The sequence below is a fragment of the Acipenser ruthenus genome, chromosome 1 (genome assembly GCF_902713425.1).
Source record: "Acipenser ruthenus chromosome 1, fAciRut3.2 maternal haplotype, whole genome shotgun sequence".
NCBI classification, from domain to species: Eukaryota; Metazoa; Chordata; class Actinopteri; order Acipenseriformes; family Acipenseridae; genus Acipenser; species Acipenser ruthenus.
Window position 1 is genome coordinate 86399108 of NC_081189.1, and position 144179 is coordinate 86543286.

Genomic DNA, 144179 nt, shown 5'->3' on the forward strand with positions numbered 1-144179 from the left:
CAAGAGACAACGCGATGCAAGCAAAGCGTGAAGGAAATATATAAAATATATAAAAATATACACAATATATAAAATCCTTAAATAATAATAATAACGACTCCGAAGAGTGTAACTGAAATCAACTCCGAGAAGGGGCAATAACCAGCTTCTCAAGCTTTAAGCTTATTGAGTACAGTCAGCTACGGGCTCTAATACCTACCGCTACCAATGCTGAAGACAAAAGAGGAAGTGAGTCTCTGCGCGCTGTGTATAGTAAGCTCCCAAGGGGGCGGGCTTACGTGGCAGCTCGCGCAGAGGCCTATCGGCAGCTTTGCTATAAAAGCTCAGCCAATCGCTACTGCCTGACAGCAATATCCCATACCTTGATGGTTATTTTCGACTTGAAAGGGAACCACTTTGCCCTCCTGTCTTTTTCTGATAGTTGAGTTTTTCTGACTGCTCCTGGGTAGAGTGACTGTGGTCTTGAACTTTCTCCATCTGTCGACAGTGGATTGGTGGAGCCTCAAATCCTTAGAAATGGTTTTGTAACCCTTTCTAGACAGATGAGCATCAATAACTGTTTTTCTGAGTTCCTCAGAGATTTCTTTTGATCGTGGCATGATGTGTTTCCACACACCTGTATTTTAAAGACCAAACTCACAAAGTTTCTGATCTTTATATAGGGTGGGGCCTCCCAAACTCACCTCTGAAGATCTACCTAATTATTTAAACACTTGATTCTAATTATCCCCTTAATTGAGCTGATAAAACCAGGGGTTCACTTACTTTTTCACATAGCCTGAATCTCTTAATTACTCATTGGTTGTCTAATTCATATATCATTTTGTTTCAAAAGTCATGGAATTGGTTAATATAAACCCTATTGGATATTTAGAAAAGACTGGTTTTGATTCAAGAAGGCTATCATGGTAAAACTATGGAATTTCCATAATTATCATTGGGGTTCACAAACTTTTTCTTGGCACTGTAGCTGTTTTTATTTATTTAAGCAGTTATTAGAAAAGTATATTACGTATTAGTACTAAACTATTTATTGATATGATTGTCCTACACAGGAGTGTTTCTGGTGTACATAGAGTTTTGGTCCTGAAAGGGAGTGTTTTGAACGTGAATTCAAAGCGCAGCAGAGTGTTTTGACCGTACGCTTATTACACTCAGAGTGTTATCAACTTCAGTCACTCCCTTTATCCAGACTGGTTTTCTGTCCTCTCTCTCTCTCACTTCCCTCAGCGGAGGCGCCAGGGGGATCACAACGGTGGATAAAACACTTATGTAGCAGTTATAATGGTGGTCATCTCCTTCTCCCCCTCATAGCGAGCCTGTAGCCCTTATATACTGCCCCGCCCCTTCTTGCTTCTGAGAATCCGGTTGGCGGAGACCTCTCGGTAGCCTTCACCTCTCGCCCAATCAGCGCTCCCGCCACCTGTCCATCACAGAGGTTCTCCGAGGATCTTAAAGAGGCCGCCAGCCCTCTTGAGACTGTTACAATATAAACACACATTTTCTATTGAAATGTATCGTGATGTGTACTCTTAAATATATTTAGGTCGTTATCGGCCCCTTCCGAGTGTGGGCCCGGTGCCGTGGCGCTATTGGCGCTATTGGCGCCATTGTTACCCTGGCCCTGGTGGCAGCCTGAATACATAATGTTAGCAAAGCAAAAAAATAAATAACTGCCTTTCATCTCAAGACATCCTGTTTCCTATGTAAGTGATGTGAACCCCGACTGCGTCTCCCTCTATAGTAGGACGTATTGCTGGTTGGTTACACTTCCAAGGTGAAGCTCAGTGTTTTCAATTATACGGGTCAGCTGTGCCATCAAAGTTTAAAATCAGAAGCCACAGCACTGACTCAACAGTTTGCCCTTTACAGTACACTATGGGCATTATCCTATTATTATTATTGACATCCCTCTAGCTTTGTATATCCTTTGGAGGAGAATGTTAAGCCTTACAACAAAAGCACCCACAATCTTATCCTTCAAGGAGGACTTTTGCAGATATCTGTTCTTTAGAAAACCACATTTCAGAATTCGTTTATTTCTTAGCAGACGCCCTTATCCAGGGCAACTTACAATTGTTACAAGATTTCACATTATACAGATATCACATTATTTTTACATACAATTACCCATTTATACAGTTGGGTTTTTACTGGAGCAATCTAGGTAAAGTACCTTGCTCAAGGGTACAACAGCAGTGTCCCCCACTGGGGATTGAACCCACAACCCTCCGGTCAAGAGTCCAGAGCCCTAACCACTACTCCACACATATACTCTGGCGTAGCACACAGGCATTTTAATGTAAAATGTTAAGTATAATATCTTAAAGATGTTTTTAAATATGCTTTTAATAGAAATTGAATCTTGTAGACTTGAGACATAGCCTTACACAGACAACATCTTCATAGTATCTGCACTGTACCAACTCCAGCGCTCCTGACTCACACACATACAGTAAGTTTTCTTACAAGTTGTGTTGTTACAAATGTTAATACAGTCAGTAGTTTCACAAATAAAACAATATGCATTATTACAACCTGTGGATTTTGGTTAGTTTTCCTTTTCAAATGTTGCAGCACCGTCCGCGTATCACCCAGGAAACGTGCACCTTTCCCTGATGATCACGTCTTTCAGTGTCGGCAACCACTACTTTTAATTAATTTACATCACACATTGTTATCTCCAGAACTCAAGAACAAACTCACAGCCAAGGAGGTGATATTTTAATACGTCCAAGGCCCATTTAACGGCCAGACACTCCTTTTCGACCGTTGAGTATCTAGTCTTTCTTGGGAACAACCTCCTGCTAATATAAACGACTGGTCTCAGGTCATCTGTTTTTCCTTGTAGTAGCACAGCTCCCAACCCAATACCTGAAGCATTGACTTGCACAACAAAGGGTTGATCAAAGTCTGGGCTCTGGAGTACTGGCTCTTTACACAAGGCATCTTAAGGTCTTTGAAAGCTTTGTCACAAGCATCAGTCCATTTCACTATTTTGGACCCAGTCTTCTGGGTCAACTCAGTTAACTCTGTTGCTCTTGTAGAAAATCCCGGGATAAATCTCCGGTACCATCCAATTAACCCTAAAAAGGACCTAACTCGCTTCTTAGTGGTCAGTGGGGGACAGTGCAGCATAGCCTCTATCTTTTCCACCTGTGGTCTGATAGACCCAGCTCCAAGATGGTATCCAAGGTGTTTAGCCTCAGTTCTTTGTGAAGTACGTTTCACTCAAATCATTCACGTTACACGGACTACTATTATTATTATTATTATTATTATTATTATTATTATTATTATTATTATTATTATTATTATTATTATTATTTAGCTGACGCCTTTATCCAAAGCGACTTACAAGTGTATGAGAAGTGCAAGTTATAAATAAATACAACAAATAGAGCAATACAGTAAGAAGATATACCGGAAGTAGTGTTATTTTTTTATGTTAGTATTAGAAAAAATGATTTCGGTTTTCTATGTACATATACCCGTTTACACCTGTTTACAGACTAGTTTCTTTTGAAATGTTTATTTTATTATAGTTTTTTTTTTTTTTAGTTTTTTGTAGTCATGCTGTATGCGCTAATTTTGAAAATAAAGCCTTTTATCTTTAATTTTCTATTTAAATACGGTGTTTCTGCTATGCACATGTTATATATGATATTCATGAATAAAACCTTTGAGTTGTATCCGATAGTTTGTCTTTCATTTTCATATTGAAGCTGTTTAAAAATGTATTGGTTAAAATGACCGGTGCGGCGGTTCCAGGTAGTAAGAAAATCCGGCGGTTCTAGATTGACTTGATATGTCTGTTTAGTCTTTCGACTATCTAGCTGGCTATCTCATATGTCAGCAGCCCCATTTTCCTCACCACAGGGACCCTGCCATTTTACCAACAATTTGTTCTTCCTGGAAGGCAGTAAAAGCAACACTTGCTGTCCTGCTTGTAAACTCCTGGTCCTGGGTGACTTGTCATACCAGGTTTTCTGTGTCTTTGTGATTTCTCCGTGTTCTCTCAGGCCACCTCCGTCATCTTGTCTAACCGTCATCTTGCTCCCTCATCTGCAGAACATATGCCCCAACACTCTGGCTTCCCCTGGAATTTAACTCCCATGTTCCGCAAGGTACATTTCTGTTTATTCTGTTTAGCCCTATTTCTGTTGCTTGAGACACACCATGAGGAAACATGTATAAGTGAACACAAATGCGCTATTAGAAATAAGGACATACGATCACCTGTAGCTAGACTAGCTGCTGCTGTGAACCAAAGAGACGATGCAGAGATCACGAGTGAATTGCTAATCGTAATGCAAATAACCACTAAAACTACTGCTCTCCCCTTGTTAATGGAGGCGAACATCTTAAAATTATACAGGGTGATTAGAAAGTATGTTTACCACATCAATGCACCACATCATTGATGTGGTAAACTTACTTTCTAATTGCCCTGTACAATGAAGCTGTGAACAGCCTTGTCATCGCTATTTTAATTAGTTAATTAATTAATTAACAAATCCATGATGTCATGTATAATGTTACAATAAAGTTAACGTTAATGAATTACATCAAACTGACTCTGTATAGATAGATAATACAGACAAATGTAAATATAGGACGTTTAAAAATGTGTGTTGCACTGTAAGATTTGGAGAAGGAGTATCTCTGAAAGCTGCATGTGATGTCAGACTGCCACCAGCAGCCAGCACAGCAAGTTCTGGGATACTAGAACGCAACCACTGTCTCTCCGTAGATTTGCATGTGAACGTGCTGCATCACAAAACTGCTGGAAATATGGTAGTAGATTTATTTATCTAAATGCTTTCTCCTGTGTTGGATTAATAAATCAACAGCACTTGACCTGTTGTATATGGCTCTAAGCGACTTATTTTTGTAAAATGAAATCTTTAAGTGATTACTTTTTATTTTTTAAACATACTTTGCAATACAATATTTTAATATTTATACAGTTTAGTATTTTAATTGTTTTTTTGTTGCTGGATGCATTATTTTAATAACCTATTTTATGTTTATGCTTTTGTACCGTTGGTAAGTAATAAATGGTTGTATAAAACTGTGGTCATTAGGTATAGTTTGCTCTTTTGTGCTGTGTACTGTATAAAAGATATTCAAAACACACAGTTAGGAGACAACTGGGGTTTATGTATTCCCATTAAAATCAAGGATCAAGTAGGCTCCTCATTAAGTCAACACATTACTCGTACACAGCAGGGTTACCATAAATTTAAAGCAGTACAGTATTATGAACTGATGTAAACTGCTGGGGGAATTCTGTTTAGTTACAAAGCAGGACATTAGCGAAACGTAGTTATAATTTCAAGCAGACTAAACAAAAACTCAGGCACACAATAATGCCTGTTATAGCTGAGTGTGGTGCTTTTTCTAATGACACATGCTGTAATCAGATATAGAGAATTTATCTGAAGATGCAGCCTGCTCAGGAAAGAAAAACTGCAGAGCAAGCAAATTGCAGCAATTATAAAACCAAGCCATGCTGAAAATCTTTAGATAGTAATGTATTGCATTGGAATTTGCTAGCCTTTGAGTTAGAGCACCACTAAATTAAAATAGATTGAGAGGCCTTCTAGTAATAGGCTAGCTGACTCATTGTAAGGAGGCTTTTACAGGGCAATGTAATTAAGCAGAATGAAAAAGAATTGGGATTGTTGCCTTATCCTTCATCAAGAAAAAAACATTGTGTTTGAAGGAAAGAAAACAGACTCAGAAATGCAACCATTCATCTCATGGAAAAAAATTCTGGTTACAAACTATTTTCCTCATTGTTTACTCAAGAGACCATCAGAAGGGCATTCATATTAGTATGGGTTTATAGAGGCATTCTGTAGGATTGTGCAGTAAAATATCCATCTAACTCAATGATTACAGCTTTTGGGATACTACTCCATTTATGGCATTTGGGAATTGAGTTTGTTTTTTATGCAAAACCAGGTATGTTTGTTTCTTTCTGTAGACCTGTATTACTACTTATTTATTATTTAAACAGTTTAGCAACATGTATTTTACATGTATTTTATTATATTGGTATTATACTATTGCTTTTATAAATATATGTATATTCTTGTAGTCAAACTATTTTTCAAGCACTTCAATTTGGCAGTTTGCTAAGTTAGAATTTTTCCATCTGAGGGCGTATTGTTGGTTCCAATAGAATTATTGTATTAGTATGAATTTTATATATATATTTCCAGGGGTGCACCAGGCAGCACACATGATCGGGGATAGCAGGGGTCAGTTCAGTTCGGGTTCTCAGTAAATTAGGGGTAAAATTAGGAAATTAGGAAAGATAACTACATAATAGGCCTAATATTTATTTCATTATAAAACAAATGCTGAATAAGATGTCGGTGTTATAAATGCCAGTGCAGCTTTTCTTCAGTTCAGATACTATATCAAAAGGGAGAGACAGAAATGGAAGTTAGACTGAGAAGTTTTTTACAGTTTGAACAACACTGGTACTGTTTTTACTGTAGAAATATTGCATGAATCACTAGTATAGGGAATTGTGGGACATGCTGTAGGAGCGTTATATCCGAGGCGCGTTATAACCGAGAGCCTTATAGCGAGGGAGCACTGTATATTATTATTATTATTTATTTCTTAGCAGACGCCCTTATCCAGGACAACTTACGATATCACATCATTTTTATATACAATTACATTATTTTTTACACTTTATTTTTACATACAATTACCCATTTATACAGTCAGGTTTTTACTGGAGCAATCTAGGTAAAGTACCTTGCTCAAGGGTACAGCAGCAGTGTCCCCCCACCTGGGATTGAACCCACGACCCTCCAGTCAAGAGTCCAGAGCCCTAACCACTACTCCACACTGCTGATGTTAAATCTTGTTAAGAAATTATTTTTTACACATGGCACCTGTGGCGGAGTGTCCCGCCCCTATATATATATTTGTATTATTATTTGTATTTTTGTTTGCGGCGCAGGTCAAAGCGCCGCGTATTTGTTATTGTTTTGTATTTATATTTTAAAAACTTCATGAGGATGCGTGGCTGATCAGCTACTAATTATTTAACTAGTTGACAGTCACGCATCCTTACTAAACTCGTGCAGCTGTCCGTGCTCAGGGGAGAGTGTACAGAGGAGAGTACGGGGAGCGGAGAGAGCGAGGAGAGAGCGAGGAGAGAGAAACTTCATTGAAAAACAACTGCTAAGTATCATGCTGGTGCTAAAACCAGCACGCTTATTTGTTTGTTTATTTGTTTGGCCAACGTGTCCTTTTGTTTTGTGTTGTTTGTTTAAATCTTTTGTTTTGTTTTATTATTTAATAAATACGCTGAGCGCAGTAGCGTTCAGCTTCACCCGCCCATCCATTGTTTTGTTTCTGGTACTTCCTGGTCCGTGACGTCACCACACACACCACTCAACAGCTGCTCGACCACACACCCCATAAAGACAACTTCTGTGTCGATCTCCTGTCTTACAATGGGGGCCCACAATTCTGTTTGGTTCCAGGCCCACAAAAGGTTAATCCGGCCCTGGCTGCCACTACTTGATGTAGATAATATCATTACCTTACACCTTCTTATAGTATCTTCACCCTATAGATAGTTAGAGACATTACAACAATACAAAATCAATTGAAAAAAAAAACGAATAAAATCAGCGTCTGCTCTGACAAGCACATGAAACAGGGAAAAGAGCTTCAAGTCTAGAAAAGAAAGCACCCTCTGAGATAAAACCAGGGAGTTTAAGCCTTGATATGCCCAACAGCAGTAAAAACACGAGGGACAATTAAACTAATCACATTGCTGAATCGAAGGTTGGAATAGGAGACCGATATAGTCAACAATAAGCTTAAATAGAGGGGTGATTTCCCCGATTAGGGTTTTATAAATGAGTCTGTACCAATGACATAGCTGACGTGTTTGAAGTGAGGGCCAGCCAACCAAACTGTAGAGATCACAGTGATGAGAGCGATAGGGAGCACCAGTGACAAATCTTATTGCAGAGTGATATAAAGCATCAAGCTTCCTAAGGGCAGCATTAGAAGCAGCTTTATAAACGACATCTCCATAATCTAAAATGGGTAGTACAGACATCTGTATCAGTAAGTACTTAGCTGGCCAAGTGAAGAATGATTTATTTCGGTAAAGAAAGCAAAGTCTCGCTCGAACTTTTGATTGTAGTTTAACAATATGTGGTTTAAAAGTAAGTGCACTGTCTAGCCAAATACCCAGATATTTATAAACTTCTACTTGCTCAAGGTCAGCCTTATAAAAAGGTACCAATTTTGCAGCCTTGCTCAAGAACTGTAGGATTGGTAACATTTGCACGTCCCTATTAAATAACATACATTTAGTTTTATCAACATTAAGCAATAAACGTAGATCACAAAAAGATTTTTGAATCTGATTGAAACTTGTTTGCAAGTCTGATAGCACTGAAGATAGAGTAGGGCCAATTGAATATAAAATAGTGTCATCAGCATAGAGATGGATATATGAATGATCTATCCCCTTAGCAATATTATTAATATAAATGGAAAAAGAGAAGAGCACAATATCGAACCTTGTGGCACACCCTTAGTAACCAAGCGAGGCTGTGATATAAATCATTGTATACAAATGTCAATTGCTCTGGATAAAAGCATCAGCCAAATCAATTAATATGACATATTTTTCTGGCTTGCTATTTATTAATTTATTAATATATTTATAATATAAACTTTCATTTCTACATTTATTTATTTAAAAATATTTATTTCTAAATATATTTATTCCTCTATGCATTTTTTAAATCATTTATTTATTTCTACCTAATAAATTATTCCTTTATTTATTTTTAATTAAACAAGGAACTACAATTTATCAGAGAACAGAGATTTAGACAAGGAAGCTACATGCCCCTCTTGTGTACAATTCCATTCTATGGTATCTACCAAACAGGAAACTAGATATTTTCAAACAGGAAATAGAACATTTATAGAATCGAGCAGAACCTTCAGGTTTTCAGTGAAAGCTGGTCAGGCATGGATGTAAGCTTAAAAAATTAATTCATTTCAACAACTGCGCAGTGGCGCAGCGGGCTAAGGTCCTGTGCTCTTCAAGGACGTCATGTTGCAAGTTCAGCCCAAGGTATTTTTTTTTTCCTGCGATATGTGCTGTTTTAAAACATAAATAAATTGTTTAATATAAATGGTGTGGATATCAAACTGCTTGCATTCCCTGGTTTATTTTGTCGTTGACCAACATGTGGAATCACATGATTGGTAGATGTCCAGTTATTTAGCTTTTCTGTTTGAAAAGTCACTACACACTCTTATAAAAGTAAACGGAATATAAGTTTGACGACTTATATCTCATTGTGTATAAGAGGTATTTACGTTTTTTTGTCACATTTGATGTAAGAAAGTTTCAGACTTTTGGTACTGGTACAGATGGTAATTCTAAGTGATTTAGTTTTGCCGCTGCAACATGGTGAAAACAGCAAAACTCTTGGAGCTGTATAGAGACTCGGTAGTTTCAAACAGGTTTTTCTAACTTGTATGAGGAACTACCGTTCCTTTCAATCTCGGTAGTTTCAAACAAGTTTTTAAACATATAATACACTGTATACATGTTTAAAAACAAGTGGATTAATCTAAGAATTAACAATTCAGTCTCTTAAAGAAACAAGTTAAATGCATAAAGCAACGACTCCTTATGAGACAAACTCAAAATTGGAAGAGGTTAGGTTGGTTGTCAAGGCAATAGTGGGCAGAGCTTACTACCCACAAATCCCTACTTGAGGTGGTTAGCCTAGGTTGTCAATTCACAGTACTGTACTGTATATTCTTCGTCTTTCCTTCCCGACAAAAGTGCCTTCAAATAAACTGAATTGGGTTAAACTGCTGCCAAAGGCAAGTCAATTTAAACACAAAGGTTTTTTTCAACGTATCTAAATAATGTTTAAAAAATACAAAATGTGAACATTTAAAGTATTCCTTGTTGAGCTAGCTATTTTTTGTGGGTACACCCTTATAAAAGTTGACCATAGAAAAAGCACAGCAAAGTGTAATGAGGCACAGTGAAAGCATAGGTAACCATTGTAAAGAACTGGGAGGTACAGTAAAGCATTTTAATAAACATGGCACACCAGGGTAGATTATGGTAATTGCATAGTGTAACCATGGGAAATGCTTGGTAAAACTGCAAAAAATAATGTGGTCATTTTTTCTAATGGCATGCTAAAATAAAATGTTGTTGAGCATCTGATGTCCATAAGGAAGCAGTGTCTGCACCTTTGGGGGATAGACTGGAATGGTTTGCCCTTTATAGCTGCAGTGTCTCATATTTTAAGGCTATTGTGACCTTATATAACTGCAGCTTTGAATGTCGTTGAAAACCTCAAAGTGCTGGTTGTTGCAAATTGTTTTTTTTTATGTGGGTGAACTTGAAGCGGTAATGCTGTTTATTATATTGTATGGGTGGTTGCTATATTTCTATGCAGGTTTGTGACATAATTTGAGAACAGCTTGTTGGATTGATTTGAAACGTGTATACGCCTTCAAAATGGTGGGGAAATGAACATGCACCTTTGCAAAAAACAAAGTGTTCCCTAAAACACTCACCCACTGAATATGAATAGATCTAGGCACATAATCATAATTTGCTCTGCAAAACAACAATGAACAATTAAGCTGAACATAGTGCTTTTATTAGTTTAAAATACTTTTATTTTCAAGCTACAACATTTTCCTTCATGAATAGTATAAAATGGGTACATGAAAAACAGAGTGTTGGGCACTTCTGTTTGCTGGACAAAAAGTCTGATATGTAGACTGAAAAACAAAAAGGAATATTGCTATCATTCTGTTTATAATTGCAGTGGTCTCATGAAAAAAGGGCTTGCAAAACAAAAGAAAAAGCCATTATTTAAACCCATCTGTACAAAGCAGGGCTGCATTAACATCATCAGAATAAGCATTTGCATAGGGCCTGGACTCATGAGAGCCCAAAAAGGAAGCCATCCCTTTTTTTTTTTGTATTGTGTCTGTTTCTGTTGAAAAAAAGATAGTTCCTTTAAAACAACTTAAAAGCATACCAAAGTGTAATAAAGCATAGTTGAAGTATTTTAAAGCATTCTGTAGGTAAATCCAGAGGTTTGGTAAGGCATATTAAACATGGTAAACTGAAAGTTACTGTGCAAATTTACCCTGTTGAACTTGTGTCATTTTATGAAAGTATAATATAATACAATATCATATCATTTTCAGATGCATGATTTAATATTTTTTGGAAATTATAGGAAAACAAAATTCTGTTGTATGTAACTATAATATTAAATAAATACAATAATATATATATAACTTAAGTTATTTTGTCTGTTTAGGATAATTTCACATAAAGCAGGTAGGGTCCGGTAGTATATTTTTGCCTAGGGTCAGTTCATGTTATTACATAGTATACATTTTCCAGGCATGCATTTTTAATTTCAGGTAAAACTGAGTTTGTCAGATAAAGCAGTATTATTATTATTATTATTATTTATTTCTTAGCAGACGCCCTTATCCAGGGCGACTTACAATTGTTACAACATATCACATTATACATTATTTCACATTATACAGATATCACATTATTTTTTTTTACATACAATTACACATTTATACAGTTGGGTTTTTACTGGAGCAATCTAGGTAAAGTACCTTGCTCAAGGGTACAACAGCAGTGTCCCCCACTGGGGATTGAACCCACAACCCTCCGGTCAAGAGTCCAGAGCCCTAACCACTACTCCACACTGCTGTCAGTGTTGTATAACCCAACACAACTGATCAATAAGAGGACCTTTGGTGCCCCCTTGTGACCATATTAAAGATTTAAGAGAATTTCCAAAAACCCACTGTACTTTGAAATTGCATAACATGTTTACTTACTGGCTACTGGAAGAACTTTGTACTGTAATTCAAGTAAGTGATCTGCATTATAATTGATTTTCTATAAACATAACACTGGATTGGCCTTCGACACATACAGTTTTGAATCTAATTAGCCCCACAGATCAGATTTACCACAGAGCCATGAATCCTGCCCATTGGAGACACCAGACAATGAGTAACAAAAGCCAGGCTCTTTGCACAACAAAATATGCTCAGTTTGGGAACTATTCAGGTCAAGGAGAAATTCGATCCTTGGAATAACAGCCACATGGCAGAATACAGCACTTCCACAGGGATTCTCAAGCATTCCTGATGGATGGTGTCCTACAATTCATTTTGTCATTGAACCACAGGCATCATCATAAATAATATGTTTATAGCCACACAGTGCTTCACCTGCCCTGCAGATGTATGAATACAGAATAGGTGTACAGCTGCTTGTCAGAATTTACTTGTGAAATGTATTCTGAAAAAATGTATTTCTTGCTATGTAGTGCAAGTGTCACTGACACTGTCAAAAAGAATTTTCTGTTTTTGAGCCTAAAGTTTAGTTTTTGACCGTTATACAAGAATAGAAACAGTGCTGTGGTATTGCTTATGTTCCCTAGTTTTATCACGCAACCTTGCATGACGTCCACGTGCAAACGAACCTTGACCTTGGACACTTTTATTATTATTATTTGATGTGCAAGGCCAAACTTGGGTTGACCATAAGCAAAGCAAAATGTTGGCACTGTCCCACCGCTTTTTCCCCTTCACATTTCTCCTGTGTAAACTTGAAAAGCAACAACTTGTTAATTGCATATAGCCCTGTGGAAGGGTAGCCATTCGGTCAAGGCTGGCTAGCAGTGGGAATAGCAGAGGCAGGAGACATGAGATTGCAGTTTCAAAGCTCTTTCTGTGCACTTTTATTATTTCCAAATATATATATATATATATATATATATATATATATATATATATATATATATATATATATATATATATATATATATAATTTTAAATTAAACAAAGCACAAAAGAAATTAAGCACCCAAGCTAAACCACACCAACCCAGACACCCTGCCATCTGGTCCCATGTGCTGGTGTAGGGCACTCTGACAGTGGCTCTCTGGACTGCAGCTCCTCCCCCTCTGGCTCTTGGTATGGCAACTCCTCCTTCGCTGGCTCTTGAAAGGGGCAGCACACCACCGTGTGCTCGTACTCTCCGCAGGCGAAGCACCAGTCCTGTCTTCCAGGCAGCCAAAGAGCCCCTCCAGTTCAGCGTCCCATAGCACTTGGAATGCGGCGGGGTTCAGACAAACTCAGTCTGCTGATTCTGCTGCAATCTCCATTGTTTTGCTTACCCAGCATGACATAGAGCATTAGTCCAAGTAGCCAAGGGTCTTCCAAAGGAATTCAAGTTTGGTAGTGATGTAACTATATTAGGGCAGCAGTGTGGAGTAGTGGTTAGGGCTCTGGACTCTTGACCGGAGGGTCGTGGGTTCAATCCCAGGTGGGGGACACTACTGCTGTACCCTTGAGCAAAGTACTTTACCTAGATTGCTCCAGTAAAAACCCAACTGTATAAATGGGTAATTGTATGTAAAAATAATGTGTAAAAAAATAATGTAATTGTATGTAAAAATAATGTGATATCTTGTAACAATTGTAAGTCGCCCTGGATAAGGGTGTTTGCTAAGAAATAAATAATAATAATACACTGACACTTTATCAGTAAAAAAAGTATTGCAAGCCCATGTCTATAAATGAGCAGATCACCAAGAGGTCACGTCTTCAGGAATCTGTTGTAATTATCTCAAAAGTAAAAGTTAATGTACATATCTGCAATTATGATATACTGTGTTGTGAACCAGTATACTACCATGTGAGTCCTAGGAGTCAAATACAGTTTGTGCACTATACAAAAAAAAATAAAAAAAAATAATCCATATCCTTAGAACTATTGGTTAATACACAGTGTGTGTGTGTGTGTGTTAAAATCCTACCCCATGACCATTTAGCAACACAACAACCAGCTATGAGAGCCTGTTAGTGTCCTGTTAGTCAAAAGAAAGCTTTACATACAATGTGCTTTACAAAGCCTGTTTCATTGTCTTATAAACAGTACTAGTTTCAGTTTAACATTTTGTATAAAATCTTATAATCTGTTGGTGCAGTGCTGCCTTTAATACATTGTTTGGATTATTTAAACACTTCTCTGTTTTTCAATCAAATTCCAGTTTGTTAAGCCACAGTTTTGACTTGGAACGGTCCTGTTGGATTTTGTTGATTTCATATATCTGCATGCTAACAGCAGACTTACATTATGCAATACCATAGCATAGAGTATACATTTTAGGAGCAACTACCAGTATTTTATGTTGCCTAACATAAGTGAGTCTCGCTCCTAAGACACAGTGGGTTTTTGACCATGATAAAGAAGACTTGAGGGGAGTAAAATAATGTTACCATAATATATATTCAGAAAACCCTCAAAGACAAAGGACCTGGACATTAATGTTTGAAGTTCAAATGATCTGTCTTCTTGATGTACACATGATCTTCAGCAGGTGGATTTCTTCCACCTATAATAGTGTTTACATCAGTCTTATGCTAGGAAATAAGGGCACGTGCAGGGCAATCCGGAACCTTGTTTGATGCAACTTCTACAGTTCATTGAGATCTGGGTTATAAGATGTTGTTACCCTTAATTGTAATGAAAAAACCATTGGCATTCTTCATTGTAATGAATAAGCTGACAAGGTTCTTTTTTGTGGGTGACTGACAACCCTTGCCTTGGTGCACAATTACCATGTGATTCAATGGTCATAAAACAACAATACTTCACAACATTAGTTTCAAACGGAATTCATCAGATACAGCCCTGCAGCAGACCTGGGCAGCATTTTGGATAAGTGAACCACAAGTGTTTAAGTTCCAAACACAACCCCTTAAAAATATGTTGCCACACCTGGTTACTCATATAAGGCGTGGTACACAGGGAACACAGGGGTTCTCTAACCCAGTTGTCAATGTATTGGCTATGTGGTAGAAAAACTAAGACCAGCACAATGTAGCATTAAATCAATCAATGTATTCACTAATCAACTGAAAGAGTATTGGTTTGCATCACAAGAGCAGCTCTCGAGAAGAACAACTGTTTTAAAAAAAAAAAGATAACAGTTTAACGTAATGTATACTAAAAATATTTATTCTGTTTTTCAAAGTATTTTAACACATGTATATTTCATAAAAGATCATAAAAGATAAGCTTGCAACATTGCGCAGAGCTGAGCGCCTACGGAAACGCTACAAAAAGAAGGAGCGTGCGAGAGCTAACTTTTATAAAGACCCATTCAAATTTGTAAAGAAGTTATTCACCAGTGAGAAGAATGGCACACTAAAAGCATCTAAGGTTGAGCTGGAGAGATATTTGGAGGAAACACATACAGATTCAAAAAGGCAGGAGCCTATGTCAATTCCGTCAGACATCCCACCTATCAATCCACCAGAATACCAAATGGAGGACTGTGCACCTAAGTGGAAAGAAATAGAGCAAGCTGTGAAAAAAGCAAGGGCTTCATCATCTCCAGGGCCTAATGGAGTTCCGTACAGAGTGTACAAGAGTGCTTCAGGAGTTCTACGAATTCTGTGGAAATTGATGAAAGTGGCATGGGAAAAACAGGTTGTACCAAGAGCATGGCGCCGAGCAGGTGGAGTCTTTATACCTAAAGAAAAAGATTCTACAAGCATCAGTCAGTTTCGTCCCATTTCCCTATTAAACGTAGAAGGCAAGATTTTCTTCAGCATTATTGCTCAGAGATTGTCAGCTTACCTATTAAAGAACTGCTTCATTGACACTTCAATACAAAAAGCAGGCATTCCAGGTTTCCCAGGTTGCTTAGAACACATCAATGTGATCTGGCAACAAATTCAATCAGCTAAAAAGGAGAGGAAGGAGCTCCATGTGACATTCCTGGATTTGGCTAATGCATATGGTTCAGTGCCACATGAACTACTTTGGGCAGCATTTGATTTTTTCAGTGTACCGATGACAATAACAAATTTAGTGAAAGCCTATTTTGGAGATTTGCAATTCAGTTTTTCAACTTCAGAATTCAGCACTACATGGCAATGCCTAGAGGTTGGAATAATGGCAGGATGCACCATTTCTCCACTGGCTTTTACCATGGCAATGGAAGTAATCATTAGGGCATCAAAATGGGTAGTAGGAGGAGAGCGCTTGGCTTCTGGAATGCGACTACCACCAATTCGAGCATACATGGATGACATGACAACCATGACTACAACAGTAGCCTGCACTAATCGATTATTGGGCAAATTAACCAATAACATTGAATGGGCACGAATGCAATTCAAGCCCACTAAATCAAGGAGCATCTCTATAATTAAAGGCAAAGTAGTAGATAAAACATTCTTCATTAATGGTGAGGCAATACCAACAGTGTCTGAGAAGCCAGTGAAGAGTCTTGGGAGATGGTACGACGGGGATCTAAAGGACACAGTTCGTGTGGGAGAAGTCAGACAACAAGCAGTGGAAGGGTTGAAGAGCATAGACAGCTGCGCTCTACCAGGTAAACTAAAACTCTGGTGCTTTCAGTTTGGTCTACTGCCGAGGTTGCTGTGGCCACTGACTGTGTACGAGGTTTCTTTGACAACAGTAGAGAAGCTGGAAGCTTTAATCAGTTCATACATCAGGAAATGGTTGGGAGTTCCACGCTGCCTCAGCAGAGTGGGACTTTATGGTAAAGGAATACTGCAGCTACCAGTCTCTGCTCTAACCGAGGAGTTTAAGTGCGCCAAGGTCAGACTGGAAATGACATTAGTAGAGTCACGCGACAAACGCGTAAGGGAGGCAGCACCTGTGTTGAAAACTGGAAGAAAGTGGGCGGCAAAGAAAGCTGTGGAAGATGCAAAGGCTGCCCTTCGAATCGGTGATATCATGGGGCAAGTTCAGCATGGAAGAAGGGGTCTTGGTTTCAGTTCAACTCCTCCTACATGGCACAAGGCGGCCCCAGCTCAAAGAAGGAAGCTGGTAGTCAACGAGGTGCAAAAGCAGGAGGAGAGGATGAGGTGATAAAGGCCATTTCCCAGGCCAAACAGGGAGAATGGATGAGATGGGAGAGTGTGGAACAACGCAAGATTGGCTGGCAAGACCTATGGTCAATGGAACAGAGCAGGATCAGTTTCCTCATCAGGTCAACATATGATGTTCTCCCATCACCACAGAACCTAAACCTCTGGGTAGGAGAGGATCCCTCATGTCCTTTGTGTTCATCACCTGCAACATTAAGGCACATTTTGACAGGATGTAAGGTGGCTCTTAGCCAAGGACGGTTTACTTGGCGCCATGACCAGGTGCTGCGATGTTTGGCCTTAGCATTGGAAGACAAGCGTAACATGACCAATAAGTTGCCACCTGTTCCATCAAAACATTACACACAAAAGACAACATTCCTCCGCCCAGGAGAGCAACCACCAAGAAAAGGTGTTAAAACCAATCCTCGCCCAGGACAACTGGAAGCTGCTAGAGACTGGAATATGCTGGCAGATGTTGGTCAACGGCTTATTTTTCCACCTGAGATTGCCACCACTAACCTTCGACCAGATATTGTCTTGTGGTCTGGATCAGCACGCCTTGTTCACCTGGTAGAGTTAACAGTGCCATGGGAGGACGCTGTAGATGAGGCGTATGAGAGGAAGAAACTGCGGTATGCTCAACTAGCCACTGAAGCGGAACAGCGAGGATGGAGAGTTCGGGTTTACCCAGTGGAAGTGGGTTGTCGAGGATTTGTGGCACACTCTACAACCCGGTTTCTCAGAGACGTCGGATTCAGTGGCCAAGAGTTGCGTCGCACAGTGAAGAACTTATCTGAAGCAGCAGAGAGGAGCAGCAACTGGCTGTGGTTGAGACGGAAAGATTCTGGCTGGGGACAGGTAAGTAAGCTGGGCTGAGTTGAGTGGGGGACGGAGGGGGGTGATGCTGGGACGCCAGAATCACCGTCGAGCCTTCTTGAGGTGTCGTGGGCTAGTCGACGAAACACTGAGGATGGAAGGTGCCCACTTGAAAACCCCAGAGATGTACCCTACTTAGCTCAATCCAGACGGTTGTCATGCTGATGCGCTGGGGAGGCCGCACTTTGGTTGATCCCCGGAGCCAGCATCGCAGCCGTTGTGTGTGCTGATGCGCCAGGGAGGCAAAATAAGCTGATCCCTGGAGCCAGCATTACACTTCAGCCATTAACACCAGACAGAAGGATATCTACATCATCATATGGAAGGAAACGTAAATGGATGGAGACGCATATGGATCACATTAGTTTACTGTAAAGCTACGTCTTAGTTGGTGCTTATCTTGGCGAGAGCCGAGTTCAAATCAGCATGAAGTTTTAACATCTACTCTCGTGTAATGGAAATCATGAAGATCTGGATACGTCCAGTGACTGCTGTGAATAGTGCAGCTGGCAACAAGGGAAAGACCTTGTGACAGCCTGGAGAGACAGCTGACAGGAGGAAAGAGACCCCATTGGGGCTGGTAAGGGTTAGCTACCCTTGTCGGCAGTATCCAGCTCTGTGTTTACAGGATGCTGGAGACACCCGCCCAAGGCTTCTAAGAAATTAAAGAGAAAAATACCCCTAGAGTCTGCGAGAGCGGGGGCGGAAGATGACTCAACGTTGGACAACACGGTTAACGACTTAGGAACGGAAACGGATATGAGTATGGAGAGTACTTCACAAAAGACTAGTTCAAGATCTGCAGTTAACAAAGACATGGAACTCCAGGTTTGTGTCTGCGGCTGGAGCAAGGCGACAACGGTCAGGGGTTTGAAGATTCATCAAGGGAGAAAGAAATGCTTGAGGGAGAAGGGACAAGGGCCTCGCATTGATCAGTACTTCTTACGAAGTCAGTCAAGTCAGTCGAATGAAATCCAGCGACAGGAAGCAAACCACAGTTCGCAGGATATCAGCACCCCTGTCATAGATGTGAGGAGGACTTGCATGGACACAGATAGTGATGAACCTAATGATCCTTGTGAACCCGGTCAGACAAACCAGCATAAGAGAGAAAAGAACCTCAACTGGCACAAGCCTGGAGTTAAATGGCCAAGAGCTTGTGAGAAAACTGCATGGGACACAGTAAACACAGATCTCTGCGTTGCATTGGAAAGATTAGGTGGAACAGTTGAAAAGAAGCTGGATAAATTTGGGGACATCATCTACGCATATGGAAGTGAGAGGTTTGGAGTTGAAAAAAGGAAGGAAAAAGTACAAACTATTCCTGGAAAGTCTAGACGGCAGCAGGAGATTGAACGCTTAGTTAGAGAAAGGAGACAGCTGAGGAACCAATGGAGAAGAGCAGAACAAAGTCAGAAGGAGGGACTCAATCTCTTACAAAGGGTCATAAAAGATAAGCTTGCAACATTGCGCAGAGCTGAGCGCCTACGGAAACGCTACAAAAAGAAGGAGCGTGCGAGAGCTAACTTTTATAAAGACCCATTCAAATTTGTAAAGAAGTTATTCACCAGTGAGAAGAATGGCACACTAAAAGCATCTAAGGTTGAGCTGGAGAGATATTTGGAGGAAACACATACAGATTCAAAAAGGCAGGAGCCTATGTCAATTCCGTCAGACATCCCACCTATCAATCCACCAGAATACCAAATGGAGGACTGTGCACCTAAGTGGAAAGAAATAGAGCAAGCTGTGAAAAAAGCAAGGGCTTCATCATCTCCAGGGCCTAATGGAGTTCCGTACAGAGTGTACAAGAGTGCTTCAGGAGTTCTACGAATTCTGTGGAAATTGATGAAAGTGGCATGGGAAAAACAGGTTGTACCAAGAGCATGGCGCCGAGCAGGTGGAGTCTTTATACCTAAAGAAAAAGATTCTACAAGCATCAGTCAGTTTCGTCCCATTTCCCTATTAAACGTAGAAGGCAAGATTTTCTTCAGCATTATTGCTCAGAGATTGTCAGCTTACCTATTAAAGAACTGCTTCATTGACACTTCAATACAAAAAGCAGGCATTCCAGGTTTCCCAGGTTGCTTAGAACACATCAATGTGATCTGGCAACAAATTCAATCAGCTAAAAAGGAGAGGAAGGAGCTCCATGTGACATTCCTGGATTTGGCTAATGCATATGGTTCAGTGCCACATGAACTACTTTGGGCAGCATTTGATTTTTTCAGTGTACCGATGACAATAACAAATTTAGTGAAAGCCTATTTTGGAGATTTGCAATTCAGTTTTTCAACTTCAGAATTCAGCACTACATGGCAATGCCTAGAGGTTGGAATAATGGCAGGATGCACCATTTCTCCACTGGCTTTTACCATGGCAATGGAAGTAATCATTAGGGCATCAAAATGGGTAGTAGGAGGAGAGCGCTTGGCTTCTGGAATGCGACTACCACCAATTCGAGCATACATGGATGACATGACAACCATGACTACAACAGTAGCCTGCACTAATCGATTATTGGGCAAATTAACCAATAACATTGAATGGGCACTGTAACAGGGCGAGCAGCCCTGTACATTGTTTGTTTATTTTTAGATCGGGGTCTCCCCCTCCGCCCCTGTGCAGTGTGTTTTTCTTTTGTATTTAGTTTTATTGTATTATATTTATGACGGCGTAGCGCCGTGTTTTGTTTATTTTTAAAACATGTCCTGGCAGAGGCGAGATCGGTGCTCGTCCTCTGCCAGGTGTAATGAAAAAACTCGTGCAGAAGGTGGCCATCTCCCGAATTAATTAAGTGATTAATTTAGTTGCTAATCGGGAGATGGTCACCTGAATATAAAAAGCCTGCAACTCTCCAGTTCAGGGTGGGTGTCATAAGGAGAGTGTGCGAGAGGAGTGACGGAGAAACGAGAGAGAAAGTAAACATAGGAACAGTGAAGGCAATCTGCCCAGCCTGACCTGTGTTGCAGTTATTATTTTGTGTTCGTGATTTTGTTTTGTTTAACTATTTATTTTGCTCTGTGAGCGACTGTTTTCTGTTTAAATATTTTATTTATTTTTTTGAATTCATTAAATAAAACGGCGCCCGCGCCACTGCACAATACCTTTTTGTTTTTGTTGTCCCTTCTTCTGCCGTGACGTCAGACCACTCAGCCGTTCCTGCCACAGGCACGAATGCAATTCAAGCCCACTAAATCAAGGAGCATCTCTATAATTAAAGGCAAAGTAGTAGATAAAACATTCTTCATTAATGGTGAGGCAATACCAACAGTGTCTGAGAAGCCAGTGAAGAGTCTTGGGAGATGGTACGACGGGGATCTAAAGGACACAGTTCGTGTGGGAGAAGTCAGACAACAAGCAGTGGAAGGGTTGAAGAGCATAGACAGCTGCGCTCTACCAGGTAAACTAAAACTCTGGTGCTTTCAGTTTGGTCTACTGCCGAGGTTGCTGTGGCCACTGACTGTGTACGAGGTTTCTTTGACAACAGTAGAGAAGCTGGAAGCTTTAATCAGTTCATACATCAGGAAATGGTTGGGAGTTCCACGCTGCCTCAGCAGAGTGGGACTTTATGGTAAAGGAATACTGCAGCTACCAGTCTCTGCTCTAACCGAGGAGTTTAAGTGCGCCAAGGTCAGACTGGAAATGACATTAGTAGAGTCACGCGACAAACGCGTAAGGGAGGCAGCACCTGTGTTGAAAACTGGAAGAAAGTGGGCGGCAAAGAAAGCTGTGGAAGATGCAAAGGCTGCCCTTCGAATTGGTGATATCATGGGGCAAGTTCAGCATGGAAGAAGGGGTCTTGGTTTCAGTTCAACTCCTCCTACATGGCACAAGGCGGCCCCAGCTCAAAGAAGGAAGCTGGTAGTCAACGAGGTGCAAAAGCAGGAGGAGAGGATGAGGTGTATAAAGGCCATTTCCCAGGCCAAACAGGGAGAATGGATGAGATGGGAGAGTGTGGAACAACGCAAGATTGGCTGGCAAGACCTATGGTCAATGGAACAGAGCAGGATCAGTTTCCTCATCAGGTCAACATATGATGTTCTCCCATCACCACAGGACCTAAACCTCTGGGTAGGAGAGGATCCCTCATGTCCTTTGTGTTCATCACCTGCAACATTAAGGCACATTTTGACAGGATGTAAGGTGGCTCTTAGCCAAGGACGGTTTACTTGGCGCCATGACCAGGTGCTGCGATGTTTGGCCTTAGCATTGGAAGACAAGCGTAACATGACCAATAAGTTGCCACCTGTTCCATCAAAACATTACACACAAAAGACAACATTCCTCCGCCCAGGAGAGCAACCACCAAGAAAAGGTGTTAAAACCAATCCTCGCCCAGGACAACTGGAAGCTGCTAGAGACTGGAATATGCTGGCAGATGTTGGTCAACGGCTTATTTTTCCACCTGAGATTGCCACCACTAACCTTCGACCAGATATTGTCTTGTGGTCTGGATCAGCACGCCTTGTTCACCTGGTAGAGTTAACAGTGCCATGGGAGGACGCTGTAGATGAGGCGTATGAGAGGAAGAAACTGCGGTATGCTCAACTAGCCACTGAAGCGGAACAGCGAGGATGGAGAGTTCGGGTTTACCCAGTGGAAGTGGGTTGTCGAGGATTTGTGGCACACTCTACAACCCGGTTTCTCAGAGACGTCGGATTCAGTGGCCAAGAGTTGCGTCGCACAGTGAAGAACTTATCTGAAGCAGCAGAGAGGAGCAGCAACTGGCTGTGGTTGAGACGGAAAGATTCTGGCTGGGGACAGGTAAGTAAGCTGGGCTGAGTTGAGTGGGGGACGGAGGGGGGTGATGCTGGGACGCCAGAATCACCGTCGAGCCTTCTTGAGGTGTCGTGGGCTAGTCGACGAAACACTGAGGATGGAAGGTGCCCACTTGAAAACCCCAGAGATGTACCCTACTTAGCTCAATCCAGACGGTTGTCATGCTGATGCGCTGGGGAGGCCGCACTTTGGTTGATCCCCGGAGCCAGCATCGCAGCCGTTGTGTGTGCTGATGCGCCAGGGAGGCAAAATAAGCTGATCCCTGGAGCCAGCATTACACTTCAGCCATTAACACCAGACAGAAGGATATCTACATCATCATATGGAAGGAAACGTAAATGGATGGAGACGCATATGGATCACATTAGTTTACTGTAAAGCTACGTCTTAGTTGGTGCTTATCTTGGCGAGAGCCGAGTTCAAATCAGCATGAAGTTTTAACATCTACTCTCGTGTAATGGAAATCAATTATTTTTCACAGAGTTCTAGTAATAACTCAGCCAAGTATGGAGTGAATGAGTTGTCTGATTTCTCGCCAAATGAATTCAGGGGTGAGTGTAAAGCATGGTCTATACCTGCAGCTATTTGCTTGTTGCTCAGCATGAGTACAGACTTGCATGGCAACTGCTTGTGATTGGTGGCACTTGGAATAGCAGACAAGTTTGAAAAGAGACAGTCATGAACATGTTTTATAAAAGTTGCTTGAGTTGAATGCCTGAAAGTAGAACCTAATAGATATATTTAAAACATATAATGAATACATCTATACCTGACAGAGCTTTCCTTCTTCGTGTTAAATCATATGTTGAATAGCAAGGTTACCCTTGTGCTCATTTATTTGCAATATTTACCTTAAATCAGAACATTCAAACAGCTAAATAACATGAAGGTCATGTTCAAGTTAATGATTCCTGAATGCAAACAACATGTGCATTTTTCAGTAATTTACTGGCATCTATTAAATGTGATGGTCTGTTTTTGAATACAACTATTACAGTCATTAAGCCTATACATTTTATTGCTGTGTTTCTGTTTATAGGTAATGCTAAGTAATAAATCTTGAATTATAGCACTGGCTTTAAGAAAAATGTAATTGCACTAAAATATGTGTTGATAGTTCTTGGTTTATTCTGCAAAATAACAACAAATACGGTTTGAACTACTACTAGAGCACTGGGGCAAAATGTAACCACAGAGCCAGACCATACAGTTGATGATTATTATTATTATTATTATTATTATTATTATTATTATTATTATTATTATTATTATTATTATTATTATTTAAACTATTTGTATTCTCTCAAGTGTAGCTGAATAACAGGTAAATACAATTTAATTTAATTATATTTGCTTTTCTAAATCATGTTAAATTCCATATATTGCTTTCTAGAAATAGTGTTGAACCACCCCTGCTGGGATCCACTGGACTGGTAACCCTGAACATACATTAATCCACTTTTCCAATATGTGCAAATAATTTAGTTTAAACAAGCTTTCTCATAAGAGCCCCAAAATGTAAAATACATTTTCTAGAAATTACAAACAACTAGGGGGGCGGGATATTTACCGAACCACTTTATCCGTTTACTACAAATCCAGGGCAACTAGGTGGGATATTTTGTTCATTCTGTATTGGTGGATGTTATTTGTAACACCACTGCATTTGTGGGACGTCTAGCTCATTAAACTTTTGGCCACTTTTTGAAAAGGGATATCAAAATATTTACTTAGCAAGGGGTCTGAATGAGGTTAAATTTACAGTAAATGTCCTTCTCCCAAGCAACATAAACCAGTATGGGTGCTCCACCACAGGACACTGTGTAATGTTTCAAATAGGGCAGGAAGTTCCTTTTTGTGATGTATTGACCTGTATTATAGTTACGTAATAGTACCAAAGCTGTTACTGATTAGATCATTTTATTAGTTTTTAACCAAATTCAGCACACCTTGTTCCAAAGTTAACAACATGACTTAAAGAGCTATGTGTATGGGTATACCATATAAAAGTTAACTCAACTAATGCATTCTTCTTTTTCAGATTCACCTTGTATTTCACATTCTGTTTCAGTCATCACATCCTGGTGAATTAAAAGACCCTTGTTTTAAAACCCTTTCTAGACCACCAAACTAATTTGTGTATAAGTACATGTAAAAAGTAAAGAATGTATATAATGTACCTAACTTAATGAGATTCCTGGGCTTAAATCTTCACTACTATGCTATGTTATGCATTGAAAGTTGCTGATGGCAAAGTTCCTGTTTTTTTTTATTTGTTTTTTTTTTGCATTCTGAAAGTGATTTGCACTGTTGGATGTTTGATTTTCATAGCCTCAGGCCATATATTAATTATTTAAACAGTGGTTGTATTTAGATCTGTCACCATTTAGATTGGTGGTTCCCAACCTTTTTCAATGTAAGGTCCACCTTGGTGTTTGGATTTTTCCCAGGACCACTTGCCACACATTTTTTCACAACAGCACTTTGAAACTAATTTGTATATATATATATATATATATATATATATATATATATATATATATATATATATATATATATATATATATATATATATATATGTATAAGTACATGTATAAAGTAAAGTATTTATATAACATTCCTATAAACTTAATGAGATTCCTTGGCTTGAATCTTTGGTACTAGTTGTCATTTTGCACATTGTGAAAGTTGCTGATGGCAAAGGTCCTGTTTCTTTTGTTTACATTTTTCTTTTCTCATTCTGAATGCTTTGTAGATAAATGGTATCTCAATTTTGAATGTTTAAGAGTTTTGTTTGACAAAACCTCCTGACAAATAATGCACTGGGGCTTGGGTCGTCCTTGGATCCAGTAAATGTAAATACCAGTGCTGGTCCCCGCAATCGTTACCTCATGTAGCAAATTAATCCATTTCTAACACAACTTACTGCACTCGCTGATATGGAAATAATAGGGATATTTCTATATCCCTGGCAACACTGTAGCACATGTTTTATATTGTTGAAAAAGTACTAAAACTGTGGTTTAAATGGCTCTTTTTTTGTTTGTTTGTTTTAATTTAGTCATTCCAATCGCGTTAGCAATATTCAATGCAATGTGCTACTTTTATGCGGAGCGAAAAGGAAAGGACAGCCAGATTAGACTTGTTTTTTTTTTTCCTGGACAGTAAACACAAGCAGTAGAATGAGCACGGGGTAGATTTTTATTTTAAATAAGGCTGGCTAAAAAAAAGAAGTCTGTAATTTTGACAAGACGAATTTGCCTTCATGTGTAACAGTTATTTAGTTAGTATTTGTTTCACATATTAAGAAAGCTGTTTCAGTTAATGGCGGCTTTGAAGGCGATGCTTTGTATTGCATTAGAGGGAGCTGTAATATTAATTTATAAGCACACCCGTAATTCACTGGACATGATTAAGGGCTGCGTGTTGGAAGAGAAATGGGAAGATGATAAAATGATAAATACATTTGGCTGGGGGTATCCCTTGACTCATGAAGAACCTTCCTCACAGAGGACTAAGCCAGGAGCGGCTGGGCTTCTAAGTTTGGCAAGTGAGCTTCACTTACCCACAAGATGGAGACTGTTGCAGAGGTAGAGTAGCCGAATAGAAGAGGAAAGCCTAGTGGTGAAGGAGGGGAGGATGGTGGAAATCAAAAAATGCAAGATAGAGAGCAAACTCAAGGCTTGGGGTTTAAATAGGGGATTAACAGATGTTATTGGTAGAAAGGAAGTAGGGGGAGGGGCCCTTATTCATGCCCCCCAAATAACACACAAGTTTACTTACTAATTCATTGGACATCATCGAGGGCTCCGTGGAGGAAGAGACGTTGGGAATTGATAAGAGAATAGATGTGCTTATAACTTAGGCCCTGTCCACACTACATAACCAATCTCGAGAACCGTACTCGAAACCGTTCTAATTAATCCAGCTCAAAGCGTCCACACTGAAGTACCGTTTCATGTTTAGTCAGGTTTAATGCGTCCACACACCATTAGAATAGTTCAGTTACAATTCCCAGCAGCACAATGAACCGTGGAAATGAATACGATAGTATCCCACCATGTACTGTATTTTATTTTAAAATAATGTGTTATGCCCCATATTAACAGAGGTCCATATTGCATAAATGAAATATAACAAGTATTGTGGAAAATGTAAATCCGAACACACACACAAGCAGGGCTTGAAGTTTTCAGGTTTTATTTTTAATCAGGTGAAGTCCCTTTAAAGAAATTGAGCTGATTCTGTTTTATAATTAAACTCAGAAAAAGCTGTTAATTACAAAACAATCTTTGTTTTTACCTTCATAACTTGCCTGAGCCTAATTCTGGTCTTCTTAATTTTATTTCAAACAGAGCTGACAAATTATGTAATTTCTTCATTCCCGATCCTACTTTTAACTCGCATTTCATTTTTGCAATCGCCTAATTTAACGTTGTGTTTTTGTTATTTACCCCACTAGTTTAACAGAGATGTCCTGACAGATTTATTTGAAGCATAAAAATGAATACCTAGTGCGGAGTGTACACTGATAGCAAGTCCTTCAGGCGTGTTTTCGCCAAACATACCACAAAGCATTTTGGGATATTGGAGGATACACAAAAAAATGTAGTTTGGTATTACAGCGTCCACACTTCTGATAAACCGCACTACCTGATGCGATCTAATTAGAACCGGACTCGAGTCCGGTTCTCGAGTACGGTATTAAATGCTGCGTACTGTGGATGCAAACCGTATTTAGCACTTTTAAGCCGGCTTAAATGCAACTAATACAGTTTAAAGGCATAGTGTTGACAGGGCCTTAGAGAAGAGTAAGGAGATTCCCCTTGGCTCGTGGAGAGCCACCCTCGCAGAGGTGCCACCAAACCGTTCGGTCTCCAAGGCTGGGAGGCTGGGAAGCAACCGATACTTCCCAAAGGGGGATCTAGGGGAGAGAAATGGGAAGATGACAGTGATAGATAAATTTGTCCGGGGGTTCCCCTTGACTCGCAGAGGACGAAGCCAGTGGCGGCTGGGCTTCTAAGGTTGGGAAGTGAGTTTCACGTACCCCCAAAAGAGACCCCAAGCACCCAGCTACTGCTCCACCAATGCAAAACACTATATATATATATATATATATATATATATGAAGATCGGCAGGTGAACTTCAGGGGCGGGATCTGTTGGAGAGGCGTGCATGGCTGTCATGGTGGATGCTTGGAGGAGGGGACTGCTGATTCCAGTCGAGAAATCCTTGTTTGTAGCGTATTCATCCGGTCAGAGAAGAAACAGCGGAGTTGAGGTTGAATGAGATTCTTCATGTTGTTGGCTATTTGTAGACGCAGATCGAGAGGAGCCGCTGGTTCTGGAAGAACAGCAGGCAGTGAGAGGGGGGCTTGAGCTGGCTCTGGAATGCATCAGATTTAGGGGTAGATGTACTAAAGTGTTGCGTCTGTCGCAATCGTTGCAAACCACATGCAATCCAGTCGGAAGTGTAGTGTGTAAATGTACTAAACAAACGCAACACTGTTAGCATCATTTTAACAAATGCTTTGCAGCCGCAGTTCTTATTTGCGCTTTACCCTTAAATGAATATGTAATTCTGGGCGTTCCTGCAGAAATTCGCCAAAACAAATAATGTGTAGCGTACCCAAAATACATTAGCGTTATTTCAGCGCAATCATTTATATTTAAAATACATCGAGAACTGTAAATGTATGTGTGTGCGATTTTATTGTATTGTTTTACACCCAACACATCCTTATGTCAGACAAACATATGTCCTGTTTAGCGAGGGGCTACTGTATGCTTATGAAAAGCTTTTTGGGGGTGAAGGTTGGGGCCCCACTATAGAATTTCATGGGATTAAACTGCCTTTCAATTTTTTTTATATATATATCCTTATGTCAGACAAACATGTGTCCTGTTTAGCGAGGGGCTACTGTATGCTTATGAAAAGCTTTTTGGGGGTGAAGGTTGGGGCCCCACTATAGAATTTCATGGGATTATATATAACAGTATTAAAAATAGGTTGAATGAAGATGGAACAGGATGCTTTGTACAGATGATGTTTACATTTAACAAAACAATGTTATTTTGATTCTTGCACCTTGCATGTTTAGACGTTACCCTTCAGGCACTCTCTGCTGCAGCAAACCACAACTGAACTGCCGCTATTTTATTTGAAAAAATGTCGCATAACTCTCTCTCGCTAGAGATCTCGCTAAGATGACGCAAATAATATTTATATTAGTATATTGCAGCTCTCTTCATTAACGCTGTTTGCGCTACGACTGGACCAGCTTTATACATCTACCCCTTAGTGTTTTCCTGTCACAAAGACGGCCGGAGTGGGTGGCGTCAGACCAGATGCAGGAAATAAATAAACAGAGAGATGGGGTTTGGGTAAAGCTGAGCGCGTGATTGCGCTCAGCATTTAATAACGGAACAGAAAATAAAAGGTTTGCAACAACAAAAACACAGGACACGGCACTTCACGCCAAAATAAAGAGACAAACAAAACGTACTAAACACTTAACAAACGGTGCACGGAGAGACAAACAAACACGGTGAGTATAAACACTTATATTTACGATCTTATTTTGCTATTTAGTTTCTCCTTCTCTCTCTCCCGTTCTCCACTCTCGAACACCCAACCCCGAGTGACAGAAACGTGCATCTATATATACTGTTGTGCTGGGATTCAATTACTAATTAATTACTCACTTGAATCCCAGCACGTGAATTCATTACGTGAAACCCCGTGTTCACATATTATATTTTAAATGCACGTGCGTGATGTGCAATCCCGTGCCTAAATACAAATATACAATTTAAACACACGTGAAACACAGACCCGTTTATATCCCGTGTACCAATCTATACACCAACATTAACATACGCACCATACATACAACACAGAACACACAAATGCACTCAGGGGCGGGGCACTTTGCCACATTTCCCTTTTTGTCTTAACTGTAAACTGTAAACTGTTTCGGATTCGGCCAGAATACCTACTTTTTGAGTTGGGTTCGGATTCGGTAAACGGAATCCGAATCTGAATCCTACATCCCTCCAATGTGTGCGGTTCTTCTTTAAATAAAAGACACAAATCTGGTATTGAAAGTAACATTTGTATTTAATAAAAAGAACATGTTTGATGAACTCTGTCGCAGCTCTCAACTCCCTAAATTACTGGTGGCGCACGCACTAAACATGTCATGCAGCTGCTGAATGCAAACATACCCCCGTATGCAACAGCACATTCACATCACACTTTTCATGGAGTAAAGTAATGCAATAAACCTGTAATATATAGTAATGGCAAACTGTTGTAGACTTTTGTGCTTTGTTGCTTTGTCTGAGACGTGTTCTAGAGATCATACTGAGAGAAAAGAAAAAAAATGGTGCACAGAAATAGATATATTTTGTAACTGTTGTTCAACAACTGTCAGATGTGCAAGACGTTGATGAACAATATGCTTTAGTAAATAACATTTCAGTTACTGTAATGTGCCTATTGTGTTTTATTATAATAATGTTTAAACTATTTCATAGCCTATTTGATATGTGTTACACACACGGTGCATTTAAATCAGCGTGGGTTTTATTTCGCAGGGAGATTCAGGTCACTCATCATATTAATTTTTTCCTCATAGGTCTCAGAGAGGGTTGTCAACAGGCTCCATAATCTCATGACACTTTATGGCAGGTCAGGTTTTTTTTTAACTCACCCTCTAAACTGCAGTGTATTCAACATGTAAAGTGAGTGTGAATTGCTTGAGCAGTTTAGTCAATGTATTTAACTGTTTAATTGCTGTGACGATTCTATCCGAAGAGCCTCGTAACAACGATTAATCATATTGCTTGAATTTTTTTATACAGTAAACAATAGCTATCAAAATAGTGCAACACCATTATTCTAGATAACTTTTCACTCACCTGCACTCTTTCATTTAACCTTGTGGCAGCAGGTAAAGTTTCTATTTGTTTAATATTTCTTGCTTCACACAGTCCCGCCCAGTCAGAGTCTCAGAAAGCCAATCAGCTGCTGTATAGGTCTGATTGATGGAAACAATCCTCGCAGGCATGTGTGTGCTTTTGGTAAGAACTAAGTAAAACAATTCAATTAATTTAGTGACAGTTCACACAATTCACACGCACTTTACTGAATACATTGCAGTTTAGAGAGGTTACAAAACCTGACCTGCCTTAAATTGTCCCGAGATTCTGGAGCCTGTTGGCAACCCTACTCTCAGATCAGGTGACACAGGTTGAAAATAGTGGGTTATGGCAAAGATGCAGCTTTCCTTTCTTGTAACGGTAAAGTAAACAGTTCTGTATTTTGACATTTCTATTGTGGAGGAGGGGGCTAGCTGTAAATTGTGTACGTTTCAAACTGAAATCTTATTCAATGATATATTTCCATTCAGTAATAAAAATACTATGAACTAAAAGGCCCAAAACAATTGATTGTGTGCGTCCCTTGTCAGTAGCTGCCAGTCTGTTTTTCATTCAACAGTTTCCTTCAGTTTTCTTGACAGTTTTTGTAGATTCTGTATTCGGTTCGGTATTCGGCCGAATCTTTTGAGATGGATTTGGTATTCAGATGAATCTCAAAAACTTGGATTTGGTGCATCTCTACTTAGAACTGCTTAACCGAATTTTAAGAGTTGCTTGCGGACCACCTGGATATCACAAGTGGTCCGCAGACCACAGGTTGGGAACCACTGGTCCAACATAGACTACGCGGCGATCTGATTCAAACATTCAAAATCCTAAAAGGTATAGACAATGTCAACCCGGGGGACTTCTTTGACTTGAAAAAAGAAACAAGGACCAGGGGTCACAAATGGAGATTAGATAAAGGGGCATTCAGAACAGAAAATAGGAGGCACTTTTTTACACAGAGAATTGTGAGGGTCTGGAACCAACTCCCCAGTAATGTTGTTGAAGCTGACACCCTGGGATCCTTCAAGAAGCTGCTTGATGAGATTCTGGGATCAATAAGCTACTAACAACCAAACGAGCAAGATGGGCTGAATGGCCTCCTCTCGTTTGTAAACTTTCTTATGTTCTTCTTATGTTCTTATGTCTGACACGTATGAAATACCCTACGTGCCCCAAGACAAGTTAGCTTTATAAAATATACGAAAAATGGGTTGGACATGCCTGGAGGCGTTTTCCTGTATCTTCTTCACTGATGATAAGGTTACACGCTGAAGATCATGTGATTTTTGGGATAATCAATTATTTTGCAGGGGGGAGTTCTCCTCAGTAACAGGGTTGGCAGTGGATTTAGGGGCAGTATTAAATATCTTAATTTATGTTAATAAATATATATATATATATATATATATATATATATATATATATATATATATATATATATATATATATATATTCGGGGCTTTGTACTGTTTTTGCTGTTAAACCTCACTAAATTCTCAACTATACATTTACACTATATATATATATTGTGTAAATGTATAGTTGAGAATTTAGTGAGTTTTTTTTTTTTCTTAAGAATTTAGTTAAAAGACGATTAGGAACATTGCTAAATGCTGCATTTTGCTTAAAAATAAACATGTTTTTCACTTTAAACGCTTTATGGTGCATTTTTTCTAGAGCATGTGAATATGAATTACATATTACTTTGTGATGCATCAATTAGTTTGAGTAAATCAGTGGTTTTATCCAAAATATTGGCTCAGGATGCAAAATGTACTCTTATGGTAGAATAACCCTGATGTAAATAATATTACTTTGATGGATTATCTGTCATGAGGATTATCCTGAAAAAGTGACAGTTTTTAATATACAGTGCCTTGCGAAAGTATTCGGCCCCCTTGAACTTTGCGACCTTTTGCCACATTTCAGGCTTCAAACATAAAGATATGAAACTGTAATTTTTTGTGAAGAATCAACAACAAGTGGGACACAATCATGAAGTGGAACGAAATTTATTGGATATTTCAAACTTTTTTAACAAATAAAAAACTGAAAAATTGGGCGTGCAAAATTATTCAGCCCCTTTACTTTCAGTGCAGCAAACTCTCTCCAGAAGTTCAGTGAGGATCTCTGAATGATCCAATGTTGACCTAAATGACCAATGATGATAAATAGAATCCACCTGTGTGTAATCAAGTCTCCGTATAAATGCACCTGCACTGTGATAGTCTCAGAGGTCCGTTTAAAGCGCAGAGAGCATCATGAAGAACAAGGAACACACCAGACAGGTCCGAGATACTGTTGTGGAGAAGTTTAAAGCCGGATTTGGATACAAAAAGATTTCCCAAGCTTTAAACATCCCAAGGAGCACTGTGCAAGCGATAATATTGAAATGGAAGGAGTATCAGACCACTGCAAATCTACCAAGACCTGGCCGTCCCTCTAAACTTTCAGCTCATACAAGGAGAAGACTGATCAGAGATGCAGCCAAGAGGCCCATGATCACTCTGGATGAACTGCAGAGATCTACAGCTGAGGTGGGAGACTCTGTCCATAGGACAACAATCAGTCGTATACTGCACAAATCTGGCCTTTATGGAAGAGTGGCAAGAAGAAAGCCATTTCTTAAAGATATCAATAAAAAGTGTCATTTACAGTTTGCCACAAGCCACCTGGGAGACACACCAAACATGTGGAAGAAGGTGCTCTGGTCAGATGAAACCAAAATCAAACTTTTTGGCAACAATGCAAAACGTTATGTTTGGCGTAAAAGCAACACAGCTCATCACCCTGAACACACCATCCCCACTGTCAAACATGGTGGTGGCAGCATCATGGTTTGGGCCTGCTTTTCTTCAGCAGGGACAGGGAAGATGGTTAAAATTGATGGGAAGATGGATGGAGCCAAATACAGGACCATTCTGGAAGAAAACCTGATGGAGTCTGCAAAAGACCTGAGACTGGGACAGAGATTTGTCTTCCAACAAGACAATGATCCAAAACATAAAGCAAAATCTACAATGGAATGGTTCACAAATAAACATATCCAGGTGTTAGAATGGCCAAGTCAAAGTCCAGACCTGAATCCAATCGAGAATCTGTGGAAAGAACTGAAAACTGCTGTTCACAAATGCTCTCCATCCAACCTCACTGAGCTCGAGCTGTTTTGCAAGGAGGAATGGGCAAAAATTTCAGTCTCTCGATGTGCAAAACTGATAGAGACATACCCCAAGCGACTTACAGCTGTAATCGCAGCAAAAGGTGGCGCTACAAAGTATTAACTTAAGGGGGCTGAATAATTTTGCATGCCCAATTTTTCAGTTTTTTATTTGTTAAAAAAGTTTGAAGTATCCAATAAATTTCGTTCCACTTCATGATTGTGTCCCACTTCTTGTTGATTCTTCACAAAAAATTACAGTTTCATATCTTTATGTTTGAAGCCTGAAATGTGGCAAAAGGTCGCAAAGTTCAAGGGGGCCGAATACTTTCGCAAGGCACTGTATAGACACAAATATAAATGTAGGTAAAAAGTCTCAACCAGAGTAAATGTTATTATGTATGGTGCTGAACCTTTTTTTCATCCTGTCTTAGGCATTGCTGGTACTGTGTCTGCTTGTGTGAGTGGACTTCCCTTCAAAACCGTTTTACGATTTCAATGTTCCTGTAAATAAATCTCAGTCCAGATAAATCAATAATTCTGGATTAAATTAAATACTGACTTTCAAGTGCATCTGCATCTGCAAGTTGTGGCACCTGTTTTGCAGATCTTGATGGTGTATTTTAATACAGGTGTTTTGTTTTCTTGGGTCAATAAAGTGTATTTCCAAGGTGGTCCTGAGTTTAGGGGTGAACGGTATCAGTAAATTGTTTTAATCCATCAAATCAAGCAATATACAGCATGTCAAGCAGATTTCTTTCAGAACACTTTAAAAAGAAATCTCTCTCCCTTGTTTAATTTACAGTAGAACCTGTCATATCCAATCCTGTCAGATATGATCCCCTCTATTAACCGATGGACCTCTGTCATGTGTTATTTACACATCCTGCTACTAACTGAACGATGCTGATGGAAACTGATCAATACACATTTTATAATGGGTCTAAAACAGTAAATTCAAGACATAATGGATTGAATTGGAAATTTGGTTTCACTGTAAGATGCTGTCACTTCACATAACGGGGTTCCATTACGTGAAGTTTTGAATAGTTTAAATAGTTCTAAGTAAAAAGTCATCAGGATGTTAACAATGAAAAGAAGAATTACAGGTGCGTTATTTAAACAATTGTAACAACATGTGGGGATGTGTAACACTATATTTTTTGGAACCCGCTTACTCTTTAAACCCCAGTGCATGTAACCATAGTCCAACATGTTTTTATCCACTTTAAATTGTTTAAGATTATGTTGGTTTTCAGTCCATGCTTTAATCGGTTTTATTACGGGTTTATTTTAGACCCATTTTAAACCAATCCCACTGTATACAAAGACAAATCTCTAATGGACACATTGCCCTCCGAGTTTGCATTTGTATGACATGTAAGTCATTCAATTTAACTTTCTTTTAGTATTTCTAAATTCAGCACTATTGAGTGTTAATAGTTATGGATGCTTTTCTTTGTTATATTTAAGCGAGTTTGCTGGTGCACCTACTACTGATAAGTTGTCATAAACCATTTAAATCAGCATCTTCACATTTTCAGTGTTTTATAAACTTCTTGGGCAAAATCTAATGGTACCCTTCACTTTTGACCTGTAACTTTTAGTTTTTCTGTTGATAAAGACCTAACACTTTTACACATTGTCTTCATAGACAACACTTAGCTGTTTTCTGTGAGTCTCATGTCAAGTTCAACCATCAAATAGTATTAAGAAAAATTAACCCTTTCATGGTATTTTAAAAATCAATATTTATTAAGTACTATATTAAGGATGTAATCTCAAAGATCCGCTCCTGCTTCCTTATGACGATAGACCTGGACCCCAGTCTCAAACCAACTCTCAAAAACAAAACCCCACTATTAAGCAGACGGTTTTGTGTTGTATTAAAATAGAAATACTGTCTATCAGTTAGGCACATACCCCTATTTCAAGGGACACACAACATGAAGCTTAATATAATTTATGAGGAAAGGTGAATTTCAACAAACATGTTAAAGACTCATCATCGAAACATTTGTCTTCATTTATTTTAATGTAAATGAACAGTACAATTTATCTGAAATGGTGAAATTCAGCATGAATCGCATAGTAAAATTCTTAAAATTGAAATGTCTTTAAAGAATCAATAAACGAAAAGTTTGCATTTCTAAAGCTTTTTATTTAATCATTTTGCATAAGATAACAGTACAATATATATTCCAATTTACATTTTGGTTAAAGAAATACTGTACTAGCTAAGATACAAGAAGTACACATCATAGAACACACAATTAGTGTTTTTTATACATATACATGAGAACTGAAAACATTCAAAATTATGTGTATGTCACCTTATATATATATACATATATATAGATAGATAGATAGATATAGATACACACACACACACACACACCCATCATAGGAGGTATTTTTATTGGAATAGTAAATTCAAATGTACAATTCAGATAGATAAAAAACATATAAAAAATACACCTTAAATATATATATATATACTGTATATATATATATATGCATAAATAGTTTTTGGATGCATTGTATTGGCTGTACAAAGATGCAACAATGAAAAAGCATGAATGCTCGAGCTACTGTGTACAGAAGATCACTTTAGAAGAGTAGTGTGCTCTAATCCGAGTCTTCACTGCTGAAATAGGAACTGTCGCAACATTCTGCAGTGTAGAGGAACTTGTGGACACTGGGGTTCAGTTTGGGTACCCAGTGCCGAGGTATCAAGAATGTTGCAAGGTTGAATAAATCCACAAAAACTTTGTAACGGTCACTGAAAAATAAATAAATATACTATATATATATTGTGTTTGCTCAAAAGATCACACTTCCCCCATATATGTATTAAAAATATTCCGTTGTTACATAAAAGTAGAGTTTGGTGTATTCTTTACAAATAAACACTCAACTATATGTATATGTATGTATATAGGTGTGTTCAAACATACATATATATGTCTACATTAAACACTCTTGTGAAGTTAAGAACAATATAATGTTTTGTAACCAACTGTATTTACCTCACAGTGGAACGAAGATACTGGTAGCCTGATGAACCTCCTGTGCCAGCCTTACTGCCTATCATTCTGTGCACCATGCAAACATGGTTATCTGGATACAAAAAGTCAGATGAGGATTTATCAATAAGGGGATATAGAAGTTGTCACTTTGCATGGAAATGAGATAAGACACTTACATCTCCACTTTGTCATGAGAGTGTCAATGTCCATGAGAGAGGTCAGGAGTTGGAAAGGGACCTGGAAACGTGGCTCCTCTCTTAAAAGATGAAAAAGTGCAATTTAGAAAATCAATTAATATACGGGGGAAAAAATCAACAGTGCAAATCATGAGGTAGACTGCACCTGTAGAAGTAGATCATCAGAGCTCCTTGTAGGGCCTTGTACGATAATCTTCTATCCCCTGTTAGGAGGAAATCATAAACATCATTAAACATTTTTCAACGGTTGTTAGTTTACATTGTCCTAACCTTTATGGACTTGCACAGAAGCTATAAAGTTGTCTTTATTATGTTAATACTTGCTGGAAAAGATTTGATCACATTGCAAAGCCTCTTATTTTCATAATCATTTTCATGAATACTAAAAGGTTCTTCACAAGAAATAAATCCTTACCTTTGCCCAGCAGATGCTCATGACGCTTTTCGTCAAATAATGATGTGAAAACCTCCTTCTGCTTTATGAGTTCAGCCATCGAGTCCTCCTTCATCTCAGAGTCTGGTTTGTCCTGTGACATTTAAAAATAAAGGTTTATGGACATGACATAGTCTACTTACAGTATAAATATGTTACAAATATGTTTTGCTTTAATTACATACCTGAGTTTTTTCAATTTCCTGCTTTAGTCCCTCTTCGATATTTAGTTGCAGTTTTCCCCAAAAGTTAAACCCTTCTTCTTCAAGTCCAGGAGTTCTTTCAAGCCATTTCTGAGAAAAGACAACCAAATTCAATTAGATGGGCACAACATCTCACGTATCAACTACCTAAACTATGGGAAATGTTATTATTATTATTATTATTATTATTATTTACTATTTGTTTAATATATACAATATATATATACTCATGTCTTTTTCCAAGATACAGTAACTGTGGTTCAACAGTAATGCATAGTTTCAGATTGAATGCTTTGGCACTGTGAAGGGAGGTGAGGGTTAGGGTAAGGGTTAGGGTTAGGGTTAGGTTTGCACCTTGGTGGCACTTGATCTGTTGAACTGGATAACAATAGGACTCTTCTATAGTTGAGATGAGCACTTCAGTGAGACAGTAAGACATTCTAAAAGCATACCTCAACCAGCTGAAGCAGTGTTGGTTCCTGTTCTGACTTTAGCAGAACTTCACTCTCCTTTCCTTTAAAATTGTCCCTGTAGTGACTTCTGTTATATGGAACTCTCAAACTGTCCGGAACTCCAATCTTATTCTCCAACATACGAAATTGAAGACTCTGGAACCCAGATGCTGGAGTCAAATAATCCCTAAAAATAAAACAAGATGTGGGGAATTCGTTTATGTGACAAATGATTGCAATCAATACAAGTGTAATGATAAGACATACAGCAACATCTTATAAATCATTTGTTAAAAAAAAAAAGGCCCCCATCCAGCACGCACCCAGCATTGCACGATGTATTGGATATATATGTATTTAAGAAATGTAGTTTTAGAATCTTACCTAAAGTCATAGAAGTCTAAGGATGTCATTGTCTCCAGAACAGTAAACTGGTCCACTAGTAGTTTCAGAATAATTGCAATTCTGTTAATTCGGGTCACAACCTTAAGCATATTCCGTTCATCTCGAACCTGTTAAAAATAACCCAACTTTAGCAAACAAATTGCACTTATTGCAACCCTTCGCTGCATCTTGTTATCAATTAGTCATTCAGCAGACCATTTTTTATGCTATAGGTGTTTAACATAATACCCATTATATATTTTGTACAGTACTTACATGGTCATTTATGAATATGTCTCTTACAGAATCCAGCTCCCAAAGGATCTGCTTAAACCAAAGTTCATAAGCTGAAACAAAAAGAAAAAGCATACTTTGGTTAATTCTCAAAAATACAGCTATCAGGCAATACAAAAAACAGAGTTTATGTATTAATGTTCATCTTTTTGTACCTATTTTTAAAGTACAGTACTGTGATCTGTTTGGCTATAGTCATATATGAAGTATGTCATTTAAACTATTTTACAGTGGTTGCTAGTCTAAGTTGTTATTATTTTTATTGTTGATATTTATACAAAGCAATTATATGTATAAATTACCTTGATGGGTTACAATGAAAAGGTGCTCATCGTGTATCTTGTTCCCCTTCAGCTCACTCTGAAGTTCTTGGGCATTTACAATCTTGTCCAGCTAAAACCATTGCAACATATAATTAATATTTCAAAAGCAAATACGTTTGCCTGTTATTTACAACCAACGTTACTTTACATATAACAAACCAAATGTGGGCCATAATGCAAATTGTTTCTGTATTGGTATTTAAAACAAAGTTCTTACTTGTAGATAATCCCCATAGAGTATACCACCCTTGCTGGCTTTATTAATCCCTTCCTGGGATTTGTCTTTTTCTTCATTGGAATTCAAAGATTCATCCAGAGACAATCTGGAGAAAGGAATAAAATAGTACATCAAAATGTTGCACATCAAGTAGGTAACAAATACACACACACACGGAATTATGTCATTTTATCGTTGACTATCCAAGCCTGCTATACTTTAAACAAGAAAGATACGTACAGATATTTCTTTCCAAAATAAGGACATCCACCACTCATGATTGTTAGGAAACCTGGCAGCAAGATGACACTTTCCTTTCCACTCACAGTGTTGCAATGTGATCATGTTACAAGTGTCCTCAGGGCACAGGTATTTAAGGGTTATGGACTTTCACTGCATCCAATCAGAGGATCATTTGACAGCTGCCCACCTTTGTTTATGTAGACGTAGCTGGAAAACTTTCTAACGCCAGATTACCAGAGAACAAAGTAAATGATTAAGTGATGATAATACTTCCTTTAGGGGTTTCAATGAGTGACCTTAGTGTCAGCATTAAGTAAATGAATACATACATTTTAAATAAATAAATAAATGTGACATCCCTGAAATAGTATAAGGTTTCGCAGAAACCATTTCTATAAAACAGCATTTTTTTTTTGTTAATTTGCGCCAGCTGTTTTATAATAATAATAATAATAATAATAATAATAATAATAATAATAATAATAATAATAATAATAATAAAACAACACACAACATGACTTTAATTATTAATTCGTACAAAAACAGAGATAGAGAAACTTTTGTAAAACCCTTGGAAGTCTCAGTAAACTCATCACCTTTGTAAAGCACCATTGTAAATATTTTTTGTTTTTGCTATAACAAAGATGAACTAGGTTGCAAAATAGATTTTAAACACCCATACAGTATACTTAATTTGACTTAATGATTTGTGTGTTAAAAAATTATACATTTTTATAAGGGAGTTGCCATACAAATGCAAGATTTAAAAACACAAGAAAGATGTAGATTTACAGATCCCAACCCAGCTAGAAGCTGAGAATTGGATGAAATATTTCCTAGACTCTTACTGGACATCCGACAGGTGCAAACAAACAATTTACTTTATAACTACAGTGTTTTTAATGGGCCTTTTCTGCTCCATTTCTCTCTTGGATCAGCTTAATAACATCCTGGACCAGCGGCAAGTATCCTCAACCAGCACGGCCAACTAAAAACCAGCAAAGCACCAGTTCAGCCATCGTATTGTTATTTAAAATTATTGTGAATCAATAGTTAATGTTTGTGGGCAAAGGGAACATGTTTGTTTCTTGTAATTTAACGGAATGTACTTTTAATACAAGTGCCCACTAGGTGGCATTGGAGAATTAGGGTTAGTTTGAAGTAGAAATTAAATTAAATTAATTATCTCCCTACTCGTAATAGTTTTAAACCTCTGAGCAAATGTTGTACGTTTCTATTTATTCCAAAATATGAATTAAATATTTACAGTTTGCATTCCTCCTCTCAGCACAAGGCGTCTTTAATCTCAATTTACACTTTAAGTTTATCTTGTAGAGTCAGAGACATATCAAAGTGCTTTACAATAAAATAAGTACTCGGCAAGCAGCTAGTTAATTGGCATAAAATGACTAAAAATAAATGTAGTTAGTTATAGTAGGCCTCAAAATTGGAACAGTGTTTTAAATCTCTTGGTATAAAATTTGCAATGAAGTAAATGCACCCAAGAAAATATGCTTAGCTACTGGGAGAATTAGGAGTCAGAGTTTCTGATGTGACAGAGAGTCTGAAAATGTATGGATTACATTTTAATTATGGAATTGCTATCTTTGTAGCAGTTGGTAGCAGACAACAACTGTAATAAATCTAGTAATTGGTTTTGGAATCATGGATTTCTAGAAGGATGTACTGTAGTGTCTTGAGATGTAATTGAAAGCAACAGCTAGCAAAATCACATGTTTCTGTCAGAGCACGTTGATGATTTGACATGGAATGACCCTGTTCAGTCATTGTAATCGTGGACCTTTCTGCATTTCATTGGCTGTCCAGGAGGCTTGACTTGTAAATAAAACGTTATTTAAATAGGTGCCCAAAATCTCAGTGGGTTGTAAGTTACCATTGTTTAAATATTTGAATAGTTGTGTCATCAGTAACAATATAATTGGCTATACAGTCATTACAAACATGTCAAATAACTTAAGTGAACTTCACAGTTTCCCTGTGAATTTCCAGAAATGTACAAAGAAATACAGAAAAATAACATCAATGTAGAAATGGCTTGGAAAAATCCAACAACCTGATTGGATAACAATATTCTGTTTACCCATGCTGTACATAGCTGCCACGTGTCACTATTCACACTGGAATTCACTTTGGGCTTTAACAATTAAATCGCTGCTGTGAAACAAAACCATGTAAATTGTACTGTTTTCTAGCAGCAAGAAGCTCTGGACTGCTCTGTTCAGTAATTAAAGTGTATATAGCTAACAAAATGATTTCATAAATCTTACCTGTCATGTGTTTCTATTCTCTATTTAGTACAGTTTAACTGTATTTTCATTAAAACAACATTACATCTGATGTTACACCAGATTGAACAAAAACAATCATTTTACTGCTTTTACTGTCATTTTACCTCAGACATCTTAGTGCATGAATGTGTGTGATGGTGAAAATGTATGAAATTATTTTGTTAGCTATAATTGCTTTGAGGACATAGATGGAACGAGATCCTAGCTGAGAAGAGATTGACAGAGCAGCCACTGATTTAAATAGTATTCTGAGCGGGGTGATGGGTATAGAAACATGTCAGACTAAGCTCATCCGTCTAATGGTATCCATAGAATTGTTATATATGGGGGATGTACAAAAAAAAAAAAAACATATTTAGCAAGAATAACACCCAATTAAGGAATCCTACCTTAAAAGGCCATTTCAAATTAGTGCTATGTTTTAACTTGTTGCTCCTGTGAACTGTCTATTAAACAAAGATCAACAGCAGCTAGGTCTACATTGTAGGCTCAAATGACCTGTCTAGCCGATCATCATTATGTCTTTCCATTGTATACAGTACCAATTTTAAATATCTACTGGGATACAGTGGAGATGGTCATATGTATTGTATGTTTTCACACATTTTTCCATATATCTGAAGCTTTTCCAATGGATTAAACTTGATACAGTATTACTAATATAATACTATTTAGCATAGGTTAATGTGTGTGTAATGTCTGGTACCTGTTTTGTATTAATTGTCCTGTTAATTTGAACCAGTTAAGTAAAATGCCTGCTGGTTAGGAGACGAAATAAAAACAAGGGGAAAATGGGAGCTAGAGTGTGGTGTGGCAGGAATAAGAGCGCTGTGCTGAGCGCACCATTAAAGCAGAGAAAAGGAAACGTTAGGTGCTGCTATGACTGTCTCACACATCCCTGTTCTGTCCTCTCACCCTCGTCCTCTGCCCTCTCTCCGCCGCTGCTCCTCCAACCCCTCTAACCTCATCCCTCTGCCTCTCCCCTCCCCCCCCCCCCGCACTCTCTCTGGTGCACTCTGGAACTGTCACTTTTCTGCTAACAAAGCTGATTTCATCTCTGCCTTTGCCTCCCACCTCTCTCGATTTCCTTGTTCTCACTGAAACCTGGCTGTCCCCTGATAACACTGTAACTTCTGCTGCCCTGTCCTCTCTCTACGTCCTGTCCCATACCCCGCGTCTCACTGGACGGGGAGGTGGGACTGGTCTTCTCCTCTCTCCCTCCTTACTCTTTTCTGTCCCCTCCAATCTCTCCTCACTCTCTGTTAATACCTTTGAATTTCATGCAGTCCAACTAACCTCTCCCTGTCAACTCCTGCTAATTGTACTGTACCGTCCCCCTGGGCCTCTCGCTCATTTTCTAGATGAACTCGACTATCTACTCTCCTCCCTCCCCTCTCTGTCTACCCCGACTGTCCTGTTAGGTGACTTCAATATCCATCTCCAACCCCAGCCACTCTGCTGGATTCCTCCCTCTCCTTCACTCCTTCGATGTCTGTCTCTCTCCATCCCTTCCTACCCACAAAGCTGGCCGTCAACTGGACCTCACCTTCTCCAGGGCCTGCTGTCCCTCCACCCTCTCTGTCACCCCCCTGGACCACTCTGATCACTATTTCATCTCTTTTTCTCTGTCTCCCCTCTCTCCCTGCTCCTCCTACCCCCACTGTCACCTCTCACCGTAACCTCCACTCTCTCTCCCCCTCTGTCCTTGCCTCCACTGCTCTCTCTCACCTCCGTCCTATCGACTCCTTTTCACAACTCTCTGTAGACTCTGCTACCTCCACCATCTTCTCCTCCCTCACCTCCTCCCTTGACTCCCTCTGTCCCCTCAACTCCCGACCTGCTCGCCCCTCCCCTCCCCAACCCTGGCTCTCCTCTGTGCTCCGCTCAGCAAGAATCACACTGCGATCTGCTGAAAAGAAATGGAAGAAAACCAAACTCCCTGCTGCCCTAGACCTTTACCACACTCTCCTCTCCTCCTTCTCCTCTACTCTCTCCTCTGCTAAATGTACTTATTTCCAATCTGTAATCCAAGCCTCCACTAACAACCCATGTAAACTACTGTTCTACCTTCTCCTCCCTCCTAAACCCTCCTCCTCCTCCTCCCTCCTCTATCTCCCCTGATGACTTTGCCTCCTTCTTCTCTTCTAAAATCTCAGATATCCGCAAACTCTTTAACACCTCTCCCTCCCCCGCACCCCCTCCTGCTCCAACCCCTACACCCACTACATCCCCTTCTAACTCACCCTCCTTCTCCACCTTCTTGCCCCTCTCAGACTCTGACCTCTCCTCCCTGCTCCAGGGTCACAAACCCCCTCCCCACTCACCTCCTTCAAGCTGCTGCTCCTGCTCTACTTCCCTTCATCTCCTCCCTTCTCAACACCTCTCTCCTTTCTGGTCTCTTTCCCTCTGCCTTCTTACCCCACCTCCCTCCAGAGCTACCATCCTGTCTCCCTCCTACCCTTCCTCTCCAAAACACTAGAGCGGACTGTACACCGCCAGCTCTCTGCTTTCCTGTCCAACCACTCTCTGCTCGACCCTCTCCAATCTGGCTTCCGCTCTGCTCACTCCACTGAAACCGCCCTCCTATCTGTCACCAACTCACTAAAGTCTGCCCGAGTTGCCTCTCTCTCCTCTGTCCTAATTCTCCTCGACCTCTCTGCTGCCTTTGACACTGTTGATCACTCTATTCTACTATCATCTCTTGCTGACCTGGGGATCTCTGGCACTGCTCTGGCCTGGTTCTCCTCCTACCTCTCCAACCGCACTTACCAGGTAACCTGGCGTGGAGCAACCTCCACACCTCACCCTCTCTTAACTGGAGTCCCCCAAGGGTCAGTCTTGGGTCCTCTCCTGTTCTCTCTCTACACCCGCTCCCTGGGCCCCCTCATCGCATCCTATGGTTTCTCATACCATTTCTATGCTGATGATGCTCAGATTTTCCTCTCTTTCCCCACCTCTGACTCCACCATCTCCTCCCGTATCTCCACCTGTCTGCCTGCTATTTCCTCCTGGATGCACTCGCATCACCTCAAACTCAACCTCTCTAAATCTGACCTCCTTTTCTTTCCCTCCTCCTCCTCCTCCCCCTCCTCTGATCCCTCTATCTCTGTTCCTCTGGAATCTACCACACTCTCTCCCTCTTCCTCCGCTAAGAACCTCGGAGTCACCTTGGACCCCTGCCTCTCTTATTCCCAGCACATCTCCACTCTGGCACGCACTTGCCAATTCTTCCTGAGCAACATCCGAAGAATCCGACCCTTCCTCACCAACTACGCCACCCAGCTCCTGGTCCAGGCCTTGGTACTCTCCCGCCCAGACTACTGCAACTCCCTCCTGGCTGGCCTCCCTGCATCCGCCACCCATCTGCTCCAGCTCACCCAGAACTCCGCTGCCCGCCTAGTGTTCTCCCTGCCTCGCTTCTCCCACGCAACTCCACTACTCCGCTCACTCCACTGGCTCCCAATCACCGCTCGCATCCAGTTCAAGACTCTTGTACTAGCCTGCAGATGCCTTGACCAGACTGCACCCAGCTACCTCCAGACCCTCATCTCTCCCTACACCACCACTCGACCTCTCCGCTCCGCCTGCACTAGAAGACGGTCTCTACCTCCTCTACGCTCCCCTGCCTCCAGAACCCGCTCCTTCTCCACCCTCGCCCCGCAGTGGTGGAATGACCTTCCTACAGATGTCAGGACTGCCCAGTCCCTGACCACATTCCGGGGCCTCCTCAAGACTCACCTCTTCAGAAAGCACCTGTAGAACTCTGTTTTTCCCCTGGGACACTTATCACCCTTCCTTAAATGCACTTTACTTGCTCTTATCTGACCCTATTTTACTGCATTTAATCCTGTACTTCAGAGTACTGTAATCTGCCAAGTGTTAAATCTGTAGTATTTTGTATTTAATCATATCCTGATGTAACTATCACTGACACTGTTATCTGCTGTATTATTGAATCGTATTTTGTCACACTTGTACTTGCTTGATCCAAAGTCATTGTATTTATCTTGCTCTTAATTGTATTATTACTTGTACTGTGATACTTGAAATGTATTTGCTTACGATTGTAAGTCGCCCTGGATAAGGGCGTCTGCTAAGAAATAAATAATAATAATAATAATACTTACCATAAACCTGGTTCCCTGAAAGAGAAGACGACCACCAATGAACATTATGTATGGGATATGCCTGCCCACTGGGTAGGTATCGCTGAGCTCTCTATACCAGAGCAGCCCCTTCCTGGGATGATGCATTTGGTCCCACCCACCGACGGATTAAAACTGTCATCCTCAGGAAGCCATTTCTTGAACCCGTGAGGGCAACCGATGCGAATTCGCGGTTGGTGGGCGTCTTCTCTTTCAGGGAACCAGGGTTACGGTAAGTAACCTAATGTTCCCTTTCAATTTGAAGACGACCACCAACGAACATTATGTATGGGATAATGTATACCAGAGCCATCACGAGGGAGAAGGAACAGCAGCATATGAGGGACGCATCAGAACAGCATAACCCAAGGGTTAGTGTTGTGATCTTACACCCTCAAGGACCCTCATGCCTAATGAAGGCAGGACAGGGTCTACCACATTAAGGCGGTAGAACCTGGAGAAAGTATGCGGCGTAGCCCAGTTAGCCGCAGTACAAATATCAGACATCAAGGCCCCTCTGAAGAGGGCCCAAGATGTAGCCAACCCTCTAGTGGAGTGTGCGGCTACCCTGCCAGGTGGGGGCAAGCCAGCACCATCATACGCAGTCGATGTGACAGACACTGCTTTGAGAGGGGCTGTCCTAGGGTCCGTGTCCTGTGACAGACAAAGACCTGGTCAGACTGACACAGCTCTTGTCTTATCCACGTAGCATCTCAATGCCCGCACTGGGTAGAGGAAATTCAATCTCTCATCCTCCGTTGAAGAAAACAGTGGTGGATGGAAGGACTCTAGTTCCACAGACTGATCAATGTGGAAGGCTGTGATCACCTTGGGGAAGAAAGCAGGGTTGGTGCGCAGAGACACCCTGCTGCCATCCTCCCAAATATGCATGCAGGAGCTGTGCACAGACAGCGCCTGCAGCTCACTGACCTGCTTAGCGGGGGTGATAGCCACGAGGAAGGCTGTCTTCATAGACAGGTACTTCAACTCTATGGAGCGTATGGGCTCAAACGGGGCCCTCGCGAGAGCCTCCAGTACAATATTAAGGCTCCATTCGGGGAGAACTGTCCTCCTGGGATGGCGTAATCACCAAGTGCCTTTAAGAAATCGGATAGCCAAGAAATGCGCACCCGGAGACACTGAATTTACGGGGCATGGCATGCAGTATAGGCGGGAAAGCATACAAAAACGCTTTGGGCCATTCATGCGCTAGGGTGTCTACCCAAGTGGGCCACTTAAGCAGTGGAGGGAGTACCACAGGGGGCAATGCATTGTCTCTGCTGAGGAGAAGAGATTGACCTGCGCCTCCCAAACCGTTCCCAAATGTGCTCCACTATCTGAGGGTGAAGCCGCCACTCTGACAGATGCGGACCCTTCCTGGAGAGGAGGTCTGCTGCCCAGTTCACCATTCTGGGAATGTGCATTGCCTGTAGGGACAGCAAGTTCCTCTGAGCCCATGTTAATAGCCTGAAGGCCATGCGATGCAACTCCGGGGACTGTAGGCCACCCTGGTGGTTGACATAGGCCACCACTGTCGTGTTGTCCATCCAGATCTACACATGTGTACCCCTCAGCACCAGGAGGAAGTCCAGCGGGAGCCCCACGTACATCGTGCACTGCACGGGTGTAAGCCGACTCTTTGCATCGTTGATGGTGAGGCCCGGCCTCGTCAGATGTCATCGTGTGGGCCACTGTTCCCTCTCATGACTGGGAACAGATCAACCAGTCATCAAGATAGTTTATTACTCTGATTCCCTGCAGCCGCAGGGGTGCCAGGATAGTGTCCACACACTTTGAAAACGTACAAAGAGCTAGGGAGAGGCCAAATGGCAGCACACCAAACTTGTAAACGCTTCCCTGAAAAGAGAAGCGGAGATACTTCCTGTGCTCTGTACGAATGGGAACGTGAATGTACATGTCTCGTAAGTCCACATTGGTGAACCAGTCACCCGGATGGATGGACTGGAGAATGTGATGGTGAGTCAGCATCTGGAACCTCCTTTCTTTTAATAACCTGTTGAGGAGGTCTAGGATGGGGCGAAAGCCGCCATCTTTTTTGGGTACCAGAAAATACCTTAAGTAGTACCCCTCTTCATGGGAGATGGGGTCTATGAGACGAATGGCGCACTTGCACAGCAAGGCGGTCACTTCTTTCTGAAGTACTGAAGCCTGGAGAGGGTCTGTCACGGAAGTATTCATGATACCTCGAAAGGGAGGAGGTCCCAATTGGAACCGAAGCGCGTAACCATTTTGCACAGTGGCGAGCATCCAGGTGTCCGAGGTGCAAGCACGCCAGTACTGCAGCTGTTGTGCTGAAAAGGGGGTCTGAGCCCGCCAGCCTTCAGGAGCCCTGCTTGGGCTGCTGAGGCTGCAGCGAGGCAGTTTTGGATGGCAGTCTAGGGCGCTGGCCCTGGAAACGCCTCCTGGGACGCTGGTGTGTGGGCTGGCCACGTCCTGCGCTCCCTTTGCCTGCCGGATGGGCCCAGTTGTTTGCTGCTGGTGTGCCCTGTAGGCAATGCCTTAGGTCAACCAGCGAAGCCATGGGGACTGGAACTGTCCTGGTGACAGTCCGCGTCTGAGGAGCTCGCCAGCAGTTCGACCTGCCCCACACGGAAGCGCTGTCTACGAGCCACAATCAAGCTAGCCAGGCTCCGGCCAAGAGCTTGCCCTTGGAGACCGGAGATCTGCAGCTGTGTGCTGGACAGGAGATGTAGCTCCATGGCCACCGGCTCAGGGAGCGGGGCCTCGAGCAATACACCATCCATATAGGCCATGAGCACACTCACCGTGTTTGACAGGCAAGTTGCCTGTGCCTCTGCTGCATATGCCCGCTTGAGATGCATTTTCGTCAACTTGCATTGAGGGTTCGGGCACGACGGGTCTCTAGTCAACCCACCCACTGACGGGGCCTTAACCAGGGCCGCGATGGTGGAGTCAATTGGGGGGCACTGTGCGCACCGCGTACCGTGCAGCACCATATGCCCATGCACTAGTGTAGCAGTGGCACCAAGCACCATGTGCACCGTGCGTACTGAGCACTGTGCACACCAAGTACCGTAGCACAACGTGCAACAAGTACCGTGCAGCACCATGCGCTCTTGCGCTAGCTCCGTAGCAGTGGCCAAGCACCGTATACACCGAGCACTGTGTGCACCGAGTACCGTGCACTGTGTGCACCGTGTACCGTGCAGCACCGTGCGTTAGTATACTAGCGCTGTTGCAGTGGGCACCAAGCACTGTGTGCACCGAGTTCCAAGAGCACTATGTGCACCATGTACCATGCAGCGCTGTGTCTGTGCACTGACGCTGTAGCGCTGGGCACCGTATGCAATACCGAAGTACCAAGGGCTATGCATGCATGCGCGGTACCGAAGCACCGGGGGGGCAGATACGCAATTGTGCCTACCTTAACTATGCAGTCACACACACCTGGTCAGCGCGTAGCATGCACCAGGGGGACACAAGGGCCGAAGCCGCGGTGGGCGAGTTGAAGAAGACAGCAAAAAAATGCTGTAGAAATAGATAGATATTGGAGGGCACACAGTTTGTTTACAAGGCCCGACAATCACCGAGTTGGGTGGGCCTATGCAGCCGGCATGGTCTACTCGACAGCGGGGATGCGGCAAGGCCTAGCCCCGTGGAGGAGAGCACGTCTGGAAGAGTCACTCAACAGCGGGGATACGGCAAGGCCTAGCCCCGTGGAGGAACTGTGTACTCTCAATAAAGAAATAGACAACCACTCGCAGGTGACTGCACAGGCAGTCGTTCACACAAGCTCACACACGACAGACAGATAACAAAGAGCGGCCTACCACGCAAGCAAGGAGGCTGCTGAAAGACAGAAAGGCGAAAGGCTCAGTCTTTTCGAAGTCGTTGATTCCGGGAAAGTGGCGAGCCAGCTTTCAGCACGAATGCAAGGGAAATACAATCGACTCGATTTGACTCGAGAAGCTCTTTTCTATCAACACGCTCTGCTCAACACAACCGTACCGTCAATCATAGGGGTGAAGAGAGGAGTAGAAAAGGACAAGCGCGACATTCAAACAGGGCTCCCGACACAAAACCCAAGGCTCCTGACACACAGAACAAGGCTCTGAACTTTGACAATCTGAAGACCCAGCCTGAGACCAGCTTGAACAGAGATACCATTTTCAGAAACTGATACGAGATAAATATTCTAGTGTTTGCCTTGGTGTGGGAGTGTGCAGCGTATGCTCAGCTCACCGCTACCACCCCTGCGCTGACTCGTGAGGGCAAAGACGAACACACACTGTCCTCCGAAGCGTGTGCCGTCAGTCAACCGCTTTTTTTCACACTGCGGACTCACCATGCAGCCACCCAAGAGCTACAGCGTCGGAGGACAACGCAGCTCTCGGGCAGCTTACAGGCAAGCCCGCAGGCGTCTGGCTAGACTACAGGGGTCGCTGGTGCGCGGTGATCTGAGGACACCCTGGCCGACCTAACCCTCCCTCCCCCTGGGCGACGCTCGGCCAATTGAGCGCCGCCCCCTGGGAGCTCCCGTCCTCGGTCGGCAAAGGAATAGCCTGGACTCAAATTCGCGACATCCAGACTATAGAGGATTTGCTGTTTCAGTGGAATACTTAAATAGTTAATGACTTTTTTTTTTCAAATACATTTCTTTAGTCCCCTGGTAAGGAGACACAAAAGCAAAGAAGACAGACCCCGGAACCTGGACTTTCTCAGCCAACAGGAAAGCCTTTGAGCGCCTGTTTTGTTGAAGACACGAATCAGCTGGAGGAGGCAGCAAAGAGCCCGTTAAGTATTCAACACGTAGTGTTTTATCCTCTTATGAAAGCAGACCTTAAAGTAAAATGAACGCTTTGTTTTAGGTAGAATGTAAGAAAAGTGTTATTGCTTTCAAATCATGCTTTGAGTTAATGAACACTATAGAATTGTTTGTTGTATGTGATTTATACAAATTGATGTCGGTTTTACAAGGCAACTATCATTCTGTGTTTAAAGCTAGAATCCAAATTTAGCTGTCTTGATAATAGATAAGTCTCGTTAGGTTGTCTGGACGTTAAGAGCATCTTTATCTCGCAAGAGTGAGAATTGCCTTCTGAACCAAAACATATATATGAGACTGATTTAACAATGCTTTGATTATCAAACATTAACAAAAGTAAAGATTTGTGTTACCAACGATACCCGTTAAGACTAACCTCCGTCTTAAATAACTGTCAGGAATGCGTTGTAGCCTTTAAGGGAATCTCCCATAGATTGCTTTGGATCACTAATCAACTATCTGGAGTGGGGTTTCGTTGTTTAAACTTTCTTTTCTGTACTGCTTAGTTTAGTTAATTTTTCCTTTCTGTATTACATTAGTTTAGTTGTTGCACCTTTTATTATTTTTCTCTTATTTGGTTTTATTTCTAAAAAAAAGTGTTCCTTTATATTCACTAGAAGCGTTGTCCAGTCTGATTATTTCAATATTGGTGGGTCCTACATGATTTGAATTCAAATAAGGTATTATATGATTACAACTTAAACAGCACACTACAGTACTAACACCTAATTTATTTCCCTATTGCCATCTATGTATTAAGTCCCTCTTGAATTTTCATCAAACTATTCATTGCCATGTCTTATTCTACACTAATGTGTACATACGTGATATACATCATGATTATCAACTTTTTGTCATACTGATTGCTCTAATTTTCAATTTAAAGCACTGGTAACATGCTACTGACATACTGTTTAGATTGGATGTAGTAATTCTCTCTGCCACTAGATGGCGCAAGAACTACACATTTTAAATATATATTGTATATTCACCTTTGTACACTTACTATTCACTCATTTTCCTCAATAATGTGTTATTGTCAAATGTTTTTGTATAACTAGTGGTACAAATTTGAGTTTGGCCCAAATAAAAATCTGCCTTTTAAAATAGTAGACCCAGGCCATTACACCCTCCTCCTACAGCATCTGTAAAAAGGGAAGGATAACAAGTCACTCAAACATCTAAGCACAAATGTATCAACCGGCTGACAATCCCTTATCATGGTGATAAAAAAACAAAAAGGTGTTATTCTAGGATAGATATGAATACTCTGTTATAGTGTCAAAGAATTATTAACATGATCAGGCCCGACACCAGGAATTACTTGGGAGGGGGGCACATGTACATACCATGTATAATATACAAACTAACACATTGTACCGGTATTTAAATATAAGAGTGACACAAATAATAATAATACCCAAGTGCTTTACAGTGCTACTCACTATATGCACCTATTATCAAATAACAGCTAACTAAGCAAATAACTGATCATATAACAACTGAATAAGCAAATCAACAGATCGATGGAAAATCTACAATGGCAAAGCATATCCATTAAATGTAAAACATAACTTACCAATGTCAAGAAGAAGCCCTCAGTAAAGCTGGAATCTTCGCTTCCCTTTTGCATACCTGTCAACTTTTGAAAATACAACATCCGGAGGGGTGGGGGGTGCAATATGTGATACCTTTTTTACTGTTTTCCCTGTAGAGGGTGGGGGGGGGTGGGGGTGCAGGTGCGCGGCTATGTGAACTTGCCTTGCACACTGAATGCATGCCTGCCCTGGGTCCTAAACCCTGTTATGTACAGACGAGGACTGCAGTAATCACACACCGGCCATGAATTCTGTAGACATTAAAGGTTGGCTGACATAAGGGGATTTAACAGTAGAATACGGGAGAAAATCAGTCCTGGGAGAAGGGTCCAAAATACGGGAGACTCCCGGTGAATATGGGAGAGCTGACAGGCCTGCTTTTACATTGAACTTTCATTACTACTTCTTTCCACTCGCCACAGAACTTGAGGGTCAAATCCTTCTTAAAGGCCAAATGAATGAGGTGCGCTTTGCGATTGTGAAGCATGCTCCTTCTGTCAATATGTTGGAAAGGGTAGAAAATGAGTTTTCGCACATACAGTAGCAGTAGAAGCCCCAAAAGTCAAAGCAAGTTGTAGCTCTTAACACTTGGCATAACTTCAAATAAACCCAGGAAAAGTCCACTAGATCTATCCGCAATGTCAACAGATTTGTCACTGCCCCTGAACGGCAGTTCATGTACTGCAAGGAATTCAATCATGTCAATAATTGCAGCCATATAGTACTGATTCCTCTCAAGCTGACCGGTATTCACAAGGGTGGATACAGCCTTTCCCAGAGTGCCTCGTACTTTTCTTTCAATAAAAGCAACCATACAGTGTAGCTGTCCCTTACTTAATGCATGTTTATTTAACCTTTATTGGATTCAATTGCGTGCTTCCAATCACAGTATCCACTAACAGTAAAGGCAAGGTTGGCATTTCCTGTTAAAGATCCACATTTTCTGCATGGAAAACAAAAAACTGAATCTGACTTAATGGAGTTCTCTAACCATTCCCTATTGTTATACCAAGCCTGGTTAAATTATCTTTTTTTTGTCTCCAAAACTGTGCGATGGAAACTTCTTAAGGTCTGGTCAAGCTGGGTTTTCCATACCTAAATCATCCAGGGCTGTTGTGGCTGCCAGGGCTGGCTGAAGGATTTTCATCAGGGCTGTTAACTTCCTCACTGCTTGTCTCTGATACAGATTTATGACCAGCATCAGACTTGTTTTTATTTATCCACTTTTTAATATTATTATTATTATTATTTATTTATTAGCAGACGCCCTTATCCGGGGTGACTTACAAGATATCACATTATTTTACATACAATTACCCATATATACAGTTGGGTTTTTACTGGAGCAATCTAGGTACCTTGCTCCATAACTCTAGATGGTAGAGGTTACATTTCGCAAAATATTTACTTCATTTTCTGTGAAACGTTCACTTCGCGCCACATAAGACCCGCCCCCTGCTCTACTTTTTCAGTGGGCGTGTTGTATGGCGATTACGTAAATACATAGGGATTCGGAAGGGGGTAACTCGTGGGCGGACACTCTGGGCTTTGTTGTAGATAACATACAATAAATACAAACTTGACTAAAAAACACTAAATGTTCTACAAATGATAATAGTATATTAATTGTTTATCAAGGCTGAGCAGAGTCAAACCCCCCGTGCCCCTCCGTGGCACCGGCCCTGAACACGATGGAATATATTCCCGAGTGATGATAGCCAGTTAGCAATGCATGAAAGAAACCCCATTTTGCCTGCCTGTGAGTCATTCTGTTATAAGGGTTTCTGACAGTGACACAAAGCAGCCTACAGTGCTGGATTCTGAGTGCTAGTTACTCCTGTGTAGAAATACATTTAAGTGTTGTACTTCAAGTCCAAGTCAATTGCCCTGGATATTCAAGTCCAGATTTATAAGCAGAATGGACTATATATTTTTTTTACAACAACAAAAGACCAAGTAGCTTCAAATGTTATTTTCATTGATTTTTTTCCCCTTGCTATCGCTCTGAGCTGGGCTTGAAATCCTAAGTACTTTCTCATTCCATTGACATCATATGACAATATGACCTTTCAACTCTGCCAGCTCCACCTACTCTACATGTATATAAAGAGAGAGTAGGCAAAAATCATGACGGAAAATAAAAGCTTGCTCTGTAGAGATGTACCCAGCTTAACGCAGTTAAAGGCAATAGACCTCACCAACAGGTTGAGGAACCTAAATGGACAACAATGGGCAGATGCAGAGTGACAATTCTGGGTTTTGTAATGGGGCTTTGACTCGACTGAGGATAACTTCATGTACTTGTACTTGTGTAACATTAGAAAGAGTGGCTGTAGGTGGCAGCATATACATATAGTTTTTCACCACTGTGCTATGCAAACATCTGATTGGCTAAACATACTATCAAAATCCAATACATAGTTTATTTTACCATAAACGCAACTTGCAGAGAAGACAAAATGCATCCCCTTTGTAATGAGGGTGTTTTCTTTTCTTGATTTAACTGACTTCTTGATATCATGTAGCTGTTTTTTCTAAGGAGTGGTTGTTTAAAGACTATATAGCTAGCAGTGTACAGGCATTGGTTTCTCATTGAAATGTACTAGAGTCACAGTGGCAGGGTGATGTAAATAGGGGGTGGGTGTATTTTGTATTTAAGTTTGGCAGGGATGGAGTTAATTCCATCCCTGTCAAATACACATGTGCAATGTGGCTGGGTGTTGATTAAATAATGTATCATCAATCAAGTCCCAGCCACATGGTATAAAAAGGGAGCTGAATCCTTAGTTCTAGGAGAAGAGTTCGGTGAAGGTAATTATTTTGGCCTTTGTGCCTTTGTGGTTTTTGTTAATAAAAGTGTGCATTGCACTTAAAACTGCAGTGTCCTGACTCTGGGTTTGCTTTCCTGCTGCTGACCGGACTTGATCGCAACGCTACCCTGCTACAGTCACCCAGCAAACTTATACAGTAAGAACCATAAGGTTCCACAAAAATTCTTCAAATTAAGAAACTCTAGCATGACAGATACATGTCATATTCATTGTAGATTTCTTGGCATTTCTGTCTGGTGTGGAACTGGAAATCTATAATTAATTGCCCTGGCAGTATGAATGACATACATGCGCTCCACCAAAATGAAAAACACTGTTTCATTGAAGTAGTCTGGGACATTTCACTTGCCTATTTGCCCCAGACTGTGAGGTACGAAGAAACTAATCAAAACACAACCCTTTGAATATTCTGGCATAGTGAATTTTAGCTGCCTAATCTTAACTTTCCCACAGCTTCTTAATAATTAGCTCAGTCAGATGTCTGCTTATGTCAATACATTACATAATGTATGTTCAGCCCTTCATTTCATAACGCTAACAATCTCCTGTGGCTACCCTTAATTCAAAGTATTTCTCTTTTTGAGCTCAATGCTCGCCTTCTACATTTCTTAAAGATAAATTCCAACAAATTTATAAATTAACATTTTCCCATTGTCAACACTTACGAAGCAGTTAAATTCTGTAACTTCTGCAAAATGTTGTTTTACAATACATATTTGCAAATTAATTTCAGGTAGTTTTTGCTCTTTTTGCAAAACAATTATTTCAAGTAGTTTTGCCTTTTTGTTGAAACTCATGTAAACCCTACGATGCACAACCCAAGTCCAAACTCGCTATTATACGATCAGTCAGTGGACAAACAAAATGTGGCCTTCATAAGGTTACTGTATAGTAGTCAACAGCTACACCTTAAGGTACATAGTCAAAGCAAATGAAAATGATTTTTATTAATTATATTTATTTAGCTTTTCTTCTTTGCAAACTGCTCTGATTTACTGTTTTGGTTTCTAATACTTCTTTTTTTAAAAAATCAAACGACCAAATATGTTACATTCTGTAGTATCCAGGTTTTCAGAGGGTTTGGTGGTTAACAGCATGTTGGTCTGTTGGAGAGGTAATTTATCTGCGGTTTTATACGTTTTGGTATGTTGATGGTGGCTAATACTGAATACAAGGGTGGTCTTACTGTTACCAAACAGCAACTTAATTTATTTGAAATATAAATAAATTATGAAAATGGTTTAAATTTTGCAAGCAGGGTTAGAAACTAACAATATTGTCAAATGAGCCAAAATTCCTCAAAACCGATGTGACAGACTGACCAACAGTTACAGGAAACGCTTAGTTGAAGTCATTGCTGCTGAAGGGGGTGCCACCAGTTACTGAATCTAAAGGTTCACATACTTTTTCACACATGGATATTGAATGTTGAATCATTTGTGGATAAATAAATGTTGGAAAAGTATCATGTTTTTGTGTCATTTGTTTAATAAAGCTATCTTTATCTATTATTAGGATTTAAGAGATTAGATTAAGATCTAATAACATTTTAGGTTTGAAATATGTGAAATATGTGAAAATTCTAAGGGGTTCACAAATTTTTTCTCGGCACTGTAAACACCACCAAGCTACAGTGAGTCCCAAACTTTAAACGTGTTACTGTTGTTTATAGGTAAGAACTCAACTTTATTATGAATATATTGTGTTATATTGTTAACAACATATTACGATAATGTTCATTGTGGTAATGGTTTATTTATTAATTTTAAAATGTTTAGTACAGTGCAGCAGCGTGATTTATTTTGTGTTACCGGTAGCCTACAGGCTAAAGCAAAAAGAAAGTGCGCTAGGTGTTCATTTGATTTTACTACTGTACTGTATACTGTAGGTGTACTGTACAGATTTATATTTGTGTTTATAGTGTAATGTGTAGCCTACCCAAAACACATTAGTGTTATTTCAGCGCAACGATTTATACATTTAAAATACATTGAGCACTATAAATGTATGTATGTGCAATTTGTATTGCATTTCTTTTAAACCCGACACCTCCTAACAAAAACAATGTTGTTTTGATTCTTGGAGCTTTGCATGTATAGACATTATCCTTGGGGCACCCTCTGCTGCAACAAACCCAATTTCAACTCCCTTTATTTTTTAACAATGTGTGATGGGGTGCAGCCTATTTTGTGATGGTTTTGTGTTTTTTTGTATTGTATAGAGTGGATATGAGTGAGTTTGTGTGAGGAATGTATGGAATGTCCTGGGCTAATGAGCCTGTCACAGGTGGACTGGGATAAGGAGACTCAGAGTCAGGATGTGCAGGGAAAATAAAAGACTTTTAATTAAACAAAATACACAAAACAAAAGGCACGATGGCCAACCAAAAAGACAAACACAAAAACAGGCTTTAAACACGAACTATACAAAAAGACCCACTCACTCACTCTCTCACACAGGTCTTCTCACTCTCTCACACAGGTTTTCTCACTCTCACAAACTAACATACCAACCACTTCCTCTTATACAGGTGCCTGGGCTAACTGGGCAATTCGCACCTCATTAGCCCAGGCACATTCCACACATTCCTCACACAAACTCACTCACTGAACCACACCCCAAACTCACTCATATCCACTCTAAACAACACAAAAAACACAAAACCACCACAAAATAGGATGCACCCCATCACACAATGTCACAGGAATAGAGATCTTGCTAAAAAGACAAAAGAAATATTTAAATTAGAATTGCAGCTCTTTTCATTAACATATTTTAGGAGTGTCTCTTATTTATGATAAAGAGATATCGTTATGCCTATGTCATTGTTAAATAATCATGCGTGATTTCAGAAATGATGTTGATTTACGAAATAATGTTAATATCTTAACAAGCAGTGCTTCTTGCAACTTTTTATTTTGTTTGTGTGGGAATTTAAAAGCAAATCCGTGTTGTCATAATTTATCAGGAGTTAATTTGCACTAATTAACGAAAGACTAACTCACCTTGAAACAGAAATTTAACATACTGGCTGTGGCTGTGACGCCGATGATACAGAGACTACCTATAGATAATTCAATATTTATTATATACTTGTGGTTATAAATGAGTTTTGTTAACTTGTTTTAACAATTTGTAACCTTAAGCCCAGAACACACTGCCCGTGACATCGCAGGAAGGGATGCATGGATGCATAAAGACAAGTACAGTGGCAATGGGGCGAATCAACAGGCTAAAAGATAAGGCTGTGACACTATACATATCTACAATTTGGCTAGAACTTAAGGCGACGTGATCGTGAAAACCACATATGACTGGAGACATGCATGCATTCTCTCTCTCTAACACACACACACGCACATGCACACACAGTATTGAATTGGTTTGTATACAATGTCTGTGCCGATATTTTTTGAAAACAAGACAGCCACATATTGTAACTATTAGGTGAAATATTTACAGAATACAAAAAAAAAACTGCTGCTATAATCATGATTCATTTAATATTAATAGCGTTATCATTAAATTATACCAAATCACATTTTTTATTTACAATGAAGGTAACCTGTACTATTTTGACCTGAAAAAAAGAAACAAGGACCAGGGGTCACAAATGGAGGTTAGATAAAGGGGCATTCAGAACAGAAAATAGGAGGCACTTTTTTACACAGAGAATTGTGAGGGTATGGAACCAACTCCCCAGTAATGTTGTTGAAGCTGACACCCTGGGATCCTTCAAGAAGCTGCTTGATGAGATTCTGGGATCAATAAGCTACTAACAACCAAACAAGCAAGATGGGCTGAATGGCCTCCTCTCATTTGTAAACTTTCTTATGTTCTTATGTCACCCAAATGCTTATAAAGTCAGCAAAAACATGTTTTCCTTTCATTGTAAATAAAAACGTGATTTGGTATAGTTTATTATTATTATTATTATTATTATTATTATTATTATTATTATTATTTATTTCTTAGCAGACGCCCTTATCTAGGGTAGGGTTACCATGTGGCTCCAGATTAACCGGACGCTGTGAGACAGAATGGGATTTCAAACTTGCCCCTAAATTGAAATAAATGAAGGTGTAAATGAACCATCCTTAGCTACAATTAAGAATGGTGCTTAAATACCCGCATGCGCGTCAAATAATTGTATTAAACTAAGAATGAATTGCAGCCAGTCGCTATTTTTTTCTGTTTGTTAAAATTCAATCTGCCATATTATTCTGCAAATACAATTGCATCATCATCTCGTTGCTCTATCGATAAATTAGCTATTCGTTCATTAAGATCTGATCAGAAGCAGCTGATCAGTGTGAATTGTTTGCTGCGCCCAAGCAATTCCACCACAGCAGGATTAATCTCAGCAAAGGTGGAGCTCATTTATACGTGAATTACTTTCAATTTAGGGGGAATTTTGAAATTCCGGTCTGTCTCAAAGCGTCCGGTTAATCTGGAGCCATATTGTAACCCTAATCTAGGTTCGATTTACAGTCGTAAACAAAAATACATTTCAAGAATCACAGTACAAGTAATAATACAATTATAATACTATGAACAATAAACAAATCATGCAGCACGGTCCTAATGGCAGCAGTTAAGTATTCTGTAAATGTGACAGACAGAGAATTGTCTGATGTCTAAAAACTATTGGAGTTTTGTTTATCACACGCTTCACTGCTATCAAAACTGCTAGCCTGTTATCCCACTACTGTCCAGTAGGTGGCAGTGCAGTAAGCCACTAAGGTATAAGATATCAGGAACTCAAACTTTCTTTTCATTAGTAAAGAATCCGGATAAGGAAGAGAAAGCATAGCTGTCTTGGTTTCTTTATTTCACAGGTTAGTTTTGGGTTATATAAATCAAATCGTAGCTAAAATAGTAATAATGGAATAATGGTAAATTGCACTTGACATTACAGTGACTATTGTTATTATTGTTGGTTTGGTTATTCATAAAAAGAAAGTAAAGAAAGTATTTGATGAATAGTACATTTTACCAAGTGTGTCACAAAGAACGAGGTTCTAATGTAAAAAGTGAAAGTATCAAACGGATATTATTGGTAAAATGCCTTAATCTTATAGATATATTTGTTGAAATCTTACATACAGACGATACAAATTCATTTTATGTGAAATTAAGTTATTTGGTTTGTATTAAAATAGAGACGCGAATTGCTATGAAACAAGACAAGATGGCAGCAGCATATTGTTTTCTGAGGAGCAAAATAAATGTAACTAGTATGAAAATATAATGGTTATTTTCTGTAAAAGAAATGGAATCTGATGGTATTAAGAAATGTATTTTTGCAAATATGCTATTTTGTGATTAGTAAAGAATCCGGCTAAGGAAGAAAAGGCATAACAGTCTCCTTATTTCACAGTAATCTAACGAGTCAGGCCATCCGCAGACCCGTAACTTAAACATTTAGTCAAACAGTTAAAAAGTGCAATATGGGGCTTGCTTTCAAAAAATATCGCCACGGACATCAATGGAATAGCTAATGTGATCGAGGTCATTGACATGGATTTTGCCTAACGTATTTGTAATTTTGTCCCCCCTTCACATGTCTGTATGCACATATTATAACATCTTATAATACTGTAAGTGTTCGGTGGCTACTTCTATTCATGTTGAGTTTATTTATCGCTGAGGCGAGCAAACAGTACCAGAGAAAATGCATGATTAGAAGATACACCGAACAATTAATTATAAACAACTATACCAGCACACTAATTGTAATTGTAAATCAGTATTGTGTATGTGAAGTTATCTAAATAAATGTACATTCTGCATGACAAAATGCACAATTTTAAATGAAGTTTACAAAATAGATATTCCCATTTTTTTTTAAAATTTAATTTCCATTTGGCTGCTGCTCGCTGGTGGGAGTGCCATCTCGCTGGATGCTAGTAGTTTCCATAACAGCGAATTATGCTCGTTAACATGCATTTTGATTAACAAGTTCCCCTTATTTAGTCATTGAGACAGGAAGTGATGTACGTGACCTGCGACAATTAATCTTTTTAACGAGAAATGCAGACATTAACAATCCCATCGACTCAATTTGAAAGCATAACGGATTAACATATTTAGTTTGAAAATCACTTGCTACTAAAGCTATCGTTATAATACCACAAGTTCGATACAATAACACTGTTTTTTGAAAATCCTACCCAACATCTCATGTAAGAGGACCCTAAAGCAAGGTTGAGTTACTCAAACTGTGCAAAATAATTCTGGTTATCGTAAGAGACACCCTACACATGGTGTAACATATTATTAATCACAAACTGAACTACTATTAAACCTAAGTCTAGAAATACATGTTCTATGCACAGGATTTCTACACAAGATGTACTGGAATTTTGACAAACCATTAGTTGATTTGTAATGAAACTAAACAACGTATATATACTGTATTCCTTCAAATTTAAGACGCAGCTCAACATTTCCTACCCTCAATTTGAGGAATAAATAAAACATCAAATAAAGATGCATTTACAAAGATACAACCTTGAATACACATATAAGAAAATGACGTATGGAGGCAGTTTGCGGCCATCTGTTGCCACACAGAGCATTACAGTTAAATGTTGCTTCTCATTTCCAGTCGTAATTACTCACGCCTGTTTTTCTCCCTTTTGGTGAACTGTGGTATTACTGGACGTGTAAAAAAATACCAGGGTCTGATCAGTATTTCCGATCTGTACAAGCTGGAAGTTTGTTAAACGGGGCCGAATAACAAAACGCTGAAATTGTAAAAGCTTCTCTTCGAATTCCTCAGGAAGATAGAGGTATGACACAGGCCCGGTTTTTGGGATGGAACCGCATAACAGTCTCGCGTTTTGATTGGTCCATGTCTGTCACATGAATACGTCGTCACACGAGTGGAAAAGCGTGCAGGCATTTTTAACATTGTGATCAGATAGAGAGAGTGATCTGCTTTACACAACCTTACCATTAAAATATAATGTGGTATTACACTGTACTGATATTACAAACTATGAGGAATTACTTTATATAAATTATCATGTTATGCACGAATGTAAGAATTGGCTTTCTGTGGTGGTGTACTTTTTTCTTTCAAGTAGCATATATCTATAATCGTGTTTGCGATATATTTTAATATAAAACATATACGCTATTGCAGTTTTGTTACAGGATACATTAGTTTATCTCTAATGTAATCACAGTTTTACATTAGACTGCCCCTGTTTTCATTTACGTCGCAAATTCTGGGCCGCTTTACTTTTCAGATAATGTCCCAAATTCTGGGCCGATTTGGTTTGCAGATAACGTCCCAAATTCTGGGCCGCTTTGGTTTTTAGATAACGTCCCAAATTCTGGGCCGCTTTGGTTTTTAGATAACGTCCCAAATTCTGGGCCGCTTTGGTTTTTAGATAACGTCCCAAATTCTGGGCCGCTTTGGTTTTTAGATAACGTCCCAAATTCTGGGCCGCTTTGATAACATCCCAATTTCTGGGCTGCTCCGGTTTTCAGATAACGTTCCGAATTCTGCATTTTCGAATTCAGGCCAGTTTTCGAGATATTCTGCTTAGCTGACAGCCGAGTTTCTAAGTCATGCATGCACAGTTTACCATAAACTGGACCGTTAATTCATTTAAGAGTACATGAATCAAAGTTAATGTATTTTTTACTCTCCTCAGAAAACATTTAGGAACATAGTATACCAAAAAAAAAAAAAAAAGGTCATCTCATTTGCTTATGTAATGTCCATCAATATATAGTGAGGCATAGGAGTTTATCAGAACTTCTGGGTTTAAGAGACCAGTGCCCTTCAACAACTTCAAATAAATCCTATTGTATTGTATTAGTCAGCATTTCCCTTATCTATTCCTGATCATTTATACTGTAGGTCAGGGGTTTTCAACCTTTTTTTGAAACTGTAGCCCTTCTATCTGGAGGTTTCAGCTCGAGTACCCCTTCAGTTACAATAAAATGGAGAATAATCTGATAACCCCCCCCCCCCGTTTATTTAATAAATCTGGGTGACAAACTGCTGGTTTAGGACAGAACAACAAACAGTAAGCTTAATTCTTAAAACTTTTAACTACAAGTATTTGGATGCACAGAATTAAAAAGACAAGTATTGGGTTAAGAGCACACCTATTTTTTTGTAACTTTGACGGCCTTTTGTAAAAGTTTGAAGGCCTTTTGATACCCAGCATACACTGCAATACCCAGCAAAGTTATACACTGATATTCTGATAGCACAGCAATTCAAATGAAGTTTGTAATTGGTTGTGTTCCTCAAATACACAATAAAAAGTGATATTTATAGGGTATACAGTTATACAGCGATACAGTGGTTTCGGACATCTAAGAACAGGTACTGCGAGCATCTGGATTCATACTCAGAGGTACTCTGTAGCCTCCTGGGACATTCACAGCTTGTTTGACACCCTCTTGTAGTTGCCCGTTTCTGCATATAAAGCAAAATGCTGTTTGTCAATCTCTCTTTTTTCTTATAAATCAGTCTTTGCAAGAATCATTCCAAAAACACTTGAATCAGTTAGGCACTACCAGTCTGACACTACAGGCCTTTAAATTGCAGTACCAATTTGCAAGTTGCTAAGTGGTTGCGTTCCTCAAATTTGCAGTGCAAAGTGATATCTTAAAGAATAGGGTATATAGTGCTTTTTTTCGCCTCCCCTCGCTTTTGGTGCAAAACTGTGCTCCAATACACTCAGGCTGATACTGTGATCACAAAACACTTGGAATGGACTTAAATTGGTGCTTCTGTACTCTTTTTAGATGCACAACAATCTTAGCTAAAGAAAATGGGTTCCTTCGAGTTCGTAAGACCCACGACCGCCATTAGCTGAGCCTTACCCCGATGGTGTTTTTATAATGGGATTTGCCATAGGGAAGGGGGTGGTCTCTTATCGTACCCGTATCTCCACGACCCCTGGGCCAACAAACTCAGAAGGACATTCTTTGCGTGCACAAGAGTCTTAGCTAAAGAAAGACATCGGCCACGGGTTCAAACGCCACCCCACCGCCAGATGGTGGGCGTTGCCCCAAAGGGGTTTTATAATGGGATTTCCCATAGACATTTTTCAGGGTGCTGTATCTCGGGTTCCGGGGGTCCCCAAGACTTGAAAATCGGTATGGAGGTCCACCTCGGGGCCCCTGTCGATCCCTCCAAGTGACGTGTCCCCAGCTAGAAAGGACACCAGTTTAGACTTTTTTTGCCAACCTGGAGCTCAAAAGCTATTGGAAATGCAACCTTGACATGCCATCATGCTGAAAATGTGAAAATTTGTTGAAAATGTAGCGTTTGAAAACGGGTTGCTCCCTGTGAAACAGGGCCCCCAGACATGACCCTAGGAAGTTCAACCCGGGTTCTAGGCCCTGGGGTCATGGAGATATGACCCCGAAAAGGGTAGTTTTTGGACATTTTTGACAGGGCGTATCTCGGGTTCTGTGGGGGTTAGGAACTTGATTTGTTTTTGTGTTGGGGCCCCATGGGGCCCCGCACAAGGAGTCACCATTTTCATGGTTCAAATGCCAGGACGGCTTGGCAAAGTGAATTTTTTCGTCATGACATGAGTTTTTGGGTGAACCACCACACCTTTTTAGGGGGTGGTTTGGGGTGCTCCCCTGAGTCTATATCACTTTGAATGGTGGTTCTGCGTGCTCGGGTTCGAGAGATATGCCTGAAAATGTGTTTTATAACACTGCCATAGACATGAATGGGGCTGAATACCCGAAAATATATTTTGCAAAGAATTGCTAAGGTGGGTATATGCGTGCAGGGGTTGCATGGTGGTGTGTGCGTGCAGGGGTTGCATGGTGGTGTGTGCGTGCAGGGGTTGCATGGTGGGTGTATGCGTGCAGGGGTTGCATGGTGGGTGTATGCGTGCAGGGGTTGCATGGTGGTGTGTGCGTGCCAGGATTGCATGGTGGTACACGTGTGTGGAGGGGAATTGGAGTTCAGGTTTTGCGCACAAGAGGGGCGGGGAAAAGACTGGGAAGGGTAGGGTAAAAGAAAAATTACTACAATCATTTATTTTCACTTTCAATTCCCAGTCTCCTTTCCCTCACTTTATGATTTTATTTTGTGATTATTTAATTATTGTCAAAATAAACGGCCTTCATCTACTCACAGTTGCAGTCTCATTTCTGTCCAAAAAGAACCTGAAACACTACAATATATTGATGGACGTTACATAAGAAAACGAGATGTCCTTTTTTCGGAATACCATGTTCCTTTCCAAAAATGTGTTTTAATATTAGCCTTTAATAAAGGAAAACGACTGCTTAAATTCATTTTCATGTATCTATTTCAGTGCAATAGTTTCTTCATGTAATAAGAAATACATTTTTTAACATTTACATTTTTGTTTTTTTCATTAAAAAAAAATATATATATATTTCTGGGGAGAGTAAAAAATACATGAACTTTGATTAATGTACTAAGGGTTACTCTCAAATGAATTCACGATCCAGTTTATGGTAAACTGTGCATGCATGACTTAGAAACTCGGCTGTCAGCTGATTCCCCAAAACTGGGCTGAATTCGGAAATGCAAAGCGGCCCAGAATTTCGGATGTTATCTAAAAACCAAGGCTGCCCAGAATTTGGGACGTTATCTAAAAACCAAAGCGGCCCAGAATTTGGGACGTTATCTAAAAACCAAAGCGGCCCAGAATTTGGGACGTTATCTAAAAACCAAAGCGGCCCAGAATTTGGGACATTATCTGAAAAGCAAAGCGGCCCAGAATTTGGGACGTAAATGAAAACAGGGGCAGTCTAATGTAAAACTGTGATTACATTAGAGATAAACTAATGTATCCTGTAACAAAACTGCAATAGCGTATATGTTTTATATTAAAATATATCGCAAAAACGATTATAGATATATGCTACTTGAAAGAAAAAAGTACACCACCACAGAAAGCCAATTCTTACATTCGTGCATAACATGATAATTTATATAAAGTAATTCCTCATAGTTTGTAATATTAGTACAGTGTAATACCACATTATATTTTAATGGTAAGGTTGTGGAAAGCAGATCACGCTCTCTATCTGATCACAATGTTAAAAATGCCTGCACGCTTTTCCACTCGTGTGACGACATATTCATGTGACAGACATGGACCAATCAAAACGCGAGACTGTTATGCGGTTCCATCCCAAAAACCGGGCCTGTTTCATACCTCGGAAGATAAAGACACTTCTTTAAAAATGGCTGCCTGTATGTCATGGATGATTCAAGATCATGCAGTGACGTTTTTGTTCGTCTTTTCTCGGCAGTCAGTCACGTTGCCATTTGTGTACTCGGGCAGTCACGTCTCTTGTTGGTGATTTGAAGGCATCACTATACTCGAATTTAAGATGTAGGCTAATTTTGAGAAGAAAAATGTGTTTTAAAAAGTGTGTCTTAAAATCGAAGGAATACAATATATGTATTTTAATTAATGTGTACATATTTGTGTAATAGATGTTTGAATGATGTAATGCTGATACTGTATATTATTAACCAATCATTGTACTTCATAATATTCAGTTACTTTAAACTTATCACTTGAATATCATAATCAAAAACAAAATACATTCAAAAATAATGGGGCTGTCTGTCTATTGGAAAAGTTTCATAGGAGAAATGGGTCATATGCTTGTTCAAATAACCACTTCATGATGGTTTTTAGGAGTAATTATGGACACATGTCCATGTTGAATTTTAACAAGTAGATTGATTGAGATGTGGAGCTCAGCTGCAATAAATACTGCAATATCATGCCTTCTTTTTTCTTTCAATTTATTTCTGTGTGGTAATTTAGATTCTCTGTTAAATATACAAACAACTGCAAGTAAAGTTAACAATTATAAATAAAGTAATTTTACAGATTCATTTTGGCAACAGACGTTTGTGTTAAATTTACATAAGGTTACACCATTACACAGCTCAAACGCACAAAGCGTCTCGCGGCATCACAGAATTCAGACAATAAAAGTACCAGTTAAAAACAAGAGTTTCAAACATAATTAAATGGCATCAGAAATCTACTTCACATTACATACTGTAAAGTACTTGGCACATACAGCATGAATGTTGTGGTTTATTTTTATGATCTAAACAACAGTGGTACAGAATATCTCTCTTGGCGGCAAAAGCCGACATTGCAAAATGAGGCCTGAAGTAAAAGAGCAACAGCAAAACTTAGAATGGCTATGTACTGCCATAAATTTGAATAAATCCAGGCCTAAGTATTTATGTAAAATGTGTTTTTTTTTTAAATATATGGACTACATCCTTCAAAAATTCATAACAAATATACATTTTTACAGGAGAACCCTTTCAAAACATCATGCTATTTGATGACAGCAGGCATAATCAAAACTGTTGCAATTTAGATTATTAAAATAGGCCCCTTCATCATGTTGACTAAAATAAATGTGTAAAAGATACAAAGTAAAAGCTGGTGTGCAGTGTTTACATATTTCTGATTACTTTGCATCCTTTGATGTTTTCTCAGCATACACAAAACATAAACAGTAAATACAACTCTACATAAAGTTATGACAGTGATTATCAAAAGTGCAGCTATACTAATGGAACATTTGTTTTGGCAAAATGAAATAAATAGGTTAGTTGTACCTCATTGTAACTAGTAACTGTAACAAGAAAAATAATAAATCTATTGTAAAATCTTAAACATGGCACATGTTCATAGTTTTCATGTATTATCAGGAAATTTAATTATGTTTTAGAACAACACAGAACAAGTGTGCTAGTGGCATATGCAGAAAAGGTTATTGGCAATGTTCCCTTAGTCCTCAATTCAGCATGTCCTTTAATTTACCCAATTTCCTTCATATGAACATAATAGGATTTGAACTAAACTTTCCTACTTTACCTCACCTGACCCTACACATACTCTTCCTCGTATATTCTGTACGTTTCATTAAATAGATTTACAAATAATTTGGCTGTGGAATTTTCTAAACTGTAATTTACTTGCTTTTACGGCCCTGCTTAAAGTGACACGTAGTGCTCACTGAGTCACACTTCTGTTTCTGGGCGCTTTCTGGATAAAAACCAGACTTTCATTGGTTCCTTTTTGCCCTTCATTGCCACTGGCCCTTTGTATTCCAGATGGAACTGGGGGTCTGTATTCTCTGCTGACAACAAACACCTGGAACAGAGCACGTCAGTATTACTACAAGACAGAGAAAAGGAGCAATCAATTCATAACCTGAAGAGAACTACTATCAAACTCAAGTTTGATGTTCAAGGGACAATCTAAAAATGTAGAACTGTCTCTGGGTTCGTAATGGATGTACAGTAAACTTGAAAATGACCTACATTGGTTCCGTGTCAGTGTAACACATGAAGATCAAACTGTATTTGTGAGTTTAAAAAAAATGTGTTTAAACATTGTACAGCTATGGCCAAAACATTTGCATCATGTAGAATTGTAGGTTGGAGACATAATTAATAAAATGAAAAATAAAAAAACTATGTGAACATAATTTAGATTTTTTTTATTTAACATCATGTAATCAAAGAAACTCCAAAATGATACTGCAAAAGTCTACCGGAAGCCATACTAGTAGTACAGTATTTCATGTTAGATTTTGAAATGTCACATTTTTCAGTTTTTGTCAGTTTTTCGTTAAGTATATGGAAAACTACAAAGCGGTATGCAATTCAGTATATTAACGTAACATTACTCAGCAGGTTTCATTCGAATTAATTCTATAGGGTGATGCAAAATGTTTGGCCATAGCTGGAGGTGCAGACGCTGCTCCAATTCAACCTCAGCTAGCAATTCATTGGGATGCATGCATACAACTGCTTTCTGATATTCTGAATATGCAGCAGAAACTTAAAGCTAATATGGCTGCCAAATGTCAATTGTTTTTAGTTGAGATGCATAGAATACAGCTGTGAACTAAAAAGAAAAACATTCTCAAACTGTTTGGCCTTTATCCTCTACAAACCAATAAGTCACACTATCTAGAATAGGTTAGAGATCAACATCATGGTCAACAGTAAGATTTTTCCGGTATTTTAAATGTGTATATTTCAGCAGGCTTGCTTATCACACAACTTAACACTTAATGCATATAAACATAATGATAAATAAATAAATTCTACTCTCTCACCTGTAAGTATATTCTGAAACATTGATCTTCCCTTTTTCTCCCGTGGTTTCTGTTCTGCTTGTGAGGTTGACAGTATTTCCAAACAGACAGTAACGAGGCATCCTTTGCCCAATCACACCAGTAACCACTTCTCCAGTGTGTATACCGATAGTGATCTAAAAAAGAAAATATATAGCCTGTATTAATAATATTAAACTTAAAGAAGAATTATTGCATAAACACACATAAGTCAAGACAAGTTTCTTGCCTGTTTGTCTAAGCTGTACTGTCAGTTTATTAGCCACTGCGCACATAGCATATAGTCCTTAGTAGTTTTTTTTTTAATGTAGCTAAAGCCTGTATAATTTTTGTTGGCTGGTAGTTGTCACGGTATTAGATTTAAATTTCAAAAGACATCAGACATTTAGTCCTACTGTATAAGGGTTAATAGCCTTATTAAAAGCGCTTGCTGAATAAAAAGAAGACGGCAGTTAGCTAACTGGTCACAGTCCATTGCAGTAGGGCTAAACAGCTTCTTTCAAAGTAAAAGATGTCTGAGACCAAGTACAAAATCTATGCTGAGGACAAAATGATTTCTATTCTCTTTGCGACACAGACTAATGAGCCAATAATTTGAATGTACTGTAATTAAAGCTATTTTGTTTTAATTCTAAAGAAACGGTTAATTAGTCCTTCTTACCCAATATTCATCATGTGTACTGCAATCAAGGCCTACTTTTGTTCAACGTTTTCATAAACTTAAAATTGATTTCCAAAACTCTCAGGGTGGCTAATGTACATGAATTTCCAAGAGGTTTCTTGTACAGTACTCTGCAGGAAGTAAGCAAGGGTCCTTTTGATTCAGTAATCTCCGGCATTCCCAGGAGATTCAGGCTGTCTGCTTTTGTTAAAGTCAAAGGTTTGCCTGTACCTTAAGGGAATCGAATAATCAATCAATCAATCAATCCACCACATGTTGTGCTTAGTAAAATATTTTTTTAGAAATCAAGCTAGCTATTTGGAAAATACAGTCTTGCAAAAGACTTGACTCAGTTACTTAAGAATGGAATTAACCATGTGTGCAGTAGTTCAGGACAAACCCCACAACACATTTGAGTTTAAGAGAATGTTTTATTGATAATAATGCAATGTATGGAAGAAACAATTTGGCATCACACCTGCTTGGTTTGAAGGTCCACCACCTGGCCGCATGGACAAGGCAGGAGACCCCTAGTAGATCCAAGCGGGTCCCCATGTCGCAAAGTAGAATTTAATTACTGAGCAGAGCAAAAGCATTTTAAGGTCATTGGTGTTAGTTCTGATATGTGACTGGTACACTTTGGATGACCAGTGACCAAGTCGTTTGATGAGGTGGACAGAGTGTCCAAAGAAAAGACTGACCTGAATATGTTTCTGCTGGAAACCCAGACTTGAACAGAATCTGGCGGAGGCGATTGATAAACCAATGACGGGTGGCAATTGTTCGGTTTTCATTTAGAAACAGGCAATCTGAACTGGGAGCTCCCTGCGATAGCTGAGGTTGTTGAAAAGAAGGAGGAGATTCATCATATGAATTTAATCTGAAGTAATACAATCAAGGAGCCTTTACTTTCTTGGTCAGTTTTGCTCTTCAAATGGAAAGTATCATTTAAGAGAAGAGAGGTCATAAATTAAGGAGAGGGTTGAAATGGCAAGAGGAAGCAGTAAATTCCGAACCCAAGTCCAACAGAAATGAAGCTTCCAGAGTCTTGTCTAAAACGCTAGACTGGTAACCTATTGTGATGGGCAAACATGGGCTGAGGTGTGAATACTTACCAAGAACAGGGCTTGACGAACTGTAAATCAATTTGTGAAAAAACTGAATGCCTGATATGACCACTTTAATGGAAGAGGCATTATTGTAATTGTTATTTTTTTTAAGGCAGGTTAAGAAAGAGGACGCCACTGTAACAGTAAAAGGAAATATTGAAGTTGAATAAAAGGTTTTTAAAACAATTCCAAGCTGACCAGTATGTTTGAAGGGTCCGAGGCAAGATCCTAAGAAGGGTTATTTCCTGTGCTTGTAGAATAAGAGGATAGAGATTATAGTTTACAGGAATGTCAGGTCTGATAAAGAAGGAACCGGCAATGGATGCAGATCCACTTCTGGAGCAAAGAGTCTGAATTTCTGAAATTGAAAACGAGAAAGAGCATCAGCAATCTACGTAATATAAATTGGTGGCAAAGTGATCCTTCTGAAAATGTTCATAATATGAGGAAGAACAACCTTTGTTTATGATTTCGACTGTTAATAAATTATCTGAATGGATGAGAACATTTCGTTATTATCATAACACTGGTTCCCCGAAATAGAAATGTAACCATTACTGTATGGGTATTTACCCCCCAAAGGCCCCGAAACCTGAATAAGATATATCAAAGCTGCTCGCACAGCCTGTGAGCCCCCCCCCCCCCCCCCCCGAGGGCATAAAAGTACTGCGCTCACAGACCTCCACGTCATTTTTCCTTCAAGCCTGCTGCAATCATGGACGAAACTGCAGTTCACCAGTGCCTCCTTGGCATGTTCTGGCCCCAGGCAGGAAGTGCATCTGAAGTGCTTGTCCTCAACAGGCAGAATTGCTGTGCATGTCTCGCAGGGATAAAACCCAGGCATGATGCAAGAAGTAAGCAAGAAGGAAGGGTCGGTTCTGTACCGGTTTGGTGACTTTAGCACCAGGTCAGTACGGTCAGGAATGGAGCGGGTTGGTGACCTCGGTACTGTTCCGGTAGTTCACAGTCACCGCGGGCAGCAGTGTACAGGGATGCCCACCACTGTCAGTACACATACGAAACTGAGGGAAGCCTGCTTTATAATGCTAAAAGCAGTCACCAAGCCGGCATCAAGATGCTGTGGATGAGATTGCAAGCAATCAACACCCGAAACACGTATCTTGGTCCTACGCAGCCTAGCAGCTGCTCTCAATGTACATGTGCAAAGCACCACGTTGCAGATCGTTAGATGCGGTAATGGTTATATTTCATACTTGAAAGGGAATTTACTTTTTAGCCCAGGAAGACCTCCAAAGGAATATGGCTACAGCAACTGGATACATTTCGTACAACGTGGAGGGCCGTTCTTAAATAAATATATTTATTTAAGAAGCTGCTAACCATTTTCCCTTGAACTGCCCTCCGAAGCCATAAGAAGAAAAATCATTGGTAAAAGCTGTAAATCTTCAGGTAGAAGACGACTGTCATCATAAAAAATGTAATTCCATTCCATTGTCCTAAAAGGAGTTTCAGAGAAACAGCAAAGCTGAGAGTAAAACCAGAACACCAGTGGAAGGCTGAACTGTGGAGACATGCTGGACACCCGCAGGTGGATAATGACCACAAGGATTTCAAGAACCAGAAAAGGCTGTTCAGCCCACCTATTCTCGCTCAATTTGGTGCCAGCATAGTCCATTAGCACTCAGGAGAGGAAAAACAAAAAAAAACATAAACAGGTAAGTAAGGGAAATTAAACCTCTGGGAATCCATGGCTGCAGGGACCACCCTTCCTCCAGATGGCTAGCTAAAGGTCTTATTGTGGACATTTGGATAGTGTGTAACTGAACGCCTGAATTACTTGGAGGTAGGACACCTGGTAGATGAGAGGCCGACTGTGACTGGCTGGGAGTGGAGGCCCGGGGATGAGATCTGCAGGGGCCTGCTGAACACCTTTTCTGGGCGCCAGCAGGATGCCCGCAGAGGATGGATGAGTTTGCTGGACGCCTGAGACACAAGTAGGGAAGATAGGATGCCTGGCTGAACAGGGGTCGATGATTTTGGTAAAACCATCTCAGTTACATATGTGAGCAGGAGGATGATGGGAAATGTAGTTCTGAGAGGTCCATGCGGGTTCATGGGAAGCCATCTTGAGACGGAATGCAATTTAAAAGTTTTAAAAAAATTTAATTTTTTTTTTAAAAAAACAATACACAGACCTTACGTAAACAGTTAGTGTTTACGTAACATAGTAACACATGGGAACATGTAACACAATGCAATAAAAAAAGGTCCTTATGTACCCTTTAAACACTAAAATTGCTCAGTTCATTAATGGAATTCACAAAATAGGGGATTAATTTTGTAATATTTAGTAGCAGTAGTATTTGCAGTGGTGGTGGTGGTATTTAAATGACTCAAGTGTCCTGTTACGGCTGGAGGATTCCGAATGGGGGATTGCGTACTACAAGATGGCTGGGTCCACGCCGACGAACAGCTGGGGAGGCTGTATGGCGTCTAGTTGCCTGAGTACGCGATTTGAGGTGACGTCGTTGCGGGAGCGACTCCAACTTGGATGCTTTTGCCGCGACTGCAGAGAGAAAACTGAATACTGATCCAAAAACAAAGCTGCAGCAGCAGAGAGAGAAGCGCTGAGAACGATGGAGTTAGGACCATGGCAGAGTGCAGCTGAGGGCGAGAGAAAGCCAGAGAGTGGCAGAGAATGAAGTGGAGAAAGACAGTGCCGCTCCGGTGACAGAGCACACACACCACCACCCGAAGAGCAGTCAAGGATGCCTTCCATGAGGAAGAGCGAATGCGAATTTAATCAAATGCAAGAGAGGGGTGTTACATTGGTATTTAAATGATTTTGATAGGTTACATTGAGATGATGAAATGTGTAGGGGCCATCCTTCCTCCCTAACTTTAGTTTATAAACTTGATCACATGGAAGAAGATTCACAGATTTCTTTCTTTATAGATTGGCTTGTAAACCTTCCTGCTATCAGAACAGCGTTCACAGTAATTGCAAACACGTCTCATATTTTCTGTCCAACCTTGTGTATGTAATTTCATATGAATTTGCAAGCAGGTATATATATATATATATATATATATATATATATATATATATATATATATATATATATATAAACTCTTTTATAATCAGCTATTTACATTGTATTGTTTGGATTATTATTATTATTATTTTTTTTATTATTATTATTATTATTATTATTATTTGGCAAACACCTTTATCCAAGGTGACTTACGGGTGTTACAGGGCAGTACAGGGTTACAATGCAAGATTAATATTTAAATACTGTAAAGTTTACAGTAAATGCAAATAATACTAATAAAATACAATATGAACTAGGGTGCAACAAGTAAGGATTACAACACGTTATATCTACAATGACATATTAGTAGCGCAGTAGTGCAAAGAAGTGCATTAGCTGAGGATCCAGTAACGTAGTGCGTAGGTCAGGCAAGTCCAGTACATAGTAGGAGGGGCAGATCAAGAGATCCACAAGTGCATTCTAAACTGGTGGGTCTATATAAAATGACAGGCAGAGATGCTGCTCTCTGGTTGGTCAATAACACGTTCCCTCCCATTGAGAATGTTTAGAACATCACCACGGCTGGAGCCTCACCACAAAATACTGATAATGACATATTGATCTACTTACAGATAAACAAAAACAAAATGAGATGGGAAAATTGAAAAACAGGGACCCATGCACCCCTCCCATTACAATAAAGCATGTACTACACCTGGCAAGTTTTTAATAAAAAATAGACAAGTCAGGAAACAGATATGCAACACTAACATTCAATGAAAATAATAAAAAAATCATAACTTTCACACTGAAACAACCAAATAAATTGTAGAATGAAATATGAGGACTTTAATAATCCACTCTGTCCTGTACTTCCACTGCAGAAATACATATAGGAATGCCTGACAACTCCCCTGTTTCTTATTTACATCCTTGGCACCTCCCACATCACCTACTCATTGAAACCAATAAGTACAAATTAATTTAGATCAATGACGTCAAAGCTGAGACAAGTGGTGGGGCCATCAAATAGATATACAAAACATTCAATAAGAATTGAAGTTACTGCTGTTCATATACTTGCCAAAGCTAGGCTTGAAACACAGTAACTAATGTCCATAACAGGTCACAAAAAAATAAGGCATTAATCTGAAGCTACTGGCAAGCGAGCCATGAAGAAACAAATACATGCTCCCATATCCTTACTGGCAGTGGCAGTCAACCATTCAAATTAAAATGGTCCTTCGTTCACACCGGAAATGACCTGGAGCAAAGAATCAATGCTGCACATGGTTCTCTAAATTAAATCATAATAAACAGAATGCTATGTGGCTACAGTTAATTCATACCATTAAAACAGACCCATGGATGACCCATCGAGTACGGTGGTACATTAATGCCTATGTCGGTAACAATTTCAAGTTGTTTATAGGAATACAGGTAAACATCAGCACTACCTTTTAAAATATTAAACAGTGTGTGTGTGTGTGTGTGTGTGTGTGTGTGTGTGTGTGTCTGTGAAACTATTTACAAAACCTTAATGCCAGCCTAACACACCACAAACTATTTATTTAGCCTTATGTTTATTTTGACAGATAAAGTTAGATTGGCTGTTTTTTATGTAGGTTTTATCATACATAAACTCCCAAGTGGGTCACATGTCATTTGTGCAGGGCAGCCTCACCAAGTTACCGATCTTGGCTGGGAAAGCACAGAAATCTTTGCATAGGCCTTTGCTCTCCCATGTAATTAGAGAGGAAGGTCAGCTTGTCAAGCTTCAGCAGTGTGGAGTAGTGGTTAGGGCTCTGGACTCTTGACCAGAGGGTTGTGGGTTCAATCCCCAGTGGAGGACACTGCTGTTGTACCCTTGAGCAAGGTACTTTACCTAGATTGCTCCAGTAAAAACCCAACTGTATAAATGGGTAATTGTATGTAAAAATAATGTAATATCTGTATAATGTGAAATAATGTATAATGTGATATCTTGTAACAATTGTAAGTCGCCCTGGATAAGGGGGTCTGCTAAGAAATAAATAATAATAATAATAATAATAATAATACTAGACAGATGCCCAGCAAGTCAGATGAAGACCATGAATGAAGGTCACCCCCTGATCTTCACACTGGTGGGTGGGTTTGAGTTTGAGTTGTTTAATGTCCTTTTCAAAAATCACTTTTCATCCATGGCTTTTCCATACCTGTACTGGCTCACGGTCAACCTTAACCTGCCCCGCTATCTCCATCATGTCCAGGGCCAGGTGGCAGATGGATTGAGCGTGATGGGTGCATGGCTCTGGTAGACCACTCACAGTCATGTACTTGTCCCCCACAGTCTCCACCTGTCAAAGTGATTCATTAGTTGAGGGTAGCCTTCTTACTGACATACAGTAACTGCATAGGTTTAATGAAAAATTAACTGCATGTCTAGCACTGGATTCTGAACTAATTATAGGGGGCAGGAGGGGGGTGGGGTGGGGTGAGGGGTGGACTTAGAGTACTGGACACCAATATAGGGCAGCAGTGTGGAGTAGTGGTTAGGGCTCTGGACTCTTGACCGGAGGGTCGTGGGTTCAATCCCAAGTGGGGGACACTGCTGCTGTACCCTTGAGCAAGGTGCTTTACCTAGATTGCTCCAGTAAAAACCCAAATGTATAAATGGGTAATTGTATGTAAAAATAATGTGTAAAAAATAATGTAATTGTATGTAAAAATAATGTGATATCTTGTAACAATTGTAAGTCGCCCTGGATAGGGGCGTCTGCTAAGAAATAAATAACAATAATAATATAATAAATTATTGATATAGGTTATATATGAGCTTATTTGGTACACATTGTAAAATAGGAGATTTTGAGGAGGGAAAAATTATAAAAAAAAATATAGAATAGGATTTAAAATAAAAGAAATCACGCTGGTATAGTACAGTATACAATAAAAAGTGATATTAGGTCAAATGGGGGTTCCATTTTGATCTTGTTGGGAAATTCTAATCTAGTCACCACGAATCATTATCACATTATTTATAAATATTATTCACGAAGCCACTAAATAATAAAATCCATTATCTGTTCATTTCTAATACACCAATGTTTTCTGCTGCAACTGTAACACCTGTCCTTTTTTTATAAACTGTCTTTGATATTTGAAACTGAGACTCGTTATGGTGATGTCCGTCTCTTACCTTGTAAACATAGGGATTCTTTCGTGAATCTGTCAGAATGTCAAACCTTGTGTAAAGGTCATTTAAGAGGTTGACAATTGTAATGGCTCCCTCTGCTGAGGCATGCTTGCTGCAGAAGGCGTTGAATCCCACAATGCCACTGAAGAGGATTGTCACATTGTCATATCGCTTTGCTGGAACAGGACGTTTGTGTCTCAGCTCATTGGCCACAGAAGGTGGAAGAACTGAATACAGCAGCCTAGAAAACAGAAAAGCCTATCAGTCTTTGTTCAGAATATTCATGACCTGCACACACAAAAAAGTACATTTAATGTCAAGGGACTTTTTTTAAAGAGATAATTAAGGTACTGCCAGTATATCTACATTCTACACAAAAAAAAATAATAATGATCCTCCATTGCTTTTTCATTACATTGAAATTACTGAGGCATTTCAGCTCATTTAATGCTCAGGTTTAAAAGCTCAATGCAATGATAGTCTGAACAAATTCACTAAGGCATTCAAAACCTCAACCTCAATGATGAGTGGTTATGGCAGGTGACTCGTGGACGTTTGTATTATGAACAGTAGCATTGCTAGAATGTGGGTTTGGGTAGCAGAAAACTCTTGCTTCCAGTAATGATATGCTCTACTTGTAAAAATAATTAAAACCATGGTGAATTAACAAATTGTACCAATCCGGATATGCACAAAAAAATTCTTGAGGGTTAATTTAGGCACTAATGTTTTTGATAAATTACTAAACTGATGTTCAATAGTTTAGTAACATCTCTCTTTTATGTTCCTATGCATGGTTACAAGCAGCATCATGACTCATTTCTCAGTCCTGTGAAGCAGATGAAACTTAATCAGAGTTCAACTAAAGTCAGCTAAAAAGTGGGTATTAGGTATTCATAAACATCAAATATAACCCCAGTAAGCATTTTGAAACAGTACCTCATATATTTAGACTGCAAGCCAAGTTATTTATATTTTAATACATTATTACATATAACTACAATAACTATATTCAAAACATATCTGTTTGTAATCATGCATGCTTGTCTTTACTTGTTATATTCTGAGTGTTGTGCAGCTGAGCTCTCACATTTCTAGAAAAAATGACACTGCAGTGCAATGTAAACATGAAAGGCTCAATGTTTCTTTATTTCCAAAATCCTCTGTTGATGCTTACCAGCTAACTAGCTAGTTTAATGTAATTCCCTTCTCATGAATTCTGCCAGGATCAGGCCCTTATTCATTTTAGCTGCAACTATGTGGAGATCCATTGCTCTCAATGGGCCCTTTTACCCAATGGAGTGAGCCGCTATTAAATTATCTATTTTATCTGTCAACCCATAATTAAGGTTTCGACTAGTGGCATATATACTGGGGTACCAGAGTCACTCAAGACACAGGGAATACCTTCAACAGTTTATGTCCCACCACTGCTCACTCATGATTGGACATCTGCATAACAAAGGCAGATCTTTGACTCTCCCATTGGTTAAACTCACTCAAGACCTTCAACCGACACAGGGAATACCTTCAACGGTTTATGTCCCGCCTCTGCTCACTCATGATTGGACTGCCGTGGAGAAAAAGCAGATCTTCTATTGGTTGATCACACCACAGGGCCTTCACAAAAACCAGAGAATACCTTGGAGTACATTTCGAAGCATCAGCAAGCAACTGTCAATTGACTGCAGTCGACAGTTTAGCTGCCGCTGTTTGGTCAGCAGAGAATAATTGAAGGCCCCGACGGTACACCCCTGGTTTCTTTTACTTCTGTGTATACAGGTGTTAATTCATATGAGTGAGTCACAGTTACTTAGCAACAAAAGGTTAATTTCAAGCTGAACAAGACTTTAAGTTTGTATTTCTAATATAAAAGGAGCAACTAAATGGTCTTGGTTTTGTTTCTGTTTAGCCACATTTCACAGAGAGTTGTATTTCAATTAGTGATTTAAAGGTTAAAATAAAGTCAAGCCGCATGACACAGCTTTTCCAATTCAGGCACAAAGACAAGGCAAACAAAATGTATTCTCTGGTCGCTTCATTCTAAATGTGTCAGAATTACCATTCAAATGGCAGGTTTTAGACCTTTGAATATTAAGTGGATCATTTTATATAGCCTGTATATAGCATGTATATTAGCAATATCTAGCATAGCAATATAAAAAAATGACAAACCTGTACCTGTATCTCTAGGTCCTATTCACAAAGCTTAAGCAACTGTTTTAATGAGTGTTTTGTTGAGGTCATTAGTCTATTTAAATAATTACGTTTACAGTTACCATTACCTTTTTTTTAAACTATTGAGCTATTTATGGAAAGGTTCTCAGTTTTTACAATTCAAAGAGAATGTTTCTAAACACACATGGAAAAACAATCCTTAAAAATCATTATTTAAAACAGTTTGTAAAAAAAAAAAGTGTCCTATTGTTTTCACAATCTAACATCTGCCTTGTACAGTAAAGTCTCATTATTAAGAACTCAGATTACACAAATGTATTCATAACAAATTTATTTAGGTCCCAGTCTCCATCTGAATAATAATATGTTAATATATAATACCCCTTATAAACACAAATTCACGATTGTACACAGCACACACATTTTCTTTTACTTTGCTGCAGTGTATTCTTTCGTCTTGAAGAAAGTGTGTCGTACCTGTTATGATACTTCTTCATTATAATTCAGTTTTGAATCGCTCTACCCTGAATTCCAAATCTTGGAACTCTTATACGATATCTGAGTTTTCAATTTTGCCTGGAAGTCTGTGTTAAACTTACAGCACAGACGTCTCCAGTCATGTTTCAGAATTCACTGCCTGCTCTCTGCCACATCAGAATGCAAGTAGTTGAGGTGTTTTTTTTTCATTTAAAATATACAACAAAATAATTACACAGAGACTCAAAATGCAAGCTTAGCATTCAATTTCTAATGAGTCAAAATGTGGCATTATTGGTGACATTTTGTGAATAAAAACCTCTATATGAGATACTGCACAATTTAAGACTACATTCACTGGACAGTGGTGTGTGTGTGTGTGTGTGTGAAATAGGATTGTGCTTGAGTGGGTTTGTACTTGAGTGGTTTGTATTGGTTTGGCTGCATGTTCAAGCGAATGAAAGCAGTTTTTTTGCTTGGTGTTGTAATTTAAAGGCCCCGTACAATGCACAGATTTTAGTACCACAGAAATGTCAAAATCTCTAATAATTATCACAAGGTATCACCATTTGTTCACAAATAAATCTGTAACTGATGCCCCGGGGGTAATTTAAATAGATATATTATTTGTGGTTTTAATCTGGTGTCATTTTTGATGTTGTTTAAAATGTTGTGGATGTCCGTTTTGGTCAACTCATTTAAATACCTGTCTGTCTTCTTCTTTTCATCCTCCAGTGCTCTGAGAGTGTGCTGCAGTCTATCAGTCAGGATTTCGAGCTCCTGGGTCAGCTTGTACTCTTCCCTGAACTGCTCCCCTAAGAGGACGAGATCGCGTGTGGCATCGTGTAACGGGATGTCACTCAGATACAGTCCTCGTCTAGTCAGGTCATCAAGATTCATCACACTATAATAAAAAAGCACCTTCATTTTAGCAGTACTACCATTTCTGTTTTAGCAGTGCCACCATTTTTTTTAAACCAGTGTTTTACACAAATCCGGTCCTCAAGGTTAAATTGGTTTAAAAGTAATTTAGGGTATAAGTGGAACAAAGACTAGGAGGAGTCTGGACCTTTAGGACTGGAATTGTGCATCCCTGCTTCTGCACATGCAATATGCATGCAGAAAGGAAAAAGGGAGCTGGAGCGAACATGTTCTTCTGGAATTCGAACAGCCTTGAACAAGAATTTTCCAGCTTATGGCACTGTTTGTTAAAAAAGGCTTGTATGGAGCGTGCATCTAAAACCTGATCAATAGATTTTAGTCAACTTATTTGTATTTAAATAGCCTTAAATAACTTGAATTAACCTGTTTGACTGAGCAATGTAATGAGGAAGACACAGTTTGTGATTATGACGACAAGTGATATTGGTCGATTGTATGTTGTAAAAAAAGGAATCAATTAATTAAATGATCCAACCCTATACAGTGCCTTGCATAAGTATTCACCCCCTTGGACTTTTCCACATTTTGTAGTGTTACAACCTGGAATTAAAATGGATTTAATTAAGATTTTTTGTTACTGATCTACACAAAATAGTCCATAATGTCGAAGTGGGGAAAAAAATCTACATATTTTTCAAAATGATTTACAAATAAAAAACTGAAAAGTCTTGATTGCATAAGTATTCACCCCCTTTGCTGTGACACCCCTAAATAAGCTCTGGTGCAACCAATTGCCTTCAGAAGTCACATAATTAGTTGAATGGAGTCCAATCTGAGTGTCACATGATCTCAGATTAAATACACCTGTTTCTGGAAGGCCCCAGAGTTTGTTAGAAAGCATATCTAAACAAACAGCATCATGAAGACCAAGGAGCTATCAAAACAAGTCCGGGATAAAGTTCTGGAGAAGCACCAATCAGGGTTGGGTTATAAAAAAATATCCCAAACTTTGAACATCCCCCGGAGCACCGTTAAATCCATTATTAAAAAATGGAAAGAATATGGCACAACCGCGACTCTGCCTAGAGAAGACCCTCCACCAAAACTCAGTGACCAGGTAAGGAGGGCATTAGTCAGAGAAGCAACCAAGGGGCCAATGGTAACTCTGAAGGAGCTGGAGAGATCCACAGCTGAGATGGGAGAAACCGTCCATGGGACAACTATAACCCGGACGCTCCACAAAGCTGGGCTTTATGGAAGAGTGGCGAGAAGAAAGCCATTGCTGAAAAAAACCCATATCAAATCCAGTTTGGATTTTGCCAAAAGGCATGTGGGAGATACAGCAAACATGTGGAAAAAGGTTCTCTGGTCTGATGAGACCAAAATTGAACTTTTTGGCCTTAGCGCAAAACGCTATGTGTGGCGCAAAGCCAACACTGCTCATCACCCTGAGATCACCATCCCCACGGTGAAGCATGGTGGTGGCAGCATCATGTTATGGGGATGCTTTTCATCGTCAGGGACTGGGAAACTGGTCAGGATTGAGGACAAGATGGATGGAGCCAAATACAGGGAAATTCTAGAGGAAACCTGTTTCAGTATGCAAGAGACCTGGGACTGGGGCGGAGGTTCACCTTCCAGCAGGACAATGACCCTAAACACACAGCCAAAGCTACACTGGAGTGGTTTAAAAACAAGAACCTGAATGTCTTAGAATGGCCCAGTCAAATCCCAGACCTCAATCTGATTGAGAATCTGTGGCAAGACTTGAAAATTGCTGTTCACCAACAGTCCCCATCCAAATTGACAGAGCTTGAGCAATTTTGCCAAGAAGAATGGGCAAAAATTGCAGGATCCAGATGTGCAAAGCTGGTAGAGACTTACCCAAAAAGACTCACAGCTGTAATTGCCGCCAAAGGTGCTTCTACCAAGTATTGACTCAGGGGGGTGAATACTTATGCAACCAACACATGTTTATTTATTTTTTTTGTTTAATTAACTTTCGTGTCACAATAAAAAATATTTTGCACCTTCAAAGTGTTAAGTATGTTGTGTAAATCAAATGGTAAAAATCCCAATTAAATTCATTTTAATTCCAGGTTGTAACACTACAAAATGTGGAAAAGTCCAAGGGGGGTGAATACTTATGCAAGGCACTGTATAGTGTAAAACATTGCAGTGGGCTTTAGGTGTTTTTTGTCTTTTTTAACTCTGGTTTGAATCCACATAGACTACCATTGAGCTCAAAAGGATATTGTTTATGAAAGGTATAAAGCTTTTTGAGGTTAAGACTGGAATCTGTTCAAAAGTCAAACACTAAAAAGCCTATTTAAAATGAACAAAAAAAACTTGCTTGTGAAGCACACCACAGGGTCTGGAATGAACAAGTTTTCTAGCAGTTCTCCAGGAGGAGTGAGGAACAACATCACCTGCACTAAAAACCCACTGAAATTCATAAAGCTGTTCTCAGAGCTGGAAATCACACTGTGTCCATTCTCTAAACAGCAGGGGTAAAATTAATAACCAGCTTTTTGTATTTCTCATATCAGACCATCTTTAGACTGGTATGAATGCAAGTTATATACAGACACACAAACACACTCACAGGTCTTCAAGAGCAGCGTACCTGGGGGAACAAAGTAAGAGGATGTTGTCAGCTTCAGGCAGGTAGATCATCTGGCCCTTGAGCCGCAAGCAGCTGATTTCAGCACCAGTCAACTCATCTTCACACTCTGACTTTTCTACATTCAGCAAACCCTCCTTGGAAGAAACATATTCTGTGATGAATTAGTAATAACACTTACTCATACGTTTAGTCAGACCGACAAAGCACCCATATAAAGTACATTTTTATGTAAAATGGATCTCTTCAGACAAGAAACAATTAATTTATGCAACAAATTTGTATACAGTACCAAATGAAAGGGACGATATGACTTGATTAATTTTAAGTTGATAAATCTAGCACAGTCAACAAACTTATTAATTTTCTTTTTATGTAAACCTGTTCTTTCATACTGAAACAGCTGTAAGTTTTATTTAAAAGAGTTATTGTCCAAAAGATAACACAATAGTGAAACTTCTATACAGAAACTAGTCTGTGGTATTTCTAGTTGGGAAGCAAAATGTAGATAACCAAGGCTGTAATATCAACTTTCATATTTTCAATAACATAACTCCATGCAGTAGAACTCTACATGACTCACACCCTGTGCTTTGGAATTTGAGAAACTGAGACACATACATTAGGCAGCAACTTGTACATGCACCCACCTACAGCATATTAGTGCTTGTGTCACTGAACAACACATTCAAACTGTATACATGGATGGCAAAGATACAAATACATTCTTTTATTATACATTTTCAAAAACATTTCAAATTTATCAGAGGGACAAGACGTTATGGCAATTCTCCCAACATTCTACGGGAAGGGACTATTTTATAGTTTACTACATGCCTTGAGATCCAGCATTTCTGATTACCCAGCGCCAAGACTGCTGAATTCTATCAGCTGGTATGCCAGTAGAGACTTTTAGACTGAGCTAGTAGAGTATAACAACATTATCACTGGTACTCTTTTTTGTGCAGAAAATCTATTTGTACATTCCTTGTTGTTTTACTTGAATTCAGCTTTTTTTAATATACCACAACAGAACAAAGTTTATATTCCTTTAGGTTACCTAATACCTTCCTGTACATATTTAACAAAAACCTACATATCCTGTAAAATGCCATGTCTTTATGTCCTACCACAAATCAAGAGGTTACCTTGCTTCTCAGAACGAACACAGTGTTGATGTGTGATAGGATTCCATGGAAACTGAAGTCGATGTGTGGGCGGACCAGTGAGAAAACTGAAACCAGGTTGCAGTCTCCAGGCTGGAGCTGAAAAAAAAGAGAAATATGTATTTAGACCAAATAAATGGTTTCTGATGATGGCATCTCTTGCTATAAAGTAAAATCGTAATCACTACTGCTAAAAGGATCTAGCAATTTGAATGTTAGATTTGAAGATTACTGACAGGAACATGTTTACATTTTCCACAAAATCCACTGTATATGTGTATAAGTGTCACATAGAGATGACAAATGTACAGACTGACACACACACCAATATATAATCTGATACCCTCAATAACTTATGATAAACAATTTTAATGCCCAGCTTGGATAAGCAGTTATGGAAAAATGAAAAGTGTGACATGTTAGACCGCCTTCACAATATACCTGTCAGGGATAATAAGTCAAATAATAGCTATACAGTATGTATGGATCTTACAATTTCTGCTGTCATTCCAATACAACAAATCATACTGTACATTACATGTCTGATTATGAAAATATATGATGTATGATGGTTAAAATGAAAACCTGGAGTGCTTAGCACTCCAAGGCCTACAGACGGCTTTACTTTCCAAAATACTTCACAGAAACTACAAGACTTCAACTGAGGGACACCAATGTGAACCAAAGAAAAATCTAGATCTCAGAGATATTTGGAAATTCAATTACAGCTTTTTCATTTTACCAATAGTGTTACATTTCAAATATGCCAGAACCCCTACCTGTGGAAGCACACGGAAGATAGCATTGCCACACTGAGTCAGTTCAAGGTTTCTGTCAAACATGATGTGGAAGGGAAACGCCTTGCAGAAAGTATACGGACTGATTCTGGTTTCCTGTGTACCATTCTCCTCAAACCCATCCAGGTCTTCATAAAACGCCTCCTCTTCTGAGTCTTTCTCCTCAATAAGGAATTTAATATGATCACACTCCTCACTCTTCTGTTGTATAACCTTAAACAGAAAAATAAATAATACTCAATCCACCAGGATTAGGTATTAAACATGATCCTTCTATTGAGTCATTCAATTCTAAATCAAAGAACCAGCTTTACTCATGCTAAAGCCACAGTGTTCTTTCCCATCAAGCAGAGATGGGAAACTCAGGCCCTTCAGGGTCTGAATAAAATCAACATTATTATAAAGGATACCTATGGCACTGCCATAAACTTTAGTTCAGGACCAGGTATTTGTTCCAACTATGTTCTTAAGTGTTCTTAAGTGCAGGTAATTATTTTATTATATCTCTTGAACCAGTCAATGCAATGGAGATAAGGTAAACTTTCAAATGTAAATCGATTCACATTCACTACAGAAAAGGAAGGAGGTGATTTTGCTCATTTACAATTTAGGTTATTCTTTTTCATTACAAATTGTTAACAAGGCAATAAAGAAAAACATAATCTGTTTATGTTGTGGTCAGCAGATCTGAAATTGACTAGCTCTGTTCTTTAGCATTGGAGAAGAATACTATCACACAGGCACACAATTTTCAGGAGTTTGTCAATAAACAGTAACATTTTCTGGCAAGGATACAAACATCCTATTACAGGTATCAGTACCATTCTATAACAAATATCCATACATGGTTTCGTATAAATAACCTTGACCAACCTCTCAGTTTAACCTCACCCTGTTGTGCAAACAAACTAACCTCTGTTTGTGGGTACCGTGAAAAAAAATCTGCATTAATATGCTCTTTGCCCTTTCTGTACTTGAGCTCAAAACAGTACGGTTGCAAAGACAAGAACCAACGGGTCACCCTTGCATTCCCGTCTTTGTTGCGGTAAAGCCATTTTAGGGGTGCATGGTCTGTTACTAAGGTAAATTTTCTACCCCATAAGTAATAGCGTAGAGCCTCTACTGCCCACTTAATAGCCATACACTCCTTCTCTACGGTGGCGTATTTGATTTCACTTGGTAACAACTTCCTGCTTAAAAACAAGACTGGGTGTTCCTCTCCATTCCTTTCTTGTGACAATACAGCCCCTAAACCTACAACGGAAGCATCAGTCTGCAAAATGAAGGGTTTATTGAAATCTGGGCTGATCAACACTGGCTCCTGACAAATGGCTGTTTTTAAATCTTTAAAAGCCCTTTCCGCTTCCGAGTTCCAGACAATTTTGTTTGACTTTGTTCCTTTCGTCAGCTCTGTCAGGGGAACTGCTCGAGTAGCCAAAATCTTTTATGAATCGCCTGTAATAACCTACTAACCCCAGGAATGCCCTCAGCTGTTTTTTATTTGCTGGTTGCTTACAAGCTTGAATTGCATGTATCTTCCTATGTTGGGGTTTTATTTCTCCATTCCCTAGTATAAACCCCAAATACTTAGTTTCCTGTAAGGTGAACACACACTTCTTTTTATTTGCGGTCAGTTTACCGTCCCGCAACGCCTGTAATACTGCGTTCACCTGGTGTAAATGGGATTTCCAATCCTTACTAAAAATGACCACATCATCTATATATGCAGCAGCGTACTGCTGATGTGGACGAAGAACTTTGTTCATCAACCGCTGAAAAGTGGCTGGCGCGCCATGAAGGCCAAATGGAAGCACTGTAAACTTAAAAAGACCCTCCGGCATAGCAAACGTTGTTTTTTCTTTTGAGCTTTCTTCTAAAGGAACCTGCCAATATCCTTTAGTCAGATCTAACGTGGTAATATATTTAGCCCTGCCCAGTTTCTCAATCATTTCATCTATTCTGGGCATGGGATATGCATCAAACTTTGATATCTCATTAACCTTTCTAAAGTCAATGCAAAACCTTACTGTACCATCGGGTTTCGGGACCATTACCACTGGACTTGACCAGTCACTGTCCGATTCCTCGATTATTCCCATTTTTAACATACTCTGTATTTCTGCTTTCATACCCTCTCGCTTAGCTTGTGGGATTCTGTATGGCCTTTTCCTGATCACTACCCCTGGGGGTGTAATAATCTTGTGTTCCACAAGATTAGTCCTTCCTGGGACCTCTGAAAAAAACATCTAGATTTGTTTGTATTGAATGATTTATTTCTTTCTTCTGTATCTCAGACAACTGTTCACCAATCTGTACATCTGCCACATTCACGTTCAACATTCACTGTCAGATCCCCCTCATTCCATGGCTTCAGCAAATTAATGTGAAACAGCTGATATGGGTTTCTCTTACCTGGCCTAAACAACCGATAGTTGACATCAGAGATTTTTTCTACTACCTGGTATGGCCCTTGCCATTTAGCTATAAACTTGTGTACATGTGAAGGTAATAAAACCAAAACTTTATCTCCTACTGCAAACTCCCTTAATCTAGCACCTGCATTGTAATGTCTCTGTTGTTTCTCTTGTGCACTTTCCATGTTCTGTTTGACAATTTCAGCAACTTTTCCCATTTTTGCACTTGACAGACATACTCAACTACATTTTGGCCCGAACTTGATTTCTCCTCCCAAGCTTCTTTAACTATGTCCAAAATCCCACGGGGCTGTCTGCCATACAGCAACTCAAATGGCGAAAACCCAGTGGAACTTTGGGGTACTTCCCTAAAAGCAAAAAGCACAAAGGGCAACAGCTGGTCCCAGTCCTTACCATCAGGGCGCATTACTTTCTTTAACATTTGCTTTAGTGTTTTATTAAACCTCTCCACCAAACCGTCTGATTGTGGGTGGTAAGCCGAGGTCACTATCTTTTTAATATTACATAGCGTGCACAGTTCCTTCAGTATTGAAGACACAAAGGGAGTTCCCTGGTCGGTAATGATATTGTTTGGAAAACCCATTCAACTAAAAACTTGCAACAAGGCTCGAGCTATGTTCTTGGCGCTGGCAACTCTTAATGGAATCGCTTCCGGATACCTAGTTGCGTAATCTACTATAACCAAAATGTGTTTGTACCCCGAACTCGTTTTTTCTAACGGCCCCACCAAATCCATGCCAATTCGGGAAAACGTAACTTCAATTATGGGCAAAGGAATCAAAGGAGCGGGTGCAGGCTTTCTTTCTGAAATCAATTGACATTCTTTGCATTGATTACAACGATTAAGAATTTCTTGATAAATCCCAGGCCAGAAGAATCTACTTAAAATCCTTTCCCTAGTTTTTTGAGCCCCTAAGTGGCCACTCAACACATGACTATGTGACAGATGGAAAATCAGTTCTTTAAATTTACCAGGAACCAATAACTGTTCTAACCAATCACCTTGATCAGTTTTGGTTACTCGATACAATAAGTCATGTCTGGTGATAAAATGTGGAAGAGGTAGGCTGTCTCGGATATTTTCATAGTCGTCATCAATTTCAACGACTTGGCTAAAAGCAGCACGTAAATTTGGGTCTGCTGCCTGCTCTTTCCTGAAATCCAATTGCGATACCGGCAACTCATTCCACATTTTCACGGACATACTTTCTTGTGAAATCAACGTTTCGGCTTTTCTAAACCTTTCTTGTTTTGAAGTTTCCCTTTTCTTTGTATGTTTTCCTGATGGTAATCTTTGTGGTTTAGGCTGACCGCTGCTCTCAGGTATAATATCCCCACCTCTCCCAGACTCATTATCAGTGTTTACCATAACGTTACAGAGTTGCCTCTTTTCTCGTTCCCTTTTCCCTATAACCCCGTCTTGTTTTTTTAATTTCCTGGACTTTCTTGTCTACCCGGTTCTGCAAATATCCCATCTGAAAAATCAAACAACGTATGTCCCTCAGACACACCTTCATTACATTTTTCAGCAACTGACATTGAGGACAATTTCTTTTGGTTCTTGATCAGCATGTTAAAACTAGGACAATCTCTCCCTACAACTACCGGGTAGGGAAGACGGGGAAATACTCCAAATTTATAGCGTTCTGGTTCTCCACCAATCTCTATCTCCACTAACTTGGCCGGATAGGTTTTAATGTCACCATGAATGCAATTAATCCTAACTTCGTTACACTCTGGTGAATTTAAATGTTCAATTAGTGATGCAGTGATCAAACTTTTCCCACAGCCTGAATCCAAAAGCGCTACCGTCTCCCTACCAGCTACTTTAACAGTAGACAAATAATCCCCCTCCAACATTCGTGAGGTAAACAAGTTATTAACAGTGGTGACGTAATTGCAGGTATAGTCACAGGCCCCATATGCATCACCCCAATCACACTCCATATTTTCTACCCCTTGGGTTTTTCCACATTGTCTAGCAATGTGCCCCTTCTGATGACAATTAAAACATATAATGTCAGGGTTGTCCCGTCCCATATATTTTTCACCCCAAGGTCCCTTCACAGCCCGTGGCTGCTCTTCGCCACCCCGTTTCCTAAGCACAGTCTTACCCACGTCAGTGTGTTCCTGCCTCTTCAGGAATGGGTTGCGCGGGTTGAAGCGGCGTTGTCCCTCCGGGGAACAACAAGCCAAACCTGTCGGCGGCTGTATGACTCTCGACCAGAGATATCAGTTCATCGGCGTTGGCTGGATTGGCCTGTCCAACCGTTTTCCTCAAAAAAAACGGCAACGCTCTCAAATACCGGTCCATAACAAGTAATTCCACGACCCGTGCTGAGGAGTTGAGCTCCGGTTGTAACCATTTTCGGGTTAGATGTATCAGGTCAAACATTTGAGACCGCGGCACTTTATCCTTTAGGAACTGCCAGTCATGGAACCGCTGAGCTCGTACAGCTGTAGTAACTCCCGCCCGGGCCAATATCTCCTTCTTCAACTGACTGTAGTCAGCAGCCGAGTCCGGCTCCAAGTCAGAATATGCTTTTTGGGCGTCCCCTATCAGGAGTGGTGCTAAGATCCCTGCCCAACGAACCTGCGGCCATTTCTCCCGTTCCGCTGTCCGCTCAAAGGTTAGCAGAAAAGACTCCACATCCTCCTGGTCAGTCATCTTTTGTAAGAGAGGAGTTGTTGGTCCAGCCCGTTCTTCAAACAGTTTAGTAACTTGTTCTTGCATTACAGTCAATTGTTGCTGTATCGTCCGATTGGCCTCGTGCTGCATAGCACTAGCCTGCAACAGTGCCTGTACTGCCGCCTCCATGATCCACTTTTATCACAGTACAAAGCCAGAGTCTGAATTTATTGTCAGACAAAACAAGCCCCACTTCTGGTACCACAATGTGACGATCTGCGTTCCTATCGCAGATTTTGCTTCAATCAGACACTCGACAACCAGATGCAAAGAAACGCCGTAGCGTGTGTTTATTGTTTACACACTGAAAATAAAATAAAGAAAACAAAACCTAACCCAGTCCCGGGTCCTAACTAAACAAATCGTTCCCTAACTAATGATGGGGCAGCCTAAGCCTGTTACCTCGTCTCCAAAACCCAAATCGTAATCCAAAATACCTTTCCAAAATGTCGTTAACCAGTTCACAATACGAATACTCTTTTCCTTGTTTTCCGTTTTTTACTCTCCCACTCTCCAACTCAGCTCCTACCATCACCCTCGCTCAAACACTCACCAAACAGACATTTTAAATGGTAACCAATTATATCATTAAACAATTGACATGTCATTAAATTGGATAATTAATTTGAACTGGAGCCAGCCTTGACTCCAGTAGCTTCCACCTGGTCCTAGTGTCCCCCAGGTATTGTCTCTGAACAATAATAAATATTTGTTTTAAACCATACTTTTTCTTCATTTGTACTTTCCCTTATTTAACACACAGTTATTATTTACAAAGTGTATTCTTTAACCCATTAATTTTTGATCCCAAACACTTTTTATTAATTTTCTTTGTTTACCAACCAGTTGGTTTACGTTGTCTTTCACCTTTTTTGTTCGTTTCCTTTAACCAATCCCTCACACTATATATATATATATATATATATATATATATATATATATATATTGTATATGTCATGGGAAGGCAGTGTTTAAGATAAGAACCTAGTCAGCGTACCCGCAAACAGCCAAGTGAGATCAATTATGCCCGTGCCCAAATTACTTTGAGGACCACTGATCTAGATAAATGACTCATCATATTTAGAATGGATGTCAAACCAATTCTTCCCGTCAGTCACAGGATAATTAGATTGTAATATACAGTCAGAATTTAACTTAATAGCCTTTGGCATAAACAGTCAAAAGTATTTGATCCAATATTTAAAAGTATTTATGAGCGTAATCATATATAATACTTATCATTTGCCTTTTGAGATGGTGTAAAAAAATGAGCACCCAATTAAATCAATGTATATATATATATATATATATATATATATATATATATATATATATGTATGTATATATGTGGCAAAGTGCCCGCCCCTGTGTGTATTTTGCGTGTTATGTGTTGTATGTATGGTGCATATGTTAATGTTGGTGTATAGATTGGTACACGGGATATAAACGGGTCTGTGTTTCACGTGTATTTAAAGTGTAGATTTGTATTTAGGCACGAGGAGAGCACAAATCACTTCACGTGCTGGTTAAATGTAATATGTGAGCACGGGGTTGCACAGAATTAATTCACGTGCTGGGATTCAAGTGAATAATTAATTAGTAATTGAATCCCAGCACAACAGTATAAATAGGCACATTTTTAGTCACTCGGGGTTAGGTGTTCGGAAGAGGAGAACGGGAGAGAGAGAGAGAGGAGAGTTAAAGATCGTAAAAGTAAAGATAAGTGTGTGTACTCACCGTGTTTGTTTGTCTCCGTGCACCGTTTGTGTTTAGTGCGTTTTGTTTGTCTTTTTACTTTGGCGTATAGTGCCGTGTCCTGTTTTGTGTACCGTTTAAAACCTTTTATTTGTTAATAAACGCTGAGTGCAGCCATTGCACTCAGCTCATCACAACCACTGTCTGTGTTTGAATTCCTTTCTGGTCTGACGCAACCCACTCTGGCCGTATTTGTGACAATATATTAATTAAAAAAAAAACTGTAAGAAAAACAAAACGAATGCTTTTTAAAAGTAAACATAGTTTGGGCATGCCTCTTAGATGTAAGTGGGGGTTGCTTTTTCTAGAGACACAGGCTAAGCTCATCACATATCTGACAATTGGGCAGGCCAAAGCCATTTGCTGTCTTGAGGGTCACAACAGAGATACTACACACCCCCACTATCCCGCCCAATCACCATAACTTTTGAGTTTTAATGCAATATGTTATTGTTATATAGTATTGTGAACAGGGTGGCTGTAGGGGTAACGTCAGACCAGAAAGGAGTACACAGACAGACAGTAATGGGGTTGAAACGGAGACGCAATGGCTGCGCTCAGTGCGTTTAATAAACAAACAAAAATAAAAGGTTGAACAAAACACAGGACACGGCACTCGAGGCCAAAATAAATAGACAAACAAAACGGATTAACACTAAACAAAAAGTGGACGAACAGACAAACAAACAAACTTATATTTACTTTTTCCTTAGTTTTAGTTTTTTTAATTCTCTCCTCTCACACACCCGTTCTCCACTCACCGAACACACAACCCTGAGTGAGTGCTTTGTGCATCTATATATACTGTTGTGCCAGGATTCAATTACTAATTAATTATTCACTTGAATCCCAGCACGTTAACTAATTCTGTGCAACCCCGTGCTCACATATTATTTATTACATACTTTAAATGCACGTGAAGTGAAGTGCAATCCCCGTGCCTAAATACAGTTATACAATTTAAACACTCATGCTCATTAACCACATTATATCCCGTGTACCAACTACAATACACCAACATATAACACACAAATGCACACAGGGGCGGGGCACATTGCCACAAGTATATAAAGAGGTTAGACTCAATATTTAATTACTGTGGGAACCAAAACAATTTTCTATTTTAAGCCTTGGCTCATGTCTTCGGGAGAGAAAACCCCAACCTTTTTGTTTGTTTTTTTTGCAGGCAATATGAATGCAATTCTATCTGGGGCCATGCCAGACAAACAAAAGTTTTTTTGTTTTTGTTTTTGTTTTTGTTTTTTTGTATTTAGGAAGTAAAGTTCAAATCCATTGGCCTTAACCACCACAGCCAAAAACAATCTTCTTTTGCAGATCCCCTTCATGGATGTGCTCTTAAATTTGATAATAGCTTTGCTGAGTGAATGTACTACAAAGTTATAGTTTAATAAAGAGAAAACGAGGATTGTTGTGAACATTGGTATTTAAACAGCAAAAACGTAAGCAAGTAAGATACCTTCATTTCTATTTCAGTTCCATGGATCTGCTGGGCCACTGTTTTGATGATCCCGATAACTATATCTTGCAGTCCTTCTCGTTCAGAGTAATAGTGCAAAATGAGGTTATTTCCTTTTTCTGCATCTGTGCATCGAAAGGATGGTGCCCGCATTCCAGGATAGATGGTACCCAAGTGGTCATGTAGAGCATCAAGGTTCTAAAAAGATGAGGACAGATTACCTTCTTTTTTTGTTTTTTGCATTGCTAGAATTGCTCTATACAGTAACATTTATGATTTTACTGTACCTCTGGTATTAAAGGTGCGGAACCCTGTAAAGTTTTGTTTTTTTAATTACATACAGTACACCCTTGCTTTAAAACCACCTCAGTAAAAGTGCCACCTCACAGTTTAGACTACTTTTATTCTCCTGTTGATTTCAATATAAGGCCACCTTCAATATTACGTTTACCCCTGTAATCAATATTAAGGCCACCATCAGCAGTTCCAAATGTACCAAGCCACTGTTTAAAAAAACTCTCTAATAAGACCAACATGCAGTAAACATAAATGCAACATGATGTAACTCATTTACACATTTGATAAAGTAGCACACGTTACACAGAAGAAAACTGTTGTAAAAGAAAAAAAAAACACCATAGTAAAGTTCCCTGACAAATGTAACTTCAGCCTTAAGACCAACCCACTACTAAGGCCTCGTTTTGTTGTTCCTGTGACTGGCAATAGCAGCAAGGTTTCACTGGGTTTATGAGGGTTGCTTCCCTGATATAAAAGTTGTGCTGCATGTACTGTAGTAGCATTAAGGAGGGATGAAGCGTGCAGCTGAAAAAACCTTAGGTAATGTAAACAAACCAAGTCGACGATGTCTATTTTCTGATGAAGCAAAGTGCACAGAAGGCTAAACCATGGAAGAGTCTACTCATATTATAGTGTAAAACTTCTCATGATTGTGGGGGACTGCAGCAGGAAGATATACATAAAATGGAATGCTGCATTACACACAGATAAAAGAAACCCATTTCTCAATATCAGAATCTTTATTTCAGAAATTAAAAACAATGTCACAGTGTACTCAACAACAGAACTCTGAATGGAAAATGCTTGCAGTGTTTACACAGATGTATTGACTTTGTTTTGATAGCTCTTAGTAAAAAATGCAACATGCGGCTTCTCAGATATCCCCCTACAACTCATCTCATTTCCCACAGGCCTCTTCAAAACCCTAAATTAGATTTCAATGGAATATAATCTAGAGTGAAAGGTTACAGTCCAATTTGTTTCAATATGTACCCAGTCTGTTTAGATACAAATTAATAAAATCATCCAAACATATCTAATTTATCAAAGGAATTGCTCAATAACCTTAGCAATATGTTAACAATAAAGTCAGAATGTACATATTTTGCAGAATTCAAAAACATTTTATATTTGTAAAACAGTCCAATATAGATTTGGCTTATTTAACAACAGTCTAGAACAGTTCAGTGAATACAACATCAAATGCTATTTAATCCAGCAAAACAACTTGTGCTTTGTAAATAATATACTTGAAGTGAAATAATTCTATCAACATTATTGTATTGTTAAAATGCTGTTGCAAACTTCATTTTTAACCAGAAACCATTTTGGGGGAATTCTTTTTTTTTTTTTTTTTTTTTTTTTTTTACAATGTGTTAGATTGCATTACTAAACCATTGTTTGTGTCAAAATCTGTGAAGCCAGCAGCTCGATATAAACATGAAATGAACACAATTCCATTATTTTGTTAATTATACTTCAAAGCTTACCTGCAAGAATTCCCGAACATTTGATCCTAAAACACGCAGGATTGTATCATAACCAGACTCCTGGCAAAACTCAAAAAACATTTTCCCAAACATTTGTAGAATCTCACCGGCATTTATCTCTATTGAAAAAAAAAATGAAATGAAAGGTATTTTTGAACATAGATTCAATGGACAGGCAGTGCTTTAGTGTTCATATTATACTACTTTATTATTTTTATTAATTACTGTTCAAATTTATTTCTTTAAACAACAGCACAAATCATATGGCACATCATCAGCCTGCACTTCTCATGTTCCTCTTACATAACAGTGTATCACGTTTGTGTTGCTTTATCACATGCAAAATAGATTTCTGTTTCATGCTGCAATATTATTCCAATGCAACAGTTTCTGTTATACCATCACATGCTACTGAGATGTTAATTAATAACTCAAGTAATAAAAGTAAAAGCATGCACATGAACAATGCAAGCACTTACTGAGGATTTTACTTGCTGCAGCAACTAGGTCATATGTTTTGGTGTCATCGTAAATTATTCTGACCAGAAACTGTCCTTCCACATCCAGCTGTGCTTCCTTTCTGGCAACAAATTCAGATTCATTTGTTTCATACCAAGAGAGCAAATTCTACTTGTCTAATAATAAGCTAAATGTATATAAGCAGGAATTCAACTGTGGGAAATGCCTGCAGTGGTGTCTTTTTTACTACAATATTCAGAATGGTGTGGTCCCATAGTTCCAGAATATTGAAACAACTGGGTTAAAATTAAGATAACTAAGCCATTGTTGAGAATATCATTTTTATAGTGATTTTATCCACAGTGAATATTGTGAAGGTAATTTCTTTTACAAATGTGCAGTTGTATTTTTGCCTTGGATTGGTTTGGGATTTTTTGGGAGCCCATATTTATACCTAATCTGTGTTTTCATTGCTACTACAGTACCTCCATCTTCCCCTCTTCCACCTCTGCAATGATATCTCCCTCTAGGGGCTGGTATATAATGTGTTTACATATTTTCAGAATGTAGCAACTTTTATTTTAGTGTTTTTCACCTACATATGTGGTTTTTCATGATGTTCTTTTGCACTGCACACTGTAGCTTTAAAGTTTAATGTTTGTTTTGTGCAAATATTTGAAATGACAAAACAGTGGACATACTGCAGCAGCTCTGAATTGTATTTCATCAGTCATTAAATATGTTAACTGCACTTCTTGATTCTTTAGCGTGACTGTGTGCTGCGCTCTACATTTGAATTTTAAGAATGCCTAATTGTAAATGTAATCTATCTACCTAATGTTAATAATGCCTGTAATTATGCCCCTGCCTGAGTCAGATGCCAGAACACTGCATGTGCGTTACAATATTTCATGCTGCAAAACTGGCATTAAAAATCTAGCTTGACATTCATGAAACGCATGATTAATAACAGTTTTTTTATGGTTAGTGTTTGCATTATGGTTAAGGGTTGGTGTTTGGTTTAAAATAACTGGGCTTCTGTTAGTATTAATTTTATTTGGAGTTAGTAATTACAAAGTGAACAATAAATCTGGGGCTGAGGAATGTGCATGGACTCAGTATCCATTTTAGGACAGCAACTAGAGTCACCATAAGAGATCAAACTAAGAAAAAGATTGCATGAGACTGATTTGAGATCAAGGCCAGCTACAGCTTCTCAATTGACCCCACAACACAGAAGAGATCGCTGATGACTGACTAGAGCACCAGAACTGGCAGCTTCTTCATTGGGCACCTGTTTTGTTCACTGATGAATCAAGGAATCAAGATTTCATCTGCCAGTGTGATCAATGCATTCAAGAGCCCAATGAGAACAATTTACTCAATTTAAAACTGTTGAATATATGTTTTGGAGGGGGCTAATTTATGTTGTGGGGAGGGAGGTATCTGCATTAGAGGTTACACAGATCTTATTGTGCTTCCCAGGGGCGGATTTACAGCTCTGCGGTACACAGACACATCCATCAACAGTCCAAAGCACCTTTGACCAATGTTCCATAGTCCAATTTCTGTGTTCTTGTGTATATTTTAGCCTTTTAGTCTTGTTCCCCTTTCTTAACAGAGGTATTCTTACTGCAACACATCCTTTAAGTCCTGATTTCAAGAGTGACCTTCGTACTGTTGATGTGATGGACAACAACACCTGAGCCTTCTGCCAGTTCTGTTGTCAATTCAACATTTGTCTTCTTTCTATTCCTTAAGAATATTATCTTCAAGTATTGCTCATCCTTGTTAGACAGCTTTTTGGGTCTTCCAGTCCTGGGTTTGTCAATTACGGATAATGTTCTTCTGTACTTGTTGATTATGCTTCGGATACCACAAATCGAGTGATGTGAGCTATTTCACTCAATGCTTTTCCTTCTTTATGCAAGTCAAGGTTGTTATAATGGTAGAAAACACTAGTGGAGACTTTGAGAAAATTGTTGATGCTCATAATGCATCAGAGTTGAAAAATGCAACATGTCTAAGACTTTTGCACAGCAATTTTGAGTGTATATTGCTAACCTGCTAGAAGAAAACTCAGCAGGATACATTTTGGCTTTGTTAGGCTTGGATAAGGCTGACCTGATTACTGGCTGGTTCAAACAACCCTATCTTCCCATCAATTCAGAGGCATTATTGATTTGATGGGGCTGTAACTAGCAGCTACATTTGTCCTGACTGTCATCTCGGTGAGTTGATTGGGCAAGCATGCAGCCTTTTTAAGGTTATTGTGCTAATTGTTTGTACTGGGATTTAAGGATTCTAATAATGATGGTTAGTTTGTGTTAATGATAGTCTTGTCATTACTGCATTTACAATTAATTTAAATCTAATGATGCAGTAAGAAGAATTTCAGTTTACAGAAGAACAGCTGAAATAATATGAACAGAATAAGATAAAGTAAGTGGTGGGTTGTGGATAATAAAGTGTTTACTGAAAGTGTGAGTCACCAAGGTGCCTATTTATTAGTATTTTCATGCACTTTCATGTTATAACACAAGTAAAGGAACTAAATTAACTGATCCAATCTGCAATTAATTTGTTTCTTGATAGCTTTTGAATATTATATTATTGTTTATTTTCTGTCAGGATTTGCTTCAAAATAGGGCCCTAATGTTAAATACATGGTGTAAAACATGTAGTAAACTTTCATTTAAGGAAAATGCTTAGATTAATGCACCAGTAATTATGGGCTTGTGTTACTTTGCTTGGAAAAACGTTTTTTTTCTGAGAAGCCAGCCTTTACCAGCTGCCCGATTTTGTAACCAAGGCCATGTTTTTTAAAAACATTTTCATGATTTGTATATTTTATTAGTGAATCGGTCAACCAGAATTTTTTTTTTTTTTTTGGTGAAATGTTGTTATTGTAGGTATTAAACTTCCTGCTTGGGCCAAGTAAGATTTCTACAATATAAATGCATTTGATGTCAGCATACACGCACGCACGCGCACACACACACACACACACACACACACACACACACACACACACACACACACACACACACACACACACACATATATATATATATAAAGCTGCAGAAGAAACAACACAGTAGTTTAAAAACACAATCATGAAATCTGCTTGCAGTTTTACCAAAACTGAGTACACCCTTTGCAGGATTTTATTTATTTATTTTTTGTTTCACTTCAAAGCAAGTTATTTAGGTACTCACTTGATATCTTCCCATACTTCAGCGCCGTAATTTCTTAATATCAAAAGTTCCAAGGCATGATTCACAAAACCATACTGTAATTTTAATAAAGACAAAAACAACATTTGGTATTGCCATTCATAATTTAATTATGTATTTAGAAGTATAAATCAAAAATCTATAAAGCAGGGTTCTGTAACAGGTAACATAACATTCAACGTCTAAACAGCAGTCACATAATTGCTTTTGCTGATACTATAGTAAATATCTGTTTCATAAATATAACTGAAGATATAGGAAGTCGTTTTTAAATAGATGATAGTATATCCCATGTATTGTGTTTACTGCTCGTGCAATTTCAGTTCAATGTTAATAAATCGAATAATCTACAATGCCTGGTAAACACATACACACACACACACACACACACACACACACATATATATATATATATATATATATATATATATATATATATATATATATATATATAAATTCTTAGAATCGCAAAATGCTTAGTATTCCTTTACACAATACACATGCGGCGTTCCTTACTTTATAAACGATTAATGTACATACCATTTTATAAAACAATGTTATTTCTTGTCCCCTTGTGCCCTGCAGATGCCTCTAAATGTTATCACAATTATAGCGTCTATCTACTACGTGAAGTAACATTCCCTTCTCCGAATGCACCTTATGCGATTGGCATCTCATACCATCCAATTATCACTCACGGACACTTCAGTGCAGTCGTCTGGCAACCAGTGAGAAGAATGGGGAGGGAGTTAAACGACATTCTGATTTAATTATGTTACCTAAGAAATGCAATTTCTTCAGACATCGGCGCACTGCACATCACAGTATGAGGTAGTGTCAGGACTGTTACATGTGTATCTCCTTATTTTGTTTGGATGTATTGGCAACAGTTTATTGTAGATAAGGAACTGAGAGTGAAACAAAACAACATAAAAACGTTATCCGTTTTACACCGTCTAAACTTTGCTCTACAAGTTATTGGGCGTATATTTAATGCAATTAATAGCAATATAATGTGCCATTTTAACCCCTCACTGCGCTGGGTATGTTCCCATAGCTCTGTTATGCCTATTTTCTAGATGTCATATATATTGAATACTCGGCAGCAAAGGGTTAACAAGCTATACCACATAAACACACTGAATTACTGTATGGTGTAGTTGGTACTCCTATTAGAAAGAAATACGGCAGTTTACCTTAATTGCACAAATACATGCGTATCACACAAGTGCTTTTTTTCCCCTGTATTGTAAACTAACTTTGGATCACTGATACGTGTTAAATTCAATAAATACTGTAACCTTTATGCTTGTTTATTTATTTATGTATTTAATATGGCTAGCCATAGCCTAATGACCATTTATTGTGGACAGAAAATTAAATTGTGTATTTTGTAAAACGTGTAACAAATAACTTTGACATTCTTTAAAACGTCATTATTTAAATTAACCTCTGCTATTTTATTTATTTAACAAAATGGATTTAAAATGTTTTTGGCTCCATGTTCCCACATTTCTTTGGATGTGGACTCAGACAATTGAGGAGTTGCTGTAGCCATTTGGAGCACTGAAATACAGTACATCCTACTGTAATTGTACTAAAGGTCAAAATACCAGAAATGTAATTACATGATTCTCTTTCAATTGAATGTGAATGTAATGTGATACAAGTGAAAAGGTCACTTGGCTTTTGGAAAGGTTGAAAGGAAATTTGATTCCTTTCTTTTGTTTACATTATGTCATTTTGTATAGGGACAACCAGCTGTCAAATTATCATTCTTGTATGACTTGAAACCTCTATTCAGGATACGAGCTGACGATGGCTTGGAGGCAGCACTGTGTATTACAATATGTCTAAGTTTTAACTACCATCTGATGTTACTGTGAAACCCCCAATGGGACTGAAATATGAGAACTAACCACTTTCCAAATATTGATATGCCACATAGAAAGCCTTGGTGAAAACAGTGACATCCCAATTTCTCAGTACATTTTATTACATACAGTAGATATTGCAGATATAAGTTATTTTGAATAACTCAGCTGTACCACTCCTGGGAGAAAAGGCCCCATCCCATCTCTTATACCAAGGTCCCATTGACATGTACAAGAAAATTAAATAAAATATATAGTCAACTGAAATGCTATGTCTATGTTGATACCTAGTAGTAGTTTTTTTTTTTTCCTGATCACTATAAATTATTTTGTAATACACAAAAAACACATCATCACCTACATAAGCACCCAGATTGTCTCTTCATTGGAATTCTACAAACACTTGAATTTCAACTGTGTCATAACAGCTTATAATAAATTAAATATTTTTTCAATAGTATACAGACTTCCTGTATACAACGGGCGCTTAAATATGCCCAAGTGATCGGTTTCAGGGTGCTACATTTGCATCAGGTCTAAATAATAATGAAAGAGGTCCTAAAAAAACAGCTTAATAAACCTGTGTTTGCATCTCAACAATGGTACACAGCTTACATGTTTGTTAATTGATTTGTGTTACATCATGTTACGAAATATGTTAGTAACATGCATCTCCCACCATGTCTGTAATTCAAAATTCAATTTGATATGTGGTTCCCCAGATACAGTATATGCAACAATGTAAGGGTGACATACAGATGAACAGAGACAGACAGACACAGACACAGCCTTATATCCCTTGAATTTCATATTCATAATAACTTAATCTAAATAATGTTAATACCAAGTTTTTGTGACAACTAGATAAGCAGTTATCCATATATATATATATATATATATATATATATATATATATATATATATATATATATATATATATATATATATATATATATACCTACATACATAAGAACATAAGAAAGTTTACAAACGAGAGGAGGCCATTCAGCCCATCTTGCTCGTTTGGTTTTTAGCAGCTTATTGATCCCAGAATCTCATCAAGCAGCTTCTTGAAGGATCCCAGGGTGTCAGCTTCAACAACATTACTGGGGAGTTGGTTCCAGACCCGCACAATTCTCTGTGTAAAAAAAGTGCCTCCTATTTTCTGTTCTGAATGCCCCTTTATCTAATCTCCATTTGTGACCCCTGGTCCTTGTTTCTTTTTTCAGGTCGAAAAAGAAATGTTTGAATCAGATCGCCGTGTAGTCTTCTTTGTTCAAGACTGAATAGATTCAATTATTTTAGCCTGTCTGCGTACGACATGCCTTTTAAACTCTGGTCTATGCCTAACAATAGTTTTTTATAAAGCTCTACCATATTTAGAAGTATTAGTTATACACCATGCTTGCCTGTGCTCTACCAAGCTTAAAGAAACTATCTGTGAATTAGTTGAGAATTATATATACATTGTGGTTTATTTCATAGTAAATATGCTACTTTATCTGTGTGGAAAAAATATAATCAGCAGATGACAGATGTTCTATGAAGATTAAATAAAGAGTGAATACATTCAATTATTATTGAAAATTAGATATCTATTTTTCACTACAAATTGATTACACGGGGATCTACTAGAGTTAGGATTAGGAAAGGGTTGCTTCTGAGCAAAATAATAAATATATAAAGTGGAACATAATTGGAAATATAGGATTATACACAGAATTATACCCTTATATACATTTCTGAATGTGGTTAAAAAGTTGAGCTTTATTGACTAACTCTGTCACACACACACACACACACACACACACACACACACACACACACACACACAAAACTGCCCTAAACTGGCTTACTTAAATGTTTGATTGTGGCTTTCAACAAACAAATAACACTCATAAAGCTGTTTGGCTGGAAATGTACCATTGACAAACATTTTTAATACTGTTAACATTGGATTGTCAAAAACAATGATATGAACCAAATCATTCTGGAAAACATTTCTTTCCATTGGCCTACTTCTATAGTGAAGATATAAATTGAGTAAAATATGTTGTGCAATATAAAATAAAACTAAACAAAATATGTCTTTACACTGGGGAAAATACAATAAAACAATACAAAATATTCCATAGTTTCTATTTTATAACACGGGTGAATGGAATATTAAAGTGGTCAAATATGCCTCTGCTACGTTACAAATTTAGATTTTTTTATGCTTTATTAGAATCAATAATTTAAAACCCAGTTATTGTTGGGTACATTCAGTCCTTAGAGCTGGTTTCAGCTGTTCTCATAAAGTTTGTATCGCTGAATCTGTGGTGTCCGCTTTCAGATCCAGAGTTGGCTCTAGAAGATTGGTCAAATGCCTCTAAGAAGTAACAGATACCAGGAATGTCACTGGGGAAATTTGATGGGAGGTCCTGTCTTGTTCTTGGTGTAAAAAGGAACCCTTGGTGGTCTTTTAAAAGCCTGAAAATCAAATTGAGGCATGTTACTTGTGGGCAACGATACCATGGTATAGTTGCACAGTTTTTTTTTTCAATTCTTATTTTAAGCATTACTCTCTATTAATCATGTTGTAAATAGTCTGTGATGGTTTATTTAAACATTGCAGTTGTGAATATTCAGTTTCTTATTTATCATAATCAAACAGATAATTTGATATTTCAATTTATCAGTGCAACATTAGCTATTATGATTCAGGATACTTCTTATGACAAATGGAGTGTTTATTGTTTATTGGGAGCATTTACACTGTGATAAATCTGTGACAGTTATCAGGTGTATCATTTAAATAAAGTAAACATAACGTCATACTAGATACTTTTCTGCATTGAGCACTGATTCTATCTATGAAACACTTTCCATTTTGATTAATTCCATTGCATAAATCTGGGTGAACTCAATACTAAATTAAAGTACATACAATGTGTTGTTAATATCATTCTTTATGATGTATCCTCATTCACATAGTACCCTCTATTTACAGGACTGTTCCGTACCTCCAGCCTAGTACTATAGTTCTTGGAACTTTATAAGCTCTCTGGTTAATTCCTGGATACATAATGAAGATTCAGTACAGTTCAGCACCACTATTTATCATGATACATTAAATTTATGTTTATCCAGGGGGAAACAAGCATATTACTGTCACAAAAACAGCTCAAAGGTAAATTATTAAGCTGGAATGGTTTAGCTTGGCTTTTAACTTTGGGAAGTTGCCTGCATGGATATATGAATTGACTGTATAAATAACAAGAAGGTTTACTGTAGGACCATATGTAACTTATGGAATTAATCTATTCTGCTGCTGCTCAAATTCTTTGCTGCAAAATTGCAGATTTCCAACAGTGTACGCTTTGCTATACTTTTACCATGATACATAAGAACATAAGAAAGTTTACAAACGAGAGGAGGCCATTCGGCCCATCTTGCTCGTTTGATTGTTAGTAGCTTATTGATCCCAGAATCTCATCAAGCAGCTTCTTGATGGATCCCAGGGTGTCAGCTTCAACAACATTGGTTCCAGACCCTCACTATTGTGTAAAAAAGTGCCTCCTATTTTCTGTTCTGAATGCCCCTTTATCTATCTCCATTCGTGACCCCTAGTCCTTGTTTTTTTTTTCAGGTCGAAAAAGTCCCATGGGTCGACATTGTCAATGCCTTTGTAATTATCCATTGTCGATGTTGCATCCTCAAAAAAATCAAGCAGGTTAGTTAGACACGATCTCCCTTTCCTAAAACCTGACTGTCTCCCAGGATACTGTTACCATATAGGTAATTTTCCATTTTGGATCTTATTATAGTTTCCATAAGTTTGCATATAATAGTAGAAGTCAGGCTTATTGGTCTAATAGATACATTATAATAGTGCTTTTTTTTATACCACACTGACTATAGAGTGGTAATGTAAACTTATTCAGTTCCATGTGGCCTGATAACCATCTACATTCTTCTACACCACTTCATAGCAACCAAAACAATAACTTTGCTCTTCAAAACTTCCTGCAAAAACATTTTCTGATGGATGTTAGCTGTTAGGCATCTAATATATTGAGTCTTGTTCTAGATGTTTTCCTCCAAAATACCTTGGTTTTGTTACAGGTTTATTACAGTTTAAATGTTAAAATATTTTACCTTTTCCAAGAACCCAAAGTGTGATTACATTATGTACTGTACAGTACCTGTAGGTTGTTGGACTAACATTGATTTTTCTTGGAACACTGCAAGACTCAAATTTATTGGCCAGTGTTACATTGTTTCCAAAGAGACAGTAGCGAGGCATTTTAACCCCGACAACTCCAGCAAGAACGGAGCCAGAATGAAGACCTATTCGCATCTGAAAACAAAGCACATTACTTCATTACCAAATTCTTAGCATATAATATGGATGACACTAATCTCTGACTAGCCATGTAACATTCTTTGGGGGTTTATACTTAATACCCTTCAGAAATCAAGTGATATTGTGAACTTTCAACAAAACTGATGGAGTCAACAGTGTTGCAATATTGTGATAAATATAATTGCAATCATGTTATACTCATTCAACAACAAAAATTAGCAACAACTTCAATTATCATTATCATTTTTTATTTGTTTTACTATTTGGTACACCTTTAAAAACGGCTATGAGGATAGTAGCTCCATAATTACATTAAATCTTACACTTTGTTAAAATATATATATATATATATAACACAAGCTAAAGTAACACTATCAAATCACATTGTAAAAAGCTTTATGGTATTTGAACAATGACGTATTACAGTCTTTGTCAACTGCAATGCTTTTGATATTTTATTTTCAATTGCGTACCGTATTTATCTGTTTGCACAGCTACTCTTGACTTTTTAACCTACCTCTACAGTACATTTATTTCTTCAGAAAAATATATTTTGTTGGCAGCAGTGTACTGCTGGCATGATTATTGTTTAATGGTGCTTTGTACTGACCTTGATAGGCTCTCCTTCAGGGGTCATTACTTCATCTGATAGCTCCATCACTTTCAAAGCCATCAACGCTATCTGAACAGCATGAGTCTGGCTCTCCTTGTGTAAGCCACCAGCCACACAATATGCATCCCCAATTGTCTCCACCTGAAATAAATATTGTTTTAGCTTTAAATGGCATGGCTGATTAGCAACACATCTGCATTCCTGGTTTATAATATGTTCTATTCTGTGATATAAATGTTGTCTTCCTCCCTGGAAAAAAATAAAATAAATTATTTAGCTGTGCCTCATGTAATATTATGTGTTTACTGTTGACAGTTTCTGTAACACTTACTTTTTTTCGAGTGGACTACTGTTTTCACTAGGAGAGTTTGTTTTGTAACAGTTCTCTGGAGTGTCATCCCCAAATATATTAAATAAAATGGTTGGAATATCACTCATTTAGTGGCAGTGGTTTTATAGCTAATAAATAAAATGGCAGTTTGTCGTGGAATTTTGTCATGGAATTTTTATAATGTTGTGCGTATTAATTTATACAGTATGAAGCAGCTCATTAACATGCAAGCTGTGCATATACACTATATATATGCACGGTCATGTGATGCTGTTTAGGGGCTGTTATTTTTCCAGGCCATTTTATATATATACAGACGTGCTCAAATTTCTTGGTACCCTTACAGCTCATTGAAATAATGCTTCATTCCTCCTGAAAAGTGATGAAATTAAAAGCTATTTTATCATGTATACTTGCATGCCTTTGGTATGTCATAGAATAAAGCAAAGAAGCTGTGAAAAGAGATGAATTATTGCTTATTCTACAAAGATATTCTAAAATGGCCTGGACACATTTGTTGGTACCCCTTAGAAAAGATAATAAATAATTGGATTATAGTGATATTTCAAACTAATTAGTTTCTTTAATTAGTATCACACATGTCTCCAATCTTGTAAGCAGTCATTCAGCCTATTTAAATGGAGAAAAGTAGTCACTGTGCTGTTTGGTATCATTGTGTGCACCACACTGAACATGGACCAGAGAAAGCAAAGGAGAGAGTTGTCTGAGGAGATCAGAAAGAAAATAATAGACAAGCATGGTAAAGGTAAAGGCTACAAGACCATCTCCAAGTAGCTTGATGTTCCTGTGACAACAGTTGCAAATATTATTAAGAAGTTTAAGGTCCATGGAACTGTAGCCAACCTCCCTGGGCGCAGCCGCAAGAGGAAAATCGACCCCAGAGTGAACAGAAAGATAGTGCGAATGGTAGAAAAAGAACCAAGGATAACTGCCAAAGAGATACAAGCTGAACTCCAAGGGGAAGGTACGTCAGTTTCTGATCGCACCATCCGTCGCTTTTTGAGCGAAAGTGGGCTCCATGGAAGAAGACCCAGGAGGACTCCACTTTTGAAAGAAAAACATAAAAAAGCCAGACTGGAATTTGCTAAAATGCATATTGACAAGCCACAATCCTTCTGGGAGAATGTCCTTTGGACAGATGAGTCAAAACTGGAGCTTTTTGGCAAGTCACATCAGCTCTATGTTCACAGATGAAAAAATGAAGCTTTCAAAGAAAAGAACACCATACCTACAGTGAAACATGGAGGAGGCTCGGTTATGTTTTGGGGCTGCTTTGCTGCGCCTGGCACAGGGTGCCTTGAATCTGTGCAGGGCACAATGAAATCTCAAGACTATCAAGGCATTCTGGATCGAAACGTACTGCCCAGTGTCTGAAAGCTCTGTCTCAGTCGCAGGCCATGGGTCCTCCAACAGGATAATGACCAAAAACACACAGCTAAAAGCACCCAAGAATGGATAAGAACAAAACATTGGACTATTCTGAAGTGGCCTTCTGTGAGTCCTGATCTGAATCCTATCGAACATCTATGGAAAGAGCTGAAACTTGCAGTCTGGAGAAGGCACCCATCAAACCTGAGACAGCTGGAGCAGTTTGCTTAGGAAGAGTGGGCCAAACTACCTGTTAACAGGTGCAGAAGTCTCATTGAGAGCTACAGAAAACGTTTGATTGCAGTGATTGCCACTAAAGGTTGTGCAACAAAATATTAGGTTAGCGGTCCCATCATTTTTGTCCATGCTATTTTCATTTGTTTTCTTATTTACAATATTATGTTGAATAAAAAATCAAAAGCAAAGTCTGATTTCTATTAAATATGGAATAAACAATGGTGGATGCCAATTACTTTTGTCAGTTTCAAGTTATTTCAGGGAAAATTGTGCATTCTTCGTTTTTTGTGGAGGGGTACCAACAAATTTGAGCACGTCTGTATATAATAAAACAAACTTGCTTTTTTGATTGTTAAAGTTATTAATTGACTCAAATGTTATTCTTATAGGAAATCATGGGAAACCAGCATTATTTAATTTGTTGCAACGCGAACCAAAATGATTGTCATACTTCATCTTATAAGTTGATCGTACAGTATGCCAGTTCAGCCTACAGCTACAAATACTGTTGCTCCATCACATAGATAAGTGACATGCAGGAGCAGAGAATTTAGATCTGAATATTGCAGAAAATCTTGGATGATAAAGCACTTTTTCATATTTAATTTATTTTGGGATCATTAAGATGACAATAGGAAGATTTTGAAGCAAGTGCAAAAGACAAAGGCAAAGGGAATTAATAAAACAATAGACATACTATCAAAGTAGCAGGAAGGAGCAGTTTCTGGTTTACATAATTAAAATTATTTTATCCCTCTCTGAGAATTTGCTTTTGAACTTGTTGTTTAATGTTCCAATGTCATTTCAACAAGATATAGGTTACATCTGGAGAAATAAGATGAAAATACATCTTCTTAATCTACAACAAGTCACTTTTTTCTTGTCCCATATGGAAAATACTTTGTGTAGTCATTTATTAATATTATAATGATAATATAGGATAATTTACTAATGCTAAAACTAACATATACATTTTTACTTTCTTTCTCTACATTAATGCATTAGTGGCCACCCCTTGACTTTCATTGCATTCTCACTACCTACTGCACTACATATTGTTGCACATTTGGATTGTTCTGACATTTTTTATACCAGGTTATTGTTTATAATTTTTTAGTAGTTTATTTAGCAGATGCCTTTATCCAAGGTGACTTATAGAGACTAGGGTGTGTGAGCTATGCATGAGCTGCTGTCACTTACAACAACGTCTCACTCGAAAGACGGAGCACAAGGAGGTTAAGTGAATCTGTGGCTCGGGATTTTAACCAGGGACGTCCTGGTTACAAGCCCTTTTCTTTAACCACTGGACCATTCAGCCTCCTCATCAGCTAAAAGAATGTTACCAAAGTAATTTTACTCCCCATCACTTCCGAGACTGTCTCCATGCACAACATGTATTTGTAACAATACATAATATTAAATATAAATACATTCATTAAATTCACCCCCACATTTGAAAAAGCAAACCTTCCTGACTAAACTGAGAAGGATATGTGGTAAAATCAACGTTATCACACCTTGTAGATATCCAGCTCTCCACAATAGTAGTCAAAGCGAGTGTAGAGCTCGTTCAGCATGGTGACCACCTGCATGGGTGTACACTTGGCACAGACGGCAGTGAAGCCTACGATGTCCGAGAAAAGCATTGTGACATTGTCAAACTTCTTGGCTTGAACATGTTCCCCCTGCCATAGCTGCTGGGCAACCACGCCTGGGAATATCGTGAATAAAAGATCGACTGTCTTTTTCTTCTCCTCTTCCAGAGCCTGGTGGGCCTGTTCCAGAGCTGCCTTAGCTTTTCCCAACCTTTTCTTCAGCCCGTCCTGTGCCTTGGCTTGTTCACCCACCAAAACCACATCCCGAAGTGCATTGTGAATTGGTATGTCTGAGAGGTACAATCCTCGACCAGTCAGGTCTTCTAGTTTGTCGACACGAGGGGATCCCAGGAACAAAATGGTGTTGGACTCAGAAACGTAGATCATCTGACCCTTCAGATCCATGAGCTTGAGAAGAAGAAGGGAAAAAAAAGAGCATGTATAATTAACAATGAATAATGTTTTTATTTAATATAGTGCATAGTTCAGAAGATGGTATAAGTATACACAACTCAATTTCATTTAGCAGTCAACATTAGTAAACAGGCAAATTATACAAATTATGAAAAATTACCAAATACATTTTTGCATGTTATGTCCTATTTTGCAATTCATGTCAGGTTTACAATATAACATAATCATTCAAAATAATGAGTTGTAGTTTTTGTAGTGTCCACGTTTCCAAGTTTCTTTTGTATACCTTTTTATTGAACAAATATAAAAATAGAAACCTAACAGGTCTAACCCACAAATGTTTTTGGTATAAATTTTATAATTTCAAAAGGTCTTATCCAACATCAAATGTATGACGTAAAGCAGCTGTGGCAATTTTCACATCATTCATTGCACATCTAAATACCTGAGGAGTACTGTCAGTGTTATTGTTTCCTTGCTTTATCCTTAAAATGAAATGTGTATTTAACATGGTCAGGATCTCTTGGAAGGTACTTCTGATTCCTGGGGACACAATGACAAAATATTCCTCAAACGTAGGCCTTCTTTGAACATCTTTTCGATTCAAGCGCCTTCTCAGACCGTCTCCAATCTGAAGTAAAGTCATTTCCTGATCAAACAAGACATGAAACGGAAAAGTCTGGCAAAACAGAGACATGGGGATTTCAACTGAAGAGTGTGTCTTTAATGGACTAGGAGCAAAGCTCCTGGTGCTCTTAATCAAAACAGAATACAGCAAATAGGGCTGCTGGTAAAACTCATGGAGGCGCTCTTTGAAGCTTGTTTGATCCAAAGAAACTTCAACATCAGTCTGGTACAGTATACAGGCTGCTGCCTTAAGGATACCTGAGAAGAATAACCCTGTTGTTTTATTAGGATGGAAGTAGTACACAGTTAGAAGTCCTGGGTCTTTCTCCAAACAAAGTATTGAAGCTTCTTTTTCATTACAGTCTGCATTTTGTGAAGTACCTGTACTTTGTTTAAGCAGGACATTGAAACTGTTTAAGAAGTCGTTAAGAGTTCCCCCGACCACATCTAAAATGTGTTGATCTTCCTCGTAGCATATTTTAAACAGTTCTTCACCAAGTAAAAGTTTGATAGCATCCATTGGTATTCCTGAAATTGATTTGAAGGAAGAAATTGCATGTTTAAAAACAGAATTAAAGATCATGATGCAGTTTAAAAAATCTGAAGATTAAGATGCAGTACTTTACCTGATTTTTCAGAGTAAGTATTTATTATTTCTATGAATGTCTCTGTATTCCCAAGGTTCCTGCAAGCATCCTGACAAACATCTACATAAACAGTATCAGGACTGCAGAAAAAAATGTTATAAAATGTGTATTATTCTATAGCAGTATTAACATTTTTAAATAGCTTATTTAATATATAATCTGAATTTCAACACTGTTTTGTCGCGTTTTAGTTAAATATAACTGAAAAATAAACACATGTATTCTTACTATGATTTGAGACACATTGAGTCATGATAAACGATAACTGATCTGCCAAACAACCACTGATCTTGCCAGGTACTAAAACTATGAGAACAGTGTCTGTACAGGTGCACAGGTGCACAGGTTAAAAGTTACTGCAACCTGTTTTTTAATACAATTCACACAGTATATATATATATATATATATATATATATATATATATATATATATATATATAAACATAAAGATACACATTCTGCTTGAAGTGAATAATATTAGAATAGTATTTTGCCATGATAATGTTAAACATTTATTTTCCTAAATTACAGTTAATGAAAACAAACAAAGATAGAATTTCAGTAGGTGAGAATTTAATAAGGGCATACATTAATCAAACTTACCATGTTGCTTCAGTTTTATGCTGTCTAAGTACTCTTTGAAAGGCAATATGCAACCTCTGAAACTGAAAAAACAATGATTGTTAAATATTAAAGGCTTTTATATGTCTCTCTGTCTACTTACATATCTATCTTGCCCGTCTCTCTATACAAGTCATATCGATCGTTTTCAATTATTACATTTTGTATCGATTTTGTTCCATTTCCAATTGAGGAACATACCAATACCAATACATCAGTTAGACATCATCAATTCTGCTTTGACGTGACTGCTTACAAATGCAAATGCACTTGTTTAATCCCTAAATATTGTTACTTGAAATACGATAAGTAGTTGAGTTGTGAAGCACATATATGAAATAAACTATTTTGCTAATAGGATTTCTTTTTTTTAAAGAGTGTATAAACACACAGTTAATAGTGAAGCTAAATGTTACATAATGCTATGGAAAAATAACAAGGCAGAGCCAGAGGAATAGATTTACTATATGATGATGTTTTTGGACAGAAATACAACGAGAACATTACTCATCATAATTACAAGACAGCATTATGGTACTGTGATTGTATTTACCTCGGGACACACTAATTTGCGAATGCTTTCTCCAAGTGTATGCAGATTAACTTTGCTCTGGCTTGTTTTGCGCTGTGGTCGTATCCCAGGCACCGCTCCGCACACCTCTTTTGAAATTGGTAAATTGACATCTTGTTGATTTATACCATTACATTCCTCAAAATCACCAGGGTCCTTATTTTCCACAAGCATGGAGAATGGACATTCTCCGGTAATTTTGAGTTCTTTGAGTTTAGCACAAAACATGCTGATCACAACCTGTGTCCTATTCCCTCGTGTGTATATACTGAATATATATTTTTTTTAAAAACGTAAATGTCCTTTTTTTCAGACGCAATCCATTGTCCCATGTGTGGTAAATACAGTTCCCAAACGAAGGCATTTCCTATCAAGTAAAGCCAAAATGTTGCATTACTCTCTTGTGTTGTCTTCTCTCTACTTCCAGTGAGCAAACATCACTTGAACATCCAAATACACATATTCATAGTAAGTTGTCAGAGTGAGGACTATAAAGCGATCGCTGAAGACACTGCCCAATGAAAGACGACACAGGACCCAATCGGACGAATCAAGAGTGCTCTAGGTGGGGCTTCTCACGTAAGAAACCAAGAAGAGCCTGATAGAAAATATGAAGTGCGGTGAACTGTGAAGTCTTTCTGCAGATGAGTAACACAGGTTTAAATTACGCAAGCAACAACTGAAGACCCTTTTATAGCAAAATAGGACCACTGGTTTGCTTCGTTTTCATGTATTGTATGAGATTAGGTAAAGCCATGAGTGCAGGTAACATTTACATTGTAACTCAATATTGTAATGTCATGCTAAAACAATAAATTGTAACTCAATTTCTTAACTTCCCGCAAAGGAAAATTAAGCCTAAACATGTTACTAAAAAGGCTGGTGGTAATACCAGATAAAGCTATAAACTAGCTTTGGATTAAGCCTTCAGTGCAAGGAAGGCTAAACGTTTAGTTCGAAAACAGACATAAATGAGTTGCAGCAATGTTGAAAAATGAACATGGTTTGGGGTCAGTGCAGCTTAAACGACATGTTAGGCTTTAATGTACAGTAACAGCTTTCAGTTCCAGATTCTGTTAATTAAAATAATTTTAAAAAATGCATACAATTCTATTAATGCTCAATATTATGTAATTTTGAAACTGCTTGTAATATTGCTGTTTGTGTAAACATTTCTTTTGAGCATTAATAAAAGAAAGTAACACATTTTCATCAATTACATATACCAGACAGTTTGACTGTTTCTCTTGCTTATTAAAAGATTCCTTACTGAAACATAAATCCAAAATACATCATACATGTTCACTAAAAATCTATATTTTTAACAATCTTAAGAACATTGAAAAAAAAAAAAAATGTAGTTTACAAAATCCCGACAGTTTCTGACACTACAACAATGTGCATAGAGGGAAGGTTCAGAAAGTATTGTTGAATTGTTTGCTTTGCCTGCAGCAGACTGCAACAGTTCAGCATGTTGGTTTGTTAATTCAACAAACCTGTCTAGACAGATATATTGCTCTCTAGTGCGACAAGAACATTCACTGGGGCATGGCCAAATGTGATCCTATGTTTTCTTCGAGAGAACAGTATTGGTGTATCATTGTATTTGCAAGTTGTGATTAACTTATTTTGTAATCAGCAAAGTTTTTTAGAATAGTACAGTATTTTCTTATTAACATATTGTAGAGGCGGGTGCAGACAGACCGGGTTTGTATGTGGCTGTATTGCATTGCGGAACTGTTAACTTGTGGGCTTTGATTGCTGGCACCATGCAGTAGGGTGCTGGGACTTATAGCTGGATCGGAGTCTACACGAGGGTCACCAGGTGCTGTTCATGTGAACCCCATGCGGCTATACAGGACTCTGATTGGTATATGTGATAAGGTATTACATTGTTGTCAAAGGTCAGTGGGCGCTGATTGGTCGAGCATCACATATTTGTAACTTTGTGTTTTCTGTGTCTGGGTCTGAGGGGGGATAAAAGAGGTGCATCAGGTGTGAGAGTGTGTGTCAGAGAGTGGAGAATCGTGTGATGTGAGCTGTGTTACCTGCTGTGAACCTGTTGCTGGAAATAAAGAGCCTGCCGACAATTGAACCGTGCTCTGTTGTCAAGACTGCCTTCTTTTTCCGAAAGCAATTTCATCCAGTGCTACATTATATTATACTAATGCAATTTATAACCCATTAAGCTGATTTTTGGTACATTGATTTGTACACAGTATTACAATAAATAAATGTAATTATCTCATTATGAGATATGTTCTTTTTAGGGCTCTGGAAGAGACAAATACAAGTGACTCGTGAGAATAAGGGACGTCAACATACAAGAAATACAGTAGTTTATGGATTTCTGTAGTGCGTATAGATAGCGTGCCAAACTGATTTCACTATTCCTGTGAAATTGACCAATTGCCCTGTAATATTTAGCTCCCTGTGATAATTCCAATTACTGAAAAAATAGTGTAAATATACATGTTTGCTATCTCTTCAAACCTTTGCCTTACTGACTCACTACCTGTTACACTGCATTGAGTAACCTGGCAGATGGTTTAGTTTGCTGCCAGTACTGTAAATGCCTGAACAAAATGCACAGAGCTGCAGGATTTCTTTACAATGTCTTCAGCTGAAAAAGACACCAGCTGCATCAAATATCGGTAATATTTCTGCTAAAGATCGCTCTGTCCAGTACATTTCATGTGTCTGTTATTATTTTTACATGTATTTGTGTTTTTATTTTGTTTGATAATAAACTGGTGGTGAATATAGAATTTAAAAGGTGGACATAAAAAACAAAATATTCTATAATTTAGCATTTGCTGTATTTCAGGTAAGCATTTAAATATTTAGAGACATTTGTTGTATCATGACCAAAGAAAAGTATTAATTTTGAATGTGACAACACAATGTTTAATTGGGAAATGTCTTTAAATAACTATTTTTAGACTGAAATGCTGTGAATTAAGCAATTTGTAGCATGAATACAACCCTATTCACAATATATAAAAAAAGCCAATATAGAGAAATGTAATAAAATATTTATAAAAATGGTAGTTTCAACCCCTCTAATGTCTCAATTTGTAAAGCTTTCTTTCACAATATTCAGTTTCAGGGTGATGTAACTACAGTAAAAAAAAAAAAAAAAAGTAACTCAAAGTATAATATTTTTTAAGGTTCAGAGGTAGAGCCAGTATGGAGACCAAGCTACTCTAATCTTTCCAGCCTTCTCATTAAGAATGGCCATGTATAGTCCTTCAGTAAGTGCTGTCCTGTCACTACACCCTTATGAACACAACCTTACACCCTTTTGGCAAAGGTTATATACCCTACTGACAGTCATGGCAGTCTTTTGTCCAGCCCTTGCACTCATTCAGACCAGCTTTGAATTCTCTTCTTTATGTTACCGATAAAGAGTATAGTATGTTACTATAATGTCAGCATTGCCCTGTTTGAAGCAAGTTGTGGATGTATTCTGTATTAAAATCACCATGGGATATTGATCAGGTGGATAATTAAGCCCTTGAGCTTTTAGTGTATTACTTTTTTTATGAAGTTACCTGAGAGATAATGCATCAGTAGTGCCTAATACTCTCAGAGTTCTTACCCAATATCCTTCTGATATTGCTCACACTTGTGATTTTGTACACTATGCCAAATTCTCTGTGGAACCAAGTCTCTCAGTGTGGCATGACAGCACTTGAGAAGAGAAATGTATGAAAACCTTTCAGAAAAGGAACAGAAGTGGGTTGGTTTGGCAAGAGAACAAGAAGACAATTTAGTATGTGTGTAGCCAGCTCACACACACAGCAGAAGTGTTTTTTTTTTCTGAAAAGCGCCAAAAGTTTACAAAACTGAATCATCGAGTTAACTTTGCATATTTTAAATGAAAACTTGATTTACTGCTTAAAAGTACAGAACTTTAATGTGCTGCTTTACATACCGTAGCGGCAGCGTGTAGGGTTCTCAGCGGTGGAGTAATGAAGACGCTGCAACAGGGTCTTTGGTCAATGGCAATGATAATTGCCATTTAATGCTCTTTATCAATGGATCTCTAGATCTTAGTCAGGAACTTGGGAAATACACACGCACACTAACCCGCTCACACACATTATATAGCTCTCACTCACTCCTGATTGGACCACTCTACAGTTCTGCGCAGGGGCATCGCTCATTCGCGCACACTCAACCAATGGTATCACGGGCCGCACAGCTTCTCAGAGCGGGCATACCAAGGAATAGAAAGAGAGAGAGAGAGACTTTTGACTTTTACGTGTACTTTATTGACACATTTTTAAAATACAGATACAAAAATAGATTCAAGCAATTACATTTTTTTTTCTTCAGAAAGTGCAACAAAAGATAGACACACTTACTCAGGATCCAAAGATATCAGCAGCAAACCTACAAATTAAAACACAGCTCTGCGTCTTCTAAGTCACACATTGCTCCATTAATACACCAGATCATTTCAAACAAATTGAGATTATGTATTAGTTTGTAAAAATTATGGTCAATTCTCACACGGCATTTGACTAACATCTTAAATGTAATAAGAACATCTTGGCTCAAAAGACCTTCAACCAGGTTTTTCTGCTCTTGTATATTGCCATTTTAGCCTGCCCTAAAATCAAATTTGCTAGTTGATCAATAGACTTATTTCTTTTTGTAAAATGAACACCAAAAATAAATACAGTGTCATTAAAATGTAGGTTAAGATCCTTAAAAAGTGCATCTAAAAATGTAAAACGTGCTTGTAAACGAGTGCAGGACGCAAAACAATGAAAAACAGTTTCTCTTTGGGTACAGAACAGACAGGACTCAGAAACTGAAGGGTTAATAACACTAATAAAATAATTAACAGCAATGATGGTATGTAACCCCCTCCACTGCAGATCTCCTGCCCTTTTTGTTTTTACAGATTGCTCCAAGCCGGCTCTATGTCATCCCCTACCCCCAGTCTGTCCCTCCAGTGTGTGTCGGGGAGCGGCCTGGGCTGTGTTTGGTGCTGGACCTTCACACACGCTCTATACAAGGTCTTACCCTTGACAATGTCCAGAGGGAGCTCTTTTAGTCCATTTATGCTCAGCAGGGGTCCCAGGGGCTGACGTCTTGGGTCGGTGCAAGGGACACAAACAGTCTTGGAACTGGGGGCTGTGGATGTGGGATCTGATGTTCCTCAAAAACAACCTTCAGGAGCAACAGCCCCTCCGAAGGTAAAGCAGCACAGATCTGATGCAGGAAACTGTCTACACAGCGCAGCCCCAGCACCGCGGCCAGGTTCTCCGTATTCCACCAGCAGCACTGTTGCAGGTCCAGCAGGTGGCGCAGCTGCGTGACTCCGGCTCTTACAAGCAGCTGAGTGTAAGCAGGGAGGCTGGAGACCTCAGAATCCAGGTTTGAATTGTAACGATGGGCATCCCCAGAAACCAGTGCAGGGTGAGGGAATCCTCCTCTGGCAGCACCCTCAGCAGGCTCCAGGCCCCCAGCATGCTCTGGAAGAAACTGAGCAACTTTGATGAATTCAGCCTGGTGGTGTCCAGCAGAAACAAGCTTATATCCAGCTGGAGCACCCCCAGCTCTCTCAGCAGGGCACAGGCCAGCGGTCTCCAGGGCTGGGTATCTGGACCATACAGCAGCTTTTGCACTGACTGCACCATCAGCCGCTGACCCCCCTCCTCCTTGGGCAGGTACAACATGCCCCACCTCAGCCAATGCAGTCCATCCCAGAAAAAGTCATAAATCACCCTCTGCACCTCTGCCAGTAGTCCTTTCGTCGGCTCCAGACATGCCAGCCTGTGCCACAGTGTGGAGGCCACCAGGTTTTTACTAATGAGAGCCCTTCCTCTGTATGACAGCTTTGGGAGCAGCCAGCGCCACCTGCCCAACCGCCCCTGCACCTCCTCCAGCACCTCCTCCCAGTTCTTTTGCACACTGGCCTCATCCCCCAGGTACACACCCAGGTATTGAGGCCTCCCCTACTCCATTTTGTAATCCTGCTGGGAGAGTTGGGGGTCCGCACTCTGTCCATTCGCCGAAAATTAAAGCACCCGCTTTGCTCAGTTTATTTTGGCAGATGACTAAGCCCCATACTCTCTTAAATCAGTGCTCAGACCCCTGACATCCTCCTCGCCTGCCAATCTGACCTGGAATCCAAAATTACAGCCAGATCAATTAATGTTTAACATTTACTGAACTGAGCAAAAAATATTCAAAGCAGGGTTGCAAATACTGTTGTCATGTACGAATACTTTAAATTAAATAAGTTTGTTTTTTTATAAATATTATTTGTTAAATTACTAGAAATTGTGTATTTAGCTTTTTGTTTTATTAACAAGTGGTTAAAGTTTACTCAGTGCTTGTCCTTAAAGAGTAGGCAGTGAGGTACCAAAAGATATAGCGTTACAAGTCCCCACGTGTTGCTACAACTGTTTAAATAATGTACCTGTAATTTTTCTTTTCATTGTTAAAATCCTGACAATGTTTTACACTTACAGCTTTAAAGTCTTTTAAAGCTCTTTTCAAAATGTCCGCTCTAGTGCACTGATAGTGTCAAGGATTATTGCCCACATTGTCAAACAGGTAACAAAAACCATGACGTGGTACAGAAAAGAAAAGCCAGAGCACTTGTTGTTGGTTTTTTTAAAAAATATTTATCATTCTTCCTGTAGTGATTTAGAGGACAGATCTCAAACCCCAGTCCAGCGGCCACTTTGAAAAGAGCTTTTGAAACAGACTTTAAAGTTATAAGTGTAAAAACGACACATATTAATATGAGGTACTGATACGGCACACAATTAAATGGCATGACAATTAAAATAACAATAATTGGAAATGTCTGTTTGAAAAACTATTAACCGATGTGACTAATGTATTAAATATATAACACTATTTTCAGGTTGTTACCCTAGCAAATTAATTTCCATGCAACACAATCTGCCAGTGGGACTATATATAGGATAAGAAATACTGCATTGGCCAAACATTTACATAATGCAGTCTATAGTGCATCACAAGCCTCAAATAGAGGCGTGTGACTGGGTACACACCACCCCTGTGCATATTATGTTTTGTATTATTTTGTATTTGTATTATTATTTAAAATTCAGGCCAGACAAAAAGCTGTCTGCCATTACTGTTATTGTTTGTATTTTATATTTGAGTACTCTTGTGAGCAGGGCCGGCCTCAGGGCAAGGCGGGCAAGGCCCCACACCTAAGGGGGTCCCTCACGCGTCACAAATTGTATGACATCTTCAGAGTCGAAACAGTCTCACAAGTATTATGTCGGCCCCCTCGCAAGTACAAGTCGGGCCATTGTAAAAGGAAAATAAAAAATATAAAGAAATTCAAGTCAAGCAGCAAATAAAACTCTTCACAATAATCATCTCCAAAAATATTGATTTCTGCTTACCAATGTAACGTTACCACATTTGCACTTTTTCACTGACAAAGTGGATGTCCTCATGTGAGTGTACTCGATCATAAGAAATGTAGGTAACGCTTTATATTGCCTGGCATGAATTAATATTAAAGAGATATGCAGTTGCATATTACATTTACGTTAAATTAATATTAAATAGATATGCAATTGCATATTACATTAATGTTAAATTAATATTTAATAGATATGCAATTGCATATTAAGTTTATGTTAAATTATTCCTTGTTACTTTCTATTAGCATTTAAGTCAAATTAACTGTATTTGCAATACTGGGAAATTATTAAATATTTTCAAGGGTAACAAAACGTAATATAAATGGACGTGATATGCAATTACATTTTCAATCGACATTTAGTTAACATTTAGCAAGAAACCAGCTTTATTAAATATTAATTTAACATTAATTTAATATGCAATTGCATATGCCACGCAATATGAAGCGTTACCGAAATGTATTTTAAAAAATGCAACATCTAAGGATTCGCTGTCTGATAGGCTAATAAATAGCCTGTCCCTCTTTACATTCCACCAAAGAAAATGCCATCAGTGGGACCCGTTAGTCCACCAGCTACCTCACCCGGAGCAATCGGACTAAGGCTACAGAGGCCAAAGCGGAGACCCAGGCGTTTCCTGGATTAAAAGAGCCTCTCGGGACGATGAGGACTTGGGGGGCTGTGTAATGGCGGGTCCCAAGGCGGGCTGGTGAGTTGGGCAGGGCCAGCATGCTGACTGCTTGTTAACAACTCGGAAGAGCGCACCCTGTGGTTTGGGGGCGTGGTCAGCGCACTGGAGTGAACGGGAGAACTCAGCCTGTACTTTTCCATTCAGTGAGGTTACCCACGGTCAGGTTGGGGCCCCACCCCCTTTTATCTAGAGTGTTCCGATCCCAGACTGAGGCACCTTGTGCTGGGGGATTTCCATACAGCTATCATTCTGGAACCTTCCAGCAGGGTGAGGTGTCCGTTCTGGATTGGCTGGAACGGGCACCGCCTCCCTCCAGCTCTCCTATAAAAGGAGCTGAGAGCTGAATCCCGGGGTTGGACTGAGAGAAGGACAACAGAGCGAAGAGAGAAAGAGCTGTAGAGAGAAAGAGCTGAAGAGAGAAAGAGCTAGAGAGAGAAAGGGCTAAAGAGAAGAGAAAGCCAACTTGTAGAAGCATGAGCTGTGGCTGACAGCAGCTTTGTAAAAGCGATTATTAAGACTAAAACAAATAAAAAGTTTAGCCTTGAAACCTTGTCTTGCGTCCTTCTTGACACCGCTACAGTATGTAATACTATAGTTACTTTGTCATATACTGAAAAATACCATAGATACAGAATCAGATATACTGGATTTATATACTGTAATGAATACTAGTTGTTAAACACCTAAATAATTAACATTCCTATATAATATAACATTCCTTAATAATTAGCTCTCTATCCCCCTTACAGGCACTCATTTTGCCTAGAGCACAGTTTCCAAATAACAAAATTACTGAAGTGACTATAGATACTGTGCCTAAGGCACTGGAATTTATTAGGATACTGGTGATAATTAAACCCAAAGCAATCCATCACTTATCTACTTATTAGAAATAAAAGTGAGATGATACAGTCATGGGAAAGGTAAGATCCAATGAATACTGGAGAGTGCTACATCTTTAAAAAACATCACATTCACATAAAAAGACCATCATAACCACTCAATAATTTCACAATACCTAAATGTTAAAAAATGTTTGTATAAAATTGAGAGTGTATCAGTTTATATTCAAATTAACTCTAAAAAGGTTATTGGAGGCTATGATAAAAGTTTGGTTGTGACTGGTGCAAAATTAAGCCGGTTATGTTCAAAAAGTGTGAAGTGTATAAAGATTCTATGCTTTAGTCATCAATATTTGCATGTATTATTTACTTTCAGATATATTCTGTATGAAAACATTTCTATGGCATCACCATTAATCTTCATTTTCCAATTCAACTAAAGCTGTGGGTTCATTAAAGAAAACTGTAGATTCATTACATGACAAATCCACTGTTTCCAGAGGACTGAATTTCTGGATTGTTCTGGTAAATCTGAAACAGAGCTGTTAGGTGAAGTTCTCGTGGAGCCTGTCAGAACTGTGCCCTACTGTAGTCTGTGCCATTGCCCCTCACCTTCCATAAGCCCTAAATGAAAAGACAACCAGTGCATTCAGATACAGAGGGTTCTCATAATCACATAGTAATCACCTAGTCCCTGAGAGGTTACTTGTGTGAAATCGAGAGATTAACAGACTGTATCCAAATGTAATCTAAAACATCTGAAAAAGTTAGGAGTTACCTGGTTCATCATGTACAGAAAGACAGACATACAGACAGACAAATGGACAGACTGGAGGATGAATGGACAGACACGGTCAGTCCATAAGGGTCCCTATTTTTCTGGATGAAGGAGATATAGTGGAGGTGGTCATACGCAAGTATATACACACGTCACACTTTCCTGTTTGTGAAGAACTGCCAATCCAATTGTCATGTAATTTGGTATTAACATTATTTATCTTCAATTACTGAGCATATATGATTCTGGATATATTGAGATGTCTGTCTGTCTGTTAAAATACTAGATTTAACACTTTGTTTGCATATATGGAGAATCGTTTATCAAATTGTGATTAAACATTTCATTGCTAATTCTTGTTCTTTAATTCTTTACTATTGATACTGTGTATGTCATGCTAATCAACTTTTTCATAATACTCTAATGTTGAATTTATCGCTGCAGCGTGTGACGTCCTTGTTATGATAGAATGATATTCTGTTTACTATATTTTTGTATCCAGTACTATAAGACATGTTCAGTATATGCATAATATACTGAACATGCATCTCTCATCTCTTGTACAGTATCAAAACATATCACATCATGTTTTTTGCATATAATGATTTATAATGATGATGTAATACCATAACATCTGTGATTTGTGTTTGTTATTAACTGTCTATTGGTAATTATTAGACGGCTAAGCAAACCGGGAGCTGTTGCTGTTAAGACAGCATCCAACCTGGATTACAAACACTGCACCAATCACACTTAACTGTGTATTCACCACCAGCACGGGAGCACCATGAAAGGACGTTTGGCTGTATTGTTTGGATGTGTAATTACACATTGCTGTGTAGTTGCCAGCATTATTATTTAACGGTGCCAAACCGTGAAAACAAATTAAAGAAACTGTTTGGACTGTGAACACGTACAGAACTTTAGAATACTACTGTGGTAAAAAGGAGGATATATAAGTACGCTACAAAATGGTGTGACCACACGATGGAATGCATATTTATGTAGTTAATCAGTTAGTAACCATATGCTGCTACTGCCTGGAATCACTTGTGTCCCAACCACATGACACCGAATGGCCTATCTTGTCATTACCTCATTCTCCCTTACGCTCTTTATCTTCACCCAATCCAACTCATTCATTGCATGTGTTTAGTCCATGCAATCTGGGCAGACACAATATTAAAAAATGTAACGGCACGAGTAAACATCACTTAAAATAACTGGTCTCAAGGGGTTACCATTACTTGCAATAATTCAAAGAACTAGTTCTATGTCACACGGTAGCATGAGGTATAGTAATATATATAACCTTTCCTTTTCTAGGGCTCAATGTTGGGGGATTGTTACTATGGCAACTGTGCATTCCTTGATGTCAAAAGTGTTCCCAGCTTTCAATGACCAGACTATCCAACTACCTCATGATTTGTATTTTCACTTGGAGGTGACCTGAGTTTTAACACCCCCTGAGGCCACATATGCTATTAAGTGTCTTTAGTATGATGTGAATGTCAAAGCTCTATGCTTCAAGATTACAATTCTTCCAACAATTTTAAGGCGCAGGGAGAAAGAAACTGGACTAAAATTAGGTCTCAAGATTGTGACAGTTATGAAATGTATAAACTGTTTCTGAAGCAAGCTTTCCTGTATATTCTGTTCTGTAGTGTTTCAGCTAAGTATAAAAGCAGCTTCCTCATGTGTGGTTTGCAAGTTCCATATGTCTTTGGTAGATTTGTTTGGTAGACTTATGTGATTCCTGGAAACTTGTATGCTTTGCAGCCTTATGACACAACATTCACTGAGCTTTACATGTACAGTTGTGGTGGGTTGCCCCACCCCTGTACATATTTTTGTGTTTTATGTTTCATGTGGTGTGTTATTGTTGGTGTGTATGTATTAGTGCACGGGGTATAATATGGGCTGTGTATCACGAGTGATTTAAAATGTATTTAGGCATAGGGATTACACAATCACAATCATGTGCAGATAAAATGTGTATTAGTATTTGAGCACAGGGAGTGCACAAAGTAATTCATGTGCAGACTGTGCTGAGATTCAACTGAATGATTGATTAGCAATCAAGTCTCGGTACAGCTGCATAAAAGAATCAGTGTTTCACGCACACAAGGTTGGGTGTTCGCAGTGGAGAATGGGGGAGAGAGAGAGAGAGAGAGAGAGAGAGAGAGAGAGAGAGAGAGAGAGAAAAATAATTAAAAGCTAAAAAGAACAATTGCCACTCGTGTGGGAGGATCCGCACGATACTTGTTTGGGTTCATCCACTGTTTGTTTGTTTGTCTGTCTGTTTGTTTTGGCCACTGTGCCATTTATTTTGAGTGTTCTGTTTTGTTTAAATCTTTTATTTATAATGAACTGGCGCAACAGCGCATTCACTGCACAATTATGTGTCCATTACTGCCTGGCCTGATGTCACCACACGAGCCATCGTGGATGTATGTAGCTGGTAAGTTTCCTTTTTTAAAGAAGATACTTTTAGGACCCTGTAGCAGCAAATAATCCTCAGAATACTACTCTTTGGAAACTCACTAGAGAAGCACTTTTTTGTCATATTTTTTATAATGTTTTTGTTATTCACCTGATGCAACAAATACAGAGATTGTTTCATAGTCACAAGAGGACACCACTGTTGTTGCGGTTTTGTAAACCTTTGAATTTAAATGTCTTTCTTATAAAAACATCTTCTCTGGTGTCCCTAAAAGAGTTTGGTGTTCATTTAGAAAATTAATTATATTGGACAAACAGGCCTCTAGATATGTAAATATGTAGGCCTAGGTGTGACACACTGTGGCGGAGTGTCCCGCCCCTATATATTTATTTATTATTATTTGTATTTTTGTTTGCGGCGCAGTTCAAAGCGTCGTGTATTTGATGTTGTTTTTATATTTTAAGAACCTCGTGAGGATGCGTGGCTGATCAGCTACTGATTATTTAACTAGCCGACAGTCACACATCCTTACTAAATGCGTGCAGACTGTGGCCGAGGAGTAATAAGATAATTAACAGCTAGTTAACCCCTAAGCCAGAGTATAAGAACCTGCAGCTGTCCGTGCTGCGGGGTTGAGTGTACAGAGGAGAGTACGGGGAGCGAAGAGAGCGAATAAGAGAAACAACTGCTAAGTATCGTGCTGGGTTAAAACCAGCACGCTCATTTGTTTATTTCTATTTGTTTGGCCAACGTACCCTTTTGTTTTGTTTTGTGTTGTTTGTTTAAATCTTTTGTTTTGTTTATTTATTTAATAAAAACGCTGAGTGCCGTAGCATTCAGCTTCACCCGCCCATCCACTGTTTTGGTTCAGTTACTTCCTGGTCCGTGACGTCACCACACCTCACCACTGCAAGCCATCCTGTCACACACACATATACTGTAAATAACTTTGAAGAATGACTTTGACAAATGTCATCACAAATGGTGATACAGTTCTCTAGATAAATGTGAAACTTGCTACTGACCTACAGTTATAAAGAAAATAAAATCTCCTATAAAATAAGAGACATCTCTTTCACAACATATTAATTTACATTTGTATGTTCACCTTGTATGACACTAAATAGTGGTTAGGGCTCTGGACTCTTGACCGGAGGGTCGTGGGTTCAATCCCTGGTGGGGGACACTGCTGCTGTACCCTTGAGCAAGGAACTTTACCTAGATTGCTCCAGTAAAAACCCAACTGTATAAATGGGGAATTGTATGTAAAAATTGTAAGTCGCCCTGGATAAGGACGTCTGCTAAGAAATTAATAATAATAATAATAATAATAATAATAATAATAATAATAATAATAATAATAATAATAATAATAACTAAATAAACATATCTCTGTGGCAGACCTCACAAAACTTGTAGGATCAATATTATAAAAGTGTAAAGTTATGATTTCATTAACCATTTCATGCTTTACTTATTTAAGCACGCTATACAATAACAGCAATTTGCCTTAGAAATACGATTATAAAGTAGGAAAGGAAAAATGAACTATTGATAAATTGCCACCAAAACCGCCCAGTGTGGTTAAGGGAAACTTAAAAAGCATTTGTGATTCTTACCCTTAAAATACATGGTAAGCTGAATCAGGTAAAGATTCCGTCTTACTTAGTCTTTATCTGTGACGCTGTGATAAACGAGAGCACAGAAGTCTCCTCGCCCAATGCCTAGCCTTTATATAATAACGTACAATTATAAAATAGTGCACAGAGGTTGGACTAATTATTTTTAAAAAAACTGCCAATAAGGGAGTAGAGCCACGAAGGACAGCCAGGATAGCACTGATTCAACATTTCGAGAAGGAGAAAGGACCTTTCATTAGTGATTAGCACTTCAAATATATTTAAGGAAACTGGGTGTGGAAATCTGAAATTAAAACTCTCCAAAAGATCCCATAGTGTCCCATACAATTGGTTCAGTCTCTGTTACTGAGGCCCCTGCAAAAAAAAAAAAACAACATACACCTCTCTTTATTGATCACATAACTCGAGTGTCCAGATAATTTTCGGCACCTGATTGTGAGTGAATATGGGGGAGCAAGGAAAAAAAGAATGGTTATGTCTTGACAGCAAACATTTAAAAATGATGTACCTGTAACCTTTATAGATAAAGCATTATAGGCACAAATCTAACAACAGTAAAAAAAAACAAAAAAACAGGCAAGAATAGCTTGCACCCTAAATTAAAAGATTTAAATAATTCTGTCTAGAAACAGTATCAAAGTGTAAAGATAGTCAGTGGTGTAATTATAATACTGCTCCATCGTCTGTTGCTTGTGTACTGATAGATGTGATTTAAAGACTGTTGGGTGCTCCATTTTAAGATTAATTACATTTCGACAACTGGATATGTGTTATAGCCAATAACTTGATGACCAGGCAAATAACACTGCCTAGCCATTGTCCTGGTGTAGGGCATGTTCTCTTCGCATACCCTGTGTCCCTTGATTATTCTAGAGGTTTGAAAGGTAGCCATGTATTTATTACACAATAACAGCACCAATTCAACAATAACCATGTAAATAAACCCTCACCTAAGCACTTACACTGCTAAATGTGTAATTATAGCCTTGTACAGCTCTGGATAAAACTTGCATCACAATTTAATTTTATGCATTTATGTGCCTTGGTTAATTTAAAACACAGCACATCTCAGTTTTGTTACTAAAGTTACATTAAAGTTCATTCTATGCAGGATCGGCTACTGCTGAGCTCACAACAGCTGTCCTTTCCAAAACAGCACAGATAAAAGGAACCTTAAACTTTAATAAGGCATCGCTACAGTAAATGAAAAAATCAATTACCACCGTTTTGGAATGATGATCACCAGTTCACCACCTTTGGTGTTTACAAATGCATGTAAATATTGTTTCAGTAATAAGATGTTACTACTTGATTACTACTATATACTGTGTATATATATATATATATATATAGACGTGCTCAAATTTGTTGGTACCCCTCCACAAAAAACGAAGAATGCACAATTTACTCTGAAATAACTTGAAACTGACAAAAGTAATTGGCATCCACCATTGTTTATTCCATATTTAATAGAAATCAGACTTTGCTTTTGATTTTTTATCCAACATAATATTGTAAATAATAAAACAAATGAAAATGGCATGGACAAAAATGATGGGGCCGCTAACCTAATATTTTGTTGCACAACCTTTAGAGGCAATCACTGCAATCAAACGTTTTCTGTAGCTCTCAATGAGACTTCTGCACCTGTTAACAGGTAGTTTGGCCCACTTTTCCTGAGCAAACTGCTGCAGCTGTCTCAGGTTTGATGGGTGCCTTCTCCAGACTGCAAGTTTCAGCTCTTTCCATAGATGTTCAATAGGATTCAGATCAGGACTCATAGAAGGCCACTTCAGAATAGTCCAATGTTTTGTTCTTATCCATTCTTGGGTGCTTTTAGCTGTGTGTTTTGGGTCATTATCCTGTTGGAGGACCCATGACCTGCGACTGAGACAGAGCTTTCTGACACTGGGCAGTACGTTTCGCTTCAGAATGCCTTGATAGTCTTGAGATTTCATTGTGCCCTGCACAGATTCAAGGCACCCTGTGCCAGGCGCAACAAAGCAGCCCCAAAACATAACCGAGCCTCCTCCATGTTTCACTGTAGGTATGGTGTTCTTTTCTTTGAAAGCTTCATTTTTTCATCTGTGAACATAGAGCTGATGTGACTTGCCAAAAAGCTCCAGTTTTGACTCATCTGTCCAAAGGACATTCTCCCAGAAGGATTGTGGCTTGTCAATATGTATTTTAGCAAATTCCAGTCTGGCTTTTTTATGTTTTTCTGTCAAAAGTGGAGTCCTCCTGGGTCTTCTTCCATGGAGCCCACTTTTGCTCAAAAAGCGACGGATGGTGCGATCAGAAACTGACGTACCTTCACCTTGGAGTTCAGCTTGTATCTCTTTGGCAGTTATCCTTGGTTCTTTTTCTACCATTCGAACTATCCTTCTGTTCACTCTGTGGTCGATTTTCCTCTTGCGGCTGCGCCCAGGGAGGTTGGCTACAGTTCCATGGACCTTAAACTTCTTAATAATATTTGCAACTGTTGTCACAGGAACATCAAGCTGCTTGGAGATGGTCTTGTAGCCTTTACCTTTACCATGCTTGTCTATTATTTTCTTTCTGATCTCCTCAGACAACTCTCTCCTTTGCTTTCTCTGGTCCATGTTCAGTGTGGTGCACACAATGATTCCAAACAGCACAGTGACTACTTTTCTCCATTTAAATAGGCTGAATGACTGATTACAAGATTGGAAACATGTGTGATACTTATTAAAGAAACTAATTAGTTTGAAATATCACTATAATCCAATTATTTATTATCTTTTCTAAGGGGTACCAACAAATGTGTCCAGGCCATTTTAGAATATCTTTGTAGAATAAGCAATAATTCATCTCTTTTCACAGCTGCTTTGCTTTATTCTATGACATACCAAAGGCATGCAAGTATACATGATAAAATAGCTTTTAATTTCATCACTTTTCAGGAGGAATGAAGCATTATTTCAATGAGCTGTAAGGGTACCAACAAATTTGAGCACGTCTGTATATATACACAGGATACCTGGGGTTACAGTGTCATTTGTTTGGATTAGAGGTGATAAATAGTCAAACGAGACACTGGCTACCATTTTGCTACTAGCACTATGCTATTTGGTTTGTCAGAGTCATTAAAACATGTTTATTGTGTGGACTTGTAAATGCAATTTGTAACCCTCACCTAGTTTTAACTTTCAATGTTAAGTGTTCATAGTTTTCAGGCTTTGGTCAGTAGTAGCAAGTGATCAGTAGTCAAGGCAGGAGCTTGAGAGCACACACTCTCCCTCATTTTATCAGCTTTTTGCAGCGTTGATTTTTGAGAACGTATCTTGCCAAGAGGATGTGTGAAGAATAAGAATAGCTTTATTTTGGCTTTCCACTGTGAGCTGTTTCAAAGTAGGCCATTTGTCACTGAATTTATAGCTTTGAATGTGAGCTGTTGGACTCTGCACAGGGTGAAGCCTGATTAAACACAACGCACATTGATTCACAGACTAGAAAACTGTTGTAACAGACAAAGGCACTAGATAACAAAATTAACCTTCTTACAGTATCATTCTTGTCATGGCCCTCTGTAACCAGTCTAAAGGAGTTATGGAGCTGTGTCAAGTAAATGTGTATTATATTACTGAAATACGAGCCGTTTACTCCAATCTCGAACTCATATTTTTTGACAGATGAAAATTTAACAGAAATGTACTGATAGACCAACAATGTTAGAGTGCTTAGTTGTATTACTTAAATGAGTTAATTAAAGACTGGAGTAAACCTATTGAAAAATATGGTCATTATGATGGTAATATTTCTGTAATATCTGTAATCTATAAAAATAAATGCATCAGCTCACTCATCAAAACCTGTAATAACAGGCATTACAAACCACACAAATGAAGTAGTTATTATCCTATATTTGAAAATTGTGTGTATGTTTAGTATATCTTTGTATTTAAACTTAAAATGGCAGAGAGGGACTGTGGCAGGGCAGGGCCCTTCCTGTAAATAGTGTGGTTGGCTGGGATGGGGTTAATTCCTATCCCTGCCAAATACATGCGAGAATGTGGCTGGAGCCTTAATTGAATGATTAATGGTTAATGAGGCTCCAGCCACATGGTATTAAGGAGGGGAAAATCCTGTTTGAAAACTTGGTGTTTGGGTGTGTGTAACCTGTGGGTTAAAATTGTGTCGGTGGTAGTCAGTGAAGGTGAATGCCCAGCCTGACAGCACTGTTAGTATTTATTATTGTTTTGTTTAAACCTTTTAATTTGGCCCTTGTGCCTGTTACTTTGTTCCTGTGTTTTTGTTGATGGTGTTCATGACTTGTTTTGTTTGACCTTTTTATTTTGCTCTGTGAGCAGTGTTTTGGTTTGTTTTTGTGTAATAGATGCACGCCCCAGTGCTTTCACCTGGAAGTACCTGTCTGTGTCTCTGTCAGCTTCCTGGTCTTGGGACGTCACGACTCAACTATCCTGTCACAGGGACTGTAACAGGGCAAGGAGTCCTGTACATGTATTTGTTTATTTTAGAACGGAGTACACCTCCGCCCCTGTGCAATTTATTATTTTGTATTTGTTTTGTTGTATTATTGTTATTGTTATTGTTATTGTTTTTATTGTTATTGTTATGATTTATTTAGAAATATGATGGCATAGCCATGCATTTGTTTTGTTATTTTATATTTTAAATGTGTTCTGTGAGAGGACGAGCGGTTGACAGCTCGTCCTCTGCCAGTAGTAGTAAATTAATAAACTTGTGCAGATTGTGGCCGAGGGGTAATATAATAATTACTAGCTAGTTCAACCCCTCTGCCACGGTACATAAACCTGCAGTGCTCTCAGTTCAGGGTGGGGTGTTCGGAGGAGCGAGCGAGAGCGAGAGTGAGAGAGGCGTGTAAAATAAAATAAAAAAGTACGATCAGTGAAGGCTACTGCCCAGCCTGATCACAGTATTTTGTGTTTGTTATTTTGTTTTATTTAAAACCTTTATTTTGCTCTGTGAGTGTTTTTGTTTGAATATTTTATTTATTTTTGTTGTTATAAGCGCCATTGCACCGTACCTGCAGTGTTTCTTTGTTTTTTTCCTGAGTCACCGCATCGGCTACCCTGCCACAGGGACCTATTCAATTATTTAAATAGAGGCAGGATTAGATTTTCTGTTGCTTAGATCAATTGATTGTCTCCAAAATATTGTACTTGTTGTACTCTTGTTGCACTGAGGTGAGGCATAGAGGGCTAAGCTTTATATTATATTGCCCTAAACCAACTAGGCTTGTTTAATTAAACCTAATAGGGTCAACTAAATAATAAAGGACCTGGTTTGAACGAGGTACTGCTGGTCACAAATGCAGTATAAGTAATATAATTGACATCCCCCTTTTAAATTTAGCAGGCTAATTCTAAAGTGTGGATCCCTACCACTAGCACTAATCCTCTCTTTTCAGGTACATAAATAAAATTATATACAGTATTTTGCTTCCTGTTTGTAAAAATATGGAGAAACCTAATGTACATTTCCTACCAGATGGTTTACTAGATATTTCATTTTTAGTCTCCTATAGATTCAGTAAACAGATTCCCCCCGTGGCATACTCACGTTTTCTTAACGTTATCATTCCAAAAGCTTGTCTTTATTCCGTGGCTTAATGAATTCAGACAAGGACAGCAGTGTGGAGTAGTGGTTAGGGCTCTGGACTCTTGACCGGAGGGTTGTGGGTTCAATCCCTGGTGGTGGATGACACTGCTGCTGTACCTTTGAGCAAGGTACTTTACCTAGATTGCTCCAGTAAAAACCCAACTGTATAAATGGGTAATTGTATGTAAAAATAATGTGATATCTTGTAACAATTGTAAGTCGCCCCGGATAAGGGCGTTTGCTAAGAAATAAATAATAATAATAATAAAACAAGAGTAGTCACTAGCTCACTAAAGAAAATCCAAGTAGAGAGAGAGGATTTTGTTTTCAGCATTGCTCACTTCTCTGCTAGATTTCTCATTTATTTTTTATTCAAATTTTACCCTGAATTCTTCTCATTTAATGACCTCAATGTCTGACATTGACGAATATGTTATGGACATTATGCTTTGTAGTTATAGTAAAATAAACGTATAAAATGCTTTAGCAAACACTAGAAGGGTCCCCAGATTGCTCACCTGGTAAAGGACAGCAGTGTGAAAGGTTAGTCATATGGTCAGGGAAGTGCAGGTTTGTGTCCTGTCTGTGCAAAGTTAGTAGCCTACTGGGATTTCATAGATGGTTTTGTGTGCTCAAGCGGTTACCTGCAGGATGGTCTTTGTCCTCCAGAGGCTGGTAACTTGCTGACATTTGCTCTCGAGTTCATGGGTGTAAAGAGGCAATTGACTTGGTTGTGGCCATTGACTTTCATTTCTTCTGAGCTGTTGTTGAAATTGCAGTGGTGAGGGAGCATAACTGGAAATTCTAAATTGTAGTGAAAATCATGGGGAAAATAATAAACGTTTGATTAAAATTCTTTCTTAATGTCTTTGTTTTAAAAGTATTTTGTCGTTTGTTCCTTTATATACAGCTAACATGTAGCAATAAACATGATAGAAGTTACATGGCTCCAGATTCATATTTCATAACATTGGCTTGTTGGACAAATTAAGGGAAAGCCATACCATTAGCCTGAGCAATAGGAGTGTCAGTTTTTATTACATATCTCTCCAGTGATAAATCTGTCTTGTCTGAGTGTTTATTTTGAGTGAGTATGACATTAGGCATTTCAAATAAACTTACTAAACTGAGACACTGATATTTATAGAGACATTGTGAAGAGCTAACAATATTCAAATGTACTTACATTTTCCACCTAATCAAAATAAACGCAACGTAAGGTATATTTTTGAGTACTGGAGTATTTGAAATACTGTATATTCATATTGTTATTGTTATAAAACTAAACACAGCAGATTTTCTTCACTGAAATGTTTTGGTCAAATTGTGTATCTCAACCAAATCTTTGCATTGGTTATTGTTTTAACATGTACATGCAGAAAGCAGACTGAATTGGTTAAAAGTCTGAATTGGTTGAATTGATTAAAAGCTGTATTTAAAATAGTAAAGAGTTATTGAACCCATCGACTAAAACAATTAACACTATTCAAATGGATAATAATGTTTGGAAAACATAATTGTGAATTAAGTTAATGGCAATTATGTGGTTTCAACTTGGGCTGCCAACAGGGCCAGTGCCAAGCGGGGGCCTTAGGGGGCCGTGCCCCCCCAGTTTAGATCTAGTGCTCTCAGTTCATATCCCACATCCCAAATCATTAATAAAAGTAAAGTTAAACAGAAAAAATCAAACTATAGTATGTGTGGTTTCTGGAAAATTAGTACAGTAATACCCCCCATTAGCAACCAGCTTTGTAGGGTCCCCTTTTCTCACAGTATGTGACGTTTTCTAATCTCCACATTTCGAGGGTGGAGTCATATTGCACAGCAAATTATTTAGTATAATTTTCCCTACAGGTCTGTTTATTTATTTATTTATTTATTGCAAGTAAATGCAACTGGTAATTTGCAGCTGGTTTAGTAATTACTGGAAAAAAAAAACATTCTGCCTAAGGAAACCGACTTATTTACGGGAGCTTATAGATTTATATATGCAAGACTGTCCAGTCAGTTGATGTGTGTCGATATTTGTTTATTGCACTCCCTTTGGGCCTGCACACTGTATTCATTGTAGCTTGTAGCTCTTAAGTAAGGGTTATAAGAACATGCCTTGAATTAATAACTATTTTTGATATAAAGGTATATCTGGACTAATCTCTTGAATTAATTTTTGAGCAACAGGAAGGAGTGCTGAACTTTTGACTGAAGCAATTTCCGTGAACACAGCACAAAGGAGAGAGTAGTGAGCTCATTTCTAGTGGACTTTAACTGAACCCAGCACAAAAGGCCCCCATAGTACTGCAAATAGATCGAAGCAATCCAACCAGGAGATGTGGAGAAAAGGAAAGCTGGAGACAGCAGAAATAAGGATAATTAGACAATGTATTCATCCCAGGCAGGATGAGGCAATCCATTGTACAACACAGTGGAAGATAGTTATAGGGTAAAGGAGAGGGCTTTCTTTGAAACTGGTAACTGCAATCAGAAATTGAATTGGTTTGAGCCTACATAGCTCCATAAGAGTTAGCTTGAAGCTTTATACTTCTGGACTGCAAGAAGATTCTGTACCCTGCAATAAACGAACGTCAAAGAAAGCTCTGTGTTATGAGTCCTGCTGATAGGAAAAAGAGATGTCTGCAAGTCAGTTTACCTACGCGTCAAAAGAAGAATCATTCCCGGCTTTGAAACAAGCTTCTGTTTCCAGTCATAAAACCATAGCATTCAAAGAAAGAAGAAACACACAGACAGTGTGCTAAACCCCCACTTGGGTTTGAAGATTTGTTGCAGCAAAGTGAATAACTGAACCGTTGAGTATATTTTCAGTACCTTTCCCTTGTGGAATTAATTGTAGCTGCAAACACATGAAGTTGATAATATAGTTATGGTAATTTGCGCTTTTAATGCGTGTATGAAAAACCTCAGAGTTTGAACCTTGTTAAAAGTAACTATAAGCTGCTTAAAGGGTACATGCCTTTGCGTATGTCTTAAAGGGCACATAAGGACCTTTTTATTTTACTGCGTTACATGTTCCCATGTCTTGCTACAACTGTTTAAATAAGGTGTGTGTATTGTTTTAATATTTTTTTTTTTACATCTTTAAATTGCATTCCCTGGCTTCAAATGTACCTGCATGGACCTCTCAGAACTACATTTCCTATCATCCTCCTGCTCACTGGTAAATCCATCTCAGTTACATATGTGAGCAGGAGGATGATTGGAAATGTAGTTCTGAGAGGTCCATGCGGATTCATGTGAAGTCATCTTGAGGCAGGGAATGCAATTTAAAATTTTAAAAAAGTGGTCAAAATGTAAAAAAAAAAATTAAAACGATACACACATGTTACGTAAACAGTTGTAGCAACACATGGGAACATGTAACTGTGGCAAAGTGGTTGCTGATTATGTACAGGTGCAGAGGTGATGCAGTGCAGGAATAAACAGATAGAGATTTGTAATCCAGTATGGAAAATAGACGTTTTATTTTCATTATAATCCATGTCTGGTGACCAAATAATAAACTCTGGTTATACACAGCGATGCGTAAAACACAGAGAACAGTGACAGGGATTGCAGCCCTAAACAATAAACACAGTATCTCTCCCACAATATACAACCACAGTCACCAGTCCTGGGTGCATGCTGTAGTGCTCGTGGTGGGCGATACAGTTTAAAGAGTGACAAATAGTGCAGTGCTGTTCCGGGTTCAGTGCTGGCTCTTAGCAACAGCTCCGGAACGTGTTAGCCATCTATAAACACACAAGTAACAATTATAGACAAACAAAACAAACACTCACAATACTTTTAATACACAGTGCACGGGTCCTTCCGGGTCTATTTCAAAACCAAAAGCGAAGGAAAAGATTTACAATTCTCCGGCCCCTTTATTCGATTATGTATGACCCCTTGGTAAACGATTGCAGCTGACTCTATTGCCTGCAGCTGCTACCTCGTTTACCTTCCAGGTCAATACGTTCCTGCAGCGGAGTCTTGTCTTTTTCCAGGTTGACTGACCTCCCGACCCAGGGAAGCTGTCAGGTCAACCCAGGGAGCTGTCAGGCCAACCTGTCCAAAGCCTTTCCCTTTCGCTACTTAGTGCCCTCACAGGTAGAGAGGGAGATTTACAACCAGAACTCATTATATTTCTGTCACAGTAACACAATAAAATAAAAAGGTCCTTATATACCCTTTAACTCATATTATTATATGAAGTGCTTGTTTGAAAGCATACTTGTGTAATTGTTATTGTACAATTACAGTCCAGCATTATCTGTGACCTATTACTAAGAAATTGTATTTGAACAAGGGTTATTTTGCATGTAAGCGATAGATGCAGAGGAACTGTCTGTGTAGCTAAACTAGGGAACTGTCAGCAGAATTACATCATCACATGCTGAAAATCCTGCGCAGCCCAGAATGAGATTTATACAGAAGTTAATGTACTGTGTTGGAATGAAATGTTGAACCTATACTTAATGCTAGTAAAATAATAGTATTTCACTTGTACTGTATTTAAATGCATTTTTGGGGAACTATATATATATATATCCAATGAATTAGTATTCACTCTTGCTGTATTGGCGTGTATGTTGAACAGCTACCTCATGATGCTTTTCTAAGTTTTTCCTTTCTGTATCATTAGTATCATTATATACTAAACTGCTACTATGTTTTAAATCGACCTTGTTGTGGTTGAGGGTGTTCTGTGTGTTCATTGTAATTCCTCGATCTTATACACGTCATTAAATACAAATTATTATCATGAGGTCTTGTCACAAAGACGGCCGGAGTGGGTGGCGTCAGACCAGAAAGGAATACACAGACAGACGGTGGTGATGAGAACTGATGAGATCTAATATGGTAATGGTCACGTAGTATTCATCCAGGTTACTTAATGCACTGAAATACTTGTTTTACTACCAGTGCAGGATACATCCAAAATGATAGATATTGATTTAGGACAGCTTATATTGTTGTTTTGAAATTGTTTGGTACATACAAGGCAGTATAGAACAGTTTCCCCTATTCAATAAAGCATTGATAGAAATGGAAAGGCACACATTCATACTATACTGAATGATATAAAAACCTTAAACTAATAATTGGCCATGTAACAGGCATTTATGGTATGCAAAATGTTCCACTTTTAATTGAAAGTTTTGTGCAAATCATCAAAATAGCTGAAGCAATTATTTAAAGTGCCTAATAATTACAGCTCTGAAATTAATGTAGCTGCAGAATTTGACATTGAAATACAGACTTTAGTCCATTATATGTATAAAGGGAGCTCTACTGTCTAATCCACTAAGCTGTATGGACGGTCTAATGTCAATTCAATTTAATTCTAAATCTACACACAGGTATGTAATTATAAAAAAATAAATAAAATAAATAAATGAATTTGAGAGAGAGAGAGAGAGAGAGAGAGAGAGAGAGAGAGAGAGAGAGAGAGAGAGAGAGAGAGAGAGAGAGAGAGAGAGAGAGATATGCATTGCTGGAGGCTGTCATCACTATGCACAACTAACAAAGCCAGACTTTTTGTTTGTTGTGTTTACAACAACTTTGTAAGATTTTTTAATTGTATTACAGACACATTCCAGTTATTTTACTTACCTAATCATGGCCATCTGGGTTTACAGCGGAATCGCTACACTGTAACACGTCCGGTGAAAGATGTAAAATTCATATCTTCAAATCAACAGCTTTCAAAGAAAGACTATAACTACTATAATTATTATAAGAGAGACATTTTGTATAAAAATGTCAATGCTATGATCTTAAGAACTGTAAGCTGATGGTCTATTGCTTGAACTAAACAGAGAGTTCATTGCTGAGATTGTAATGATTTATCAGTCTGGATGTATGCATAACAACTTGTATATTATAATTAGTATAAAAATAAGTATAAAAATGTACAGTATAAACAGATTAACCAGTTTTGACATTGTTCCTGAAAATGTACAAATGCTAATCGTGGGAAGCACTGATATATATAGCTCTGTACCCTGCACCTGGTTGACATTTTTTTTAAATACAGTTTCATTGGCCCTTGTGTTATTTGTTTTGATGTACAGCGATAAGCATTTGTTAACACCAGATTTAAAACAGGATTATAGGAGATAAGGAAGTGTATTTCCAAAATTTAGAAAACTATATCACAATGATGGTTGATGATATCAAAATTCTATAAAAAAAATGTTCCATTCTGGGTACCTGCTACAGATCTGAGAAAATGCACATTCCTGAAGCTTTGTCTTTAAAACTGGCTTGGTCACAGTTTTCTTTCCCACAGTGTATTCATGCCTATAATAACTCACCTGAGCAGAATTTAAGAGAACCGAGACCTCTCTATCTATAATTTAAACTAGTCTATACCAGTGAGACCGTGGTGATCCATTATACATTTGCACTTTGCAAAACTAGTTTGATTGTCTTGAAATTTAATTTGAATTGTCAAATGTTCTACTTTCCAAAACGATTTTAAGGAGTGCAGCTCTGACCTAAAAACTTGAAAGATAATATTTGGGTGATGATGAGTCACCATCTTAATCAGGCTGAATGAAAACATGCTGTGAGGGTTTTCAGTAATAGAAAATGAAATTGCCTGCTCACAGCACAGTACAGTTGTGGACTATATTATTCGTCAGAAACAAATGTATACTTTAGCAGCACACATGTTTTTTCAGAAAAATGTATTATCGGCCACACTCTCACCATATCATTTAAAAGATGGACATGACCACTGTTATTTCCAAAAAGAGTCTACTCATTGTATTAGTATCAAACTTTTTAAAAGAACAATCAAACAAAACAACGCCTTTCAGCACATCCGTGCCTTCATCAGGTTTCACCTGAACTACCTACAATTGCATATAAAAAGGCAGTTCAGGCTATCAATCAGTTAACAAGTCCTTACTTAATTAAATTCATATTACATCATCAATTATTCATTAAATCATTCAAACAAGTAAAGGACATGATATGATATACATTCTTACAAATACAGAAAAAAGATTTCAAAACACAAAATATTTATTTGTTTGCATCATTAATATTTAACACAGCAGTAAATCCAACACAACTTAAAAGAAAGGAGAGCATCTCTGACGGCACGAGCCTCCTCAAATTGAAAAATAATTTGGTCAAGAGCAGTAAAACACATTATTAACCAAGCAGGCACAGGGTATTTTGCTTTATTACAGCAGCTTAGATTCACTCGTGTACCAGTTCTCTGCGCATGGAAACCACATTTTCACAAAATGTCACTAGTAATCTTCAAAAACAGCACGAGTACTTTACGCATAGTTAATTTACATATCAACCCCCACCTTTCACATTCATTTGCATGACGTCGGGTAAAAAGCCCGGTTTACTCGAGTGAAATAAACTGAGCGAATGGAAACCCCATGTATGTCAGGGCTTTTCAAATTTGGTCCTGGAGACCCCCTCTGTCTGCTGGTTTTCATTCCAACTGAGTACCCTTAATTGAAATGATAATTTGCTTAATTAGACCTTTTTACTTGCTTTTCAAGTTAGCTATAACATTTTATGTAACTTGAACTCTGCAACTGTTTAAGAGCTGAAAAATTTAAAAGGTCTAATTAAGCAAATTATTAGTTCAATTAAGGGTTTAGTTAAGTGATTGCGAGCTCAGTTGGAATTAAAACCAGCAGACACAGGGGGTCCGCAGGACCAGATTTGAGGACCCCCGGTCTATATGATTGCATTGTTTACAGGCTCAGCCAAAACTGCAGATCCCAGTGGACTGATGTCATTTACACACAGTTTTGCAGACCCAATCAGCAAACGGCTTGCGTACCAAGCACATGCCTTCAGGGGCGGGATGCCTTACTGAGAGGATTTCAAACAGTCCTGGATGCTAAGTGGTTATCTTTTTATTATTAATAACTCAGGAACCGTTTGATATTTTTTCAACAAACCTTTGAAAAGCCCTACCTCAGCACAGTCCACCTTACTCGGTTTGGTGCAGATATTCAGTACTGTGTAACCTGTACATGAAAGCAAAAAAACAAACAAACAAAAAAAACATGTTACGTATAAGGGGAAAAAAGGGCCCCTTTACTAAAAAACAGGTATCCAGATCTCAGAAACCGCACAAGGTGTCTTCATGAAACTCTCCACGCTTTCACAACATTGCAAGTCAATGGAATATGCAAATCAGTGGGCAATTCCGAAAAATCACGCCAAAGTTATTAAAGTGCAAAGTTAGGGGTTTAACATTGAGCACCCAACTCAACCCTAACTATGATTATATATATATATATATATATATATATATATATATATATATATATACACACACACACTACCAGTCAAAAGTTTTAGAACACCCCCATTTTTCCAGTTTTTATTGAAATTTAAGCAGTTCAAGTCCAGTGAATAACCTAAAATGGTAAAATGGTATGGTATGCTAAGGTAAGCGGTAAACTGCCAGAGGTTAAAAAAAAAAGTTTAGGTTACCAAAAACTGAAAAATAATGTACATTTCAGAGTTATACAAAAAGGCCTTTTTCAGGGAACAAGTAATGGGTTAACAACTTACAGCTGTTCTGCAGCAATGGAAGTAAATTAAGCCTTGAAAGTTGATTCTAACAATTCCTACAGGTGTCCCAACTTTTGTTGATTACTTACAAACCCTCTGTCTGTATAAAAGCAGTGTTGGAACAGACTGTGTTACTACACCCTCTTAAGCATTATTTGGACAGTATTGTACTGCAGGAAGTAGTATATTGCTCTCATAATGGCGAGAAAAAGGCAATTAACAAAGGAAGACAGACAGACCATTCTAACCCTTAAAAGTGTAGGTCTTTCCTTTAGAGAAATTGCAAGAAAGCCAAGGTGTCAGTGAGTAGAGTTTCCTACTGAAAGGAAGAGGTCTGGCAGATCCAAAGCCACAACAGAATCAGAAGACAAGTTTCTGAGAGTCAACAGCTTGTGTGATAGGCGGCTCACAGGACAACAGCTTCAAGCACAGCTTAACACTGGTCGAAGTAAGCAAGTCTCAGTTTCAACTGTGAAGAGAAGACTTCGAGCTGCAGGTTTGACAGGTCGAGTGGCAGTAAGAAAGCCATTGCTAAGATGGCAAAATAAGAAAAAGAGGCTTGCCTGGGCCATAAAGCACCGCCAGTGGACTACTGAAGACTGGAAGAAGGTCTTATGGACCGATGATTCAAAATTTTAAATCTTCGGTTCATCACGCAGGGTTTTTGTACGCCGTCAAGTAGGTGAAAGGATGGTTCCTCGGTGTGTGACACCAACTGTCAAACATGGAGGAGGAAGCGTGATGGTCTGGGGCTCTTTTGCTGGATCCAGAGTCGGCGACTTGCACAGAGTGAGTGGCACCCTGAACCAAAACTGCTACCACAGCATTTTGCAGCGCCATGCAATACCCTCTGGTATACGCCTAGTTGGTCATGGGTTCATCCTACAGCAAGATAATGACCCAAAACATACCTCCAGGCTATGTCAGAACTACCTTAGAAGAAAAGAACAAGACGGTAGGCTTCAAATCATGGAATGGCCAGCACAGTCTCCAGACTTAAACCCCATCGAGCTGGTTTGGGATGAACTGGACAGAAGGGTGAAAGCAAAGCAACCTATTTGTGGGAACTTCTGCAACAGTGTTGGGAAGAACTTTCTGAACAATATTTGATTTCCATTGTAGAAAGAATGCCACGAGTGTGTTCGGCTGTTATAGCTGCAAAAGGTGGCTACTTTGATGAGTCAAAAATTTAGATTAAATTTTGTTAAACAAAACGATTCCATGATTTCTTTTTTATCTCCAATTGTTTATTTGTTCTATGCTTTAATTTCCGAGTACATTGAGACATTAAACTGTGTAAATTTCAATAAAAACTGGAAAAATGGAGGTGTTCTAAAACTTTTGACTGGTAGTGTATATATCAGTGATTGGAAATCCTGGCCTGTGATTGATTAAAACCTCATCATCGAAAAAATAAATTGAATAGAACTATTGACCTGACATCCTTACACCACCGGGCAATAGTCTCTGTCTGTCATGTGATTGGTTCACCTCAGTGTCGGTCTGTCTGTGTGAAAGTGTTTATACTTGAGACTATTGTGTCCGCATCCCTCTAAAATAGCTTTTCTCTTGCAGATAGCCAGGTACTTGGCATTTTTTAAAAAATTGTAAAAAAAAAAAATAATAAAATAAATTAAGAGCCGCAGTCATCGATGTTAATCCTTTTGGATTTAGGGATGCATGCACATGATGGATAGCAAAGCTCTCACTGTCACTCTCTTTTTCTTCTCAGTCAGACTCATAACCCAGGGACTGCTATTGATTTTGCCATTACAACTAGGTACAACTTGGTATTGCAAATGCTGTACTAAGGCTAGTAGTCACGATCAAACACTTAAAAGTACCAAGTTTATTAAAGATCCAGTATCATAGGTTAACCTTCATAGTGTTTAGAGAGACCCATCTCCTGCTGGGTTACCTGAGTGATTCATCTGTGCATTTTCAATTTAGGTCCAGGAAATAAAATTCCAGGCATCAAAGTGCTACTTGTAATTACATCGACTTGTTTTCAGAAGACTGCAGGAATCAAGATTTACCTGCTTACCACAATAGAAGTAACCTGTCATTCAAATTCTGTGTCAGTGGAAGAAAACAACACTCGGGTTAGCTTTTTTAGGAATGTTTAATCAACAACAGTATTTTATTAAGTACACAAATATTAAACAGAAATCAGAAAATTCAGAAAGTAAATCTCTTAGTCTCTAAGCACAAAACACAATTCAAAAGCTCTCACTGCACTCATGCTGGCTAGTAGGCAATTGAAATATGACACCGCCTGTCTCCACACACACAAACAGCAGCTCATGCAAGCTGTGACGTAGCTAGTAGCTTGCTCACATACACACACGCCCACATACAAGCACAGCCTCAACTGAGATGATGCAGACAATCTTAGAATATATCACATTAAGCTTATTAATGGTATATAGATTAAGGATATGGCAAGTTCATTTTTAAAGAAATTCGTCATACAGCAATATGAGGTAGACTGCAAAGTAGCGAGGCAGGCTGTAAAAAAAGGCACAGAAAGCACAAGAATAGCTAAAATGGAGCCGCCGATTCCAGGAAAGCGGCAAGCCAGCTTTCAGCACGAATGCAGGGGAACTGCAGTCGACTCGGAAAAGCTCTTTCAAAATACGCTCAGTTGTAAACACAGATGTCTTACATTACCATCTTGAGAGGCAAAAAGAGGAATGGCTTCCGTGGGTTGACTGTTTTGATCCCTCGTTAGGTGGGACCGAGGACGTCACCCCAGGAAAGGGCCTATCGGCAGCTCTGATATAAAGAGCTCAGTAATACCTACCAATAGGCAGGCATTTCCCATTAGCACGTAGTTGGTCGTCTTCGAATTGAAAGGAAACATTAGTCATTCATAGTCTCCTACTTACATTAAATTCTATCTGCATTTGACCTGTATATGTTTGTATAATAAACTTTGTCACTATCGGACTAATTTAGCTACAGTATAGTGAAGCATGAAATTACAACCAGTTTGAAGCTCTCAAACCAAGAGCACCTGAGGCAAGACACTGGAGGACAAGGTTAAATCTGAGACCAAAGGAAATGTCCTCAAGCAGCCTCAAGTCTAAGGATCGATCTCAGGGATGCCAAGACTGACTTCAATGGCTTCTTTTCAACACCATATTTGACACAATCCAACAGTTCTCAATGGATTCAGAACTGGAGCTTGACAAAGAGCATTTGTGTTAAACCCCAGTGTTCCAACATTTAATTTAAATCATGTAACTCAGCTTTGAAAAAAATCACAAATAGATTTATTAATTTTTTTAAGCTTTTTTTCCAAACCTCTTGACATACAGCAGTTTGGTTGCATGAAATGAAGATTTTTTTATACAATGCATATTGTATGTAAATTAAATTAGTCTCAGATTTGTCTTGTCATGTTCCATGTACAGTATTAATATGCTAATATTTCCGATATTCAGTGTTGTACAGCTCAGAGATAAGTACTTTCTGTGATTAAAATGGTTCTGGGTGGAACACCATAGCAACACTGTTTAAAACAGCCATAGCCCCGGGGAAAAGGCATTTACATTTTCACTTTCCAGCAGACAGGCACTGTAGAGCAGTCTGCGTCATTTCATCCACATTGCTGCTATTTACACAATAGTGAGAATGTAGATAAATGT

General features: G+C 38.7%; 3 protein-coding genes and 1 long non-coding RNA gene across 7 annotated transcripts; 1 reads left to right on the plus strand and 3 right to left on the minus strand.

Moving 5' to 3' along the window:
• Positions 1-35891: 35891 nt before the first annotated feature.
• LOC117421017 (tryptophan 2,3-dioxygenase-like) lies at positions 35892-39641 on the minus strand. The gene is made up of 12 exons (XM_034034863.3): positions 39524-39641; positions 39284-39389; positions 39046-39136; positions 38726-38796; positions 38450-38577; positions 38066-38252; positions 37596-37703; positions 37393-37504; positions 37123-37180; positions 36957-37036; positions 36781-36871; positions 35892-36533 (listed from the first exon to the last, which is right to left on the minus strand). Exons 1-12 carry the CDS (start codon positions 39559-39561, stop codon positions 36380-36382), a joined length of 1224 nt encoding a protein of 407 aa, XP_033890754.3. The 5' UTR covers positions 39562-39641; the 3' UTR covers positions 35892-36379.
• Positions 39642-59998: 20357 nt separating this feature from the next.
• LOC131738118 (uncharacterized) lies at positions 59999-69164 on the plus strand. The gene is made up of 2 exons (XR_009329641.1): positions 59999-60054; positions 68343-69164. It is a non-coding gene; the product is annotated as an uncharacterized LOC131738118 (long non-coding RNA).
• LOC117421133 (guanylate cyclase soluble subunit beta-1-like) lies at positions 67003-99930 on the minus strand. 3 transcript variants are annotated; one of them, XM_034035104.3, is made up of 13 exons: positions 99819-99930; positions 99261-99334; positions 96063-96163; positions 95584-95702; positions 93797-93994; positions 85423-85653; positions 84626-84742; positions 83481-83614; positions 80679-80876; positions 77321-77558; positions 76338-76478; positions 69356-69510; positions 67003-68382 (listed from the first exon to the last, which is right to left on the minus strand). In XM_034035104.3, exons 1-13 carry the CDS (start codon positions 99819-99821, stop codon positions 68250-68252), a joined length of 1842 nt encoding a protein of 613 aa, XP_033890995.3. In that variant the 5' UTR covers positions 99822-99930; the 3' UTR covers positions 67003-68249. The 3 variants fall into 3 exon arrangements, with proteins under 3 accessions (XP_033890995.3, XP_058887528.1, XP_058887530.1); XM_059031545.1 differs by having other exon boundaries at positions 67004-68382; positions 96063-96159; XM_059031547.1 differs by lacking the exons at positions 96063-96163; positions 99819-99930 and having other exon boundaries at positions 67004-68382.
• A 3139-nt stretch (positions 99931-103069) lies between these two features.
• LOC117421132 (guanylate cyclase soluble subunit alpha-1-like) lies at positions 103070-113021 on the minus strand. 2 transcript variants are annotated; one of them, XM_034035103.3, is made up of 8 exons: positions 112528-113021; positions 111957-112018; positions 111333-111433; positions 110525-110622; positions 109588-110073; positions 106111-106254; positions 105340-105494; positions 103070-103624 (listed from the first exon to the last, which is right to left on the minus strand). In XM_034035103.3, the coding sequence occupies exons 1-8, from the start codon at positions 112771-112773 to the stop codon at positions 103417-103419; spliced, it is 1500 nt and encodes a 499-aa protein (XP_033890994.3). In that variant the 5' UTR covers positions 112774-113021; the 3' UTR covers positions 103070-103416. The 2 variants fall into 2 exon arrangements, with proteins under 2 accessions (XP_033890994.3, XP_033890992.3); XM_034035101.3 differs by having other exon boundaries at positions 110525-111234.
• Positions 113022-144179: the final 31158 nt, after the last annotated feature.

Bases quoted from the DNA above. Each gene is read 5' to 3' on its own strand.
- LOC117421132 (XM_034035101.3), bottom strand. From the start codon at position 112,773: ATGTTTTGTGCTAAACTCAAAGAACTCAAAATTACCGGAGAATGTCCA. The intron at 112,019-112,527 runs GTAAATACAATC...TTGTTTTTTCAG, and splicing joins GCAAATTAGTGTGTCCCGAG to TTTCAGAGGTTGCATATTGC. The intron at 110,074-110,524 runs GTATTTAGATGT...CTTCTTCTCAAG, and splicing joins ACACTGACAGTACTCCTCAG to CTCATGGATCTGAAGGGTCA.
- LOC117421133 (XM_034035104.3), bottom strand. The intron at 96,164-99,260 runs GTGAGTACCTAA...ATTTGTTGCCAG, and splicing joins GAAGTATGGGAAGATATCAA to AAAGGAAGCACAGCTGGATG. The intron at 76,479-77,320 runs GTAAGAGACGGA...TCACTTTGACAG, and splicing joins AGAATCCCTATGTTTACAAG to GTGGAGACTGTGGGGGACAA.
- LOC117421017 (XM_034034863.3), bottom strand. From the start codon at position 39,561: ATGAGTGGTGGATGTCCTTATTTTGGAAAGAAATATCT. The intron at 39,137-39,283 runs GTAAGAACTTTG...CAATGGTTTTAG, and splicing joins TCTATGGGGATTATCTACAA to CTGGACAAGATTGTAAATGC. The intron at 36,534-36,780 runs GTAAATACAGTT...TTTATTTTTCAG, and splicing joins TATCTTCGTTCCACTGTGAG to TGACCGTTACAAAGTTTTTG.